Raw genomic sequence first — 113,335 nt, 5'->3', positions numbered from 1 at the left:
GCCGGGGTCAAGTAGAGCCGAGCAGGCCCGGCAGTCCAGGGCAGGCACCCGCTGTGCCTTCGTGCTGAACATTTTGCTTTGCTTTCTGCCAGCTCCACCGTTGGGATCTTTGCTCCTGCTGTCTCGGATCAACTCTGAACATTTTGCCCCTGGGAGCAGTGACAATTGCCTGACCACAAATCTGGAGGATAAGAAGGAAAGCTGTTTAATGATGGTTGAACCTGGGGGGACAAGAGCTGCTTCCAAACATAGCCCTGAAAAGGCCCCTGTGGTGTGTTCCTCTGCTCTGAACGCCTCTGAGGCCGCTGGATAGACTGGTGTCTATTCTTATACCTCTGAAAACCTGTCTCACTGAGCCAGGCCTGCCCCCTCCCTTTGAGGGGAAGTGTCTGATCTCCAAACACTGGCCTGAAACGCATCTTTTCCTGGCTGGCTTTGCTGCCTGCCCCCAAAGCTTTTTCCTTTTTAAAAAACTTACCGAGCTGGGCACCTTCTGATACGTTATATGCAAGACCTTCAGGGACTTGTAGACACAAAACTGAACAACAACAATAGATGTGATCGCACCAGGGAAGACTGGTCATGGGTGGAGACTCATCACATCCCGAGTGAGCTGGATTCGTCCGTGTCTCCAGCTCACCCTTCACCCTGCTGCTTAGTTCGGAGCTGGAGATTAAGTGTTTTGAGTTAGATTTTTTTTTTTTTTTTGCTTATAATGCAGAACTTTATTTTTACTCCCATTTATATGTTTCTGGATGGTTTCACTTGAGGCTGACCAAGCCTGGTTTGATCGCCTGTGTTACATTGTGCTGGGCTGACTTTCTTTAATTTTTTTAAAATTTGTGAAAGTGATACAATATTACCTTCTCGTTGTAAAAGGGACTCAGGAAGCCCTCAGTGTGTACAGGCACTGTCTGCAGGTGCCTCCACGGTGGGCTCTGGGGAGGCCTCCCCTGGACACCCTCACTGTCTGCCGCGCTGTTGGAACAGACAGACCCAAACTGGAATGGCTTTGATGGGAAAGAAGTTTCTTTCTTTCACATGCAATAGTCCAGAAGTAGGCGGGAAGTCCAGGGGTGGCGGGCAGCTCTGCCCCAGGGAGTCCACGAGATCACACAGAACCCAGATTCTTCCTGTCTTGTCACTCCACCGCTAGGCAGAGCTTCTCAAACTTCTCTGTTCACAGTAGACAGAGCTTCTCAAACTTTCTCTGTTCACAGTACCCTCAAGTGACTTAAGACAGTTTTTCCCCAGAGCTCCCAGCTAAAAGAAATATCTAACAATCCCATCTATTAAATAATTAGCTTCAGGCAAGTTCACAAGTGTCACGTCCTAACAATGTGGTGTCCTTTGCACACTGCATAATTGATCAAAAACTTTCAAATCAGGTTGGAAACCATCATTCTCATTTCCTGCTCCACGTAGATGTTCTAGAGGCACTTACTTTCTCAGTCCAAGCTATCATTCCATGTTCGACAGTAATTTTGCTTTGTTTCCTCAAAATTTAAGAAATTCCACAGCACTCCTATGAGTTTGTAGTGGCACCCCAGGGCACTCTGTGCGGAGTTTGGAGCTACAGGACCAGGGTGTTTCTTCCCCACCTTCCAGCCCCTGAGATATGGCAAAAGGAATATGAGGAAATAAAAGGCTTATTCATTTTAGGAAAGGAACTAGAATGTTGCACCCAACCTTTCCTGCTCAGGTCCTACTGGCCAGAACTTAGTCACACGGCCACGCCTGGCTCCAAAGGGTGCTGGGAGTTGTAGTTTCTGACTCTGTTGCCATGTGCTCAGCTAAGACTTGAAAGGTTGTTGCTGCTGAAAGGAGGAAGTGGTCTGTGGCTCAGTGGGGTTGAGTGCTGGCACGCAAACCAAAGGACTGCTGGTTCATTAATAGTCAGTGCAAGTGCCTGGATTGTGGGCTGGGTCCCTGGGGGGGGTGCACAAGAGGCAACCACACATTGATGTTTCTCACCCTCCCTTCCCCTCTCTCTAAAAGTAAATAAATAAAATCTTTTTTAAAAAAGGAATAAATGAATATTATTCTCTCACATCCTGGTTATTAGTTCTTTGATATAAATTTCAAGTATTTTCTCCTACATGTCACTTATCTATTAACTTTGTTTATAGTGTCTTTGTCATACCAAGGTTTTAAGTTCTGGAGCACTCATATTTATCAGACTTTTGTGGCTTTTTTGGTATCATTTAACAAGATATTCTTTACTACAACATTACACTCACACACACACACAAATACAGACAGACAGATAACCCTGTCTGGCATAGCTCAGTGGATTGAGCATGGACTGCAAACCAGACAGTGGCCAGTTCAATTCCCAGTCGGGGCACATACGTGGGTTGTGTTCCAGGTCCCCAGTATGGGGAGCGTATGAGGCAAGCACACATTGCTAGTTCTCTCCTGTTTCTCCTTCTCTTCCCTTTCTCTAAAAATAAACAAATCAATTCTTTAAAAAAATACATGTAGACAAATACAGTCCCCGGTGTGTCTTCTGAGTTGATGTATACTTTTATCTCTAATATATCTGCAATTTCTTCCTGTGATGGCTGAGATCATTTCAGAAAGGAAAGGGGACATTTAAAGTGTGAGCCATGGCACTATGTAGCTATTAAACTCGCAGCTTCTGGCTGGCTCGTATTTCCATGACGCTCTTCCACCCATAACAAGGTACAGTGAGCAGTAAGGTTTCCTACCCAACATACAAGCCGCATGCTCTCTGGGTAAGACTGAACCACCCTTAGATCTAGGGGTGGGTTTTAGTTGGTCTCGGCCAATCAGAGTTGCCCTATCCTTATCATTTTTTAATATATTTTATGTATTTACTTTTAGAGAGAGGAGACGGGAAGGAGAAAGAGTGGGAGAGAAATATCACTGTGTGGTTGCCCCTCATGCGCCCCCTACTGGGGACCTGGCCTGCAACCCAGGCATGTGCCCTGACAGGGAATCAAACCGCAATCCTTTGTTTCACAGGCCCGCGCTCAATCCACTGAACTACACCAGCCAGGGCCTTATCGTTTTTAATAGATTTTATTTATTTATTTTTAGAGGGGAAGGGAAGGAGAGAGGGAGAGAAATATCAATGTATGGTTGCCTCCTGTGCATCCACTGCTGGGAACTGGCCCGCACCCCAGGCATGTGCCCTAACTGGGAATCGAACCGCGATCGTGTGGTTAGAAGGCCCGCGCTCAATCCACTGAGCTATGCCAGCCAGGGCCTTATCACAGTTTTTTAAAACAAAAGCAAAACCTCTGGAGAGCAAGGCCAGCATCTGGAATAGGAGTGAACCAATTAGAATGAAGCCAATATTCCCATTCATTCAATAGAGGTGCCTCCTGTCCCTTATATTGAATAAAGATATTAAAGAGGAGCCTGTAGCTTCACCTTCTTTGCCTTGGGACTATGAGGAAAGCCAGCCTGAGGAGGAAGCCCACACACGGGGAAAGGTAGACCTAGGAGAGGCACAGAGAAGTGAAGTCAGAGCCCTGAGCACACAGTACCTGAATCTTACCCACCTGTGGACTTCATAGTTAAATGAACCAAATGTCCCTTTTAATTTTTTTTAAAGATTTTATTTTTTAGAGAGAGGAGAAGGGAAGGAGAAAGAGAGAGAGAGAGACGCACGTGCACCGCAACCAGGGATAAGAACCTGCAGCCCAGGGATGTGCTCTGACTGGAAATCAACCCGGCAACATTTCACTTTGCAGGACAACCCCCAACCAGCTGACCCACACTGGTCAGGGCAGCCTCTGTTTTTTTTAAACCATATGAAGTTACATTTTCAGTACCTTGCAACTAAAAGCACCCTGATTCTAGCAGAAACATGTCGTCACTTGGCTCTTCTTCCTGGACCTCACATTTTTCTTTTTAAACTCATTTTAGCCCTGGCTGGTGTAGCTCAGTGGATTGAGCACATGCCTGTGAACCACACAATTGCGGTTCAATTCCCAGTCAGGGCACATGCCTGGGTTGCAGGCCAGTTCCCGGTTCCCGGCAGGGGATGCACGAGAGGCAACCATACACTGATATTTCTCTCCCTCTCTCCTTCCCTTCCCCTCTAAAGATAAATAAATAAAATCTTAAAAATAAATAAATGTCTCTACAAAAAAACACCTTATTTTAAATTCTATAGAGATATACCATATTAATAACAGCAAAGAGAAAAGACTGCATTTCACCATCTTAAGTACTACATCATTGTGTATTTGTGCAAATGGGAAGAATGTGGATTTTATATTCATATAAAAGGTTTACATAGCTGTAGTCAGAATCTAGACAATTTTTAAAATTGCTTCTCTTATTCAGTTTGTCCTGCATGTTTTTCCTCTATCTAAATAGTTTTCATTATTATTCAGGGATACAATATAATGAACTTAATAATATCGTATTGTTGGACATTTGTATTATTTCCTATTTTTCAATATTATAGGTAGTTTTGCAAGTAACATAGTCACAGCTTGTATTGTTTTCAGTTGAAATGTTTTCTCAGGATGGCCCTCTCAGGGGTCGGTCAGTTCCTGAAACTCACGGGTTTCTGGCATCCTAATGCTTTTCCCCTGTTCTTCAAAACCTCCAAGAAAGAACCTTGACACTTGTACACGTGTCAAGGCAAAGCAAAGGCGAAAAGCGCACTATTCAGTCTGAACCCAAACATTTAACTCAAGCTTGTTAAACAGGATTGCATCCCCCGTGAAACACGTAGCCAAGAATCCCTCTTCGGAGTATTCCTCAACACTCCTGTCGGCCCCTGAAACTGGACCCGTGGTATCAGTTTTTTACCTGCTCCAAGATCGGTTGACAGGATTAACCACCTTTTATACCACCACCTCGAGTCCCCATGGCAATGACTGAAGCGACACTTCGGAAATGGGATACAGGACTTCGTACCTCCCCTCAGTCAAACCGCACACGGTGCTTGTTTTAACTCAGCGACTTGTCCGGCAAGAGCGATTTTACAACGGGGAGAGCAAGAAAAAACTTTAAAGCAACCTAACTATCTTTGTTGGAGTGCGAGGATTGTGTCTCCGTTGACTGTGAAATCAGTAGCAACTATTTTAATGACTCGCTCATAGTAGATGCTCAATAAAAATGTGTCGAATGAATGCAAGAAAAAGGATGAATTATACCCAGAGGACATCCATATTCCGGGAAGTCGCCAAAACAAAAATTCCTCTGGCCAGTAGGTGGGGCCACAGGGTGGAGCAGAATGTCAGTGTGGCCAGGTCACACAACACTTTCCACGTGGCCTTGGCTACCTTGATGCTGTCCTTTAAGGCAACTGGGCTCAGCTGCCAGGTCAAAGGGGGACTATCAGGCCAGAATCTCCTTGTGCCAATCACTTCTCAGCTGGTCTCGTCTTAACCTGGTGGACTGTTCAGCTCGGCTCACCCCGAATGCTCTGCTCCCCTGCTCCCCAATACTGCAGTTCACCTTCAGCTGTGGTATCTCTCCAATGAGCATATAAGTATACTATACTTAAAAATTACCTGTTGTTTATCTGAAATTCACATTCAACTGGGTATTTTCTGTTTTTATTTGCTAAATCTGGAGATCCCATTTTCCAGCCACCGTCTTAATGTCTCTCATCATAGATTCTAGTTTTCTGCCCTACCTGGGACCCAGAATCAGTCTTGCGGGTGGAGTTTGGCCACCCTCTGGCTAGCAGTGCCGAGGGCAAGGGGCATCCAGCCCTGGACACGGAGGCAGGGCTCAGCGGCCTCAGGATGGCCTCTGAGACATCTTCAGAAAAGAGGGGTCCCCTGACCACCGGGAGAAAAGGCAGACGAGCAGGAGTGCGCCGGCCGACCGAGGCAGGATGGCCTAGCCCTCCATCTAAAGTGTACAGTTTGTGTACGGTTTTTTGTACGTCACACAGGAAGAGGTTAGAGAAAGACAAGGGACAATACTGGGAGTGCTGTCTCAGAGCTGTGGGGACAAAATGAATGGCACTACTTGGTTAGTGGCCCGGAATCGTAACTTTATTATTAACACCCTCAACACCCAGTAATCGGGACTGATGCTGAGCTCTGCACAGAGCAGACATGAATATAATTCCGGGAAGAAATGCAGAATGAAAATATTGGGTGGGCAGACACGTAGGGGTTAAGAGTCTGAGCTCAGGAATCAGGCTTCCTGGGTTCCAGTCCAGGATCTAGCTGTGTGGCTTTAGGCCAGTTACTTGACCTTTCTGAGCCCTGGTTTCCTCGTCTGTAAAGCGAGGATGAAAGAATCAACCTCAAAGGCTGCTGTGAGGATTGAATGAGATAATGCATGTAAAGCGCATTCAATCAATAGTGGCCACTAATATCACAGATGGAATCCTCAAAGTGCACTAATGTGATTGATACAGAGGAACAAAGTGGGAAGTATGTCTGGTACAAGAGGTTTGGGGTCTCAGGGTTCTCTATGTTGCCAGTAATAGTAAGCCCAACTCAAACCAGATTGAATAACAAAAGGGGTTTCTTGGCTTCTGCCACTGGGATGTCCAGAGTTGGTGCAGCCTCCAGGGATGGTTCGAATCAGTGGCTCAATGGCATCACGATGCCTGGGTGTTCTTCTTGTCCCTCACTCTGACACCCCAGTATCAGCGTCAGCCCCAGACCAGCTTCCCACCTGGTGATGGAATGGCTGCCAGCCACACCTGGGGCTTCATGCTTTCACATTCTCGTAGAATGAGGGGGCATGAGGGAGGCTTACCCTGGCATTCCAAGTAGGAGTGCTGAGATCCACCCTGTCTGGCTCGAGTCATAGGTTCACCCCTGACTCAATCAATGATGGGGCCAGGAAAATGGAATGTGCCATTTGGTGAGTTACATGAGCGGACTCCCCACCCCCTCCAACACTTGAAGCTGCAAAGGGGATCGATTTCTCCAAAAATTACATAAGCTGCTCAGGGGAGAAGTGGATTCCAGATGGAGACCTGGGTAATGCTAGAAAAGAGCATGGATGTTGGGTAGGCGACAAGTTGTAATATCTGGAGAAATAGTATCAAAAATAGCCCTCAAAATTGGGAGTAAGCGCAGGATGAATGAAGGTGCAAATTCAAAGTGTGGGATGCCTGGGGCATGGCAGGAGCTTGTGGTGGATGTCCTTCATTTCCCAGACTGAAAGACAAATCTATTAATAAAATTCCTTGCTGGCTGCCGTCTCCTGGTGTAAGCTCAAGGAAATGTATATTCAAAGGGAGGAGGAGGAAATTTTAGCCACAAAGCTGTAGTAGCACATTCTGCAAGGTCACCCAGAACAGATGCAGTTCCTTAGGAAGAGCAAGAAGGTGTAAAGAGAGACGAGGCTGTCCAACATCACGGGGCCAGCAGAAAGAGAGGAGCTAGCAACGAAGGCCAAGTGAGGATGGTCAACCTCGCCGGAGAACCACGGGGGAACGCTGCCACTGTGGAAGGCAAGAGGAGGAGTGTTTGGTAGCCTGTTCAGGGGCCTCAAACAGGGGAGCCAATGGGAGTGGCCTGGAATGAGTGTCCCACAGAATCCATGCAATGTCCCTGGGGAAAGGGAGGAGCACCCCCATCCTGGCTCAGTAATCTACTGACCTGGTTCCCATGGCTTCTCCGGACCAGCGAGCCATCAGGGCAACTCCACTACAGGTGGCACAAAGCTGCCTAGGTAACCCCTTCCCCCAACCCAGGAAAGCCACCCAATGCACACCAGAGCCTGATGCAAGTGATAAGTGAAACTTGGAGGTCATTTGTTACAGCAGCTAGCATTAATCACCCTGACTAATATGCTGTTGGTGTTGGTGAAAGCCTCATCTCCATCCTCGAGCCTGCCCTGAAAAATGCTCTTATGTCATTGGCCAACTTCAGCTCTCAGGTCATGGGGACGGACGATCATCTGCGCCAACCCCTCCATGCCCCCGGCAGGTGGTCACCCACGCCCCTGCCTTTGATCTTCAGGACACAATACAGACACACTCAGAGGCTTTGGGCCAGAGCTCATGACAGGATTGCTAGATAGTAATGCCCAGTTTGGACTCTTCTCAGTCTAGAGAGGTTGGGTGTGTCAGAGCAGACTGGGCGGGGAGAGGGGAAGATGCCAGCCAATTTTTAAAAGATATTGTTTATTTATTTTTAGAGAGATGGGAAGGAAGGGGGAAAGAGAGGGAGAGAAACATTGACGTGTGGGAGGTGCATCGACTGGTTGCCTCTTGCACACCCCCAACCAGGGACCTGGCTCCGCCGTACAGATGCCAGCCCATTTTAAGCTGGTGCCTGGGGTTTCCCAATCCATTCCAGTCTGTCCTCATCTGCTCTCCCCGGCCAAGGCAGCCTGCCCAGCTCTCGACACATCCTGAATGTGTCGAGACCCATTCAGACACAATTTATGGCAGTGCAGTCGTTTTTCGGGCTGTCTTACCGACGTAGCACAGCCTGGTATTAGACAATATAAACGTGTTCTCTCACAGTTCTGGAGGCTGGAAGTTGGAGATCAGGGTGTCAGCAGGGTGGTCTCTCCGGACGCTGATCTCTGTCTCCTTGGCTTGCAGACGGCTGGCCGCCTTCTCCCTGTGTCCTCCATGGCCTGTCCTCTACACGCATGCATCGCTCGTGTCTCTTGGTGTCCAATTTCCTGTCCTTGTAAGGATACCAATCACGTTGTTTGAGGGCCCACCCTCACAACCTCATCTTACCCTCATCACCTCTGTAAAGGCCTGATCTCAAAAAATACACCACATTTTGAGGTACTGGGGGTTAGGCATTCAACGTATGACCTTGAGGGGGAAACAGTTGATCCCGTAACAGGCTGCATCCATTTCACGGTGTTCACATTCCTGTTCCTGTGAATTGGTTAAAGGCAGAGGGCCCCTCGTGGGAGAGTCAGATCGGCCACATCGTACTCTTGACCGGGCACCATGGCTGGGCTGGATGCCTCCCAGAGTTTGCTAGAAGCACAAAGTGAGGAGAAAGCCTACTCCACCTTGGTTTTGGTGATGGGTGTCTAGATACAACACCAAAAGCAAATTCCTCCCCAAATTTAATAGACTGGATCCTCACTAAAACGAATACCTTTCCTTTGTGAAGAACACTGCTAAGAAATGAAAATACAGGTTACCCACTGGGAGAAAATATCTGTGAATCATATATCAGATAAAGAACTTGTATACGAAGCACACACACACAAACCTGTTAAAACTCAACAATGACGCCCCCCGAATGTTTAATAGTCAAAGTATCTGAACAGACACCTCAACAAAGACCCACCGATGGGAGATAAGCAAGTGAAAAGATGCTCAACATCGTTTCACATTAGGAAAAGAGCAAATGAAAATGTCAACGACGCTCCATTAGGGTTAAAACCCCAAATAACCTTCAGCACGCCGCCAGTTGCCTGCAAGAATGTGGAGAGACAGCCGCTCTCACTCGTTGCTGGTGGGAGTGCGGCGCGATCAGACACCTCGCAGACAGTGCGACAAGGTCAAAGCCCGTCTTACCACACGGGACAGCAATCACGCTCCGAGATGTCCGCCCACCTGACTGCAAACGACGTCTACACAAAAACCTGGATGGGGATATTTACAGTAGGTTTATTCATAATGCCCCCCAAACTGGAAGCCACCAAAACGTCCTTCAGTAGATGAAGGGATAGCCCAGGCTGGTGTGGCTCAGTGGACTGAGTGTCAGCCTGGGAACCAAAGCATCACCGGTTCAATTCCCAGTCTAGGGCATGTGCCTGGGTTGTGGGTGCGGTCCCCAGTTGGGGGTATGTGAGAGGCATCCATACATTGATGTTTCTCTCTCTCCTTTGCCCTCACTCTAAAAACAAATGTTTAAAATGTTTTTTAAAATCTACTTTATTGAGATATAATTTATGTACAAAAAACTGCACACATTTAAGGTGTGCAAGCCACTTAACTGTGACACCCACATCCTTGTACAATTACCACTACATTGAAAATGCAGACCACTTCCAACGCCCCCGGAGGCTTTCGCATGCCCCTCTGCCATTCCCCCTCCCCTCCGCCTCGGCCCAGATACGGTCTGCTTTGTGACATGACAGGTACGTTTGCATGGCACTGAAGACAAACGGACGCACAGAGCGTCTGTCACTGGCTTCCTTCACTTAGCATAATGCTTCTGAGGTTCATCCATGTGTGCACATATCAATAGTTCATTTCTTTGTATTGCTGAGCCGTTGTCCATTGAATAGATGTTTATCCATTTGCCAATAGATGGATACGTAGACTGTCTCCCATCTGGGGCCACAGTAATAGTGATGTTCCACTCGTGACTGAGTCTTTGTGTGGACCTAGATGTTTTCTCGTTTCCCTTGGGTAAATAAATACCTAGGTGCTGGTCGTGCAATAAATGTGTGTATTAGCTTTTTAAGAAACGGCCCCAGTATTCCCTAAGGGTTGTAGCAATCCACACTCCCGCCCGCAGTGTCAGGTAACTCCATCTGCCGTCTAGGGAAGCATCAGTTTGTAGACACAAGAAGACAACAGGGCAGGCCAAGCAGCCACCTACGGAACCTCCTCCAAGGACAGCACTGCTACAGCCTTGTCACGCTTGGCTCTGCAAGGGAAGACGGGTTCTGTTACATCAGGCGTTCTTCCACCAAGCTCCAGGACACTCTCATTCACCCACGGTTATCTTAACATGAGGATATACTGTAAGTGCCACAGCAGAACATATAACGTATGTGAGACTGGAGAACCCATAAGGACACATCACACACACACACACACACACACACACACACACACAGGAAGCTGGAGAACACCTCTGAGTAAAGCGAACCCTGGAAAACTTCCAGTTCAATTGTGGTGACCTATCTTGCCCTGACCGGTGTGGCTCAAGGGGTTGGGTGTGGTCTTGCAGACCAAAGAGCTTGCCGGTTCGATTCCCAGTTGGGGTACACGCCTGGGTTGCATGAGAGGGAGAACTGACTGATGTTTCTGTGTCACCTTGATATTTCTCTCTCTCTAAAACAAATAAAGCCTTAAAAAAAAAGAATATCTTCTCGTCTATCTGATCCCCATCCCCACATCCTAAGAAGAACGTTTAAAAATAAACCTATTTTGAAATAGTTTTAGATTTGCAGACAAGTCATGAAGACTGTGCAGAGGTCCCATCTGCCCCATGCCCGGTGTCCCCTACTGCTGACACCTTACATTACTAGGGTACATTTGTCACCACCAAAGAACTAGTACTGATCCATTATTATTGGCTAATTCACATTTCCTTCGTGTGTTACCTAATGTTCTTTCTCCGTTCGAGGACCCATCCCACGCAGGATCCCACACTGCATTTGGTCATTAGGTCTACTGAGGCTCCCCTAACCTACGACAGCTTCTCCGGCTTCCTTTGTTTTTGATGAACTTGACGGTTTTGAAGATTCAGGTATTTTCACGCCATCCCTCAGTTTTGGGGCTGGCTCAGAGTTTTCCTGGTAGACTGGTTGTGGGTTATCGGGAGGAAATGAAGTACTATTCTCATCACGTCTCATCGAGGGTCCCTGCCATCAACCTGGTGTTGCACCATGGAGGTTGACCTTGATCCCCCAACTGAGGTCCTGTTTGTGGGGTTTGTCCCCCGTAAAGTTCCTCTCCCACCTCTTCATGCTGTCCCCTCTGGAAGGAGGTCACCACGTGCAACCTACACACGGTGGGGAGGGAGGTTCCACCTGCTCCAGCTATGTAAATTACTTGGAATTCTTCTGCAAGGAGATTGGTCTCTTTTCCTCACTCATTTAGTAAATTGTCTGTTTATATCAGTATGAACTGGTGGGTATTTTTTAATACTTTGGGTTATAGTCCGATACTATGGTATTTTGTTGATCTAATTATTGCAGCATTAGCCACTGGGAGCATTTTCAGGTGTCTCTTTTGTCCCTTTGACACTGTGTGTGTGTGTGTGTGTGTGTGTGTGTGTGTTTAGCACTTCCTTCCCCTCTGGCCCTACAAGAGGCTCCAGGCTCATCTTGCACAGCTCCTGCTCAAGCCCTAGAGTCAGTCGTTTCTCCAGCTTTCACTGGGGAAGGATGTGGTAAGCAAGCCGCGGCACTGGATGTGCTCTTTGCTGCCGGAGCGTCCTTACCTCCGGGCCCTCGCTGCTGACAGAGTGAGCAAAGGCACGTTCAGGTGCTCCCCCCTGTAGGTACACACATCTGTCGCTATTTCCATGGGCATTCCTCTGCAGCTGTCACAGGCTAACCCAGCACCACGCAGGTCATGCCAGCTCCTGCCCCTCTGGTGGCTTGTCTGCAACCTTGCACTCCAACACAGAGGAACGTGGCTCCCACGACCCCCTTGCTTAGCTGCCCGATTCCAGCGGGTACGTACTGTGTGACCTCAGAATTGTTGACCTGTACCCCATGGGAAACAACTTCACCCACCAGAATGCAGTACCATGTGCGGTTCCTTTTGCCTTTAGTTTCACAGACTCCATTTCCAAAATTACTGAAATCCGCACCATTTCTCCATCCAGATCTTTCTTTCTGGCCTGGCTCTCCCCGTCTCTTGCCAGTAAAGCCTGGCCTGTGGGGCTCTGGTTGCGGTGTTCTTTGCGGGGGCTGAGTCCCCATGCGCCCCCATGTATGTAATCTCATCAGTCCCCTCTGCCATCCCTAGACCTGGTGACAACCCTCACCCCAGCACAACCCAGCTAATCCTCTCAATCCACTTGCCGAACTCTACAATCCCGTGGGTGGACCCAGTGCAGGGCTCTGCTCAGGTCTGTCCTCATTCCCACCTGAGGGACCATTGTTTCCCGACCCAGAACCATGCGGCAGTGGCTGGCTGGCCACTCTGGGCCCTGGCCAAGCTGTCCGGCCATCCTGCTGGTCTGCCTGGTAAGTGGGGCCTTCTCAGATTACTCAGAGGATCACTTTGCCTAGAAACTCCAGCTGTCACCTCAGGCGCATCAGTAACCGAAGCCAAGGCCCTGAGCTGCAGAGGGCCAGCAGCTAGCAAGTGTCCCTGGCTGTCCCACAAGCACGGTGTTCTGCCACTGCAGCCACAGCATTCACCAGTAAGGAAGGTGAGCAAACCTGGCGGGGGGTGGTGGCCCTCCATATTCTGGGATGGGGAGCCCTGCCATGCCTCCCTCACTCCTTCTCTGAGATAGGCCATCAGCCCTGTCGGGAGCCTGGATTCCCGTTTCCAGGGGAAGGGGAGACGGGGAGAGAGTGACCCAGATCAGGAGCTCTGGGTGGGCGGGAGAGGGCGAGGGTCAGTCTTCAGGGCTGGGGACACACCGGGGAGCTTGACATAGTTAGAACCTGGGTGGGGAGGTCTTAGTGCTGTAGCCCCTTTGGCCCATCAGCACCACAGGTCAGGGGTGGAGGTGCCAGGGGTTGCCAGCTCTGGCCTGACAAGCAGCCTGGCAGTAGGTGTGTGGGTCAGAACAGGTGTGCATCTGGGGGGTGGGTGTTGGCCTTGGCCCCAAATTCAGTTTCCAGCCAGCCCCTCCTGGACTGGGGAGGAGCTGACTGCTTCTCTCGTGGTACAAGCTCCTCTAAGACATGTGTTGCCCCCATTCCTCCTGGGCGCAGTGGGCGTAGGGGTCTAGTGCTGCCACCAAGCAACAGAGGAAATGTCCGTGAGGCCCCCTGGCAGTACCACTGCCTGGAAGAGGAGGACAGAGACTGTGGCGTGTGACAGCCTCCACCCCACCCAGTGTGAGGAGCTCTCACATCGTGTTCTCTGGTGGCCCAGTGACACGGGTTCTCAGGATGTTATTCAAGGGCATTTCCTTTCAGTCCATGATGCCGTGGGACCCTGGGTCTCCTCCCTGCCCCCAACTCTCCAGCTTCTAAGAAGTGTTTCCCAGGCGTCCTGGGAGAGGGACCCAAAGGGAGAATGGTCCCCACAGACAGGGGTCCCCTGGCATCTGAGGAGGGCTGAGCACAGGGACTTCAAAAGCCAGCCCTCAGAGGCCCTTTGCAACCAGGGTCAGGAACTCCTCAGAACTAAGTCCTCTTTCCCAGGAAACAAGCCTGCGCAGGGCATATTGCCTAAGATGCCAGGGCCCTTCCGTGGGCCCCTGTAAGGAATCCCTGCTCTCAAAGGACAAGGAAAATGCACGCACGTGCTCAGAGACGGTTCCAATCACGACAGTCATCCTCAGGTCCCCAGGCTGTGCCTGCGCCTCGCCTACCTCAACAGCCCACTCAGTCAGCCTCTCTTGGAGGAGCGAGACACCTCCTCTCTCTGACCCTGTCCTAGAGCCAGGAGCCCAGGGACCCCAAACGAGCCACACCAACGTGCTTCCCCAATGATGGAGAGTCTTACAATTAAAAGGGCAAACACCCCCAAAGTCAGCAGGAATGTGTGAACTCATTACTAGGAAGTCCTTTGGTCACATGGAATTTGGTGAATTTCAGGCACAGCTGGATCCAGCAGTTCAGACACCAAGGCAGGAACTGATCTTCCGCTTGGAAGTCAAAAGCAGAGGTCCTGAGCCTTTGAGCCGCCGCAGGCAGCACCGCGGACAGGGCCACAAGGACTCCCTTGTGCTGTTTCTCTCTCCTGACGCAAGGCCACCGCTACCATGCCGACCACCAACCAGGGTTGGCCCGAGGACTTCGGCTTCCGGCTGGGCGGCTCCGGCCCCTGCTTCGTCCTGGAGGTGGCCGAAGGGAGCAGCGCGCACGCTGGGGGACTGCGGCCTGGGGACCAGATCCTGGAGGTGGAGGGGCTGGCCGTGGGCGGCCTGAGCCGCGAGCGCCTGGTGCGCCTGGCCCGGCGCTGCCCGCGCGTGCCGCCCAGCCTCGGGGTGCTCCCGGGCCCCGACGACAGCGCCGGCGCGGGATCCGCCTCCGCACCCCCGACCACAGCCCTGCGGCCTCCGCGCCCGGGCCGTGGCCTCTTGCTGGGCCGCGAGCTGCTGCGCCTCGGAGGTCGCAAGCGCCCGGACGCGGTGCACCGCGAACGCAGGCGCAAAGCCCAGGAGTTCAGCCGCAAGGTAGGGTGGGCGGGGCTTGGCGCGTGTGGGCGGGGCACGTCGGCGCTCCGCGGGCCTTTCTCCGAGGACCCGGAGTGAGTCTGGAGCTTGAGGCTCCCTCAACGTGGGGCTGAGGACTCTTCTAGGAACAGATTTGCCACAAATGCAGTGACGCTCACGTTTCAGGGTGCTGTACTTTGATGTGTGGGCGTTGCTTTTCTTTTCCACTGAGGTGTACAGTTGATACAGGTATACAATAAAGTGTTTTACGCGTGCAGCTCAATAAATTTTATGTGAACACACCCTTGTAACCACCACCCTGATAGAAATAGAGACTAAGGCGGTGGTTACAAGGGTGGTGGTTCTGGCTTGCATCATTATAGACGAGTTTGCGTCTGTGAACGGCATATAAATGGAATTATGCAGTGCGTGCTCTTTCGTGCCGGGCTTCCTGTGCTCACCATTGTGTCTTTGACTTCCGCCCGCGTGTGTAGCAGTTACTCATTCTTTCTGTCGCCCGTATCTTAGTCCACGCGGGCTGCTATAACAAAACACCGGAGAACAGGTGGCTCGTCAACAACAGGGAGCTATTTCTCACCGCTCGGGGGAGACAGTGGGCTGAGGTCAGGGCGCCAACGTGGTGGAGTGAGTCCCGTCTTCTGGGTCGCAGACTTCGGGTTGTGTCCTTCCGTGACAGAAGGCGCTAGGGAGCTAGCTCTCTGGGCTCTCTTCTGAAAGGCATTAGTCCCACTCGTGAAGGCCCCACCCTCAGTACCTAATCACTTCCCACTTCCTAATACCATCACATTGGACATTAGGTTCTCCACAGGTGAATTTGGGGGCGGGGACACAAGCATTAAGACTGAGGCAACTAGCCCCGGCTGGTGTATCTCAGTGGATTGAGCGCGGGCCTGCGAACCAGATGATCGCGGTTCGATTCCCAGTCAGGGCACATGCCTGGGTTGCAGGCCAGGTCCCCAGCAGGGGACACATGAGAGGCAACCACACATTGATGTTTCTCTCCCTCCCTTTCTCCTTCCCTTCCCCTCTCTCTAAAATAAATAAATAAACATTTTTAAAAAGACTGTAGCAACTGGTAATGTCTACTATGATCCCAGCTGACTTTCCGTAGAGCTAAAGGCCTGTCCCAGACTCCATCTAATTCCTGCAAAGTCAGAAAGGGGCATGATCAGAGCCCCCAGATGGGCAGCGTGTTCACACAGACATGCCAGAAAGCAGGGCCTGGGTGGCCACCAGCAGAGGGTGGAATCTGGTTGGAAGCCTGAGCTGCAGTGCGCTTTCTGGCAAGGGGGCTTAGAAAGGGTGGATTCTGGTTCCAGCTGGCCAAGCACCCCCCAAAGGCTGAGAACAAATCCCCAAACAAGACTACTTCAGGAAGACCAGGGGCATTGGTGTCCCCGCCCCCCCCCGCCCGCCGCATTGGTTTTCAACAATCGGCTCCTGGGTTCTCACCAGCGCTCTCCCTGCCCCAGTTTTTCCTCCTTGAAGACTCTGATATTCAACAGAAAATCCATCTGCGTCCCGTGACGGCATCTCATGCTTAGATGTAGGTTGAGAGTGTCTGGATAATAGCTGACACCAAAACCTCACTATGGCGCAGGCCCCAGGAGGGAGGAACTATTTTTTCCTCCTTCTTACATAAAGCCTCTCTCCAGCCAGCCATGCTCTCCTTTGACCCGAGGCTGCAGCTGACTTTGATTTCAAAACCACCAATGTTTCCCAGCGTGGTGGGTGCACGGGGAGGGGCTGTGGGGTGCTACAGCCTCCCCTACTCACCTCGAGGGGAAACTGAGTTGGCAGGGGGACAGCAGGAAATGCAACATGAGAACGGCCGGCCACTCACAGCTGTCTGGTTTGGTAGCATACACTTCCACCGGGTGCCCTCCCCGTGCCCGGCCCTGTGCTTGGGGCTGGGCAGGGATAGGAACTCAGGTCTGGGTCTCGGACCGTCGTAACTGGAGGAGGAGACAGAAGCCTCCACAGGCCTGTGGTGTGCATGTGCTAGGACTCAGGCACGCCAGAACGTGGCCTCTGACTGATGGCCCTTGAACCCCCTGCCTCCATGGTGTCGCCCCCTCTAGGAAGCAGCTGGATATGCAGTCCTGAGATCCAGGAACAAGCTCTGGGATGAAATCGGAATGTGGGAGTCACCAGGTGGGGTCCTTGACCACAGTCTAGTTAGGGAGCTGCAGGTGGGGCGGATGCTGGTGGGGAGGGAGAGCAGGTGGAACATCGCTGAGCCAAAACAGTAAGAGGATGACCGGGTTGTGCAGGAAGAAGGACTTTATTAATGTTCCTTTATACGCTTGGAGAGACCTGGACCTTTATATGAGCTGAAGGGAAGGAGGCGGCAGAGATGCTTAGGTCCGTGCCTTTAGCCGTTATTAATCATACATCACGATGCCAAAGGACAGGCAGGGAGCCTGTGCTCCTGCAGCCGACATTGGTGTGGCCAAAGAGACGAGGAGGGAGCGGACACATCACAAAAGAAGCTATTGCAGGTCATGAACAATGAAGTGAAGAAACAAACAGGGGGAGAAAAGACAGTGATGGTGGCCACTCGGACAGGGTGGTCAGGGAGGCCCCTGAAGAGTGCTTTCCGGCTCTTTGTCCACTTGCAAGTGGAGGGCAGAGGGCGGAGGCGAAGGACGCGGCATCTGATCCACATTCAGAGGTGGATGGAAGGTGAATGAGGACCAGTCAGCCCTGCCTCCGGCTGAAGTTGCACCCACACGCGCCCTGAGATAAAGGTGCTGGCTCAGCCTCCCAGTCTCCCAGCCTCCAGCCTCTGCTTCAGGATCCACTCAGGAAGTCCGTGTATATTTCCACTGCACACACACATGTACAATGACATACCATAAAAAGGCAAGGTGGTGTGTTCCACTCAATAACCTGCTTTATCTCACCTGCCTGTTTACCACGCTTTTGCGTGTCTATTATACCACTTTACTGAGCTAGAATTCACTTACCATACAAGTGACCCACCGAAACTGTACAAGCCAGTGGCTTTTAGTGAAGTCATGAGTTGGGCCGCTCTCACCACTGTCAATTTTAGAACGTTTTAATCACCTCAAACAGAAACCCTACACTATTTTTATTTATTTATTTATTTATCTTTAGAGGGGAAGGGAAGGAGAGAAGGAGAGAAATAGCAATGTATGGTTGCCTCTCATGAGTCCCCTGCTGGGAACTGGCCTGCAACCCAGGCATGTGCCCTGACTGGGAATCGAACTGCGATCACCTGGTTCGCAGGCCTGTGCTCAATCCAGTGAGCTACACCGGCCAGGGCAGAAACCCTGCACTATTGACAGCAGCTTTCTCGTGGACAAATGGTACCACCTCACACAAAATCTAAATAAAACACCATCAACTGCAAGATGCACCGTTGTTTCCTTTGCTGGTGAGAAAAAAAAAATCCCTGCCAATCAACCCACAACACACGCATCCTTATCACTTTCTCATAGCTTAATTTAGTAGCTACAGAAAGAGGACTTTCGGGCTTATTTGGACAAATTTCTTACCAGTAGTGCACAGAACGAGGTGGCTGTAATCACAGGAACACCTACGGCCAAATTCACACACGGTGTGCAGGAGTGACGGTTCCCCGTAAGACACATCCTGACCTCAGAGATGTTAAAACGTGAAGAAGTGCTCACGTGGAACCTACGTTGTCCAAAATTACAGAGCGTGGAGTGACCCCGGGGACAGAGCAGCGGGAGTCGACTCCGACAGCTGGGGCAGGAAGGCAATTGTGGGAGGGACAGTTCGCCGAATCAGCGCTGGAGACCCAGGCTTAGCACCAAGAAAAAGGTTGGCAACCTAGAGCACAGCGGTCCTAAACAGCCTTCAGGAAGAGTGTGCTCAGGGCGTCCTATGGGACCTGCCACTGCCCTGAACAAGCTCTGCTGTCCCCACATCTCTGCACCATTCCTTCAGGAGCCAAAGCACTGGACAAGAGCGTCCTAATGGCCAAAGCCACAACATAGCAGCCAGGGTTTTGCCTTTCACCCAATTTGGAGTTTTCTTCCCTTTTTGGCCGAACAGCCAAGAAACTACACATACCTCACAAATGGCTGTCGACGTGCCTGTTTCCACCGGCTGCACAGATTCTTCTGAGTAGACTGGCGTCAGCTGGTTTGCACACGAAGACAAAGAAGACAAAAGTCCAGAACAGGGCTGATGGAGTCACAGTTCAGAGCGAGGCGAGAACTGCAGGGCTTTTAGGTGGAGCCAGCATCTAAGCAAACAGAGTAGGGGAAGGGAGTAGAGTAGTGTAATAATAGTAACTAGCAATTACTGAATGCCTGGTGCGCGTGTAAGCTCTGGTATTGATTCCTTCGATCCTTACGGTGTTCAGTAGAGGGGCTGCCTCCGGGCTGGAGTCTTGACCCCATGACCTTGGGCCAGTTCCCTGTGCCTGTAGCAGCCTCAGTTTCCTTCAGTGAGAAGAAGGTCAGTCCTAGACATGCCCATATCGTAGGGCTGTTGAGGTTCCAGGCGGGGTGATGTGCGTAAGCAGCTCATGGCCAGGCCCAGGCAGCACGCTGCTCCCTGGGTTAGCTGTTCTGTGGAGGTAAACTGAGGGAGGAAGGGAGGGGCGAGTGGGGAGCGATTCCCCGTGTTCTGCCCTGGGCCCCTTGTGATCATTCACAGGACCCTTCCTTGCAGGTGGACGACGTCCTGGGGGACCAGCCGACGGCCAAGGAGCAGGTGTTCGCTGCACTGAAGCAGTTCGCGGCCGAGCAGCGGGTGGACGAGCTGGTGTGGGCACTCTCCCTGGCCCTGCCCCGTGAGGCCCGAGGGCCCCTCCTGGACAGCCTCAGGTGCCTCAGTCTGGAGTGGGGTGGGCAGGCAGGGGGGGTCCCACTGCCATCCCAGGCACTGCAGCTGCCACGTGGCCTGCTCCCGAACTGGACCCCCACACCCCGTAGCCCCAGAACAAAGGTAGGCAGTGACCCAGAGAAGGGCACCCGTTGGCTTTGCCAGGTGCCGGGGCATCGCTTGGATTGCGAAGGAAAGGGCTGCTGATGGCTGGCCTGGGACGGGCACCGAGGGGGCCACCTCCTCATCTGAAGCCATAGCCTGCCCTGCTGTGTCCCAAACCCCAGGTCACAGGAATAAACAGGACACCAAGACAGTACTAGTTCCGGAGACAGAGCAGGGGCGCAGTGCAAAGTCCAACGTAGTGCCGGGTGGTTCCGAAACCCCCTCCTACATTTGTGCTCTTTGCCCTTTGGCGACGCCAGCGGCGTGTCAGGGCGCCAGAGGAACCCACTCTGGCTGGCTCCCTGGGTGCTCTTGTTATTCCCAGGTCACAGAGGCAGACTGAGGCTCAGAGAGGTTGAGGCTGGCCCAAAGTCACACAGCAAGTGAGTGGCAGGCACGGGAACGTGAACCGGGTCAGCTGTGCACTTTCTGCTCTTCTGCCCAGCTTTGGACCCTCTCAGTTTATTCTTCAGAGAAACAAACAAACAAAAATCTCCTGGTGGGTCCTCGCCTGGAGCGGGCCAGGAGGCCCCTCCGGGAGCCCCGTCCCCGCGTTTCCTGCCAGAAGCCACTGCCCTGCACTGCCCAGCTCTGACCAGGCCCGCGGGCCCGAGTGCTGTTCCCAGCCCGGATCCCGTGGGGCTTTCTCTCCCCACTCTGCTTCCCGAGCCGGCGACTGCTCCCCAGCCCCACCCCTCCCCCTTCCTGGACTCAGCCCGCCCCCTCCCCTCGCTGCCATTCACCCCGCAGCCTGCCCCTCCCTCTGGGCCTGGCCAATGTCAGGGACCCGGTTGGCCACCCCCCCTCCCCAAGACCGTGCGAGCGCTGCCTCTCGGCTCTGCGGCGGAGCACAGAAGGCCACCGAAAGCGGCCACCATGAGCTGCCTGGGGTGAGTTAGGGGCTGGGGAAACCGGAAAGGAAACAAACAAAAGTTATTCCCAGAGCCAAATTTGCAGCGGAGATGCGGTGTTGGCGCTGAGGGCTCCCTGGGGAGGGGATGGATGGGCAGCCCCCCCACCAGGGCTGGGCCAGGGGCGAGGGCGTCGGGCTGTCCCCTGGGAAGTTGGCACGCGGCTGAAGACGGCTAGTACCCGGGCTCCACCGGCTCTCAGTTCCCCTCTTTTCCCTCCGGCGCTGTCCCAGCTCCTGTCCCTGCCGCCTCTGCCGGGTCAGCCTGTCTGCCTCCCGGACAGCCCTCACGCCTGCGGTTCCCAGCCTCAGCCAGCCCCCAAGCCACCGGCAGCTCGTCGGGAAAAGCCGGGGTGAAGGAGGCGCCCGCTTGGGTGCTCGCAATTTAGAGCCTGGGAAACGGGGAACCCTGGACACGTGGGAATGCCCGCTCCCCGCAGCACCCCTGGGGTGCCGCTGGGGAAGATGAGACAGCAGCCTCTGTTGTCAGCGCGTGTCAAGAGCGACAGGAAAATTGGGGAGGCTGCTGGCGGAGGGGGCGGTGCCCAGCTGGGCAACCCTGGCAGTGTGGCTTCAGCTCCCCACCCCCACCCCATCCCATCCCCAGGCCCTGGTGGCTCAGTGGGGCATGGGGGAGTCACCTTTATCTGTGACTGCGGGGTTGGTGGGGGGGGGATGAATGCTCACGGAGACAGCCCAGGGCTGAGTGGTCAGGGGCAATCAGGGCGGGCTCCCAGCAGGAGGCAGCTGGGGCCAGTCTGTGGTTCTGACAGTGACAGTATGTCCCGTGGAGGTGGGGAGACAGCCGCAAGGGGAGTTCATCAGGGCCAGGCAACTCACCGCAGGGGTGGACCTCTGAGTGCCAAAGTGAGGGCAGTGCCACACAGGCCTAAGGGTGCCCAACACAGGGTGCCCGACTGTGCCTGGCTGTGTGCCCTCCTACCCAGGTGAAGGGCCATGAAGAGCTTCAGCACGACCCTGGGGACCTCCCTACCCCATCAGTGAGAGGCTGAGCAGCCAGAGGTAGTCCTGCAGACGTGTGTGTGTGCGTGTGTGTGTGTGTGTGTACGCACACATGTGGGCATCAGTGCTCGCCAGGGGCTGGAACCCTCCAAAGTCTGGCTGGTCCCAGGGGTCAAAACCGAAGGCTTGGGGACAAAGGAGAAGGAGCAGTGAGACTGTGAGGCTGACCCACCCAGCTCAGTAGCCACCAGCCACGTGTCACTCTCTAAAGTGAAATTTAATGCGTATTAGGTAAAATTTTAAATTCAGCTTCCCAGAGTCACTAGCCACAGTTCAAGTGCTCAGCAGCCACACATGGCTTGTGGTGACCTAGAGACAGGGCATGGGGACATCAGCACAGGAAGTTCTCCGGGCTGGCACTGCCACCCTGAGGGGACGTTCAGGTCAGTGGCAGCCACGTCAGAAAAGGGTCTCATTTTCCTTCACCACGGCCCTACTCCCGTGGCTCAGAGCCTAATTTGGATCTGTCCCCAAAGGGATCCCAGTTTGATGGAGTGATGGCTTTCTAATTAGGACAGGACAGGCAGTGGAAAGTGTGACGTGGTCAGGAGGGAACAGGAAAGCTAAGTCTGCTCTGGGGTCTGCTAGTGTCTCCAGAAATACGGGGGGGTGGCGGGAGATGAAGGGGCAGGCTGGGGGGAGGGGAGCAGCAGAGGTGATGGAGGACTTGGAATCCCAGCCGACCTAGCTTGAACTCCAGGTGCACTCACCGGCTGCGTGACCTCAAGCAGTTCACTGACCTCTGTGATTTATCTGTAAAACGGGCTGGTGATACCTACCTGTCCCCTGCAGGGCTCCTTGGTAGGAAATCACATAAATGAACTCTGCCACCTGCGAACAGAAAAAATATTCATTTTATTGGGATGATACTGGTTAATGAAATTATATAGGTTCCAAGTGTAGAATTCTATGATATATCTTAAGCATAGTGCAGTGATTTTCAATTGGTGGGTCGCAAGAATTTTTAGCACAAGCAATGCCTGGCTATTGAGTCAGGGGCACTAACCCCTTTGCCTTTAGATTGTCAAATAAAACAAAAATGACAACAGCCAGCACAACAATAACCATCCAGTGTGAATTAATCAGTTATACCTATTTTTTTGCCAGATGGGCAAAAAATACGGTTTTTGGGTGCGCCACAGAATTTTTGGGCTTAGTGTATGTGCACCGTGAGATGAAAAAGGCTGAAAATCGCTGGTATGTGGTGTGCCAGGTGTTCAACACCCGAGCAGAAAAGAAACTGGTTGAGAACCTGGGGGTGAGGTGCTAGGGGACACCTGTGCTTCCTCCTCCCTCTTCTGCTCTAACAGGTGCCAGGGACACCGCAATACAAAGCTCCCAGGAGAATTCTGTGGGACCGTGTGGCTGGCGGTGGCAGGCATGCCTACGTGCTCCCTCAGGGCGGTTCTCCCCAGGGATGGTCTCCTCCTTACAGTGGTCTCTCAACCATGGCACTCCTGACGTTTGGAACCCCATAATTCTGTCATGGCCGGCCATTCTGTACGTGGTTAGCAGCATCCCTGGCCTCCGCTCGCAAATGCCAGTGGCACAGTCCCCTTCCAGTTGTCATTTTGTGACAACCAAAACTGTCTCCCAACAGTGCCGAATGTCCCGCGGGGAGCAAAATTATCCCCAGCTGAAAGCGACTGCCCTAGAGTCATCTGCCCCCCGGTAGTGTGCTCTCACTGGGGTAAGCGCTTCACCGAAGGCCTGCTGTTACCCGACCCCCAGCCACCCCTTGCTGCCTTGAGTCACCTGCCCTTAGGTACCCGCTGCTGGCCCCCGACAGCGCCTTTCCTGGCCCTGAGGCAGTGCGTGCAAGGCTGGCTGGGTCTGGCTTCAGGCAGGAGCGTTTGCTCCGTGCTGGCATCTCCTCGGCCCACAGCAAGGTGGGACGTGTTCAGACTCGTGTGCTGTGGGTGTCAGGGAGCTGGGCTCATGGTGAAGGTTTTCAGACATGTCTGCCCCTGGCTGAGGACACGGCTTGGGGAGGACACGGCTCGGGCTTCTTGCTGCTGCTGCTGGGGAGACATGCAGCCTGAGAAGTCGCTGTGGGATGGTAGCTTTGCCAGGGTCAGGAATGTGGGGATGAGGTATGCTAGGTAGTAGGGCCTGGACAGAGGACCAGAGATCAAAGGTCAGGTCTGCAGCACCGCCTCCCCCCCGCCCCACCCCGGCCCCTGGCCACTGCTGGCTGCAGGAACCTGCAGGCAGGACCATGTGAGCTGTTCCCCATGATGACTGACTGAGACAGCCGTCCCCTGCCTCTGCAGTTCCAGCCAGTCTGGGTGGTGACCACCTCCTGGGGAGGAGAGAGCCTGGTGCTGATGCCCCCAGGGTGCCCTGGGCCGGCTCCCTGGCAACTCTAGGCCCTTTCTGGCTTGCAGCAGACCCGTGAGAAAGAACAGTGCCTTGGGATCCCCAGGGGCCTTTCCTGTCATCTCTCTCTCCTCCCCATACTGTCCCTCCCCTCTCCTCCCCCAGCTCAGTGAGGCCCTCTACTCTCCCCACCCGCTCACCTGGGAGCAGCTTCCTGCTCCCTTCCACTCACTCGCCAGGTCTCATTCACTCTCCTTCCTGTTTCTAGAATCTAGAGACTTGTCCCATCCCAACACCCTTTCCTGTCGCCCTCCCAGCGTCACCCCTCCCCTAGTGTAGCAAAACCTCTGGGGTCACTCCACCTCCCCTTAAATCCTTAGACCCTCCCATGGCTCCCTCTGGTCTCAGAGTGCAGTCTCAGCGGCTGATAGTGGCATTCAAGGCCTCCCTCTCCGGCCTCTTCTCCGTGGGAGCTTGCCTCGGAGAGGTAGAGAGGGCTTCCTCTTGCTGACCTCAACTCCTGCTGAGCCCCTGAGGCCCAGCTCAGCGGCCACCCACTCTGGAAAGCGTCCCCATGACAGGACCAGAGACAGTCGGGACCTCCTCCGAACTGTCGGGTTCATTCTCCCTGCAGCGGGTGTTGGGGACTCGCCACTATGCAAGGAACCCGGGCGCCCGGCCGGCCGGAGATCGGAGGCCAGGCGCCCGGGAGGGACTAACGAAGGGGCCCAAGGAGAGGCAGCTTGACTGCCTCGAACCGCCCCAGATACCTCCGAGCTAGCCGATGGATCCCCGGAGGGGCGGGGCGGGGCGGGGCGGGGCTACTCGAGAAGGGGCGGGCGCCGGCCGCGGGCCGTGCTGCCTCGGGAGGGGCCGTGTGCGCTGGCCGGGCAGAAGCGCGAGGAGTCGCGGCGCCCTCGCTTTGCTCCCGGGTTAGGCTACCCCCTGCCGTCTGCAACTGCTGCGCCGCTGTCGCCCGCTCCAGATGGGGAAGGACCAGGGCTTCTCCCGGCACTTTCGGTAGCTTCCCTACTGCGTCCCGGCCCCCGGGAACCGTGCGCCCTGGGCTCCGCGGACCCGACTCCGGGCGGACTGAGAGGGGGTGGGGCTGAGGCACTGAAGGGCTTTCCTGCCCTTGGTGGGCACCCGCCGCGCCTGGCTGGGGTCCCGAGGCAGCGGAGGGTGGACATAAACGGGGAGGGTACAAGGGGCCAGTTCCCCTCGTTGGGCGCCCGGAAGACGCGCGCAGCCCTTGGGGTCGGGATGGGGGCAGGAGACTAACGGCTGGGATTGAAATGCCCTCTTTCCTTCCTACGCCTGGGCTGGTCCAGGGGACTGGGCAGAGATCAAAGTCAGGGCATGTCAAGGAGAGAAAGGAGCCTAGGGCAGCTCTGGAAGGACCCTGGAGATGGATTAGACTTGACCCCCCACCCCACTCCCGCGCTGGGGCAGAGAAAACAGAACTGACCTGTGAGCACATCTCATACGTGGCTCAGCTCCAAGGACATGGGTCAGGGAGCGGGCCACCCAACCTTCCCCCACCTGTGCACTTGGAGATTCCCCCTGGTTCCCGGTTCAGCAGGGTCTTTTCTGGCTGCTGCTGCTGGAGGGTGGAGATGGTCATCTGGCCCCTGCCCAGGTTGGCCCCAGGCTGATGCCTTCTGGAGCGTCTGGGGCCGGAGCCCAAAGAGTGAGGTGGACAGTTTCCGCCTTGTCATCTCTCCTTTGTCTGAGCTGGAGGCCTGTGGTGGGTGCAGGAGGGTGTGGGGAATGCGAAGGCCAGGCAGATGGAGGTGTCAGGCTCCAGAGACCTCGAGTGACCATCTGGGGAACGAGGCTGAGACTCCAGGTTCTGGGGAATCGCTGCGGGCGGCAGGGAAGAGCGGGTCAGGCAAGGATGGGCCTGGCAGCATTGAGTAGGCCACTCATTCTGTCCCCCTGGTCTCCTGGGACATCCAGAAGCAGAGCTCACTCACTGTGTGTGGCGGGGCTGGTGGGGGGAGGTCCTGCTGCGCCCCTTCCCTCCCAGCAGGCAGCTATCCTGCCCACCTGGCCTTATTACTTCTACCCACAGAGGTCTAGGGAGCTGATAGGGGACCATGGGCCCATCCCAGAGGGGTTGCATTTCAGTTGGCTGCAAGACCACTGATTCCCCCCCACCACCACCACCACTATTCCCTTGGTACTGGCCCCTGGTACGAAAAAAACAGGGAAGGGAGCGTGGAATGCAGCCGGGGGCGGTGGGGGGGGGGTCTTGCTAACAACCAGACCTTCAGGGGCCATGGCAGAGCTCTGCCTAGACTCAGCGGCCCCGAGGCTGGGCTGCCACCCAGCCATACCAAGGGGCCAGCTGTGTTAACTCTGGAAAATTATGGACCCTCAGAATCCTCTGCTGTGGACTGAGGAGTCCCCTTGGGTGTTACCTGCTACCATCACTCAGGTGTGGCTGGACCATGGGTGGACCCCTATTTATCAAGCCACTGAGTCCCTCCCATGGGCTGAGCCTGGCTGGTCACTGTGGCTCCAAGCTGAGCTACAGACCCAGCCCTCAGAGAGCTTTCTAGGTCGCAGAGGAGACTCATGGTCACCAAGGAAACATTCTGGGGTGTGGGCCCCCACAAGGGGGACAATGAGAACCTCCCTCCTGCTTCTCACCACCTCCTGGAGGCTTCTCTGAGAGCAGGAACCCCAGTGCTTTCAGCTCTGAAGCCCAGTGCCTGGCTGGCCCAGATCGCAGAGCCAGAGAGCAAGTTCGGAGACCCAGGGGGAGGCTGGGTTGCCGGCTGCTGAGTCCCCCAGCCACCCTGAGTAGAGGCGGGAGAGCCGAGGGTGGAACCTGCTAGGAGGTGCCTTTGGGCCGCGGTTTGCGGCGATCGGGGCACGGTCTGAAGGCGCGCCCCGACTCAGTTGCCCTCCCCGGCAGGATCTTCATCCCCAAGAAGCATCGGGCGCGCTTCGACGAGGTGGTGTCGCAGGGTCTGCTGGGCAAGCTGTGCCGCGCCCGGCGGGCGCAGAGTGCCCAGCGGCTGCGCCGGAGCCGCAGCGAGGAGCGGCCGGAGCGCCTCCTGGTGTCCACACGCGCCAGCGCCGCCCAGCGCCGCCCGGATGAACCACCTCCGCGCAAGACCCCGTCGCTGTTGGGCTGCCACGCTGGCTCAGGGGGCGCGCGCAGGTACCGGGGCTGGGGCATGGGCTGAGGACACTGTCTGCTCCTGGACCCGCTCATGACGCAGACTGGACAGAGGGCGCGGAGGCGGGGGCGGGGCATGGACACCTGGCATGGGTGGGTGAATGGATGGGGGATGTTAAGGGGAACCCGACATCTCTGTCCCGTGTCTCCCAGCCCCTTCTCCCCAGGGCAGGGTATGCTGCCCACCCCTACCCCGCGCCTTCTTTCTCCCTAGGACAGTCCGAATTTACAAAGGCAACAGGAGCTTCGGCTTCACACTGCGCGGCCACGGGCCTGTCTGGATCGAGTCTGTCTTGCCTGGTGAGGGGTAGGGGGCTGTCCGGGTTGGGGTGAAGGACCCCCCTTAGGCCTCTGCTCGGCACCTCCCCGCCCCACCTCGTTTTGTCTGTGTCCTTTGCGTGTCCTGCAGCAGCACGTCCAAATCATTCATCTGCTGGAGTTGGGCCAACACCATCCAAGTTCAGGGTCAGCCCAAAGCCAGGCAAACCAAGTTCTCCAACCAGACCTTTCCTGTGTCCACAGGGGAGGAGGGCCCTCCCTGGGACAGGCGGCCAGAGTGGAGCTGGCGTCTGCCCAGGCTGCACCCCAGGCGACATGCCCTGTGTGGGGTGCCTCAATCCCCGTGAACTGGGCGTTTGCCAAGCAGGCCAGGCCCAGAGAGGTGTGAGGGCTGCAGGGCCTCTGTGGTGACCCAGTCCCCTCAGTCTGGACTCCCCTCCTCCTCCCAGCCAGCCTGCCCCTTCCTGCCCCGGGACTGGAGGCATCCCAAAGAAGGCAGAGCTGAACGGCTCGCTCCTCCTTGCCCCTCCAGCGGGGGCAGGGGTGGGGGAGGGAAGAAGACACTCCCGTCTGCTGAGGCAGCTCATTCCAGTGTGGAAGGTGCCTGGAGGCCAGAAATATCTCCTGGTGTTGACGGAACTCCCACTCACGAGAACGGGTCACCTGCTCCAGCCTGTATCTGTCCCCTCCCAGCACCCAAGCATGGTGCTGTTGGTGACACATGGGCCCCGGCTGCGTCCTTTCTGCCCTCTGCCCCTCACACTTCCAGCACACGACTTGTGAGGCGGGCATCTTCTGATCCCCAGGAAAGCGCCTCAGTGCCTTTGCATCACCGTTCCAGCCACTGGAGAATCCTGAGATCTAACCCTGCGTTCAGGGTCTTCTCCCCTGCGTTCAGGGTCTTCTCAAATTCGTGTGCCCCTAAGCTGTCGACACACTGTCGTTTGGAAAAGGTCCCAGGCTGCTCTCTAGGCAGCTTCTTCCAGAAATGGTTACTCTCTCCTCTTTGGATGTGTCCCTCCCAACTGTGCCACCAGCACCACTGCCACCTCCCTGCCTCTTCCACGAGGGTAGCCAGAGACCCGGGGCCTAGGGCCATGTTAAAAATCAGGTGCGCTGGTCTGCGCAACCCAGCTTCCAGGATGGTAACCCCCCCGCCGTCTGAGGCGGAGGGAGCCAGTGGGAACTGCGGACAAGCAGGCCCTTTGCTGTGGTTTCTGTGGGAGGGAATGGGTACGGCGGGGTGAGCAGGCTGAACAATTCCAGGGGGCTCGGGGGCCAGGGCTGTCCCTCACTGTCTGGCACCTGGCCCTGGATGACGAGGGCCAGTGCTCTGTGGCCCAGGGTGTGAGAGCTCATGGCGAAGGAGGCCAGTAGGTGTGGGCTCAGGACTGGTGGGTGTGCCTGCCAAGGGCCTGCTTGCCTGCAGCCCGGTCACTTGCTCTGTCTGGGAGCCGGCTCGCCCTGGGAGGGACTGTCAGTCCAGTGTCAGCAAGGCCCCCTGATGTCAAAGCCTGAAACCCAAGATTGACACCGTGTTTCCCAGCCCGAGGGAAGGCACTGCCTCCCTCCAGGCAGACAGTTTTTCTCTGGTGACAAAGGCACAGAGGAGTCTCTGCCATGGACCTTCAGATGAGGGCTGAGAAGAGCGTCCACCATGGGGTTCTCCAGGGTGCAGGCGCTGGGGAAACACTGCTCTCTGGATCTCCTTCATGTCAGCGCTTCCTCAATAGCTCAGGGCTGACTGGTGGTCTGTGCAGTCCCCAACACTTCCCCCCACCCTGACCACTGTGGAATTGTCCCCTGGTTGGAGCTGCGGAGAACAGAGAAGCGCTGTGTCTCCTGGTGGCCCCACCGGCCCCCATCCCATTTCTGGCCTATGAAACGGGAGTGACCCTGCCCCGCTGACCAGCATGCCTTCTCTTCTTGCCCATAGGGAGCCCAGCCGACAGTGCTTCCCTCAGGTCTGGTGACCGGATCCTCTTCCTCAATGGACTGGACATGAGGTCAGAGGCCACTGGGGACACCAGAGCTTGGCGGTGAACTGTTCCCCAAGACTGCTGCCTCTTGGGACCTCTCAGTCATGGTCCTGATCTCCTCTGAGCAGTTGGTCCCCAGGGTTTGTCCCTCGTCCTGTGGGAACTCTTGAATGTATTCTCCCACCCTAGCTAGGACGTCAGTTCATCCTTTCAGCCAGAAAACACTCCAGCTCCACAGAGGGGACACTGGGGAAGCCCTGCCTGGCGGGTGACATGGGTGAGAGCCCTTCTATGCCCAAAAGCGTCCAGCAGGTCCTGGCCCTGGTGCTTTTCCCGCACGGAATAATGAGTGGGAGAGGCAGGGCCCTGGCCCCTGCCTGTGGCCCCGAGGTGGACTTGTTGCCCCGCCTCCACGGTCAGGACAGGGCGGTCTGGCGGGTGGCCTTGAGCGGGGCTCACCCCTGCCAGGCCCTCCTGGGCCACCTCTGCTTTTCAGGAACTGCTCCCACGACAAGGTGGTGTCCATGCTGCAGGGCAGCGGTGCGATGCCCACGCTGGTGGTAGAGGAGGGACCCGTCCCGTTCCCCAGTGGTGAGACTCCCACAGCCACAGAGACCCTGAGGGGGCCCCTCTGCTCTGCCCCCAAACCCACAGCATCCCTCCCCAGATGGCACTGTGGAACCCAGTGGGACCACCTCAGGGACTCTGCCCTGGCTCCCCCTCCACCCCCACCCCTGGCCTCAGAGCTGGAGTGCACAGATATCAGGAGTTCGTCCAGCCTTAGCACCCGGTCTGGGGACACCGGGTCACCCGTGCCTCTTCCGTCTGTGGCCCTGCAGACTCCGATTCTCTGGACTCCCCCAATCCATCCTCGGCGCTCACCTCCCTGCAGTGGGTGGCGGAGATTCTGCCGTCCAGCATCCGCGTTCAGGGGAGGACCTTCAGCCAGCAGCTGGAACACCTGCTCACACCTCCTGAGCGCTACGGGGTCTGCCGGGCCCTCGAGAGCTTCTTCCAGCACAGGTGGCCAGGCCAGAGTGGGGCGGGCACCTGCCTTGGGTGGGCCCCAAGTCCTGCCCAGACTCACCCTCCAGGTCTCCCTACCTGAGCCCTCTCACCCCCCTTCTCTGGGGGAGGCTCAAAGGAAACAGCAGCTGGTACCAGGGGCCTCCAAGTGGGGACAGGGGGCTGCACCGGAACACACCTGCCTCTGAAACTCCCCAGCCACGTGACCTGCGTGAGTCAAGGCCTTGTCTGTAAAGTGAAGCCGACAGTGATGGGTCACTGGCAGTGTGGACAGTGGGGTCCGCCAGGGACGGTACTTCCAGTGTCAGCAAGGCCCTGAGATGCCACACACACACCTTCAGGCACTCGCCACCGGCCACACACTCTGGGCCTCAGCTTGGTGTCTGCCTTTTCGTAGCTCAGGGGCTACAATAAGCCTGCATCGATCACCCTCCTCGGCCCAGAGGGTCGTTGCCACCGTGCCGCAAAGCTGCTCACTTGTTCATCCTTTTTTGTTGTTGTTGAAAGGGTGTTATTGAGACACAGTTCACATGCTGTGCAAGTCACCCATTTGGGAATTCAGTGCACTGGTCTCCAGTATATTATATACATATGCACAGCGGTCACCACACTGAAGTTTAGAACATTCTCGTCACCTCACAAAGAACCCCGCCCCCCTCACCCCCGCCCCTGCCTGCTCCTCTCTCCGCCCCACCGTAAGCAATGACTAGTCCACTTCCTGTCTATAATTCCCCCGTTCTGGACGTCTCACGTGAATAGAATGGCACACTGTGTGCACGTGGGTGTCTACTTCCGTCGCTTAGAGTGCTTCCAGCGTCCATCCCACTTATGACATCACCTTCATTGCTTTAGGGCCAAATGTCCCCCTGTGTGGATGAGACACATGTTGTCGGCCCAGCCATCCGTCGGTGAAGAGTGGGGTGCTTCCGCTTTTCGTTCCCTTGGCCCCTGTCGCTGCCCACCGAGTCCGATGCGTGCAGCGGGCGTCTGTTTGTCTGAAGGGGTTCTTGGAAAGTGGGCCGGCGTTGCTGTTCCGTGTGATGTGTTTTTTATTCTGCATCGTCTTGGTGCTGTGGGCTCCATCCTGTGTCTGGGTTTTGTTCACCAAGTGCTCCGTGTTTGTTCCTGCCTCTAGCTCGAAAGACATTTTCCTGCATTCTCTCCTATTAATTTCATAATTTTAGCTTTCACACCTTGGTCTTTTATCCAAGCAGAGTTCTTTTTTAATATATTTTCTTTCTTCTTCTTCTTCTTTTTTTTTTTTTAGAGAGAAGGGAAGAGAGGGAGAAAGAGAGGGAGAGAAACATCAATGTGTGGCTACCTCTCACTCGCCCCCACTGGGGACCTGGCCCACAACCCAGGCGTGTGCCCTGATTGGGAATCCAACCTCGACCCTTTGGTTCACAGCCCATGCTCAATCCACTGAGCCACACCAGCCAGGGCAGAGTTCATCTTTATGAGTGGTTTTATACGAGGACCCAGTTTTCTTTTCATATAATGCAGAGATCAGCACACTATTTCTAGGAAGGGCTAGGTAGTAAATATTTTAGGATTTTGGAGGCCACATAGTCTCTCTCAAAACTATTTAACTCTGCTGTTGTAGCTTGAAAACGGCCACCAATGATACATAAACAGATAGGCATGGCAGGCTCCGATAAAACTCTCTTTACGGAAACAGGTGGCAGGCCAGATTTTGGCCCAGGGACCGTCACTTGCTCATCCCTGATGCAGTAACCCAGCTGTCCCAATACACTCCATCCGTTTCAATCTGCACTGCAGCTCTGGGTGGTCAATGGCACTTTTCGCCCCCATTTTACAGACGAGGAAGACTGAGGCACAGAGAAATTAAGTAACTTGAGAAAGGTCACGTGGCTGGTAAACGGCAGAGGCAGGATTTGAATCTGGGTGGCCTGTCCTCAGAACCTCCTTTCCTGTCCCCTTCTCTGTCTTGGCAGTGGGAAGGGGGGGACAGGGCACCAGCTTGGAATCTGTGGCCTGGAAGTGCCTCCCCGGTCCCTCCCCACCCCACTCCGCTCCCTAAGGGGAGGCCCAGGGTAAGGAACGCCTTGCCCCTGCACCTGCCCCCCTAGGAACATCGACACGCTCATCGTCGACGTCTACCCCGTGCTGGACACACCTGCCAAGCAGGTGCTCTGGCAGTTCGTCTACCAGCTGCTGACTTACGAGGAGCAGGAGCTCTGCCGGGAGAAAATCGCCTGTTTCCTGGGCTACACAGCCCTGGCAGGTGAGCAGCCCCGCCCCCTCCCGGCCGACACCTGTTCTCACCTGCCAGGTGTTACACAGGACGTGGTTCCCTGCCCCACACAGCCAGCTGGTCCCATGCCTGGCCTCTCAGATGCGCCTTCCCAGCTTAAAGGATCAAATGCAGCCTAACCTTAGACACCCCACCTCACCACCCACGGCCTCAGGTTTCTCATCCACAAAATGGGGGCTGGGGGGATCTTTGTGGCTGTGCTGCGTGCAGACCTGGATCTTGAGTGTGCGGCCGGGTCACACCTGGCGTGGCACTGACGACGGCCTGCCAGGCCTTGTTGCTGCTGCTGCCGGTCACAGCGCCCTGTGCCCGCAAAGCCATGCACTTTGGTGTCTGGCCACAGGAATCGAAATCCTGCCCGTTCTGTCTAGGTGCTCGCACCTGCCGTTCGCTGCCTGCAGGTCTATGTGCTGGCCCTTGTGTGCTTACTGTCCCGACTCCCAGGGACCCACAGTTAGTAGGGGGGTGTCCAGGGTTTCAGTAGGTCTTGGGTGTAGGTATCTCACACTGTGCCTCGTCCTGGACTTCCTTTCACCCCGTTCGTCCCTGTAGGCAGCCGCAGCCGGGCATTGAGACCTTGGATTGTGGGGCCCTGGGCTCCTGTTACTAGGAGAGGCCCTGTGGGGTGCGCCGTGGCCGCCTCCCCCAGACCCTGTATTCTGGCTAACACCACCCCGTGCTCCTGCCCCTGGCACCTACTTCTCACCGCAGGCTTCCCGTGGGCATCTGTCCTAGAGCCAGGCAGGCTGGGGGCACAGGTTGGCGCAGCTGGCCGCTGCCCTCCCCTTACCTGTGTTTGGTGGCTCCTGGTCTGGCTGAGAGGCAAGGGCCCATCCCTCCTTCGTGTCCCACAACAGAGCCAGAACCGTTGCTGGACCTGGAGCCGGAGCCATCGCCGGAGCCGGAGCCAATGCCCGAGCCCCAGCGGCGGAGCTCCCTGAGGGCCTCCTCCATGTGCCGCCGCAGCCTGCGGTCCCAAGGCCTGGAGGCCAGCCTCAGCTGTGGTAAGGCCCAGACCGAAAGGCACGAGAGGGTGCAAGGGGTCCCCTCTGCAGAGTGAGAAGTCCCCAGAAACAGGTGGGGCGGTGGCCCTCTGGGGCAGGTTCTTCCTCTCTGGCCCCTGGCTGGTACCTGAGAGCCAGAGCACGAAAGCAGTCCTTGGACCCCTCACAGCTGAGTCTGCCCTCCCTCCGCAGGCCCCAGCGACTTCCCTGAGATGCCCCTTCCTCTGGTCCCAGGCGAGCGCCAGGCGGGTGATGGCACCTCCCTCCCTGAGACTCCCAACCCCAAGATGGTGAGAACACTCTGCCCTGGCGGTGTCCGTGGGGGGCTGGGGCAGACCCCTGCCTCCCAGGCCAGCCAGGCCTGGCCTCTGAGGCCGTGTGACAGCCACGTGGGGAAGGGGAGGGCAGCTGGACTCCCGCCTCCTCTCCCTGCAGATGTCGGCCGTCTATGCGGAGCTGGAGTCCAGACTGAGCAGCAGCTTCAAAGGGAAGATGGGGGCCACCTCCAGATCCCGCGCCTCCCCACCAGCGCCCAGCCCTGCAGGCACCGCAGGTAGGGGCTCTGCCAGCCCCGCTCCTGAGGGCAGCGCTGGCCTCCCGGCCCCCGGCTGGCTGGCTGGGTGGGTATTATCCCCCCTTTGCTCCACGGCCATGGGAATGAGTTCTGGGGAACCCCAGCAGCCTTCATGGTGAGGGACCACCGAGGTCACGGTTGCCCTCGTCCCTCCTGTGCCCTCTGACCCTCCCACTGCTGCGGATCTCGAAAGCAGGGGGCTGCCCACAGAGGTGTCCCCGGGCTAGCACGTGGCTGTGGGATGAGCTGCCTTGCTCTGGGAGTGGCAGGGCTGGGAAGGCCGCTGCTCTCACAGGGCACACACAGCGACCCGGCTGGAGTTCAGAGGTAGGACCTCTGCGAGATGCTCCCGTGAGCAGGGTGTGTGAGGTGCCCTGTGAGGCTGGTCCTGGGCCCTTTGAGCTGTGTTCAGCAGGTCCCAGGTGGTACTGCTGGTTCCCCGCCAGGATGGGCTGGGGTCTGGCCTGAACAGTGCCCCCACCTCTAATCTTTGATCGCCCTCTGGGAACTGTGTCCAGGGAGGGAAAGGAGGGGGCCCAGGGACACAGAGCCCACCGACCCTGGGCCCCTCCCCTCCAGCCTGCGCCCGGAACCCAGGTATTGGCTGGAGCAGGGTCCTCGCGTGTGTCCCCCCACCCTAGGGCCCAGGACCCTATCCGGCGTCTCCTGGCCCAGCGAGCAGCTCCTGCCCTCCCCCTGCTACTACCCACTGTGCTCGGGGGGCCCGGCCTCCCCCAGCAGCTCCGAGTCTCACCCCTACGCCAGCCTGGACAGCAGCAGGGCGCCCTCCCCACATCCAGGCCTCGGGCCCATCCACTCTGACAGCCCCCCCAGCCCCGACCTGGCCCGCCAGCCCAGCCACAGGAAGCTCTTCACCTTCTCCCGGCCTGTGCGAAGCCTGGACGCTGACACTGACCGCTTCCTGGATGCCCTGAGCGAGCAGCTGGGCCCCCGGGTCCCCATCCGGGATGACTTCCTGAGCCCGGAAAATGACTATGAGGAGGTGAGCGTTCAGGCAGTGGCGGAGGGCCAGAAGCAGGTGCGATGTGGGGGTCTTCAAGAGGGACATTGTACCTGAGCTCGCAGCCCTGGGGACCTGTCCCAGGCCACCACCCCCAGCTTGAGCTATTGCACCCTTTGACTCAAGCTAGGACACGCCTCACTCAAGGCTACCCCATCCCTGTCTCAGATCACCCTATTCCTTGTCCCGTACCCTGTTGGGCCATCCCCCGAAACCTTGGGCTAACCACCCAGACTATCCATCCTTGTCCCTAAGCCATCCCATCCCCTACCCCAGGCCACCCCACTTTCCCTCACCTCGCCCCCTGCTCTACTGTCCCTGAGCCCAGCCTGGTCCTCCCCGCACCTTGTTCTGTCCCCTTCAGATGAGCTTCCATGACGATGACCAGGGCAGCTTTGTAACCAACGAGCGGAGCAGCGCTAGCGAGTGCATCAGCAGCAGTGAGGAGGGCAGCTCCCTGACCTACTCCTCCATCTCCGACCACATCCCCCCACCCCCACTCAGCCCCCCTCCACCGCCACCCCTGCCCTTCCATGACCCCAAGCCCATCTCCCGCACCCCTGACGGTCCCCGGGGCCCCACTCAGACTCTGGCCAAGCCCCTTACCCAACTGAGCCATCCAGTCCCTCCACCGCCCCCGCCGCCCCTGCCCCCACCGGTGCCCTGTGCACCCCCCATGCTGTCTCGGGGCCTGGGTCACCGCCGCAGTGAGACCAGCCACATGAGCGTCAAGCGCCTGCGGTGGGAGCAGGTGGAGAACTCAGAAGGCACTATCTGGGGTCAGGTAGGCGGCCCGGGGCCCCAGGGTGCTGTGCAGTTGCGGGGGTGCCTGTGCAGCACTGAGAACTTGTCCAGCTTCTGCTCCCTGGCATTTCCCTGATTCAATTCCCTCTGCATCGGAAATCTGGGGCAGCTCTGGTGAGCTCACTTCCTGCAAAGGACATCTCAACACAGGGCCAGACCCTCGGCCACCTCGAAGCCCGTTGGGTGGCTGCAGCCCCTTTGCAGCCCCTTCCCCCCACCCTGGCACAGCTGCTGGCTTCTGCGGGGAGAGTGTTCCAAGTGTGAGTGTGACTGACTGACTGCCAGAGGAGCCGGCTCGTGCGTGCGTGATTTAGCTTCTCCCGCAGCCTCCCGCCCCTGGGCTCACCTCAGGGCCTCAAGGGGCTCTCCCTCTGGGGACAGCAAGCCAGCTGCCAGGGTCCCTCCTCACTCTGGGCCTGCCTCTCCCTTGCAGCTCGGGGAAGACTCTGACTATGATAAGCTGAGTGACATGGTGAAATACCTTGATCTGGAACTCCACTTCGGCACCCAGAAAACTGCAAGTGAGTGGCTTGAGGGCCCCGGGTGACCCCCATACCAAGGTCTCTGTGGTGTCCCAGGCTTAGAGCCCCAAAGGTCTGCACTGACTTAATTCACTTACTGTGTCCCTGAGTTGCTTCTCCCAGCCTCTGTTTCCCCACCTCAAAACCCAGATGCTAACATCTGGCTTTACTGCATGCTTACGAGATGCCAGACACCCTCCGCCCTATTTCAAAACTGATCCTGTGGCCCTGGCACCTTCCCAGGGGAGAGCACAGACAGCCTAGGTGACCCGCTCAGTCACACAGCCAGAGTCAGGTGGGCGGGAGGCACCCACAGACACGGCCCCCAGTCCCTCTCTCCCCTCCACTCTGGGCCTCTCCCTGTAGATGTTGGGTGGGGCTCTGGGCAGCCAGGGATGCCGTGTGTGGAAAGTGATCCGGAGGGGAAGAGGGAGACCCTTTTTCCTCCAGGAAGCGTCTGCCAGGTCCAGAGGCGACTGGTCCCCCTGACCCAGCCAGCTTAGTCCCAGCCATTCAGGGGTCAGAGGATGGGAGGAGGGCCGTGTAAGGTGCATGCCGAGTGTTAGACCGGGCGACAGAATCCATGCGTGGGGACTGTGGACGCCCAGAGCGGATCCATCAGGGCCATGGTCAGGGGGCATCGGGGCGGTTGGGGTGGCGGCACCCCTGCGGCACCCTCCCACGCAGCCTCGCCCGGCCCCCGCTCATTAAACCATCACTGACCCCTCCAGAGCCAGTGCCCGGGCCTGAGCCCTTCAGGAAGAAGGAGGTGGTGGAGATCCTGTCCCACAAGAAGGCCTACAACACCTGTGAGGGGCCAAGGGGTCCCAGGGGTTGGGCGGGGCAGGGGACAGCCCTCCCTGGACCGCAGAGCTGCGGATCCGCCCCTTGGATGACAGAGATTAGGCTGTAGGCACCCCTCCCCCAACGTACCTGCCGCCTAGCAGGGTGAAGGCCCCCTCCCAGCACCCGCGGGACGGGCGCTGACCTTGGGTACACCCCCATAGGCCCCGCCCCTGTTGGCGCCCCAGTTCTGGCCCCGCCTCCAGGCCCCTCCTACGATCCTTGGCCCCACCGCCCCCGGCCCCACTCAGGTCTAGCTCTGTGTCCTCGGGAACCTCGCCCTCGCTCTGTCCTCCTTCCCCGGGAAGAAGGACTCCCTTCATCTCTCGGCGGGCTCCTGCCTCGCCCAGGTTCCCCCGCCCCACCCCTCGTACCTGTCGGCCCCACCCAGTAGCCCGATGGGACCTCGAGGCCCCGCCCACTCTCGGCCGGGCCCCGCCCCGGCTCACCTAGGCGGCCCCGCCCGCAGCCATCCTGCTGGCGCACTTGAAGCTGAGCCCCGCGGAGCTGCGGCAAGTGCTCATGAGCATGGAGCCCGGGCGCCTGGAACCCGCGCACCTGGCGCAGCTGCTGCTCTTCGCGCCCGACGCCGACGAGGAGCTGCGCTACCAGGCCTTCCGCGAGGCGCCCGGCCGCCTCAGCGAGCCCGACCAGTTCGTCCTGCAGGTGCGGCGGCCGTGGGCCCCGCCCAGGGTCAGGGGCTGTGCTCCGCGGCCCCGCTCGCCTCCATCCGGGCTCCCGCTCTGTCCCGGGGCCGCGTCGGTCCCGTTCCACCTGCGCCCATAGGCTCACTCCTCTTGAGTCCTAGCGCACATCTTTAATGGCCGGGTCTCACAGTAGGTCTAAAGCACAATAAATGGGTTGAGGGTGCCCCCTAGAGGTTGTGCTAATTTTTCCTAAGGGACTACGAGGTCCAGGCAGCTGGCTCGCCGAGGTCCAGCCCCCCATCTGAGGCTGATTGGGGCAGTGGGTCTCCTGGCCGTCCTGCATGGACGGATGCATAATCCCGGCCCTGCCTTCCTGGCAGATGCTATCCGTTCCAGAATACAAAACCCGCCTGCGCAGCCTCCATTTCCAGGCTACCCTGCAGGAGAAGACAGAAGAGATCCGGGGCAGCCTGGAGTGCTTGCGCCAGGCCTCCCTGGAGCTCAGGAACAGCCGGAAGCTGGCCAAGATTCTGGAGGTCAGGGCGCACCCCTCTCTGGTCAATCCCTGTCCCTCTGCCCCCTGGGGGCTTCCAGCCTGGAGGCACATCCCGAGGGACCCGGCGGTGAGAGGTGGGGCGAGTACCTGCCTGCACACTTTCCCTTCCACAGTTTGTGCTGGCCATGGGCAACTATCTCAACGATGGACAGCCCAAAACCAACAAGACCACAGGCTTCAAAATCAACTTCCTGACAGAGGTGAGGAGCCGGCCTTGCTTTGCCAGCAAGGCTGGGGAGGCTGGGCCTGTGGCAGGGTGGCCACTCAGGGCCCTTCCCCCATGGGAGGGAGAGATGGCTGCCCACAGGCCAGGGCTTGCCTGCAGCAAATTTGGGCAGGGGGAGGGTGCCAGTGCTCCTCCAAGCCAAGCCTTGGGATCTGGGCTGACGGACTAGTGGGGAGCAGGGAATGAAAGCTCCAGGAGGGAAGGGACAGCACACCCGGTGGGTTCTGTGCCCTCCCCAGCGTCAGCACTGTTAGCGCGCATATACCCAGCCTCCCCCCAGTGTTGCTTGGACTTTTCCCTAGGGTGCAAGAGGAAGAAAAACTCCATTTGTAGATATAAATGGTTTAGAACGTCTGGGGCTCAGATGAGCCCCAGATGCTTCCAGAACACCACAAGAGGGAAGATCTATGAGCAATGCTCCCCATCTCCTTGGTATCGGAGGCTCTTGGGCTATATCTGCTGACAAAGACAGAAAAGCCTAGAACCCTCTTCTAGCTGGGTGCTGTGCACCTGGTTCCTAGGGTCTCAAGGATCTAGGCCAGGGAACCTCCAAACTCCTAGAGAGGCCTGTGGCGTCTCAGCAGGTGAGACCTCAGAGGGAAGAGCACTAGCCATCAGTTTATGGGCTTTGGAGTTAGTGAGTGTTGAGGGCCAGGAACTGGAACCGCAGTCTGGGAGGAGCAGGGCTGAGAATACCTGGGCTGTGTGATCGGGAATCTCATGGGGTCCTTGAGGAGTCTGTGTCTTGGGGGTCACTTGCAGCTGAACTCCACCAAGACAGTGGACGGGAAGTCCACCTTCCTGCACATCCTTGCCAAATCGCTGAGCCAGCACTTCCCTGAACTCCTGGGCTTTGCTCAGGACCTGCCTACTGTGCCCCTGGCTGCCAAAGGTAGGCTGGGTGGGCAGGTAGGGAGGCAGAGGCACTGCTGTCCTGGGCTGGGAGTGTGGCCCCACGAGGCTCTGTCCCCTTCGCTGCAGTGAACCAACGGGCCCTGACCAGTGACCTGGATGACCTCCACTGCACCATCAGTGAGATACAGGCTGCCTGCCAGAGCATGTCCCCCTGCAGTGAGGACAAGTTTGCCATGGTCATGGCGGTATCCTCTGAGCAGCCCATCGCAGTGCCGTAGCGGACCCTGGGGTGGTCAGGTAGAGTTGGCTGTGGCTCCAGGAACCACTGTGGGCCCTGTCTCCCTGCAGAGATTCTGGGCAGGGGCTGCTGTGTGTCCGGGGATGCTGGGAGAGGGTCTGTCCCGTGCCATTTAGAATCCAAGCACTTATGCTGAATCTGTGTGTAGCTGGAAGGAGCTCTTTGTCCCAAAGCTGCTGCCTTGTCCCATTGTCATGATCCCTGGGAGAGCCCAGGGTTCAGTTGCAAGGCACAAAAAGGGGCTCATCGGGCCCTGGCCCACCAGAAGACAGTCAGGAGAGAGGAACATTCCTGCTGAGCACAGACAGTGACAAGTGCCATGGAAAAGGAGAGACAGCGTAGGCCTGGAGAGGGATGGGGGACCACTCCGAGTGAATGCTTGTGGACAAGGGGCTGTGGTGGCTGAGCAGAGCCAGGAGGGAGGAGACAGTCGCCCTGCAAAGAGGGGCAAGGGAAATGGCTGCGGCTGCGCTGCACGTGGCTGGGCTCGGGATGAACTTGGGGATAGCAGGCCCAGGCCCCCAGAGCAGGCATGGTTCCCAGCTGAGCACTAGGTCTGGGGCAGACAGGCGCGGGGCAGCTTGGCTGCTGTCTGGGGTCACTGCCCGGGAACCTGGGGGCGCCTGGCGGGTCTGCAGTTTCCTGAACAGAGGCCCACCAGTCATTCCTGGAGACCGCCCAGCCTGTGTTGCGGGCACTGGACGGGCTGCAGCGAGAGGCCATGGAGGAGTTAAGCAAAGCGCTGGCCTTCTTCGGGGAGGATTCCAAAGCCACCACCTCTGAGGCCTTCTTTGGCATCTTTGCAGAGTTCATGAGCAAGTTTGAGGTGAGCATGGTGGAAGGCCTAAGGGGCCCCTCAGGAGAGGTCAGGGGCAGAGGTCAAAAGAGGGGGTCTTCTGTGAGGCAGGGTTTGGGAAAGCACCCCCAGTGAGAGGCACACCCACCCCACTGGGGAGGGGGTGGTAAGTCTCTGCCCTGGCTCTGGGTGGTGGGATGAGGAAGGGCAGGTGTTGGTGGAATGGCTCCTGTAACCCCTGACCAAACCCTCCCCACCTGCTCCTCCCTCCCCAGCGGGCGCTCAGTGACCTGCAGGCTGGGGAGGGTGCTCGCAGCTCCGGGATGGCTTCGCCCCTGGCCTGGTGACAGTGGCTGCCCTTCGACCCCTTCAGCCCAGGCATGCAGAGGGACCCCAGAGGCTGTGCCCGAGTGGGCTGCCTGCATGCCACCAAGGTTTGGGCCATGCCTGCCCCTCCCACGCCTCCTACCTGGGACCTCAGGCTGTCATGCCTGTGTCTACAGCTACCTCAGCCTTTGAACTTCGGCCACTGTGAAGGTCCTGGGTTCGGTTGGACCCCCATCTCCCAGCCGACCCCTGGCCCTGAGCGCTGAGGGCACAGGGCGGAAGTGGATGTGGACTCCCAGGGAGAATGAACCACGTCTGCCCGTGGGCGCTGGTGTGTTCACCCCAGAAGGACCATCCACTGCTCCCAACCTGGCTGTACCCCATGTTCCCCTGACTTGCTTGGCTGCCTCGCTCCCAGGCATGCCAACAAGGGCAGCCAGCCCTCAGGTCATGGGGGACCCAGGGAGGGGTGTGGGACTGCAACCGGCAGGTGAATTGAGGAGTGGCCACGGCCCTGGGGCAACATCTGCTGTCTGCTCCTTTATCGCGTGGCCGGAGCGCGCAGATTCTGAGGAAGGACGTCCGAACATTTCTTGGCCCACTCAGAGTGGGCCCCGGGGGATATGGTCATGGAGCACAGACCTTGAGGACCCTGCACCCTGAAGAGAGAGGCAGAGCTGTTGGCCACAGCACACCGCACCGTGGTGCATTCTGAGACCTGGTGGTCCCTCACCCAGCCGGGGTCCTCTGGGGCCACTCAGAAGGCAGCAGGAACGCAGGAAGGAGAGCCACAAGTCTGCACCTAGGCTGAGTCTTGGAAGCTGGAGGAAACTGCAGCTGCCCAGAAGCGGGGCAGGCGGGGTGGGGGTGAGGGAAAGCAGGGGAGAGAAATAGCGAAGAACTGGATGAGCAAGACCCTCTGTGTTCGACGGCAGAATTGAGGGTTTTATCCAGTGGACTAACATCAGTCCCATTTGGAAGTGGTCACTTGGAAGTGGGGAGTCTGGGAGTGGGATGGGGATCTTCAGGGTGGAGGCTGGGAGAACGGAGGGATGTTAGGTGGTGAATGAACAGGGGCTGGTGGCTATTGGGGATGGGCAGAGCGATGGTCCCTGGAGCAACTCGGTAAAGCTTAGGGGCAGATGACAGGATCTAAGACGTATTTAGAAACCCCAGAGGCCATTCCTCATGTGTGCCTGGAGCTCCTGGGGAGGAGGGGGGGGGAAAGGAGAGAGTGACCTGGATGGGGGGCGGGGGGCGGGTGGGGGGACGGGTAGGCAGGAGAAGCTGCAGGCAGGAAGGGCGTGTTGACTTCTTTCATCCTTTCCAGCCTCCAGCTGGCAACTCCCGGCATCAGGCAGTTTCTTGTTACCTCTCTCCTCACCTTTCTTCCAAGGAATTCTGAACCAGGCTCTAAACCCATCTTTTGGATTCTTTTCCTCCCACTGGGTTCCAACAGCCCATGTTGCTCCTGTTCTTACCAGTCTCTCACAAGCCCTTCTTGGAGGCCATATTTTTGGCTTCATTTTGTTTTGTTTGTTTTTGGTTCTCCACTCATGGCCACCATATAAAGATGTCTAAACCGGAACGTACAAACCCAGGGTGGGGAAGGACACACCCAGGCGTGGCTAGTGGTGTACATTTCTCCCCAGCAGCTCGAGCTGGATAATGTTCACACATTTCCACAGCCACGTCTCTGAGGAACGTGTGATTGCTAGAGAGTATAGGCTCCACCAGGCTGTGAACAGGTGTGACCCCGCAGCCCAGGTACCCCGTATGGCGTTTTCCTGCAAATTAGAAACATATGGTAGATCCAGCCCTGTGCCTGGGAGCACGGGTCAGCAAACTGGGCTCTAGCTAGATTTTCTTTCTAACATGCCTTATACTGGTTAGCCATTTGCTGCACAATGCCACGTAACAAACTCTCCCAAAACTCCGTTGCTTAAAACGGCAGCCACTGACTGCTCATGAGTCTGTGGGTCCCCAGGCAGTTTTGCTCTGAGCTGGGCTCAGTGGACTCCCTTGAGCACCTTCAGCCTCCTGTGAGTCAGCCAGGCTGCTGTGCTCACCTTGCAGGGCTGTCCTCCCAAGGCTGGGGCCTTGGCTGGGGCGGCTGGGATGGTTTCACGTGGCCTCCCATCCTCCGGGCCGATTCCAGGATGGTTCGCAGCAAAGGCGCAGAAGAGCCTAAGTGCAGAGTCAGCATACCATCCCTTCCATCCCAGTCTGTTGACAGAGCAAGTGACAAAACCAGCCTGGGATGCAGGGGAAGGGAATACACTCCGCTCATGATGAGAGAAGCTGTAAAATCACATTGCAGAGGATTCAGGGGTGGATGAGAACCAGGGCTGTGTTTGCAATCAATATACTACCCGCCCCCTTGGCCGGGCACCTGGTACAGATCTCAGTCTCCTTAAACTCCTCATGTCCCTGGTCCTGCCTGGACCAAGCACGGCTCTGGCTGCCTATCCTCATGTTTCCTCCAGGTGGCATGCTTCTCGCTCTCTCTTACCTGGTCACCCATGAGTGAGCTGACTCCTCTCAGGCACACTCAGTTCAGTGGGCAGCCCTGGTCTGTGCCTGATGAGAAACCCGTGGCCTTTCTGCTAGGGAAGCTCCCTGGTTTTCCTCTGGGAAATCATCCCTCCCCTACTTCCATGCCCTGGAATGCTACCTACCGGATAAGGATGGTCTTGTGATTCTGGCTGGGTGGCTCAGGGTCATTGCAATGCTCAAGTTAGAACTATTTGGAAAGGAAGGCTTCCTCTCTTTTGGATGAATTGCTGGGTGTATAGAGGGTAGAATGCTGGCAAGAGCTGCCCAGATCACCCCCTAGACTGTGCCTGGCTGGGTGTAAAGCTAATACAAAAGGGCAGAACAGAGATTGCTCTGTACACCCCTTTGTCCCTGGATCCAACCTTGCCTGAAGGAGGTTTCTGGACTTGTCTGTTTCCAAGTCAATTTTAAAATTTTATTATTATTATTTTTGGCTTAGGCTGGTTTGAATGGGTTTCTGTCTCTTGCAACACTAAGAGGGTTGAGTAACACACCCATCAACAGATGATTATAGATAACGAGTCTTTTAACATTCTCAGTGAACTCTTCATTCATAAATGCATCTGCCAATACCTTTTGACTGACTCCCCTGTGCCAGGAATAATGCTGGGTACAAACGTCTTACAGGTCAGCCTCTCTGAGTCTGGTTTCCTAGGAGGTTGTGTGTCCTGGGTTTCACAGCCGATTCTGTGCATCAGACCCCCACCGAGTGAGTATGTGCATCACACCCCCACCACCTCCTAGCTGTCTCCCAGGACTGCTAACATAATGCCACAGCCTAGTTACACACCACCTTCCCCGGTAACATCAGTCAACGGTTGCTAGGCAGTGTGCTCAAGGTTTTCACACATTTCATTGCATTGTACTTCCACGACGACCCCCTGGGTCTTGTTATCTCCTTTTTACAAATAAAAAGTCTGAAACTCAGGAAGGTTATGTGACTTGCGGGAACGAAAACTTGGGTCTGTCTACACCCAAAGCCCATCCTCTGAGCGGAAATATCTTCTTTGTTTTGTTTAACATTGTCTCCGTGCATTTTAATTTTTTTCTTTTTTTAAAGATTTTATTTATTTATCTTTAGAGGGGAAGGGAAGGAGAGAAGGAGAGAAATATCAATGTATGGTTGCTTCTCGTGAGTTCCCTGCTGGGAACTGGCCTGCAACCCAGGCATGTGCCCTGACTGGGAATCGAACCGCGATTGTGTGGTTCGCAGGCCTGTGCTCAATCCACTGAGCTACACCAGCCAGGGCTTAAATTTTAATATTACTATTCCAAGGGCCACAGACACTAGTGACTTCAACAGAAAGCCCCCACTTCCTTTCCTACCACTTCCTGTTCCTGCTCAGAACACCATAACAAAATACCACAGACTGAGTGGCTTAAAAAACAGGGATCTATGTTCTCCTTTGTTCTGGAGGCTGGAAGCCCAAGATCAAGGTCGGGACAGGCTTGGTTTTTCCTGAGGCTGCTCTCCCTGGCTTGTGGAGGGCATCCGATCCTATTGGATTAGGGCCTTACCCATATGACCTCACTCGACCTTAATTACCGCCTTAAAGGCCCCGTCTCCAAATGCAGTCACATTCTGAGGTATTGGGGGTTAGGACTTCAATACAGGCCTTTGGGAAGAGGACCAGTCCTGCCCGTCACACTTCCTTATCAGGTGCCAGGGGTACAACTGTCCCAGTTTGAAGGAGGCCTCAGAGATCACTGGGTTGAGCTGATTCGAGAAAGGATTCCATCAAGCAGGATTTTCTCACCTTCCCCATCTGCACATGTCTCTATGCATCTTCCCTCACCTTCGTCCTGTGCTGTCCAGGCCTTCCCCTTCACTCTAGGTCACAGCATTCCTGCCTTCCCAAGCTCCCAGGCATCTCCATGTGCCAGTGACCACAACTCCCTCCCCATGGACTCTGCCCTGTCCCCTGCAAACATCCCTCCTGCCCCCACAGCCCTCTGAGAACAGTTTAGACCCCAGTGGCCGGTGCCCTTTAGAGCCAATTTTTTCAGGCTGTTGCTCACACCGGCTGCCTCTGCATCCTCACCATCCAATTACCTCTCAGCATATGGCAGTGCCTGGCTTTGCCTCTCGTCGCCCCCTGAAGCTGATATGGCCTCTGACCGGAAGCTACAAGAAGGATGTGTTGTCCTTATCTTAACTGACCTTTATTAAAGCAGTGTCTACCCTCCCTTGGCAAATTCTCACACACCCAGGCTGTAGTCACCAGATGTCTACTCACCGATAACCCTGTCCTCGAGCAACTTGATTTCCCATGGGCCCAGCTGTTTCTAGACTTTGCACACCACAAGTGCCCAAGAATTGCCCATTAAGTCGAACCAAATAACGTCAAGGTAGGGGGCTACCTTGCAAGTTGCTCTAGAGAATTACCGTCTCCTTTCTATGAAACAGTTTGGTCACCTGCATCCAGACCCTTAAAACCAGGAGTGCAAAGTAAAAATCTACAGGGGCCAGATGAACAATGCAAATATAGGATGTGGGCGGGGCAAGGAAACAGTGACAGAAGGACAAGGCTGTCAGGTAACTGACACCGGGGGACAGGGGAGAGACGACAGGGAGGGCTGGAGGGTGGGTGCCATCTGCAGGGGAGCCTCTGATTCCTCCAGCCGTGGACTTCCACGTCACTTGGAGTGCGGCTTGATCTTCAGACCTTCTCAAAGGAAGCCAGATATCCAGAGTTTTACTTATTTTTTAGAGAGAGGGGGAGGGAGAAAGAGTGAGAGAAAAATTGATCAGTTCCTCTCACAGACCCCCAACAGTGGGGGGTGGGGGGTGGGACCTGGCCTGCCACCCAGGCTTGTGTCCTGACCAGGAATAGAACCGATGACTTTTCCTTTCGGCAGATGCCGCCTATCCCACTGAGCCACACCAGCCTGGGCCAGATTTTTATTTTAAATGTCCTGATGAAATGTTGGCAACCAATTCAAAACTTAAAACGAGGTGCTCAATTCTGAACCAAAGAAAACATTTGTGCGAGCCAGGTGGAGCCCAGCTTGAGTCTGCGACCCCTGAAATAAAACATTTGCACCATTTAATGCATTCATTCTGCCCTGGGGTAAGAGGGACCCCCTAAAAAGGGACACGATGCATTTTCAGCGTTAGCAAGGGAGCTGTGCTGGGCCCCCCACTTGGCGGGGGGCCCCCACTTGGCGGTTCTGGTGGCAGGATGCCGATGACTTACTTCGAGGATGCCTTTTGTTTCAGGAAAACACCCTGAATGGGCCCTTTAGTCCCAGGAAGGAGGAACCACCCAGTTTTCTGCGGGGAACCTGTTAAGTCACCTGAAACCAAGTGCTGTTCCTCCGAACGAGGGGTTCAAGGATTCCGTGCGTCAGCGTCATTCCGTTGGGAGTTTCCTGTTATTTCCTCTCTCATCCCACAGAATTGTTCACTCTCCCACCTAATTTTGCACACTTTCTCAAAGGGAATCACCAGCATGATAAAATCTTCAGACCCCCTCATAAGCCGCATCCTCCCGGACACCCCCGATACCGATCTTATCCCGAAAGATGCCATCACGGATTATTTTTTATTTGTCTCTTACATTTTTTCATACAGTAAGCCTGTAGAGCTCTTAAGATTAGTGGGAGGGAAAAAAATCGCTCACAAGGGCGTGTTATTTCAAAAATTAAAGGAAATCGCTGGCACTCGAGTAGAAGCCGGAAACTCTGCAGGGAGAAGTTGGAGAGTCGGGGTCCTTCGGAGGAAGCCCGGGAAAAAGTGCTCCTTGCTCTGCCAGCGTTGGGGCGCGCCCCCTTTAAGGGGCGGGGTCTGGGCGGGGCCTGGAGGCGGCCAGCTTTCCCAGGCTGCCCTGCGCGCGCGCCGGCAGTTTGGCCACGTCCCTGGCCACGTCGCGCCCGCTCTCGCCATCTTCGTCGCTTCCTTTTAGTGGTCGTTGCCTTCGCCTAAGCCGCCGAGCCCCGGGGCAGCCGCGCCGACCGCCGCCGCCATGAACATCTTCCGGCTGACCGGGGACCTGTCCCACCTGGCGGCCATCGTCATCCTGCTGCTGAAAATCTGGAAGACGCGCTCCTGCGCCGGTGAGCGGCGGGCGAGGGCCCGGTCCTGGGACCTGGTTGTCCGGAGGACCCGCCGACCTCGGCCGTCTAGCCGCCAGCAGGCCTGCACTGCCCGACACGCCCCTCGGCGGCTTGGCGGGTGGCGGGACCTAGGGGGCCTGCGACCCCTCCGGGTGGGCCAGCAGGCCGGGGCGAGAGGTCGTGGTCCTGGGCCCCACTCCACACTTGGTCCGCTCCAGAAGTTGAGCCGTCGGGGTGCATAAGGCGACAACCCGACAGCAGGGAGCCCTGTTCTGCATGAAAAGTTTGGATAGTGGGATGGGATCGGGGCTCAGGCAGGCGCGCCCGCCGTCCTTGGCTTTAATGGGCGTCTCACTGAGGTCCTGAGCGAGGGCCTGGGCCGGGGCCTGGCTGAGGGTCGGGAGGTGCGAGGACCCTGCGAATCAATGGGACGGGCGGGAGGAGGATGCGAAGGACCGCGGCCGACTCTGCCTGACGTGGCAGCCAGGCCAATGCGAGTGCGGTAGGTGGGGCGGGAATGTGGAGAGGTCACCTCGCCCGAACCCTACCCATTTGAGGACTGGTCTTTAGATTAGGGTATCAAGTCAGGCCTGTCCTTAGAGTTCTGCGGGCTTTACCCCCAGCTCTCTGGTCCAGGATCACGCCTGCTATGGGGGATAGCGTGGGGAGGTCTCTAAAGAACTTCTTGGGTACAGTTAATGCAGTTTTGTGAAACCCACTAGTTTACCGAGCTCTGAGTGCCTCCGTCTAATAACGGGTTTTCTGAAACCTGCGGTGCCCGCAGGACCCCGCGGAGGTCTCCTGTAATAACTCACTCCACGTCACCAGTGAGTTGGCGACTCCCTCTCCGGGGGTACACATTTCTTGCCCAAGGTGCTGAGAGGCAGTGAGGCGAGTCTTGCTGCTGTGAAGTTTTACATGTTATCAATATTAAAACTTTAAGAAGGGTGACTTTTTGGTTCGCAGGCCAGCGCTCAATCCAGTGAGCCATACCAGCCAGGGCTTCAGAATGGCAACTTTTAAAAAATGCTTCCTTAAACTTATTTTTGGTGCCATGGCCAGAGTGAAATAACTTTTGATGAATTGAAGAACTTCGTTTTTGCGGAGGCAGTGAAAGATGTAGTCCTAAAGGACCTGGGTGGCAGAGATTCCATTTATCTGATTGATTTCTAAAAATTCCCATGTCTAAAGTAACACCACACCTTTGGTTGCCTTCCTCAGGCCTCACCTCTCTCCCTGGAACGTAGCTGAGCTCCAGGAAGTGAGCCAAAACAAAAAAGACCTTTGAGCAATCAAAATGGATATTACAAAGTCCAGGGTCTGCACCAATGTGTCAGGCTTGAAGGTGATCTCTCAATTTGTACGTAGTCCAGGGTCGTTCAATTGTATGATTTCCAGTGACAGCAAACTAATCTCAGCGGTTGTGGTAGCTGACATTTAAGTGCTTGCTGTATACTAGGTGGTGAGCTAAGTGTCTTATATGGCTCATTCCGTGTAGTCCTTAGAATGACCTTATGAGGAGGGTGCCATTGTTCCCATTCTGTAGTCAAGGGAACCATGGGAGAGGCAGGATCCAAACAGGCGACTTACAGTTAAGGGTTTTGAAGAAATATCTGTCTATTTTGTCCTAAGTAGCTTCAGTTTAAACATTTGATGCCAGACCAGTTGTCCAGGTCCTTTTTGTTGTACTCAGATGTTTTCCCTCCCCGGAGCTTTCCCAAGCTTTATGGAGATGTAATTGACATGCAACATTGTATTTGTTTTATGTGTACAGTTGTAATGACTTGATATGTGTATATTTTGCAAAGTAATTATCACAATAAGTTTACAATTAGTTCACAATTAGTGAACGTCTGTCACCACAGGCAGGTGAATTTTTTCCCTTGTGATAAGAGCTTTTTGGATCTGCTGTCGTGGGGACTTTCAACTGTGCAGGGTCATTCAGTGCTGTCACCAGCATGCCCCAGGCCTTCCTTACCTTATAACCGGGAACTCATGCCTTTAGGGCACTGTCACCCATGTTGTCCCCCTCAACGGGAAAGGTTACTTTTAATCTTTGTTTTTGCTCCACCATTTTCGGATGCATCTCTTCATCTTCTTTCATGCATTTCTCGGAACCCTACCGCTGCGGGGCTGTGCGGTTGGAGCGCGATGTCTCCTCACCATGCATCTGAACTAAGGAAGGTGTCAGGGAGAAGTTGGTGCAACCCTGGACAGAAAATTTCTTTAAAATTTTTTTTAAATTTTAATCTTTGTTGCATTTTTTTTACCCATTACCATTTAGTCTTCTTATACCCCCTCCCCCCTTGCAATCACTACACTGTTGTCCGTGAGTCCTTTTTCCCTTTTAGTTTGTTTATTTTTTAATACTGTTTTTATTTGGGAGATTGAGGAGCATTTAGGAAAACATAAAACACCAAAGGAATTAGGAAGATAAATCGGTGAATTAAGCTTGTGTGTGTTTGCCAAGTATTCCTAGAGTCAGTCCGTAGTTGCACAGTGTTGTGAAACTCTTCTCACTGTCAGACTTAGGGGCATTTTAGCTCGTACACTAGATACTTCCTGGCCTTCTGAAAATCAAAATCACCAAGGTTGTTTATTCGGAGTTAATTAAATGGTGAATTTGACTAGCTGATTTGTTTTTCCTCAGTGATAAAAGTTGTTTAGAGACTTTCGAAAGAGTCAGAATTTGATATGAGTTTCTCAAATAACTGGAACAGGAGACATGGACATCCAGGTTGTGTTTCTCACTCTGAAAATACCCGTGTTGGGGTTCACGGTGGGGATCTGGCGCCTGTTCTGGACACGCCTGCAGCTGCAGAACCAAGGCTTTTACCTCGCAGGTAAGGGATGAGGCAGGCTGGTGAGGAAGCTGGAGCTCACTTTTCTGACAGTCTTGTTCGAGAACGCTGCCTGACGAGACCAGTTGGAAAGTGGGGGCAGAGGATCTGGTCTCGGTCTAGCTCCGTCTGAATTGGCATTGTCCTGTGTCCGTGCCTGCCATTGACATCATAGAGGGGTGCCCGAGTGAAATGTGAGTTTCTCATATTCCCAAACAGTCATTGCAACTGGATCCACAGGGTGTTCAAGTTATCGCTTCATCCCTGTCCCACACACTGAGCTGCGGAGCCTCGGAAGAACAAGGCTGGGTCTGTAGATGAAGGACTTTGGGCCGCGTTTTCCGAAGGCTGAGAGTTACTAATAGAGCTGTGTCTGTTAGGCTGAAATTGCTAGTGGAATCCGTCCTCTTCAAGTCTCCCATCTCTCCTCCCCCTGTGTTGCTTAGATTGTTGTTGTGTAGGTTGTAGACTTTTCATCCTACCACATATGCCGAGATCGTGCTGCGTTCCTGCGTTTCTCATAATTGCATGTTTTATTGCTGAAGTAAATGGAAAACACCCAGTCTTTTGTTGTCATTGAGTACTTCCAGAAGCTTTTGCGGCACATTCCCCACCTCCCTCTTTGTAGCAGCTGTCACCTCTGGTTTCTGAGTGCCAACCTCTCCAGTATTTGTTGCTCTCAGACATTTATTGACCACCCACTATGTGCAAGGCACTGGGGACACAGTTCAGAGCAGCAGCTTGTAGGTATCAAAGTTTCTGCTCTCAAGAAAGCTGTGATTTAGTTGAGATAGTAAGATATGTGTATATTTAAAGATTTAAAAAATAGGGCATTAAACCACATAAGCTGTCAGCCCTGTGAATGTGAAGTGGCAGGAAGGACCCCAGACGGGCCTCCTGACGTCCCAGCCAGTGGTGCGTAAGACCTCTCCGAGCAAAGGCTTACACCTGTGCTGCCACACGCGGATGCTGGCCCAAGTGTGCGTTCACACCCTGCTGCTGGGTGGGCGAGGCAGCCAAGGTGGTACGTCTCCCAGATTCACTTATTTAGAATACCATCAAAGTTAGAAAACAACAACCTGAGGGAAACAATCGGCAGTGTAGCTGAGTGACAAAGGGTTCATACCCATAATAAGATAGTCCTACAAATTGAAAAAAAAACACCACCTAGAAAAATGGACAGAGTTGGCAGTTACAGAAGAATGATAGAAGGTCAGCTAAGCACGAAAGAATGCCTGGCCTCACTGGCAGTTAGGAGCTTGGGCAGGATAACAGCAGTGCCCTCGTGACCCATGCCAGCGGGGTGTGCAGTGAAGGGTATTCGCATCTGGTGTCGGTGGGTATGGAAGTTGGCGCGGCCTTTCCAGGGGAAGTTTGACAGTGTGCCGCACTCACAGTTACATACATCTTGTCCTGGCCGTCTGGGGAATCTGGAGCGGAAATTGTAATGTGTGTGAAGAAACCATGGTGAGTTATAAAGATGCTTATTGTACCTGCAAAGTACAAAACGCTGTATATACAAAGATGTGCATGCAACGTTAAGAACAAATGTCTTAACGGGGAGCAGCCCAAATGTCTGTTACTGGAGTGGTCGCACAAATGTTGGTGCGTTCACGCTCTGGAGCACAGTCATGGAAAAGGATGCGCTAGGAAGGGGGCTTCAGAAAGGCCTGGAAGCTCGCACTCAGCATGCAGGTGGGAGGGGTGTTAAAAAGGTCTGTTGGCCTGTTGTTCCATGTATTTTAGCCCAGGTGGGATTTTTAGTAAGATAGCATGGAATACTCTAGAGGGAGCATTCTTGGGAGCTGACAGCCTTCACATGCTTTGGTCTCAAAACAAGGAGTCGACTCTAGGAGCCACCCCCCCGCCCCCCGCTTCCTAGCAGGTGCTCCTCCAGGAAGGAGATTCTCACCCCTGCCCCTCTGTCTTCAGCTGGGACTCCTGCCTTCCCGTGAAGACAGAGCAGCTTTTCTGTTTTGAAGGGAAAGGCTGCCACTAGCTGCCACCCTCGGGGTCCCAGGTCCGGAAGAACAAGGTGGCTGTGTGAGTGCCCTTGGATGCCAGCATGGCAGTTCCTAAGGGGATTCCGCCCCACGGGACAAGCTCTAGGACACACGCTGCCCGTCCCTGTCCTCTGCCCATGCTCTGATCAGGGGCCTCTCCCACAGTCTGCTGGCAGTAAATGAGGGCAAAGCCCAGAGCACATTACCTATTGGCAGTCACAGAGACACAGTGTGACTTAGAAAACTCTTTGGAAGTATTATCCCAAAATACCACAAAAGGAGAAATTACCCCGTGACATGAAAGTAAAGTGAATTCCATTTTCTTTTGTCTATCTGTCCATTCATTCAGCAGACACTTAGCCCTGCTATGTGTCAGGCCCAGTGCTCAGCACAGGTAACATCTAGTGGAATACGGCAGGTCCCAGCCTTCGGAGATGGCCATGCCTAGTGGGGGTAGGGGTGTGCAGCCCACCTACGCCCATGTGTTCCCTAAGTGCTGTCCTAGCAGCCGCGGCAGCAGCTGGTGTGGAGTAGTTCCCATTACAGAATAGACAGCGGTCAGGGTGGGTCTTCATAGGTGACTTCCCAGAGGGAGTGATGTGTGAGTTGGGTGGCAAAGGGGAGTGGCAGAAGGGCCCTGGTAGTCCCTGGGGTTTAGTATAGGAATGCAGAAAATGAGGACGGGGTGTCAAACCTGCCTGGCCATCAGACTTCCATCGGACTAGACCCTTTGCACAAAATTTGCCCGTATGTACTCTGTGGGTTTTTTTTAGTTAAAATATTGGAAAGAACCAAGTAGGCAATTAACTGAAAATTCTCTCTCAAGGATCCAGCAAACATCACATGTGAACCACGGGCCCCCTGTTCTCCCCTGTCCCGTCCTGTCTGCTCTCCTGTTTTCTGTGTCCACTGCAGCCTCCTCGGTTCTCCTTTGGAATGGGGGTCCTTGGTGGGAAAGTAAAAATCTTCATTTCTGCAAGAAGAAACAGCAGCTTACTGTGCATATCCCCGCCCTTAGCCCTTGAGGTCAGTTACTGTGGGTGGGTTCTGGTTCAGTTTCTCCTCGGTGTTATGAGCAGGCTAGAACTGCAAGTAATCAAACACAGGAAGTAACATCTTTAGATCCAGGCGTTTAGCTTCAACAAGCTGCAAAATTGTGCTGTAAAATGTTGTTATTTAAAATGTGGTTTGGGGAGTGCAGTGACATAGCTGCTAAAAACACGCCTAAGTAGGTCTGACGGTGTGAGGTTCCCAGCGTCAATGAGGGTGGGTGGCCTCTGACCTCTGGGGAGGCCCGGGTTCCTTAGTGCGTTCGCTCGGCCTCCGGCAGCTGGAGCCCTGAGTGCTCAGCCTTCGTCACGAATATTTGGCCAGAAATAGATGTGGGAAAGGCCCAGTGCGCACTGTGTGACCTAGGTGGCCCCCACTGAGTCCAGATGTGCCGCCACAGTGCTCCGGAGGTGGGTCGGTGGGTGGGTGGAGGTGGGGACAGGTTTGAGGGACAGAAAAAAGCCTGCTGCTTCTGAAGACTGGCTGTGCAGGGGCAAGGCTGGTCGTGTGGTGAATCTTAAGAGGTGGAATTTTTAAATATTGTCACATGCCCAAATAAATGCTGCCGTCACAAAAAGTCACTTTGGAGGCCGTACCGGGGGGCTGATGCTCGGCCCTTCCTGAGCAGTGTCCCCATCTCAGCCATCAGAGTCCTGCGCCATCCTCAGAAGGTCTGTCACCATCAGTTATTGTTTCCTAATGGAAAGAAAGGTGCCACGGGTGACAACATTAAATAATAGCAGAATTTCCGGCCTGAAGGGACATACCTGAGAAGAGAATCTTCCTTCAAACAGTGTACAGCCTGGTGTGGGCTGTGGCATAGTTCAGTCACTTTGCAGTGGGCACCCCCTCACACCAAGGCAAAAGTCGCTAGCCTCTCTGGGGAGCAGGTGTGAGGACGTTAGGGAAAGAAAAACGGGCACTCCTGTGCAGAGTCAGCCCCGATGGTACCCGTGTCCCCAGCGGGCACCCCCCCCCCCCCGGCCACGCCTGCGCAGTGTCATGGGCAGGGATCAGAGCTTTTCAGGCCTTTCTGATACTTTCCTTTGTGTCCTTAGGTATTTCCGGGAAAAGCCAGCTCCTCTTCGCACTGGTCTTCACAACTCGTTACCTGGATCTTTTTACTTCATTTATTTCCTTATACAACACATCTATGAAGGTAGGTATGGCATCGATGGAATATATTTCATGCATAAATCACAGACCTATGGACACTTACCATTGAGTATATTTTTTCAATTTCAGAGCGGTATTTTTTTAAGATTTTATTTATTTATCTTTAGAGGGGAAGTGATGGAGAGAGAGAGAGAGAGAGAGAGAAATATCAATGTATGGTTGCCTCTAGTGCATCCCCTGCCAGGAACCGGGAACTGGCCTGCAATTGCAACCCAGGCATGTGCCCTGACTGGGAATCGAACTGTGGTTGTGTGGTTCCCAGACCCGTGCTCAATCCACTGAGCTATACCAGCCAGGGCCAGAGCAGTATCTTTTTAATTATATGCTGTGCACTTAGAAATGTTTTAACCTTAAGCCTTTTGAGTGTGATAAACTTCTAACGCCCTTGATAATCCTGTAAGGAAGAGAGGTAACTGTGAGTGTACAAGCAGTGGGAAATCGCTGGCCTCCCGGTTCAGGATGGGGAGCAAAGCCAGGCCCCTCGCTCCACGCCGCATTCTGCTGCTGAGGGGCCGTGTTCGGTCCACTTCTCTCCCATCCGGTCCACGTTCCTTGAACTTCTACTGTGTGTGCCGCCCTCATTCCTCTTGCCAAGCTTTGACAACATCTGTACCGTAATTTACCGAACCCGTGTTTTAAACCTTTAATTTGTCCTCAGCATCAGATCCACGGTGCCTTTGGTGTTCGTGATTTTTCCTAGCCCACGTTAAAACTGCCGTGTAACCATTCAAATACAGAATGTCCACGTGCACCTAACATCCCTTGTAGCACTTGGTGGGACACACCCCTCACTTGGAGAAGCCTTAGTTCTGTTACACGGCATTGAAGGCCCATGCAGCGGGCACTTCCCTGGCACCCAGGGTGTGGCAGAGAGCAAGCGGCGGCCCCGGTCTGGTTGGGGAGCGCAGTCATCCCACGGCCAGCGGTCTGGCGGTGGTGTGCGGTGGGCGCTGTGAGGGAGAGTGTGGCTCCGGGGTGTTTGAAGGAGCCGCCTTCTTGCCTTCATTCACTCTTCAAACGCCCAGTGGGTGCCTGTGTGTGGAGCATGGTTGCGGGTGCTTGGTTATTGGCACAACCAAGGAAGTGATGTTTACGCTGAAGCCCCCTGGCGTGGCATTTAAGCCAGCTCCCCAACACGCAGTGCCCAAAAGCATCTTCACACCCCGGGTCAAAGCAGACAGCAGTGTTCGAGTCTGCTGCCTTTGCTAAAAAGCATATCCGAGCTGCCTGTGATCACTCCAGTCTCCATTACTGGGTGACAGGGGCCCAGTCATCAGGAAGTTGGCTTAAAAATGCCCGCGTCCCCACTTGTCCAGGCAAGTTGAAACCGCAGGTATTAGAAGGGCGTGAGCAAGAAGCCCTCTCCCTCCCTGTCAGGTGGCTGGCTTTCAGAGTGTTCCTTCCGCCTGGTTCTGGCTCCCAAGCACACCCGAAAAGTCAGGAGTGCGAGTCGAGTTTTACGTGCTCCACTCTTTACCGTCAATGCCGAGCAGAAGGGGCTTCTGTCCCCTGTGGCTGCTGAGGCCTCGTGGACATGGTCTGGGCAGGCCATGGGTATTAGGGAGGGAACCCCGGCTGCCATGCGCCCTGGCCACCGTGGGGGACTCTGTGTACATTGGTTTCGTATGTTATTTTATTCATGTGCACATGTACATGTGTTTGTGTGTGGAGAGAATTCTGACAGTATCAGATATTACTCCTTTTGACTATTTGCAAATACAACTCATAAAGTGCCAGGGACAGTGTGGTGTCTGTGTTCGTGTTGACATGTGTGAGGGCTTGACGACCGCTTTGCTGTCCCAGATCGTTCGCTCACACGCTGCCCAACTGAGTGTTGCAAGGCGCTTTTCCTAGGAAGTCGCGCCAGCAGAGCGGCTGGCTTCCCGGTTGTCTGGGTTCCCAGGCCAATCTGCTCCTGGGCTCCTGGGCTCCTGGGCCTCCGACTCTGCAGTCCGAGAGTCGGTGCAGCTTCCAAAGGTCAGACTCTTCCTTGGGGTCGGATGAATCGATGGCGCGGGCCTCTCGAGTGGGCAGGACACGCTAGGTCACAGCGCCCTGCTAGCCTGAGCCGCTCTGCTGTGCGGCTGAAGTCGCTCCTGGCGTGGGCAGCAGCATTTCACTACCTGCCTCTTACTTTTGGGTTTGCTCTTATTAAGTTACTGGGCAAAGTTTCATAGCAACCACCTGAATGTTCGGGGTTGAGGCAGCGTGACTTAAGTAAAGACCATCACTATGCACTTTAACACGAGTTACATTATTTTATCTGAGAGAGCCCTGAGAAGTGCCACAGTGCTGGAAGGGAAGACATTGGCTTTGGACTGCGTCGAACTTTGGAGTCTGTTTTTTTCCTTAATCTGCATTCTAATAATTTAAAGTGGGATTAAAAATACATTCTTTGGCAGTTTGTTATAAACTTAAACCCACACAAAGGCCCACACAAGGCGCTCGTAGCAGCCTCGGTCCCACCTGGTGCGGGGACGAGCAGACCAGTGGCTGCGCTGTGCGCTGCTGCTGCTCCGCACAGTAGGAGCGGCCGGTTCTGCTCGCACACCAGCCGGGTGGCGGGATCTCTCGGGCAGAGGCAGCCGACTGAAGGAAGCTGGTCGTATGGTCCACGAACTGTGCAGCGTTCTAGAGACCAAGTCACAGCTGCAGAGACCGGGGCCAGGCCAGGGTGGCCCGGGGCCAGGCTGGGGGGGCGGGGGGTGCGACCCCAGAGGGGCAGCAGGAGGGTTCTTCCAGTGAGAGCACTGAGAGGCATGTTGATTGTGGTGATGGTCGTGTGACCCACAGAACTATATGTCCTCCAAAGTGAGTGTCTCTGTGTTTAAATCTTTAAATTATAAGAGGTGTATGGGCACTGCAGAAAGCCAAGCGGGTTGGAAGCATTGCGAGGTGTTGATGGCCTGGTGGTTTTCTCCCACCTGCAGCTTATCTACATCGCCTGCTCCTACGCCACAGTGTACCTGATTTACATGAAGTTCAAAGCCACCTACGACGGCAACCACGACACCTTCCGAGTGGAGTTTCTGGTGGTCCCTGTGGGAGGCCTCTCATTCCTCGTCAATCACGACTTCTCTCCTCTTGAGGTTTGTAAAGTGGCTTTTTAGTGCGCCGTCCAGTTCCTTGGGGAGCTGGGCCTGTTTGCAGGTAATGTGGGGGTGCTCTGTTTCAGTTTTTTGTTTCATTTTCAGTCAGCAAGCTGCTGGTGCAGCGTAGACTCTTTGATTTAAAGAAACAGGGGGCAGGAGTCACGCCCCCGTGTTCCGGTGTCTGCCGACGGGCATTGCCTGACTCCTGTGCAGTGCCAGCCTGGCTTCTGTGGCCCCAGACAAGGCCCCAGCCTGTCTGAGGGTTTCATGAGCATGATCTCCCCAGCTCTGTCTCCCCTTGATGGATAGGTATCGCATGTTGATGCTGTGCGTGTGACCTCCCCGCCCTGAGCCACCCCGCTGCCACACTTCTCAGCTGTAGGAAACGTAGTCTGCGTGGCACCCAGCACCGTGTGGGGCTTGGCCACTCCTCAGTGCCAGCCCCGCCCTCCACACCCTGGGGTTCATTGCCCGTGCTGCTGGGCTGCTCTCGGTCCTCTGGGGGCGCCCTGAGTGCCTGGGCCTTTACAGCACTCCAGGGGCCACCTGCGAGCCCTTCTGTGTCAGTGTGAATAGAGGACCTTGTTGGGCAGAGTGTGCATAATTACAACTCTGGTTTCTTACACCTTTCATGCAACCGCATCGAAAAAGCCTAAAGAGTAAGAAAAATAGATGATTTGGAGAGTCCGGAAAGGAGAGCAGCTGGTGGGGGAATTGCCGTGAGGGCGTGGGAGGGGCCTGGCTGTCTGAGTGGTCGCCCTGGCAGAAGGCAGTGCTGACTTGGGTCCCTGATCCACACTGGGACTCTCGATCCCAGAGATTTGTGCGGGGAGGAGGGCGCTGTTGGAGAGACACGGTAATGAACTTTCAGAGAGGCGGAGGTGCCCAGGTGACCGGCTTGCCCTGGGAATGTGGCGCAGCTGCAGTGTCTGTGACTCGTGCAGGTGCTCAGCTCCCCGGCCCTGGGCTCAGCCGCTGCCCCACAGCGGAGCAGGTGTGTGGCCCGTGGCCCGCGTGGGCCCTGGGTGCTGACCGAAGCCCGTGCTTCCCCTGCAGATTCTGTGGACCTTCTCCATCTACCTGGAGTCGGTGGCCATCCTGCCGCAGCTCTTCATGATCAGCAAGACTGGGGAGGCGGAGACCATCACCACGCACTACCTGTTCTTCCTGGGCCTCTACCGCGCACTCTATCTCGTCAACTGGATCTGGCGCTTCTACTTCGAGGGCTTCTTTGACCTCATCGCCGTGGTGGCCGGCGTGGTGCAGACCATCCTGTACTGCGACTTCTTCTACTTGTACATCACGAAAGGTACGTGGCCGCCCGGCCGGCCTGGTTCCCACGGTCCGGGCTGGCTCCCGCTTCACGCAGCGGAGCCGGTGGCAGGAAAACGTCTCAGCAGCCGTCCAGTTCAGTTCTGGGTCAGGCTCTTCGTCTTCTTTGGCTGTGACCGTATTGGCTTTTGCAGTGGCATATTTTCATTGCAGAAAAATTCAGAACAGACAGCCACCTGAAATCCTACCACTCAGATCATCGTTAATATTTCTGTAAATGTGACTCCAGGTCTCTCTGCTTGCACATAACCAGACACGTGACTAACTGCTTCTTTCCCCACTGATGGTTTTTCATGTCAGTCACTGGAAACCTCCGTGATTTTCATTACAAGTATCCCCACAGTACGCCTGCCCCACCCCATCCGTGCACATTCGGGCCGTGACAACTGTCCTGCCGCACGGAAATCCGGGGCTTCCGTCGGCGTCCTTGTATGTGCACGTTTTCACGTTGATGTGAGCGTGGAACACGTGAGCCCCACAGAGCCCCGGTGCCAGCTGTGGGCCTTGCTCAGGAAGAAGTGCGTGTTTGTGCACGTGCGCTCAGATTTCGGTCCCGGTCCTCGGGGCCCAGGAGCCCCTGCACCGCGGCCATGGGCTGCAGGCCAGGAGCCGTTGCTATTACAGTGAAGTTCCTGCCAGTGGACTGGATGGTTCCAGGGCGTGTGTGTCTGACCCCTTTTTTAATATTCAGATTGTATAGCCCTCTGTACATAGAGACAGTCCATTTTACTATGTATTGATTAGGGAAGAAAGTCTTGATATCAGAAAGCTGCTACAATTTAGCAGTAATTTCAGTCACATTTGTGTTTCTATTGACACCCAAGTCCAGTGACTGTTGGTTGCCAAATGCTTGTTTCCTTGCCCCCTACCCTGTGGTGTGCTGAGTGTGGCAGACCTCGGAGGGGGGAGGAAGGGGACCGCAGCTGGTCTGTGCAGTGACCTCTTGCTTTCTCTCCCTTTCCTCCGGTCCCAGTACTCAAGGGGAAGAAGCTCAGTCTGCCAGCGTAAGTGCCAAAGCCGTCCCCGGCATCTGTCCTCCAGGGTGCTCGGACAGACTTCTTTCCACAGTGAAGGCACGAGATGCTCCGCACGGAAAACCAGAAACTCAGTTCCTTTGTTGCAGCCGGTCAGCGGCGGCTCTGCGAGGACCCAGAGGAGAAGAACCAGAGGTTTCTGTTGAATGCATCTTGCCTTATCTTTTTTTATTACTATGTACAAAGATTTTTTTACACAAAGAAACTTAATGCTGTATTAATAAATTCAGTGTGTAGCTTCAATTGGGATAGTTCCAAAAGTGATGATTTTGTGAGAAATTGTGTAAACTTTTTTTTAATTCTTTGAAATTGTTGAAATGTCTGTGATGAAATTGTACCCCTTGACAGTTGGTAGATTATATATTCACCCATCTATCAAACTTGCATTCCACTATATTTATTTTTAGCCAAAAGATGAGTCATATCTGTTTGAAATCTGAAACACTACGGTCAGTTTGGTGTGTCTGTTCAAATTTCTTCCCCTCTGATGTGGAAATCCCTCGTTAGGACATCACTACACTACGTTTAAGGCTGGTGAGGGTGACATGTAAGTGCTATGGTTTTGCTACCAAAAGTTTTAAGATTCTGAGTGTAGACAGAGTCTCGTTTAAGAGTCACCAAAGGTGCCCGCCCACCCTGCTAAAAGCATCCCTTTGAGACCCCCCCCAGAGGTGTCAGAGGGCTCTGTTGACGGGCAGGGATTCTGGCCGCTTGCCGTGGAGGTGTGGGATGCAAGGGACATTGATGACGATTTTGGATCCAGGACTCGACTCTTCTGAGGACTGGGACGCAAGTACTTACCCGTCACTTTGGATTACACTGTGTCTCAAAGACGACACAGCCGTGCCCGGCTCAGATTTGAACAGTTTTTCAAATTACTCTTGGGACAGAAATGATTTGTGTATTTTTAAATTGGCAGAACCAATTACCATTCCTCATATTCTTACTTTTTTTGTTTTGTTTTGTTTTTACTGAGCTCTTGCATGATTTATCTTGTGTTACTACCCTAATAAACATTTTATTAAACATAAAGTAAATTGTCTCTTTTTCATGAATTAGGCTTTTGGAACATCCTGTGGCAGGATGATTTTTTTGTTTGTTTTTCATTTGGCGACCAAAGCTCTATATAGAGCTGAAAACAATTGTTGTCTGTATTTTCTGGGAAAACTGGAATTTTTCCTTCTGATTTGCCATCAGGTTGATTTGCTACATTTTTGATTGATGCAAAAGCACGTGAGTGCACCGTAACTGTCGAAGTGTTGCATTCCATCAGTGCTTCCTGCAAGAGGGGTGTAGGAGGCTTCCCTGCTACATTGAAATAGGGAGCTGGCTGGGCTTTGTTTTTCTCCAGTGTGTCTCTGAACATCTTTCTCAGTTGGCTGTGTGGCTTAACCTCCTGTCTGTCCCTCTCTCTGCTGCATCCGCCCCCCCCTCACGGTTTTGCTCTTGTGGATCAGTATCCTTTTCCAGCATCTTCATTTTCATTTAGCTTCTGTTTTCATCCTCCCCAGAAAATTCTGAGAGCCTTGAGGAAGGGGGGAAAGCTCCCATAAGTGGAGCAGACTGCTTGCAGCCCAGACTGGAGACAGGGTGGGGGCTCTCACAGGCTTCGGTGCATGTAACTCAGACACCAGTGGGGCTGGTTTGCAGGGCAGCACAGCGCACAGGGCTCGGGTCTGGGAGCTTAGCAGGTTTCCTGGTTTCTGAAATACCTGCCTGCTCTGGCCATTTTGCCCAAGTAAAAATAAAATTGGCTGAGATGTGACCACCACACTGTGCCAACCAGGATGGCATCTTAATAGGCTGCCTGAGCCACGGCATGGGATTTGCAGCGTCCTCACACTCACTGGAAACAGGCCTGACACCCCTAATGAACCCCTGTTTCAGAGTAACTTCCTGAATAAAGGTGGTCAGGTAACTAAGATTTTTTATTGAGCTGTTTTATTTATGTGGATTTTCTTTAATGGAAGTGGGAAGAGAGAGAAAGCACAGTTAGCATGTTGTTGGCTACATGATAACTGCAAAGCTGCTGGGTGTTGGCTGCCCACAAACTCCGTTCCATTCCCTGCCCGGCTCCATCGCGTTGAGAGTACCATTTCCTGCCTTTTTACAGTCTGGTCAAAAGAGGAGAAAGTAGAGAAATTGGTTGTGGGGAGGGGGGCGTGCAGGTGGAAGGCCTTGCAAGAAGATCCAGCCGTTCCAACGATGCCACCAGGTGGAACAAGTGCCTGGAAAGGTCAAGCAACTGTTTCGTTTCAATCCAAAGTGATTTGTGAGAACCCTGAGTAAGAAAAGCCGAGCTTGGTGGTCAGCCTTGTGTTAAGAGTCTTGGCTCCCCACACTCCAGGCCTGTGACCCTGGACCTCACGTGTGCCCCATCCCCCCGCAGATGCGGAGTATCCTGCCGCGGGGTTTCTGTGGGGTGGCAATGAGCCCATGTGGGTGAAGCTCAGGACACTGCTTCCTGCCGATGAAGTGCTCAGCACCCCGGGGGCCTCCATTTCCCTTCCTTTTGTGCTTAGCTTGGGACAGCGGCCTCAGAAGCCGGTGGGACCAGTTGTGGCCCGCTTGATGGCACTGGGCAGCTGTGTCGTTGTTGGGGCACCGATGCATCTATAGAAATACACTGGGTGCCTTCCCAGCCACCCATCCCAGTGAGGTCTGTGGAGGGCCCATTGCACTGGTGGGGAAAAACTCCAGGTGGGGTTTTTCCGTGTGTCTCGCCCTCTAGTGGCTCAGTGTGGAGTTTCCAAGGAACTTGTGCACTACTCCGCCGCCTGGCCCCGCCCCCGGCCCCGCCTCCCCGGCCCCGGCCTTGCAGGTTAGCCCTTGCAGCGAGGTCTTTGTGGACTTGGAAGGTGCCGTCGGCTTTTCTCCTGCACTTTTGAAACAATCCCGTGGTATCCCTTAAGTTTAAAAGCAAATTGAAGCACAAAAGAGCACGATTCCTTTTCAGCAATGACCTGGGTACATTTTTTTTTTTATCATACTAGAATGCTCCAGGTCTCTACTCCTAGCTTCGCCTTAGGCACTTAAAAGGTGAGGTCTTCAGGCAAACACAGACACTCACTACACGACACATTCCTCCATTACCGAAACAATGGAAACACAGACCCTACCCGTATTTACTACTTATAAGGTTTCTAAGACAATTAATGGTTCTGTAACAGGGAAACTGGTGTGCTCTGACACCAAAAAAGTGGTTTGTTAAAGTCCTGAACACTGAAGATCTCAGGACTGTTAAGAATGCTTAGAAGAGCCAGGCAGGATCCAACGGGGGGCTAAAACTGCCCACCGCCAACTGACCTAAACAATGACAGGAACCTTGAATGCAAGATGCTCATTTTACTTGGGGCACAGACATTTATTCAAAGAAAATCAAGTCCTCAAGGGAGGAAAAGAGGAGAAGAATCAATTGGGAAAATGAAAGAGTAAAGATCAGTTTCTCCAAGTTAATACGAAGATAAGACGACGTGCCAGAAAGGTCTCAGGAATACTTACTGTTGTTTGCACATAAATAGGTAAACTAACCCAGAACGATAGCAGAGAAAGATACCTAAGATGTTTGCCCCCCAAAGTACGAGGCGGAGCGAACAGGGCAGAATGTTATCCGCCATTAAATCCGGGTGGTGGGCCCTTCGGTGTCCCACATCTCGGAAAATTTCCGTCATTAAAAAAAAAGTCACAACACGTGGTCGTTCACCTTTTCAAGGGCTGTGCTTTGGCTTGGGTTTTCATTTTGGAAGAAAACATGAAACACTTTTAAAATAGATCTTTTTTATATATCTCTTTTCAAAAAGCCATTCTAAGAAAAAAAAGTTGAAAGCCAGTGTTTAAGGAAATAATATGCTTTGTATGAGATACCCGTATGATGGAATGTTTTAAAATGGGCTTAATTCAACTAGTGGATTGATATTACGGGGAAAGGGCAGGACACACAGGGATTAGCTCTACATAAAATGCACTATTCTTTAAGTCTGCACACTACCTCTGAAACATAGTTTTGTGGGTGGTTACTGTTTATACTTTCACAATACCTACCTTTACCAACAAAAGTTTATGTTGAAAAGTTATCTGATTGCAAAGCCTTATTAATCCTGTTTTCAAAAGGGCACAATTACATTTAAGAGTATGTGTGATCACAGGCCAACCCTAACTGCTGGATCACCCCTCACCTTAACTCCTACTTTCTCTCCAAACCTCATGTTAATATCTTCTTCAGGGATATCCTCCCTGACCTCTCATTACCCAATCAGGTGCCCAGTAAATATTAACTTTATGAGTGGGTGAATGGCTCTCTCCTATAAAAATCTCATAACTTTGCTCTGGCTGGTGTAGGTCAGTGGATTGAGTGCAGGCCTGCGCACCAGAGGATGGAGGTTCGATTCCCAGTCAGGGCACATGCCTGGGTTGCAGGCCAGTTCCCAGCAGGGCATGCACAGGAGGCAACCATACATTGATATTTCTCTCCCTCTCTCCTTCCCTTCCCCTCTAAAGATAAATAAATAAATAAATATTTTTTAAAAATCTCATAACTTCTATTTACAATTCCTTATATCATTTTAACAACTATCAGTACAATTTCAGTATTATTTTTAACCCTGAAATTCTGCCCTTTAGAAGACCCCTGAAGGAACTTCAGACTTGGAAAATCTTGACATTTAGTGGGTTTGTTTGTTTATTCATCAACCATTTAATGTATTCCATCATGTGCACAGCAGTGAACAAGAGGGACAGGTGCCTAGCTCATACCACCTACACGAGAAGGTGGGAGCAGAGAGGGAGATCACGCGATAAATGCCAGGGAGAGGTTGAATGCTATGAAAACTGAAGCGGGGGAAGGGAATGTTGGCCGTTGGGTGTGCCGTTTTATATAAGGTGGCCAGGGAAGGTCCGTCTATTAGAGGCAGTGACACTTGAGCTGAGGCCTGAATGAAGTGAAAGACGGAGATACAGGCGGGTGGAGCATCTCTGGTGGAGGAAACAGAAAATGTAAAAAGCCCCAGGGCGGTAATGAGTTTCAGGGAGGAACGAACGAACGGCCGCAGGCAGTGGGGTGGTGGAGAGTAAGAATCCAAACTCGGGGAGTCCTTTACGGACTTGTGATGTGTGACTACCAGGGAAAGGCCTTTGCGAGGGGGTTGGAGTCTAGTATTTCTTTATACACGAAGTGCAGCCTTGCAAGATCCAAGTGGAGGATGGGCTTGGTCCGATGGCGCAACGAGGTCCCTCGGGCTGCTGGATGGGGAAGGCAAGGCAGGGGGGGAGCAAGGCAGAAGGAAGCGGAACAGTGGGGAGACCCGGCCGGGCACGAGATGAAGGGGGCTCCGGTCAGGTAGCAGAGTGGAGGTGCTGAGACGTGGTCAGGACCTAAGGCACTGAACGACGGTCTGCTGGGAGGAAGGAGGGCAGGGCAGGTTATTCCCCGGCCCCCAGCGCCAAGCTGCCATGCGGTTTTTGGCCCTGAACTCGGGGAAAGGTCCTTCCTGCGGACCGTGGGATGCACAGAGGATGCAACTTCGCACAGGCCTGGAGCCCCGCAGAGCGGGGATGAGCCGCATTAACAGCCGTGTGACTCTTGGCTGACCAATCCCTCCGGGTCAGTTGGGTCCTCATCTAGAAAATGGAAATACTAGTAGGATGGACTTCACGCTCGAGCACACCTGCAATAAAGGTACCGGCGCCTCCCGGGGTGGCGCACCTGCACGGGCGCAGCGCCCCCCCGCGCGCGCCCGGCTCGGCCTCGACGTGCGCATGCGCCTGGCTCCCTCGCGCGCGCCTGCGCGGAGGCGCAGTCAGTTTGGCTGGGCAGCCGGGAGCTTGCAGGGCGCTCAGTAGCGGAGACGGGCGTGCGGCCGGCCGGCAGTCCCGAGCTGCGCGGCGGGGCCTTCGCCATGCCGGGAATGGTGCTCTTCGGCCGGCGCTGGGCCATCGCCAGCGACGACTTGGTCTTCCCCGGGTTGTTCGAGCTGTTCCTGCGTGTGCTGTGGTGAGTGCGTTGAGCTCCCCTCAGTGCCCGCGGGCGTCCCGGGCGGAGGAGGGAGCGGGCGGGGTGGGGTGGCGGCGCGCAGTCCGAGAGCAGGACGGTCGTCTGCTGACTACAGGGTCCAGAGGTTGCCTTGCATTCTCTTACCTAGTTCTCGCTACCGGCCGAGGAGGTAGGTGCTGTTACTCTCCCACTTTACAGACGGCAAAACTGAGGCCCAGAGCAGGTGGGCCCGCGGCCGAGACGCGCGCGCGCTCCCCCGACCCCTGCGTGCGGTCTGAGGCTCTGGGAGCCGCCGGGACCTCCTTGCTTCCCGAAATCCAAAGCCTGGGGACCTGCTTCCTCCAGCCAGAAGCAGCCACCTGCATCCTTCCTGCACCCCGCGCGCGCGGACGCCCAGCATCTGGTACCTGCCAAAGGAAAGATGGGAAATAGTGCCCTTCAGTGCCTCTCTTGAGCTGGGGTGTGGCCAAATTCCAGGAGAAGCGGACAAGCTTGGCGTGTATACGCTCTTGTTTTTCAAAGCGTGAAATTGTAGGCATTGGGGCCCCGAGGTCTGTTCTCAGAGGGCGCGAACAAGGAGCAACCCATTGTTATAGTAGATTCTTGACGGGGAAGAGAGAAACACACGAAACGAGCTGCTGCTCTGTGGTTTCATAGTTTTTGGAGCTAAGCCTTTCCAGATAGTTTTTCCTTATTTCTAGATACAGGGCCATACTATCGCCGAGCTGACAAAGGCATAGAAAATGATGGAGTCCGTTTCCACTTGGACTAGAATCCCTGGCCCACACGTGAATCCTTGATACTGGGTTCTCGCCAGGTGCGCTGACCCCTCTGCTGAAGTACTCCAGTGATAGGGCCATCGCTTTGTCACTCTCGGGTGCTGCCTGCCTTTCATTATTATGCACTAAATTACAGAACATATTTGTGAGTGGATAGCACTTGTCTTTTCAAGTTTATCAGTGTGTGGGATAGAACGTCGTTGCATAACTTGCTTCCCACACCTTTTTTTTTGTATTACACGTAGTAGATTGAAGTGTGTGTGTGTGTGTGTGTTTAAGATTTTATTTATTATTATTAGGGGTAAGTAGGGAGAAAAGGGGAGGGAAACATCAATATGTGGTTGTCCCTCTCGGCTACTGGGGACCTGGACCACAACCCAAGCCTGTGCTCTGACTGGGAATCGAACCCCTGACCCTTTGGTTCACAGGCTGGCACTCAGTCCACTGAGCCTCACCAGCCAGGGCACAGTGTGTGTTCATCACTTCTTGTGAATCCACAGAGGTAAAAATTCTCTTGCTAATAGTTTGGCAAGCATGTCGTGTGTGGGTTTACCAGTTGTGTGTTTCTGAGTCATCAGGGGGCTGTTTCCAGCTGCCCGGATTGTATTTGCTTTCCTACGGCCGTAGATGCCTTTCCTGTATTATAGCAGGCGCAGAATGAGAACAATGACATAAACACGGGAAGTGGAAAACTCATTTATTGATGAAAGTGATATTTCAGAGCAAACCTCCCCTCGTTTTGGAAAATACTGACTCCTTTTCTTGCTTTCTGTCATGTTTTACAAAGCAGCTCCTTGGGGTGCATCTCTGACCACCCCCCCATTTGCCAACAGGTGGATTGGCATCGTGACCTTGTACGTCAGGCACAGGGGGAGGCTGGACTGCGCTGGAGGGGTCCTGCTCAGCAGCTACTTGATCGTCCTCATCGTGCTCCTGGCGGTTATCATTTGCACCGTGTTGGCCATTGTGGGCGTCAGCATGAGAGGTAAAGGGGCCGCCTTTTCTGCTGGACGCCTCGAGTGTGTCACAGCTTTATCGGCATGTAACCCACACACCGTCTGACTCACCCATGTAAAGTGTGCAACACAGTGGGTTTGGGTGTATTCCCAGAGTTGTGCAACCATCACCGCGGTCCGTTTGTGAGAACATTTGTATCAGCCGAGAAGCAACCCCTCGCCCAATAGCAGGCCCTCTTCACTTCTCCCCAGCCCCAGGCCTCGGGTTTGCCAGATCCGAACCTCGTGGAGGTAGAATCACCCGGTGTGTGGCCTTTTGGTCTGGCTTCTTACCTTAGCATACTGATTTCAAGGTTCACCTGTGTGGTGGCATGTATCACTACTTCATTCCTTTTATGGCTGAGTAATATTCTGTTGGGTGCATCTATCTTGTCTTACTGCTTCATTCCTCATTCGGTGGGCATTTGGGTGGTTCCCACTTTCTGGCTGTTCCCAGTGAGACTGCTGTGAGCATTTACCTACATGCTTTTGTATAGACACATGCTTTCGATTCTCTTGGATGTGGGTCTCCGGCGGATTTGCTACAGTGATTCTGTTTAATATTCCGAGGAACTGCCAGGCTGTCTTCCAAGCAGCTGCACTGTTTTGCTTTCCCACCAGTAGCTTATAAGGGTTCCGGTTTCTCCGCATCTTCGGCAGCACTGGTTTTCTTACTTTTGCATCATAGCCTTCTGCATGGAGGAGAAACGGTTCTGTCACGGTTGATCTAAGTTCCTTGATGACTAAAGATACTTGAGCATCATCTCATGTGCTGATTGGCCATTTGTTGCCATTTTTGGAGAGTGTCTATTTAGATCCTTTGCCCAATTTTACTTTGGGTTATTTGCCCTTTCACTAATGAGTTGCAAGAGTTACATCTATTCCTAATGATACTTTTTTCTGCATGTTGCCATTTTCCACAGATAGCCACTGTAGCTGAGAATGCTGGAAACCTTCCCTGTCGATTGCTCTCGTTCATAGGATGAGCTGAGCACTCCGGTGACTAATAAAGAGACAGATTAGTAGGTAAAACGCCTCCGTCAAAGGCAGGGCATGCCCCATCCAGCGCACCGAGTGTTTTATCTCTGCTGGAGTGGGTATAGGAGGCGCGCTTCCAGACCGAGAGGGCGGTGAGCCTGGGAGGCGCGGCCCACGCAGCGGGGGTCAGAGTGAGGTCTCCGCACTTTGGACTGACAGACTGAAACTTAAAGAACGCTAGTTCTCGGGGAGAGATACAGAGAAAAGTGTCGGTGGCAAAGTGTTTCACGAGAAAAAGACCTTAGGGTCTGGGGGACCAGGAAGTGTGGCGTGTGTCTGTTTCCTAGGGCGAGCCATGGGAACGAGCTCTGTGTGTTTTAGTGACACCTCTGAAAACAGCGATGCCTGGGGTCTGGCTCAGAGAAGGTCCCCGTCCTGCGGCCGTGTCCATCCCCGAGGCTGGGTTGTCACTGGTGCTGGATGCTGAAGGAAAGGAACTGAGTGTGTATAATGTGGTGTTTGTGGCGTTATGAAGTTATTTGTAAGTCAGAATTCCTGAAAGATGAAGTATTGAAAATGGTCTCATTTCAGATACAGCATTACCTAATTTATTTGTCCTTTCTGTTCAGGTCACATTCTGGTTAACATACCATGTTTACAACTGTAACTGTGGGTTTAGATTTGAGCAGGAAGCGTAAAGTTTTTCCCCCTGAAATGCTTTCCTTCAGATACGTTTGGAGCTGTCAGGACACATTCACACGCCTGTACAGGGCTGCTGGATTCACCAGGCCCCGCCTCCTCCACTGACACGGGCTGTGCCGTCACACGGGAGGGTTGCCTACCCAGCAGCCTCCTCCAGGCATCACCCAGGTTAACTTGGGACATCCCCCCAGCCTTCCACATACCAAGGCTATGTTTTCTCGAAGCTGGCCCTCTGCCAGGCTCAGGAATGGACATGTGACCCGCCCTGGGGCTGATGAAACTCAGGGATTTTACTGGGAAGTTCTGGAGAAGTCCTTCCTTGCTCCCCTAGGACCATCATCCTTTTCAAGGGTGATTCTGTGCTTGGATGAGCTCTTGAATCCCATTGCGTTCTGGCCGCGATGAGCCCCCAATCCCACCCCACCCCTCCCCGGTACAGGAGGGCAGAGCAGCGGCAAGGAGCTCTGAGAGCCTGGGTGCCTGTCCTGGCTCCAAGTTCTCTTAGGGCTTCCTGGTGTGCGAGCAGGTTTGAGCTGGGCTTCCTGTCGTAACCTGTGGCGAGTCATCACAGCTGGACTGTAAACAATGTTTTGTAAAAACAAATTCATGTAATTGCCAAGTGGTCACAAACGATTAACATCATGTGAGACTTAGAGCCAGTCTCCTTAATTATAAGGAGTTTCTGTGACAAATAAGAAAAAGCCCCGACCGGCGTGCTCAGTTGGTTTGGCATTGTCCTGCAAAGCAAAAGGTTGCTGGACAGGGTGTGCACCTGGGCCGCGGATTCTGGCCCCCGTTGGGGTGCGTACTGGAGGCAACTGATCGATGTTTCCCCCCCGTTTCTCCGATGCGTGTGTGCATCGGTCCATCTTTTCCTGTCTACGTGAATGCGTGCGAAGCACTTACTGGAGGGACGTTCCCTGCAGTGCTGTTCGCAGGCGAGAAAGACCAAAGCAGACTCCACAGGCCACTGGTTAAGTGACAGGCTGCGACTTCTCCGTAGGAGGGCCCGCTGTGCGCCTGTGAAAGGCCGTGAGAAATGCTGGAACAGAGAAGGGAGGGTCCCCACCGCGCGGAGGCAGGGCCCCTGTCTGAGTTGGCTGCCTTTTTCTCCAGGGTGTGCGCCCACGTCACCTGTTCGGTTTGTGTGCGTTCTCTGGGAGGGCTCCACCGCACCTGTTTACCTTTCGGAAGGTGCTGGAACCGTTTCAACGTTTCGCCCTTTACATGGGTGACCTGCCCAAACTCAAGGAATTTTTTTTTTTACAAATCATATATTTTAGGTATATTTTTAAATAACTGTTAACCCATTTCATCTTGATCCCTGGGTGAATTCCATTGCCCCCTCTGTTTTACCAGTCACCTCAATAGTTCATCTGACTTATGAGTGGAAAGACCACATTTGTTTAGCTTTTGGATGACTTCTCTCTAAAAGAAACACAAGGGGTAGATAGAGCGCAGGTGGAACAAGTGGTATTCAGTCCTTTTAAAAATATATTTACCTACTCTTCAGAGAGAGGGGAAGGGAGAAAGAGAAGGACACATGAATCAGTTGCCTCTCGCACCTCCCCACTGGGGTCCTGGCCAGCAACCCAGGCATGTGCCCTGACTGGGAACCAAACCGGCGACCTTTTGGTTCACAGACTGGCGCTCAACCCACTGAACCACAATACCAGCCAGGGCTGGAATTCAGTCATTTTTTATCTGAAAGCCTGCAGCTTGTGGACTGGCCTCTCCTCTGTTTGTTGGTCAGCTGTGTAGCTTGGTTGGGAAGAAACTTGATGTCAGTGTGGTTGTTGCTTGCTTGGGTTTGGGAACCTCTCTGATGAAATCCTCCCACCCCTGCCCCACGGGAGGTGTAATCAGGGAGGGTCCACCCTCCTGATGAGCACATTCAGGCAGGACACCCTTGACATACAAGGTCTGCCAGTCGCTGCATCTGGTTTTGGTTATCGGACATCTTGCCTCTCTGCATCTTTATCTCAAAAGCTGGTCTCTCCTCCCAGGCCGGAGAAGGTTGCCACAGTGGCTCAAGGTGTTGAGTCCGAAGATTCCGCGACCCAGACCTTGCTTTTGTGGCACTTACTTAAATGGCTGTGCCCAGTGAAGGGCAAGGGGGGTACTGCGCCAGGACTGCTGGGGGCGGAGCTTCGGGGGCACAGCTGTCTTGTTAATGCGGGGTGCTCGCCCCGCCCCGCCCACTGCAGCAGCCACGCTTTCCCTGGGGAAGAAAATAAGTACCTTGGTCAGATAAAAGTGTGTTGCTGGGCAGGCGTACTGTATAAAGACGTTTTCAGTATGTTATTTCTCTCCTGGAATCTTAACCAGAGCTCCATTTTCTTCTTCCTTATCCCTGTTGGGGTTTTTTTTTTTTCATTACTGCAGCATCAGCATATCGGAGTTTCAGGTCCGGGGGTGCTGAGTGTGAGGGTCCGCCCGCCTGTGGAGCCCAGCCCTTCGGGAAGCCGTGGGTGTGTGCAGAGTGATTCCTGTTTCTCTCGGCCACTGGCGGCTGTTACACAACAGGCCCCAGATATAGAACCGATTTTTCACGCCTGCCCGTCTCTCGGACAGATGCCGGTTCAGTTACCTCATGAGTCCTCGTCTTTGTGCCAGAAATGAGTCCCGATAGTGTCTTAATATTTTAACGTGTGACTCTGAGTAATTCATTCTAATGGCAGATCATTTTTGGACCTTAAAAGCAATTCCCTTAGCAAATCAATCTTCAGAGCTCAGATTGACTCTCTTTGTCTTGACCACATGGCATTTTTGTGTTAGTGAAATCAGCATTTACCACAACTTTTTCTCAAAGGGAGATTGCTAATGCTTTACATCAAGACTTGAAACGTACAGAAGGTCTGTTGGTTCTTGGGTTTATTTTGCAGATAGAGTAAAAATGTCATGTCTAAAACGTTAGGCTTCTGTAAGTGGTTGTGAACCTCAGACCTGTTCACACACCGAAAGTGGGGACCGTGGGGCATTGGGGCAGCAGAGAGCCAGGGCCACAGACGGGGGTTACGTTTTGGAGAGGAGCTGTTTAGCTGTTGGAGCCTCGGGCCCCTGGTTTGCACACCGGGACGGTGACCGTCTCACAGGCGCTGTGAGGACTGCGGAGGAGCTGGGCGCCCAGTGTTCACGGTGCCTGGAGTGACGGGGGCTCCAGTGCAGGGTGCAGCTCACGCTGTTGTCTGTCAGACTTGTATCTCTGTTAGCTGGGGACAGTTCTTTGTTACACTGGTTGTCTCAGCATAATTGTTTGTGTATTTTTCTTTTAAATTTTATTTATTCATTTGCAGGGAGAGGGGAAGGGAGGGAGAAAAACATTGATGTGCGAGAGAAACGTCCATCGGTTGCCTCTCCCACGCCCCAACTGGGGACCTGGCCCGCAACCCTGGCGTGTGTCCTGACAGGGAATTGAACCCATGACCTTTCATTTCGAAGGCCAGCGTTCAATCCACTGAACCACACCAGCCAGGGCTGTCCTCACATAATTGTTAATAGCGCCTTTCCAGTTTGGACAATAGCTACATGGTCAGCCTAGAACCCCAAAGTGTTTTAAAACCCTAATAAGGCTAAGAAGTGAATCCGAGGCTTCTTGTCACATTTCCCATCCGTCCCTTTGGGACTTGCGCGCCATCTCAGGCACTGGCTACCAATCACGAGTGGAAGAGGCCAGGGGTGGGTGTGCGTGCAGGACAACAGCGGCCCTAACAACTACACTCCCGCAGGAAGGAGACTCTTCTTCTCCGAGGAAGCCAGGGACCATGTGCAACCCCGGGCCTCGAACATGTGCTGTGTTTCAGGGACCATCTGCAACCCCGGGCCCCGGAAGTCCATGTCCAAGCTGCTGTACATCCGCCTGGCGCTCTTCCTGCCCGAGATGGCCTGGGCTTCTCTGGGCGCCGCCTGGATAGCGGACAGTGTGCAGTGCGACAAGATCGTTGTGAACGGCATCATCGCCACTGTCGTCGTCAGGTGAGGCCTCCCCGTCGTCCTTTCTGGTTTCTTGTCACAGACACGTCTGCGAGGTGGGTGGACAGAACTTTCTGAGTAATGACAGGTGGCCCCGCATCACCGTGCAGGCTCCTAACAGAGTTAGAAGGTGGGCCTTCATGAGGAAACTGTAAAAATTTAGAGGCATCCGTTGATACATGAGAAATAACTCGTCTTCCATTATGCATCTATTGATGGAGTTTTCTTTCTGACCAGTTCTTATTTTTCTGTATTCCCTCCCTTCTCATACAAGAAGGAAGAAAATCGGACGCCCCAAACAAAGGCAAAAAAGTCAATGTAGGATGAGAAGAAATACAGTGTCAGGAATGGCAACAGAATCATACACTGGAGAAGATTTTTGCATTTTCCAGGCTCAACATTTTTGAAAGATCTCGTTCCATCCCTTGTGTTATAAATAAGGAGATGGACGCTCATGCTTTCGGTGCCCTTTCCGGGTCTCACCACTGGGGGCAGCAGCCGAGTGCCTTCTCTGAGGTTCGCCTTCTGGTGGCGGTGGGTCCTGAGCCCACAGAGCCTCGGCCGTGGGGGACGGCCTGGAAACGTTTTGTCCGTCCTCTGAGCGAAAGGCCTGTCAGAGCCCTTGCGCTGTGGGAAAAGTTCTTTTGGTTTCACTGAGAAGCAGCACTGAGGAGTAAGGGCCTGGTCGTGGTCAGGGGCCCGCCACTCTGCCCCTGTTTTCTTCTGGGACCTTTACTGTTAGGGCTCTGGTCTTTGGGGGGGCCTCATAAGGAACTTTCCAGAAACAAGGTTGCATGCCTCGGCCCGGTGCTGGGAGAGCTGCGTCTCCCCCGTCACTGGAGCCACAGGTGTGCAGACGTGAACGCTGAAGCCGCAGGAGGGAGCCTGCGGCGCTGACCTCTGACGTCGGGCCCAGGTCATCGCCTGCTTTTTCTCTGTTTTGCAGCTGGATCATCATCGTGTCCACTGCGGTCACCGTTATCATTGTCTTTGACCCCCTGGGGGGGAAAATGGCTCCGTACTCCGCCGCTGGCCCCGGCCTCCTGGACAGTCACGAGTCAAGCCAGTTCCTTATTGGCCTCAGGACGGCCGCCACGAGCGTGTGGGAAAGGCGGATCAAGATCCTCTGCTGCTGCGTCGGGAAAGACGACCGCACCCGCGTTGCTTTCTCCAGCACAGCAGAGGTTTTATCAACCTGCTTCTCAGTAAGCCTCTCGGTCTGGCTCCGGCCCTGTCTCCTGTTTGAGTGCACGCTGCTCCTGTGGAGACGAGTGCTCGGCACCTTGGGCCACTCCCTCGTCGCCATAAAATAGCCCTTGAGAGTTTGTGATCTGGGGGGGTGGGAGCGATGCTGCTCCCCAGGACATGCATGGAGGCCCCCGGGGGTTGGGGGGGGCCGGCATCACCCAGGGCTCTGCCCTGGCAGAGCCTGCCTCTCTGGTCAGCGCCCCCTGGTGTCGACACAGGGGGGTTGAATTCATTTTTGAACACACCAAATGCGTGTTTAGGGAATTGTGCGTTCTGGGAATAGTGTGCAGCCGTCCTTTCACGCCCTCCATCCGGTCAGTGCCCAGCAGACACCGTGTCCGGAGTGTCAGGCAGCCAAGGCGCTGGCAGGCCTCGGCTCCTCACTGCTCCGGGGCATGACGGGCCCGGCAGGCCGATCTGCTCGGCCAGCAGGCTTCCGCCGTTTCCTTGCCTCGCAGGAGGTCGTCACCACTTTATAGAGTGCTTTCATCAGCAACTTGGAGATACCGGTTTTCCCATCCCATTTACCATGTGTCTTCCCCTGTGATGGGCTCCGACAGGCTGGTGCTGAGACCCAGGCAGAGGCAGAGGCATTCTCCCACCCTCCCCCCCGGCTCTGCTCCTCTGCCCAGCTCTGTGTCGCCCCACTGCCGCAGCCTCCGTGTGCAGGTCAGCGGAGTGTGCCCCCCAGGCCGTTGTAAAGGAGTGCCCCAGCCTAGTTGGGAATTGGGAGCCAATTGGGAGAAGGAAGAAGAGAGCCTGGCCCTTCCTGGAGGGCGGCGCCACCTGCGACACACAGAGAACTCAGGGTGCAGGGGCAGTAGCGGCCCCTTCCTCTGGACCACACGTGCTCATGGAGGTTTGACCCCTGCCGGCCCTCCTGGGAGGGAAGGGGCAGGTCAGGCTGAACAGACTTGGCTGCTTTCCCAGCTCAAGAGTTTTCCACACGCGCTGTGCCCACCAAGTCCAGCCTCCTGCGTCCCTACGTGGGCCTTTCAACAGAACTTCACGGCGCTTTGAACACTTAGAGTATAAACTGGGGCCCGAATCGGCCATTGCTGCGAAAGTGGCAGATTTACCCACTTTACTCCCCAGTCTCATAAAGGATGGGAGGTACATTAAAAACAGCTAAGCCATGGGAGGGAAATTTGAAAATAGAGACCCACAAAATGTTCTCCAGTGGATTTGTCTGAAGGTAGGGAAATAAAACACATTAAGCCCAGCTATAGGAGGAGCCCCAAAAGGAAAACACTTTTTAAACACCTTTTTACATATAACTCTACATCTGTGTGTGTGTGTGTGTGCGTGCACATGTGAACTGTATAAAGCTGATTTGGAGGATCTCACGGGCAGCTCCCACCGTGTGATGTGACGGGCCACTGTGGTCTCACACCCAGGACACAGATCTGGTGCCCAGCGACATTGCGGCCGGCCTCAGCCTTCTCCACCAGCAGCAGGACAGTATCAGGAACAGCCAGGAGCCCAAGGAAGTGATCAGTCATTCCCCAGGCTCCTCCCAGGTAAGCCCATGCTTCTGTTGGGTGACACAGTCATGACATTTACACCGATTTGTAAATCTTTTTGAAAGAAAACCACCCCAACCCCCCCACCTGGCTGGTGTGGCGCCGGTTCAATTCCCAGTCAGGGCACACACCTGGGTTGCAGGCCAGGTCCCCCACAGGGGACACATGAGAGGCAAGTGCACATGGATGTTTCTCTCCCTCTCTTTCTCCCTCCCTTCCCCTTGTCTTAAATAAATAAATAAAGTCTTTAAGAAAACAAATAAAGAAAACTAGCCAGCAGCTATTTCAGTAGCTGGCTTGGAATCAGAACTGTGGCTTGTGCTGACTGTGGTTTGTCACCTGTTAGGTGGGGCAGCTTCTCATCACCTAGAGTCAGGTAGAGGAGGACAGTCCTGGCCCCTTCGCCATCCGTTGTATTTTTAAAGCATCCTCTTCTAGGAAATTGGCTGTGAGTCCAGCTGTGGGGCCTTCTTCTCTGGGCCTGGGGAGAGGAACAGCTCAGCTCGGCTTGGTTCGAGTTTTCCTGCCACAGAGCTTTGTGCTTTGGGAGAGAAAGTTCCGCACAGCTGCATGTATCCCTGTGCACCTTACTCGGCACGCAGCTCTCAGCTGGTCTGTTGCCCTGGCCTGAAAATCTGCTGGTTTGCTCCCGCGTCGGGCAGGAAGTCACCTGCTCCTCCCACCAGGAGCCTGGGGGAGCCTGGGGGACGCTGGGGGTTTCTGCTGTTGACCCCACTGTCCTCCCTGCGCGCTGTAGGGCGAGCGGCCTCGCAGTGCGAGTTTAAGGACCTGTTTTCCCTGTGGACGTGCCCTGAGAGGTCTGTTGGCTGGGCAGAGCAACTGGGGCGATGAGCAACTTGAGTTCCCGTCTAAGGTCTAAGGAACTCCGGAAGGGGTCCCCTTGACAAAGCTGGCTGTCTTCTCCCGCAGGAAGCCGACCTGTATGCAGAGTTAGAGCACTGCCAACATTACATGCAGTTTGCAGCGGCCGCCTACGGGTGGCCCCTCTACGTCTACAGGAACCCGTTCACCGGGCTCTGCAAGGTCGGCGGCGACTGGTAGGCTCAGGGGGCCGCGCCGGGTGGGCGGCGGCGGAGGGATGGAAGGGGGCCCCACATTCCTGCCAGAAGTCGCTTGCTGAGCTGCCCGCCCATTACTTTGTGAAAGTAATCCTAGTTCCCTTGGAAAAAAAAAGCCTGTTTTGCAATCTTTCAGAAACTGCAAGAACCGCACTAAGGCTTCCCACGTCTCCTTTATCTGGCGGCACCCGCCAGGACTCGTTTTTGTCACGTGTGCTGTGTCACGTTCCGCAGCCCTCCTCTGAGCACTGGGCTGCAGATGCAGGCGACCCGTCCCTTTATCTCTGATGGCTGCGTCCTGTTCTTCGTAGGAACACGGACATTCTTGCACGTAACTACAGTGCCTTGTCAAATTCAGGAGACTGACCGTGACTCTCAGGCTCTTTACAACTTGTGTGCCAGCCTTCCCAACCGTCCCAGTCCTGTTTTTATCGCGGTTTTTCCTCCGATGCAGGACGACGCATGTAGTTGCATTTCTCCTTCAACTCGGAGCTGCTTCTCCGCCCTTTTTCACCTTTCCTGACCCTGACGTTGTGAAAGGGGCCGCCCAGCTGGGCTGCAGACTGGCCCTCACTGCGCGTGGCCTCGTGCACGCCGCACACCTCCAGTGGGGATGAAGCTGGTCCCTTGAGGTTCATCACAGCAAAGACGCATGGTGTGGCCCGCTTTGGATGATTCTGGGGCCTCTCTGTCCTTGCTGACTTTGTTCAGTTTTTGAAAACGTGAAGCGTCCCCATGATCCCAGAAGTCAACACTCTAGTGAGAAGTGAGGCACGTGGTCTTGGGAGGACCAGACCGGGTCCTGAGCACTGGGCGCGCAGGCGCTCCGGTGTACCGGGGAAGCAGGGCGGGGCCTGGCGCCCCGTGGTCAGTGCTATGGTGCTAAGCCCCGGCTGTGCCTGTGCTTAGTTGCAGGAGCCGGACAACAGAATACGACGTGGTCGGAGGTGACCAGCAGCATTGTCATTTTGGCTCCATCCTGCACACGACGGGGCTGCAGTACCGGGATTTCATTCACATAAGCTTCCATGACCAGGTGCGGTGTGGCGACACTTCCTGGCCTCCCTAGGGTCCTGGCGTCCATTGAATTCTGATGGAAGTTATCCGTTATTCCCCCAGAAAGATGCGTGTAGACACACATACCACGCACTCCCCCCCCCCCAGGTTTTGTGTGTCATTTAAGGGGCTTTTCAACCCCCTGGAAGCCCACACAGGTCTAACCTGCAGTGGAGCAGGAAGTCTTCCCCAGAGAGCTGTGCGCCTGCTCGTGGGGCCTTCTGACACTTCAGAGGAGGGAGTCCCATGTCGGTGAGCCCCACAGAGGTGCTCGGGGTGGGTCCGCGCTGGTTTCGGGGTCTGAGCTGCACCCACAGAGGCCGGGGGCAGTGGGTCTCACACTGGGCAGGGAACTCGGAGCACTGGGAAGTTGGTGGCTCTCCCATGCTGTGGTTAAGGAGCACTGGTCTGTCAGCTCTCGCGGGCTCTGCCTCCTAGGACCTCCCGGGAGCTCTCAACCCCCCACAAGCCCAGGCCACACCCAGGTCCACCGTGTCAGAGCCTCTGGCAGTGGCCCTAGCTCACAGCCCCAGGGGGGTTCCAGTGTGCACAAATCGGGGACCACTGCTGAGCATCCTGCCCAGCAGCTCCCAGCAGCCCAGGTCACAGGCTGCTCCCAGGGAGCCCGAGTGGCTGGGGGAGACCGGGCACGACGTTGCTCTGATGAGCTCCGTGCGACTCCGGGGGCGCACACTTCGGGAAAATGGCGGGGTCTCAGAGAAGATCATGTCTCGGAGGTCTGGTGGCCGATCTGGGAGCTCCTTCCAGGCCCCGGCGTCATGGTCGTCGGTCTCCTCTCCTGGGCAGGCTGGGGTGGGGGGTGAAGTTGGTGTCCTTTCTTCCTGCCTGCTGCAAACACGGAACGTCCACCATCAGCCAGTGGCCATCATCACAGTATTGCTGTCACTGTTCCCTGGCCGCCCATGGCTGGGCGTTGCATCTGCGCTCCAGCCCTCAGCACTTGGGGCCACCATATCCCCTTGAAGGCGAAGGAGAGCGGGAGCTGGAGACGCCCTCAGTGTCCTTGCAGGACCAGCTGCGAAGGCCGGAGCCCGGAGTTTCAGCTTTACCTGTGCTTGGTGCTGGATGAGAGTGATGCTTACCTGGCCCAGATGTCTCACCTGCTCGTGCTTCACAGAGCAGGGGCTCTGGTCCCGCCCACTGAGCTGGCCCCACCCTGCTCTCTGGTGACAGGGTAGTGGTAACCTGAAGACAGGGAAAAGGGACCTGTTGGCCCTGGACCAAACGGACGACTGCCATTGGTCCGCACAGTGCTGGACTCACCCACTGACCCTGCAGAAGCTGGGCTGCCGCGCGGGAGGCCCCGTGAGCCTGTAGCCCCAGGGCTGCGTGGCACAGGGGCGGCAGGGCAGGGGAAATGGGGGCTTTTTCAGGTGGACAAAAGCGTGGTTCATGAAAACCTTCGACGCACAGAGAGCCAGAGCGGCTGTCCTCCCCATGGCCAGCGAGCATGCTGTTTCAGGCCTCCCACGTCTCTCCCCCTGCAGGTCTACGAGCTTCCCTTTATAGTGGCCCTGGATCACAGGAAGGAGTCTGTGGTGGTCGCTGTGAGGGGAACCATGTCTCTGCAGGTGAGGAGCCCAACGCAGGCCTGGGAGCAAGGGGCACAGACGCCTGGGGGCCCTTCCCAGCCGACTCCCCGATCTGACACAGGAAAACCCCGGGTCGGGAAAAGGGGAAGTGAATCCTGGGTTGTGAGATACTTCCTTCGAAAAACGGATGATGTTATTTCCTTTTAACTGAGAAGTGCCAGAAACGTAGGTGGCAGCAGGGTGGGCCGCCTGCTGGAGGAGCTTCTCCGGGTGCCCACTTGACTCCTTGGATGTGCCCGGCCAGGCCCCCAGCCTGGGAGACCCTCCCCTTGAATTCTCTACTTCCAGCGCCAGAGAGGAATAGTTAGTTAAGCAGTGTGTCAAAGTTGTGTCATGCTGTCATCCCCTCCCCACCCTCCATCTCTGCCCCCGCCCCTGTGGTGTCTTCCTGTTGCCCAGGGAGACATGAGGATGGGGCCTCTGGTCTCCTTCCTCACCCACTGCCCAGGCTGTTGAGCGTGAGTGCGGCCCTACCAGGACCCCAGTCTCTCTGGCCATCTCCTTGCCACCCCCAGCACCATGGCCCCTGCCCTGGTCCCAGTGCTGCCTTTCCTGGGCTAGGGAAACATTTTCTACCCTGGTCCCTGTCTCTAGTCTCCCGCTGTCCCAGTCCCAAGTACTGTCGACAACTCTTGGGAACCTGGGTCAGATCTGGCCACTCCTCAGAAACCTGCAGTGACTTCCTGCCGCTTTGAACGTGGAATTCATGTTTCTGGCCCCAGCTTGGTTGGTGCTTTTGACCTGTCCCCTGGGCACCAGGGTCTCAGCCCGGGGAAGGTGCTGCCCTGAGTCCTGGGGACATGCCTGCCCCCCACAGGCCACCTCTCTGCCATGCCCCCTTGACGCGTCCATTGCTGGGCTCCTGTGAGCCCGGCCCACTGCCTGCTTTCCGCGTAGATGCCTCTGTCTTGTGTCCTGCAGCTCCCTGTCCTGCAGAAAACAGGTGACAAGGCCTGTTTTCTGCTTCCTAAAATCAAGTATTGTAGGGGGGCTCTTGGCTCAGGTGCCACTTTTTCCAAGCCTCCCCTGCTTGCTTCGTCTGCTCCCTTGCTTGTCAGTGAGCTGTGGACCGAGCCCCAGTGCAGGGCTCACGGGTGCTTTGTGGAACTTGGATGTGTGCAGTGACGGAGGACAGAGTATGTGTCTGGGACAGGTCCCAGGTCCTCCTCTCTGTGGTTCATGCCTAGCTCGGAGGTGGTCATGCACCAAGACTCTCTGGAGCTACTGGCCCCTGGGTTTCTCTCCTGAGTTCCGGCTTCACGGGTTCAGGCCCCCACAGTCTGACCCCAGAGAATGCCAGCCCCGCTGTGCCCTGGAGGGACCGCCTCATCCCTGCTGACGCCTCTTCTCCCGATGCCCTTTCACAGGACATCCTGACGGACCTGTCGGCAGAGAGCGAGACCCTGGACCTGGAGTGTGATGTGCAAGACCGTTTGGCCCATAAGGTAGAAACCCTGGGGCCTGGGGTGTTGCTGGGTGAACGGGGTCAGAACTTCCCACCGTGGAATGTATTCACTCCAGCCACATACAAACAGCTGCCTCACGCCAAGTGCCACACCCAGGGGTGCTTGTGTCCTCACAGCGCCGGTCCCCACCCCAGCCTTTGAAGAGAAGCAGATTCAGAGTGGCTTGCCAGAGGCCATTCAGCTCTTGGAATGAGTATCAGAGTCGGCATGTGAGCCCTGGTCCAACGTGCTCTTCCTTTGTGGTTAAAGCAATATGTTCCCGCGGCGGGAAAAATGGCCGTCATTCAGCACAGCGCGCACCGGCCCCTCTTCCGGAAGGCGGGCGCCAGTGCTTTCCCGGGTGCTGCTCCTGGCGTTTTCTGCACGCAGCCGCTGCCTGTGCTCGGGGTTTTGCTAGTGCTGTGCTGTGCTGTGCTGTGCGTGGGTGGGTGGGTGAGCGCCCCCTGCAGGACGGGGACACGGCCTTCCCTGAGCGTTGTCAGCTTATTTTCAACTGTTGTAAATGGACGTAGCCTAAGACAGGGTCCGGCAGAAATAACGCCCCTGTTTCATTATAAAATCATAAGCACGTCATTCTGCAACATAACAGTACCATCATGGGACACTTTCGGTGAAATGTTCAAATTAAAACTAGAAATTACTACACCCATGTGATTACCCTACCAACCACGCTCAAGCAGGCGTTAACTTCTGCCAGACGCTGCACTTTCCATTTTGACCGTTCGTAAGTGTGCAGTTCGGCAGCGTCAGCCCCTTCAGAACGCCGTGTCCATCAGCACTGTCTGCACCCAGAGCTTCCGTCATCCCAACATGACGCCGAGTCCCCTTCCCAGCCCCTGGGAAGCACCCATCTCCAGCCCCCGAGGCTGTGGTGGTTCTAGGGCCTCCACCCAGGAGGGTCGCGTGGTCCGTGCCCCCTTTTTGTTTCTTCTTTGCTTCCCTCAGCGCTGTGGCCCCTCTGCATGACCCGCTCAGTGGAAGGGGAGGGCTGTGCCCACACTTGGACTGTTGTGACTGCAGAGACGTGTTCATGTCCCTGCTCCCGTGTCTTTTGGGCATAGGCTCAGCAGTGGGCATGCTGGGAGTCTCTGGTTTTACCTTTCTGAGGAACCCACAGTTTTCTCACAGCTTCCCCATTGCATTCCCTCAGCCAGTGTCTGAGTTCCCTTTCTCCCCGGCCACACTTCCCGTTCTGTCTGTGGGGGCCGTCCTCTGCGGGGGTGGGGGGCGGCCTCTCCCTGTGGTTCCCGGGAAGGGTGGGGTCCCGGGGCAGAGGACGGCAGGGGCGGGGCCCATGCTGGTTTATACACTTCATGTGCTCTTTAACTGAGACGTGTTGCCTCCGTAGTAATCACTTCTTTAAATAAAATGCCGAACTTTTATTAGGTGTGGGTCACAGTCGAATGTGGCTGCTGGCCATGAACCGCAGTGTCCTGCCTGGGCCGTTTTCCAGTAGGAGGCAGAGTGGGGCTTTGACGGCCACCAGTTAGAAGCCCGACAGCCTCCAGTGGGAATTCTTTTCCCTTTAACCCTTCACCACATGTTTGTACCTCAAATCACCAAAGAGACCATCTTACTGTTGCATGTCTTTGAAAAAACTTTTACGCCCCATGACACACATGCCAACCTGCCCACCAGAGTCTGCAGGAGAGGCTGTGGTCTGTCCTGGCAGGCCTGTCCCAGGCTGTGTGACCTCGGCCACCCCCCCTGGGGCAAGGCCTCCGCTCCGCAGGCCGGTAGGACAGCCAATCGAGGCACAAGGGCCCGACCGTCCTCTGCTCTTGGCTCCGGCTGCACTGAGCTTGGCTGTGACACTGTCCACGGTGCCTGGAGTGGAAGGCTCTCCCTGGAAACGGTCTTGGCGTTTTGTGTGTGAGAGGCCTGAGCCAGGAGACGCTCCGCAGCGGCTCCGGTCCAAGTCGGTGGGCCCAGCACCAGCCCCGTGACCAGCACGGGGGACAGACTGGAGGAGGCTGACCACACCGTTCACTCACAGGGAGCGAAGGGAAACCAGGTGTTTTGTCAGGAAGTGCTGTCACATTGTCCCCAAGACGGCAAACGCGTCAAGCCGCCTTTTGGTTTCTCTTCTGAGGCCAGGACAGCACCGTGCTGCCAGAATCACGGGCCTGGCGTCAGAGGGCGTGGTAGCTCCAGCGACGGCCGGCCAGGCTGCCATCCTGCCCAGAACTTCTCCCCGTCCGGCCGCAGGGGAAGTGCCCGACGTGTGCTGAGAGCGTTCTCTCCCCCCGCGGGACTGCTCAGCTGTGTTTATGTGGAAGTTTTACACTGTAGTTTTTGAAGCTAAAGCACAACCTGGTCTCCCTAAAACTCACTTTGGAGCTCTAAGTTTTGCCTTCGCAGGCCCAGTGCCACTGACTCAGAACATTGCTTTAGTGTTGTTTTAAAACCTCAGTTATATACGACCTAAATCTGACCAACCACGGGGACTTGGCTGGACTAACCCCTGGTACGCCCAGATGGCACATTTGGTCACAGAAACGCCACGGAAATACCCAGTGACGAGGACAGGTGTTCCTGGTGGCGCCCGTTTGGTCACAGGAATGTGTACTGAACACCTGCTGGCACGCCAGGCTCTCTGCTCCAGGTGCCAGGAATGTCACCGTGAGCGGTGGGCGTGGCCCTGCCGGAGATGCTTCTCCCTTAACGGGGACAGAGTCACCAATAAGTGTGCCCAGCATAGTTCTGTCATCCGTCGGTCGGGCACTTGCCTTGTGTGACAGTCGCAAGTCGCTCCTTTGCCTGTCTTTTCAGGGGATCTCTCAGGCCGCCAGGTACGTGTACCATCGACTCGTCAACGACGGGATTCTGAGCCAAGCCTTCAGCATTGCTCCCGTGAGATGGTCACTTTTCTTTATCTTCCATTCTCCTTGCCCCCAGCTGTTTGGCTTTCTAACCTGTCCTCACTGGGTCTGTCCCCCAGGAGTACCGGCTGGTCATCGTGGGGCACAGCCTGGGCGCGGGAGCCGCAGCCCTGCTGGCCTTCATGCTCAGGAGCGCCTACCCGCACGTCCGGTGCTACGCCTTCTCCCCGCCCCATGGGCTGCTCAGGTACCGAGCTCACGAGTGGGACAGACGCTGTGGGTGGGTCACGGTCAGGGCTGGTCCTCTGTTTGGTTGAAGGAAGACTGCGCAGCCTTTCACAGGTCTGTCTGACCATGGCTTCGACTTCCTAAATGAGATGATGCTGCGTGACCGGCAACATTGTATTCATTTCGGGTGCACAACACAGCAATCTATTTATACCTGTATCAGGAGTCTAGTGAACTTTCTTGTGATGAGGACTTTGATACTATTAGCAACAACTTTCAGCTACACCAACAGCGTTAGGTGCAGGCGGTGTGCTTACTTTATAACTGGGCGTTTCTACCCCTTGACTCCCTTCATCCATTTCGCCCGCCTCCCCCCAGCCCCACCCCTGGGCAGCCACCAACCTGTTCCCCGTCAGCCTGTTTGGATGCCACCCACGTACATCTGTCTGGCTCACCTCACTGGACACAATGCCCTCGAGATGCTTCTGCATTGTTTCAAATGGCAAGATTTCGATTATGTACAGAAAATTTTTATAAGGGTTTATTTGAGCCAAACTGACCACGTGTGCCGGGGAGCGAGATCTCAAATGCTGCCGAGGTTCCGACGTTTTTATGGCTGAATAACGTTCCATCCTGTGTGTATGTCCACACACACACACTCCGTCCACTCGTTCTGCAGTGGACGCTTACGTGCTCCCCGTGTCTCGGCTGCTGCACCGGACACGGGAGTGCACACTGTCTTTCCGGTCAGGGCGGAGGAATGAAACATAACTAATTTTTCTTTAAATTTCAGCAAATCGCTTCATGAGTACTCCAAGGACTTCACTGTGTCACTGGTCCTGGGCAAGGACGTGATTCCCAGGTTGGTGTGCTGGACGCTTGTCGGGGGAGAGGGGTTGCCGCAGAGACTGAATGCTGGGCCTCACTCTGCCCTTTGACGAACAGGTTAAGCGTGGCCAACCTGGAAGATCTGAAGAGGAGGATCTTGCGTGTGATCGCGCACTGCAACAAGCCCAAGGTGACTGGTGCCTGTGAGCGGGGCGGCAGGGGCAGGGCCTCCCCAGGAGGAAGATTCCGTGTGAATTCAAGGCCTCTGAGCCCAGGGCAGGCGATGCTTTGCTGTGCAGACCTCTGAGAGAGCAGAGGACCAGAGCAAATGCAGGAATACTGCAGTTAGCACCTCCTACCCTAGAACCTTCCCTTCCAGCTCAGTGACTCTGCCTGTCACCCTCTGCAGCCCTGCCTCGTGACCAGCAGTGTTTGGGTGGCTCCGGTCCCAAAGCTTAGAAAATAAGACATAATGGGGCGTTTGTCCTGCGTGGTGTTACGCAGCCATGAAAAGTGGCGATAGAAATGATTCTTAGCCCTGGTTGGTGTAGCTCAGTGGACTGAGCGCAGGCCTGCAAACCAAAGGATCGCGGTTCGATTCCCAGTTAGGGCACATGCCTGGGTTGCAGGACAGTTCCCAGCAGGGGACTCATGAGAGGCAACCATACATTGATATTTCTCTCCCTCTCTCCATCCTTTCCCCTCTAAAGATAAATAAATGAAATCTTAAAAATACATTTTTTTTAAAAAAGAGAGAAATGGTTCTTAGAGGTGATGTCCGAGGCCAGGAGCAGGTAACAAGGAGATACGAGCTTTGACCAAAATAAATACCAAAATGTGATTTAGTTTAGATCTCGGATAGTCTTAGATTTTGCTGCTACTTGGAACAAAATTTTTAAATTTAAAATAAACCTACTTATCAGCTACCACCCCAGATTTTAAAATATTAGCAACTCATGTCTTGAGGGGAAGAGGAAAAACTCTTTCTGCAGAGTCACCTAAACAGAATTAAGGGTAATTTCCCCTCAAAATGTACATAATTCAGCTCTTAAATATCGCATCTAGTGTGATGGCTCCTTTGCCCAAGAGTCCCCTGAGTGTAAGCCCACTGACCCCACGCTCCTGAGGTCTGTGACCTCAGAGCAGGGACACCACCCAGCACCTGTCCGGGCTGAGCTGTTGCCACCTCACCCCAGCTCAGGTCCCGGGGGGGTCCCGGGGGCTCCCTGGGCCCCACGGAGCCTCTGAGTGACATGGCCGCCTCCCTCTCGGTCTCGCCCGCAGTACAAGATCCTGCTGCGCGGGTGCTGGTACGGGCTGTTCGGAGGGAGCCCGGACAGCCTTCCGACCGAGCTGGACAGTGGCACAGACCTGACGCAGCCTCTTCTCGGGGAGCAGAGCCTGCTGACGCGTGGCTCCCCTCTGCCGTCCCCCACCAAGTACCCACCCCTCTACCCTCCAGGCCGGATCATCCACCTGGAGGAGGAAGGCACTTCCAGGAGGTGAGCTGTGGGCCGCAGGGCCCTCACGTGGCGCGGTCCACACACCACAGTAAAGGAAACACGTGTGTGCAGTTGAACCCTGAGCGATGCTTTGCTAGTGCCAGGTGGTTTTCTTTTCCAGGTTTTCCTGCTATTCTTCTCAGTATACCGCCAGGTGGGCGCACGAGTCAGAATTCAGCAAGATCCTCATTGGCCCAAAGATGCTGACGGACCACATGCCGGACATCCTGATGCGAGCCCTGGACACTGTGGTGTCTGACAGGGGTGTCTGCGATTCCTGTCCTGCCCCAGGGGGCTTCAACGCTGACAACAGACTCCCACCGTTGTGACTCGACACCTGAGCGAAGCCCACGACGCCAGGCCAGCGGTAGGAACTGGGCAGGCACTGGGCTTGGTGGTCTGAATGGTGGGCTGCTCTGGGAACCAGCTGTGACCCCAGCATCTGAGCACCAGGAGTCAGGAGGGCACCGAGGTGGGGAACTCCCGAAACTGAACGTGGGCGAAGGCCCACAGAGGCCCCTCTCCCTGCTGGCCTGTGGATTCCCAGGCGTCTGAGAACTGCCTGGGGAAGGTGGGACTGCAGCAGCCGGTGTAAGGCCCCCTTTCAGTGGCAGGGCCTCCCTGTCTTGCCCTGGTCAGCTGAGGCCGCACTGGGCGTGCAGGTGTGCGGCTCGTGCAGCACACCGGACCTTCCCGGCTGCACAGACTCAGCCCTGAGCTGTGACCGGGAACCCAGACGAAACCAGGTCCGGGAAGTGTGTGGGGAAGCTCCCGCCCCTCGGGCTATAGCCTGGGACTCGTTTACACACACGGTCCAGTGTCTCATCAACACCCGCTGATGGGAACACTCCTGGGGCTCCTGGGGCTGGCCAGTGGGTTCAGAGGGTGTGGAGAAATAAAGCACATACGCGTGTTCCTGGTCTGCGCGGTGCTGTGCTCTCCTGCTGGGCGCTCCCAGGAAGCGCTCTTTGCCTGGGTGGTCTCCACGGTGTTTTCCTGCCCACCGTAAACAGAGGGCAGTCCAAGTCTTCCTGGCCCCACAGCTGTGGAGCGGAGATGCAAGGACACCTGGCTTCACTCCAGGCCGCAAAGCCAGTAAAATGACAGCAAAGGGATTTCTTTAAAGAGCAACACCCACAAGGAGGGGAAGGCACAGGACAATCCGGAGGCCAGAGGTCAACGGAAGCAAATCACACCCAGACCCCCGCACCTGACACAGGAGGGGAGCAGACCGGGCCTCGCCGAAGTGGGATGGATTTACCTGAAAGCTGAAAAAATCAGGCCCTTGTCTGCTCTGGGGCAGAAGTAGGGAGACGGGACACAAGAACAGGTGGGGTGAGACAGTGAGGTTCCTCCTTCCTCCCACTTGGCACCCAGAAACCTTCAGGGAGAACAGTCACGAGGGAAAGCTGACTGCAGTGATACGTGGCCACAGGGCCCCTCAGCGGTCACAGCCAGAGCGCCTTAGCTTCAGAAAACCTGCAAAGGGCCCTTTTAACACTTGGCTAGATATGCCAGGTAATGTCCAATTTCTGCAAGTTTTGTTTTCTGAACCTAATTCCTGCCCGTTCTTGGCACGAAAATGAGAGATCTCAGACACACTCGGAACAGCACCATCCTGCCGAGACTCACCTCTGTCCTCCGTGTTCTCTGCTTTTGAGGTTCCTGACCTGTAAGTACGCGCCAAGGATTGCCGGGATCTCGAGGAAGAAGGGCCAAGAGAAACAGGTGCAGAAGCCTCACACCACCCCAGCTCCAGGCGGCGGCCACAGAACTGACCCACGGGGCAGAAAGAGGGTCTTTAGGGAATTAAAACAGAACCCCGCACCCCAAAGTTAAAAGCACGAATGAGGACGTGAGCAGAAATGGACATGAATAATGGGAGCCACGAGGTTCCAGACCACGGGTAGAAATAAACCGAGGCCCGGAAGACCCAGGGCAAGTCCCCCCAAATCCCTGTGTGGTGGGCGTGGCCAAGGAAGCCTGGAGAGCCGCCTCCAAAACCCCAGGGGGAGCTCAGTGCCAGCGTGGTGTTCCAGACCCAGCCCAGAGATAGGGTGGGAGGAAGTGATTTTCAAAGCTGCCTGGGCTCAAAAACAGCGATTTCCCACCCCCCTCCTTTGGGGAGCACCTGTTCGCCGCAATGAGGAAGTACATTAAAAAAAAGGTGTCAGGTGCAGGCAATAAACGTGTAAGGGCGGTTGGAGGGTCCTGAGACTTTAGGAAAATGAAAACGGATGAAACATGTAACACATATCGCACCTGAGCATCTTGGCAGAATTAGGCAACAGAAAACTAAGCCTTAAATAAAAGTATTATCTCAAAGAGAAACCAAAAGTTGTTCAGGGAAAGGCCAACTTGCGTTACTGCGTGGCTCAGGTGTCTTTTGCGCAGTAACAGTACTGACACGGAACAGTGAGCGCCAACCGTTAGACCCGTGCCGAGGCGCCGGGAAAGGTGCTGGGGGCCCGCAGGCGCAGCTGGCAGGCGGGAAGCCCTCGCCTCTCCCGCAATGGGCACGTCAGTGGCGAGGGTGAAACTGAGCGATCCAACCACCTTCCAAACTGCGTGATTTAGATTGAGCCCCGCAGAGAGGCTGGCTGTTTATCCCCAAGGGGTTTGATCCACCCTCATGGGACGATACCTTGTAAAATCCCAGAAGGTGGGTCCTCAGAGCGTCCGTGTTGGTGAGCACGTGGGGACTGGGGGGGAGTGGCCCCGGCGGGGCATGGTAACCTCGCACCCTTGCCCCACACAACATCTGGCTGAGTCACAGCTTTTTCTAATACGCCAGTGATTTAATAAGTAAAACGAAGAAAGCATATGACTTACACATGTGGGAATATCAAATTAAAAGACATACATGTAAGAAGCTGAAAAATCTCAAAAGCCCCTGGCTCTGAGGAGGGTACGCAAGGGGAAGCTGCCTTTTTTGTAGCAAGCCTTTAGAACTATTTGGTCTTTAAACAGCATATTTTGTCTTTGGTCAAAAAGGAACTCACAATACTCAGCAATAAACGAGTATTTAGAAAACAGATTCTAGCCCTGGCTGGTGTAGCTCAGTGGATTGAGCGAGGGCCTGCGAACCAGAGTATCGTGGTTCAATTCCCAGTCAGGGCACATGCCTGGGTTGCAGGCCAGTTCCCAGCAGGGAACACACAAGAGGCAACCATACATTGATATTTCTCTCCCTCTCTCTTTCCCTTCCCCTCTAAATATAAATAAAATCTTTAAAAAACAAACAAAACAAAACAAAACCAGATTCTAGCACCATTTACAGCCTAACTCCAGGCTCCAGGAAGATCTGAGAGTCATACCGGCAGCTTCCGCCCTTCCACGGTGCCAGCTTGGGTCCCGCCATCTTTCTTCCAGCCCAGAGCCCTGGCCCGAGCTGCACAGGCATTGCACAGGTGCACTGCACACAACTACACATGTCCCAGGGTGGACAGTCTCACCGACATTCAGCTGGTGCGGAACCAGACCCCCCGCATTGTGCTAATCTCCCATGTCCCCCCAGCACGAAAGCACGCAGGGGAAGTGAACACCAAGTGAGGCCCGTGAACACGCCCCAGGAGGTGGTTCCCCAGGTATCCAGAATTCAAGTCCTGGGGCACACCCACGCCTTTCTTCCTCCTCAGGAGTGCATCTCCAAAACGGGTCCCCAACCTCTGGCCTTGGCACCAATCCGGGCCTGACAGGAACTGGGCTGCAGAGCAGTTGAGCTTGAATGGAATGCGCTGGAATCATCCTGAAACCATGCCCTCACCCTGTTCTGTGGAAAAATTCTCTTCTGTGAAACTGGCGTCTGGTGCCGAAAAGGTTGGGGCCGCCACCCCAAACTCTAAGGGTTCCCACAAGACTTGCAACCAGGGGAGCAATGGGCAGCAGTGGCGCCTCGGGAGCTCACCCCTGTACCTGTCTTCCAGGCCCCCTCCCCTCTTCTCTGGCTTCCCAGTGAGCCAAAAGAGCCCCGCCTGGGCTCCCGTGTTGCTGCTTCTGCCCTGGGCCCTCGTTTCCCTGTCCCCAGCTTTAGTAAACATACTCTCAAAATAAAAGAAGAATCCAAGTATTACAGTCATAGGATTCAAGGATTTATTAAGTCGTACATGCAAAACATACTGCTAATTGCATTAGCAAAAGATCAATGTAAAAACACTCCACAATTCTGCAACTGTCGATTTAAAAAATGTTGTTCTAGTGGTTGAAAGGCCCCACCTCGTGTTCTCGCCAGTGGGGAAGCTGCACAGAACCTGGTTAGCACGAGCACGGGGCTTGCAGAACCTCACCCCCAAGGAGCGTGGTTAGGCAGAGCAACGGGAAGCGCGTCCGCAGGGGGCGGCGGCCGGCATCGGTCAGGGGGCGGCGGTGGGGGTCTGGCAAGACAGTGATGTTACGAAGGTCCGTAGTAAGAATATCTAAAATATCTTAAAAACTGTAAAGATGCAACACGTGATTTTTACATCTAGTTACTAGAAAACTAATTAAGGAAAGCACTTATTAGCTTTGAGTAAAGGAACATGAAAATAGGAATGCACTTTTACTAATCTACAAAAAAAAAAAAAAACTAACGTGGTATCAAGAAAGATTTTGTACAAGGAGGCCTACTGCCTGTTGAGAAGGGGTTCTCTAAGAAAAGCACTTTCTCAGTTAGTAACCGTAGGAATGACCAGTTCGAAGACAAATCAAATGCCCAATTCCGGGAGGGACGGCAGGTTTAAGAAAAAGGAAAAGCCTCAGAGACACTTACTGATTAACACCAACGTTCTTCACCATCTACTACAGTTGACGGAAATTAACCTATTTAGAAGTTTACCCGTGACACTGTTACTCAGTTTAATTAGTACGTGTACAATGTAGTGTAAATTAGTTTCCACTTCATATTTTGTCAAATACTGCTGTCTTCCCCCTCAGCCCACGCCGAGTGCTCCTCGCACCCGCCCCAGCGCGCCCACGGCTAGCGCAGAGGACTTCGGAGGGGACACGTGAGTAAGAGCTCGCTTCAAGATCTCAGCCAGAGCTGACACACTAACATGTTAAAAACTCTCACGCTGAAATCACAAAGATTGATCCAAGAGCTGAGCTGCTACACTCATTCCATTATATGTACAGTACAACGTTAGGTAACGAACATGGGCTGGTAAGTTATCGGTGCGTTACATGGCAACATTTCGTAAGAGAAGCGGAACTTCTCCAGTGCGAATCTCCTCGTTAGAAAGTGCCTGCCTTCCCCACCTGCAGAAGCTGCAGTCTTCTCGAAGACAAAGGTCTTTAATCGGTTTAGTGCTTAGTGTTCTTAGCACAACAATGCAACTTAGTTCACATGGTATTTTGGCAACTCTTAATCTGCGCAAGAATAGGGGCTTTTGAAAAATAAGGCTTTAAGAAAGCTTATCATTTTAGGGCTACGTTTTAATAGAATATGAAAGTTTTAACTCTTACACTTATTTGTTTAAATAAAACCTAAAAATTACTGATTGGTTCAAAATGGTTTTATGGAAAAACTAATCTGTAACAAAAACTTGGCATTGAGTGCGAAGGCTCCGTCGTTCTTGAGCAAAGCGTACGAAGGCTCCCGGGCGGGGCGGGGCGGGGCCCGGCCAGACGTCTACAACAGCAGGCACTTTCTCTTCCTCTTCTTGACGGGAGGCGGGCAGAGGACGGCTCGAATGGCTTCGTCGAACACTGTCTTGAGGCCTCGCTGGGTGAGAGCCGAGCACTCCAGGTATTTGACAGCACCTGCCAAGACACACAGCCTGTACTGACAGCCACCGGCCGGGTTCCCGACCAGAACGAAGGCCGGGCTGCTCCCCTAGGCCCTGCCGCCTTGTCGGAGCAACCCCTAACCCTGCTGCCTCCTCCCGAACGCTGGACACTACGGGCCTTGCATAGCTGGTTCCCATAAGCCAGACCCCGGCTTGGAGGAACACGCTCTCCCCTTCCGCGGCCTGGAATCCAGTCTGTACCAGGAACCCGAAGACCACAGGAGTGCGTACCGATCTCCTTAGCCATGGCCAAGCCCTGCGGGTAGGTGATGGGCGTCAGCTTCTTCTCCTTCAGCTTCTCAATCGTGTCTTTGTCATCCCTGAGATCGAGCTTTGTCCCCACCAGGATGATGGGAGTGTTGGGACAGTGGTGTCGCACTTCAGGATACCACTAGACAGATGCGGGGAGAGAACAGAGATGTGACACGCTCCTTTACAAGCTTCCTTACCTGAGTCACAGCCACGGTCCCCAAAACGTCGGCCACCCTTCATCACTGTGACCCTACAGACCCTCCATGCGGGAGGACCACACCTGCTCTGGTGCCACAGAGGCTGGGGACCCTGTCCTCCGCCCCACCCAACAGCCTCATGGACCAGAGTGCGGCCTGGGCCAGGCACAGCACCTCCTGCTGGGCTTGGTGGTTCACCAGTGAGCCCGAGCTACTTGCACGGGGGTGTGGGGTGTGAAAAAGCCCCCCACCCAAAAATACTGCGTCGTTTTCGGTACAAGTCAAGTTCCTAGGTCATCTCGGAAAACACTCCGTGCAGGGGTTGGCAGAAGCAGGTTCACAGTTGTAACACGAGTGCCACACCGCCCAGTAAGCAACAGCACAGGACCGCCTACTTCGCGTCCTCACAACTGTGCGCCGCCTCCGGCCCACCCCGATACGCGGAGATTTGACTAAACGGTGTGGACCGAGGCCGAGGCTGCCGCCATCGCCCGACTGAGCGCTTCCAGGAAGGGCGTTGTGCAAGCACCCTTCCCCCAGAGTGGGAAAGACGCAAGAGGGGGCGGCAAGGGCTGCGCCCCGTCAGAAGGGACACATCGCTCCTGAGTCACCTTGGAGCCTGGGAACTCTACACATCGAGCCACATACTTAGAAGACGAATTCTTTACCTTAACAGAACTACTGAAACCAAGTCACTGGAAAATTACAGTTAGTAAATGGTATTTTATTTCTCAGTGTTTCTTCCTGAGAGCGACATTATATAACCAAGTATTTTTCTAAAAAATGCCCACTCACCTTTGCACGGACATTCTCAAACGATGCAGGGCTCACGAGAGAGAAGCAGATCAAGAACACGTCCTGTGAAAGGGAGACAGGGCGGGGCTTAGGAGATGCTCTCACGGAGACTGTGCCAGGCCTGCAGCCCATGGGGCACCCTGTCACTGTGAGAAGGGGGCGGGGAGGGCCAAGGGCGCCACAAGCCACTTGAGGCTCCGGAGGCCTCAGGTCAGAGCCCCGGTGACCTCTTTCCGCCACACCCAACTCTCGATGGGGGCAAAAATCAAGTGTCAAGGCACCACTTGAACATTTATTTCCGTAAACCCTGGTCTTCTCTAAACACTATCTACAAATGGTATGCTTTTCATTTGCTCCTCATCTGCACGTTAAGTATAAACTTTTTTAGATGATCACTGGACTCAAACTTTTTTAAAGGAAATTTACTGATCCCAGAGAGAGAGGAAGGGTGGGGGAGAGAAACATGGCCGATGCCCCACTCCCGTGCACTCACTAGAACGTGCCTCACTGGGGCGGTGCCCTAACCAGCAGAGCTACCAGGCCACAGCAAACTGCTTCTTTAAGAATGGCCATCGGCCCCTGGCACAGAGTGGGGCTCCAGTGTTGGCTACATGGACGCGTTCCCCATGAGCAGGGTGGGACTAACGTGGAGGTGACGTCTCCCAGACGCAGAGCTGCGACAGCCAACCAGCCTGGGGAACCAGCACCGGGGCAGGTGTGGCTGAGGCAGAGTCAAAGGAACGGGAGAAGCAGAATAAACAACTGAGAGAATTTCATGGTAGAAGTAAAATATCTGGGTTTTCTCACTCATTCTGTATAGTGTAAAAAAGTCTCAATATTTGCCTGAATTTAAAAACGCTCAAAAGTTTCTAAACTGCCAACTTCACTAGGCACATTTCCTGGAAAAAACAATCACGCTACATGTGAAAGGCCCAACCCCAAGCCAGCACGTGCTCACCCAGCTGCTGGCCGGTACCTGAAGGAAAGAGCACCCACACGGGGCTTTTCACGCACACCACTTTCAAACACCAGCGCATGCACGAGTCATCCACGAACCACCTGTGCTGATCACAACGCGTCCAAGCAGGTGGGTCAGCTCAGCACAGCCACACCGCAGAGCCCCTGGCACCGACACCAGCGGAAGAAGGCAGCCTGGTTAGTCCTGCCCAGCCAAGCTCAGGGCCCGCAGTGGGCTTCACGTGGCCATGAAAGCCCCATTCATAAAAGCCCCTCTCCTTTTGCTTAGAAAGAGGAAAAGAAGCAGCCCCCAAACGGCTTTCATTCAAGCTGGTAGGTAAACTGTCACATTCTAATACAAGCATGATTCATTAAGCAAAACCCCAATCTTGAGTGAATTACATATAACACACTCAAGGAATGTGAGGCTGAACAGGAAATCCTAGCAAAACTAAGAGAAATGAGAGGACAGATAAAGCTGGAAACCGAAGTCGACTGAAAGTTTTACATACGGCAATCGGCTTGTCTTTGCCCCTGGAGGTCATATCCTTACCGTGCGTCTCTCCGACCTAGTAACGCACGAGAACTTCGTTTGAGTGCAGCAAAAACGGAGGAGAACAAAGGTCAACTCAGCCCGTCGTCCGTTCCTATCAGAATGCCGTCTCTGCTCCCCAGGGGTCTGATCTAAAAGCAGGGGTGGATCTAACAGGTCTGTGAGGCCAAAGCCACAACACTGTCCACCAACCTGGGGAAGGACCCAAGGGGGCACCGTGTGACAGTCGGGCGGTGCAGAGAGAGGACAGCACAGGCTGGGAGGAGACAGGGCGCCCTGTCCCGCAGCAGCCACCACAGAGGGCCCCTTTCCCAGCAGAACTGACGCTGTGCCCAGGAAGCTCATGCCCAAGAAGGAAGTACTAAGTACGAGTCCCTCCTGCCACCAGCGCCCACGAGCGATGGGCACACCTTTCGCAGCTCTTTGTCCCAGGATCAGCTGAGGGCCCAGCTGAGGCCCAGCACACACGGAAGCACCTGTCTGGGGGCCAGGCCTGGGGAAAAGGGCCCCAGAGCGGGGCCAGGGCTTTGGGCCGTGGCAGGACACGCATCCTCCCATTTGGGGAGCAGTGTTGCTGTGCCGAGACCTTCTGCCTGCCCCCGTGAATCTCAATGCGGTGGCCCAAAGTGACAGCATCTGGGTGTCTGTCACAATGCCTTCCATTCATCTCTGTCCCCATAAAAACGGAAAGACCTGCCCTTCCAGCCACAGAGAGCCCTGGAGTCCTTTTAAGAGACAGGCTGAGGGGAGAAGTCTCTACTTTCACCTTGTTCCAGCTCCTCTGGTTTCCGATTTGAGGAGACCATTTATGTTCCCGTGAACATCCAGGTCTAGCCTGTGAGCTGTGTTTGAAGACCTGTCCTCGATAGGCCTGGACGCGAGGACGCGTCCTCTCTGTGACAAGGGGGATGTGGGGGGCTGGCCACAGAGGCACCGTTTCAAGGTGTCTTCGGACCGCATCCGTCGCACCCTTCAACTCTTAAGAAGGTCTTTTCTGACGAGTCATGGGGTTTCTCCCCCACCCCACCCCAGCGGGGTACCGCCTGCCCGCTCCTCCCCCGCCTCCCCAGGAATCACTTCTCCTGACCCTCGCTTTCCACCGAGGCCCAGGAGTGTTCACACTGCTCTCCCCGGCCTGGGGTGCCCTTTTATCTTGCCCTTGCGATGCTCCAAGTCCCCAGCAGAGCCACCTTTGGCGTGGCCACCCTCTCCCTTCCTCACAGGTCATGTGGGTGTTCTGGAGTCTCTAGCCCACCTGCACTGTCCTGGGTCACAGGCCACCTCCCCTCTGGACTTCACCGTTACTTCCCTTACATCAGCGGGGCCGTTCGAGCACACCCACCCCCAGCGGGCCTTTGGTGACCTATGACTCCCGTACTGCACGGCCCGACCCCACTGGTCAACATTGCAGTTCTCCCTGCCACCTCCGTACCAGTCAGTGGGACAACCCACAAAGAGCTGAGTCCGCCCTGATCAGGAGGAGAGTGGGCCGAAACCTCCCTGCTCCAAAAGCACTAGCATTTCTCTTTCTTTCGTTCTATGCTCTTTCAAATGCTTTCCACCTGGTTTTTACTCTCAGGCTTCTAACAGTTTTTAATACGGGCATTCTGCGCAGCAGAAAAAAGACCAGGGAACCCTGGCTGGTGTGGCTCAGTGGATTGAGCGCAGGCCTGTGAACCAGAGTGTCATGGTTCGATTCCCAGTCGGGGCACATGGCTGGGTTGCAGGCCAGTTCCCAGCAGGGGACGCATGAGAGGCCACCATACATTGATATTTCTCTCCCTCTCTCCTTCCCTTCCCCTCTAAAGATATATAAATACAATCTTTAAAAAAAAAAAAAAGACCAGGGAGCACAGATGCCCAGGGCTCGCCGCTCTGCCACGGCAAGTCTGTGTGGGGCAGAGCAATGAAACGTCCCAGGGCACCGGTGGCAGACGAGGTCCCGTGTGACCACGCTGAAACTGAGACCTAAAGGAAAGAATGAAGATCGCTCACTTCACCGTCGTGTCTAAGCACAAATACAAGGCACTGTGCACACTACAAAACACCAAAGGCCCCTCTCCCAGCCCAGGAGAGTGACTACCTCTGTGCCAATCACAGCTCCAGACTCTGCATCCGCACCCTCTAGGGTAGACTGACCGTGACACCCAACCACCGAACCACCTGCCTCCTGCCAGCACCCAAGCCAGAGCAAAGCTCTGCTTCCTCGAGCCCTTGCCTGGCCTTACCCCATAATCCCCCAAGGTGCGTGTCTCCCCGGGACAGTGACAGCCCTGTGCAGCCAACCACAGGCGCGCTCCTCGTGACCTCCGGCTGGAAGACACTGGGGCCGCAACAGCACCCAGCAAAGCGCGGGCCCTGTGAACGTCAGACCGGCCACACCAAACACCGAGGGCTTGTCGTCTGACATTGCAGTGACCCGGCCAGAGCCCACACGGAAAACGAACACACCGTGTGACACAGCAGGGTCCTCGCCGGCCCGAGCGGAGGCGGGTGCAACAAAGGAAGCCAACCACACAGCCCGAGTCTCCCGCCGCACACACAGGGCCCTGAGACCCTGGCGAGTCACACCTGTTCCCGCTCACACCACGAAATGCTGGAGCAGGCAGGTGAGCACAGGTGAGCAGACACGACGAGAGGTGCTGGGCTTGGGCGCGGTGGCAGTCACACCTCGACTCTGAGCACACCAGCTGAAGACAAACGTGCAGAACTTACACCACATTTTTAAAGAGAATGTGTAGATAGTTTACTGAAGGGTGGGAAAGGCCTAAGGGTTATGTAATCTAGAAAAATTAAACTGGAAGAGCAACTCACACTGAAAACGACTACCTGCTCACCATCTCTGGGAGAACAAAGTAGCAGCTGATGGTTTAAACAGACTCCTCTTAGCTACACAGAGCCGCCCAGCAGAGATGGATGCCAGCTTCTTGTGACGAGAGGAAACAGAACATCTCTTCTCGGGCGCCGCAAAAGACACCTCCCACCTGGCCTTCCCACGGCGGGTGCGGGCACAGCCTTGGGGGGGGGGAGGCCACAGGGCGCAGCCTTCAGACCCAGGGAGCCAGCACCCGGAGACCGCGCTCCCTCCGCACAAGGCCCGAATCCCTTCCCCCTCTGCAACAAAAACTCAGGGTGCAGCCAGAGCGTCCCAAGGCCTGCCCCTCCGCAGCCAGGATGCCCTCCTCCCTCGGCTCCGTGGAGTCCTGGCCGCAGGCCTGGCACTACCAGCTGGTGCTCTCCCCCTTCGTCCCTAAGCACCCCCAGCTGGGGCATGGGGCGCTGCATTACACGGTCCTCGTGAGCCCCTTGAGGGCAAGAACCACACCCTACCCCTTTTAGCTGTTCCAGTATCGGACAGGCAAGCCGTCCTTCCCCCTCCCAGGGGAACAGGACATACAAAGTGCAGGTCCCAGCCCTCACCGCCGAGGGCTGCCTCAGTGAGTCCTCGGTGACCTTTAGCACATGAAACGGGAATCTCGCCCAGTCACCTTTGACACACCAGGAGAAACTCTCAAAAGAATGAGGCCACACCCTACCTACCCTCTGCGTCACAGAAGGTAGTTGAGTGACACCCCACCCTTCCAGACGGATCCAGTGGGAAAGGAGACTGTTTGTATGTTTGCAAATCCACTCAAAGTCTGGCTTTATTAAGCACCCACTGGTACAGAATAGATTCCTAAACATACTGAATTCACACCATTTGGTCATTTGGCTGGTTTTTGATACTTAGTTGATTTTTGGCTGAGATTAATAAAACTCACACAATTCAAATCTCCCATTTTATAGTTTTGGTCTGTTACCAGAATCCAGCTAAGGAACAACCCAAAACTGACAATGCAAAGAAGCCGCATGGGCAATCCCGCCAGCAGAAACCAAAAAGGCAGCAACTGGCACGGAGAAGGCTGCATTCAGAAGTAAAGACTATCGTCACCAAACAGGTCTTATTACCTACACTACCCACAATTGGGAAAGTGACGATTACGTCAATCAAAGGACCAGAGCCTGCCTTCTCCGACGTCTCCCTGACCCTGACCGCCTGTGTCCCCCCTTGCTGAGAGGACGGACAGACAACTCACACCAATCGGTTTCGGTTCTGAACTGAGGAGTCTCCGCATCGATCAATGCACGGACCTCCGGGCTGCACCGCAGTGCCCGAGACGTGCCGGCGACTGTTCCGCGTGCTTTAACGCCTGTCACCTCACCCAGTCCCATGAGTACAGAGGTCAAGACCAGAGGTGAAGAAAGCTGCCCAAGGTCACACAGCTAGTAAGAGGGAGAGCAGATCTGAACCCAAGGAATCTGCTCGGCTGCATCTATGCCCAAGAGATGGTAACAGAAGCAAAGCAAAGGGGACACACAGTAATTAACCACTCAGGAGTTGTGCATTCTAAAGAACACATCACAAATCAGTCGTGATCCTTACTGTCTGCGGGTAAGACAGGGGACGTAGTCTGTCATAGTCTTCTTGTCCGGCGGTATCCCACAGGCCCAGATTCACCGGTTTCCCATCGACCATGACATTGGCAGAGTAGTTGTCAAAGCTGTAGAACATGGAGGAAAATGGTTAGTCTCCAGCCTTGGAGCATAAGGCCCAGGTCCAGGACCCGAGTCACCGTCCCTGCTGGGGTCCCAGAGGAGAAGGTGCTGGAAAGGCAGGGAGTGGCCTGGAGGCCACCAGGCCAGCAAGTGTCTTCCCTGCTGGCACCAGGAGACACTGCGAGCAAAGAAGTAGAAGGAAAACAGGATGGAATGCGAGGGAGACAAACACACAACTTGAGAAAAATGCTGAAAAACAAAGGGAAGCAACTAAATTTAACAGAACAAATTACTGTCAGCAATAAAAAAGCTCTGCCTTTACCGAATAGCGCATTAAGGTTTTTCTCCCCAGGACAAAATAATGCATGAACCTGGCGCCTCTCTCAGGTCCCACTTGGAGAGTTCCTCCTGCACGTCTGACTCGCTTGCACAGGACGATCATGCCTCGGTCATGGTCATCCCACTGCAGCCGACGTGCAGAGGGGTTCTGAGAAGCTGTCGTGGAACGTTTTCAAAGTGCGCGTGCCAGATTACATGTATATTTAATGTACTTTTTAGCTGCTACACAGAAATCAGCTAACTGTAAGAGGCAGCCCAGAAACACCTACAGGCTGACGGGAAAATAGGTTGACAAGAAATCACGGCGAGGACCGTACAGTGGGTAGTTCCCTAAAAAGAAAAGCAGGCACCACGCAGAACATGACGGAACTCCAGACCCCATCACCACGGGCTTGGGAGACAAACGCAGGGTCTTCACTGCACTGGGGCGGCAAAGTCAAGGTCCGAGAAGGGGCTAAACTGGTTTGCAGGGTTTAATGACCAAACCGGCTTTCATAAAGAAAAGATCTGATGTGCAGTGATTCTGCCTCATGATTCTGCCATGCTCACTGAGTGGTGACTTTTCCCCCATCTGGGTAAAAAAATCAGGTACCTGTCTTGTACTAGACCAAAAAAATACATTCTAAATGAATTAAAGATAAAAACTTTAGCTACAAAAGTCCTAGAAAAATTCCTGGAGAACATTCTGTACCTCTCAGGTCAGAATGGTCTTCCCCAGTGAGACACGCTGACCGCAGGGAAAGGGGAGAGGGCACGTCTGTATCAAAATGTTGCACTCGTTTAGGGTGGAAGACAAAACAAAGTTTGAAGACCAACGAGAGACAGGGATTAGTATTTTACATACAAAAGAAAAAATTTCACTAGAAAATTAGTAAGAAAAATTTTCACCAGAAAAATAAGTGAAAAATTTTAACAGGCAATTCACAGAAGACAGTAAATAAATTCAAAAGACTTGAACCTCCCAGGCGACCAGAAATGCAAATGATGAGGCAGCTTTTCGACCACAGCCTGTGTGAAGGGGCTGTTTTGGGCACAGCTGGGCACAGCAGTCGCCCTTCAGCAAAGGGGTAGTAGGTGTCAATATTTAAAAATGTGGCACAACTCCACTACTAATAACCTATCACAGGTGCACAAACACACACACGATGATGTTTAACACAGCACAGTTTGCACAGCCAATCCCCGCAAACCCAAAGGACCAGCGTGGACACCAGCTGGAGTAGGAGAGACGACTCCACGTGCGTTAAAATACGCACGCGACTCTTCAGGGGGTCACCCGAGGAGGAGTGTGTGCCCTGGGAATCAGCCCGGACGGGCGGGCCTTGGGGTGTTTCTTCAGGGGAAGGAAGCCGTGGGGACATAGCTCAGGGCAGCCACTGGGTGGTGCTCTGAGGCTAGGCTCCCTGCACCGGGCTCCGGAGTCACCCCATCATCAAAAAAGCACTTTTCCACTTCCACCCAATTCTGCGACCAACAGGGAATGAGCAGTCAGCAGCCAATCCCATCCCCCCGTACCCCCATACCCCAGTTTCAAGGGCACGGCCCCATAACCTACAGCAACATGTAGGCAGCGGACAACTTGCCAGGAGAAGCCATTTACAACACAAGGAAGTAGTTCCCTTCCAGTGCCTTAATCCTTCACACACAGCCTGAGAGGCAAAGCCATCTGGGACTCTTCATCTCCCAGCCTCTATACTTCAATTAGTTTAACTTTTTTTGGTTTCCTAAATGTCTAAAAATTAGCAGAGTTGTGTGTTTCGTCACTATGTGGAAACTAAGTATTTCTTAAAAGCCCAAATATGTAGACTTTGGTGAAGGTTCGAGAGAAAAAGTAATCACAGTTGTTCATGTGAGGATTAAGAATGCCTTTATAGCAAAAGAAAGGTCAGAGGCGTCCAAAAAACTCCACAAGTGTGTTGATTCCCGGTTCGACAGGAAATACTCACACGGTGGGGATATACTCTCCGGGAAATGCATTGGTCGTGTAGCTGATCAGCAGGCAGGTTTTACCTACAGCTCTAAAGAGAGAGAAAAGAGATGTCAGTTGCTTGGTTATCACAAATGTACTCCTAGTTTTCAATTATCCTGTGAAAATAACTCATAGAAAAATCTAGGGGCATACACCAAGTACTTAGCATTAAAGAAAACCATTTCTATAACATTTTATTTAACACCACACACACATTTTTATCCCAAAATTTAAACAAACAGAATTTTCCAGAAAGGCAGACTCAGGAGCCTTCACATTCTGGTTATGTGTGTAGTATCATTCTGTATATGATGTTAGCAGTCATAGTCCGGAGAGAGAGTTATTAAATAAGCACAAGTTCAAGAGGAAAAATACTTAAAACTGAAAATCTGTTCTGTGACCATCTGTAGAAGTCTTTCATCCAAGAATCTCTGATTCTATCCTGAAATGATTTTGATGAAAACTAATATGCAAACACAGCGTTCCACTTTGTTGCTAAGTAACAGTTTGCTGCCTCTGACTGGCAGCTCCAACTCTAGCCCCTCCTCCAGCCGCAGCCGCCGCCCCCGCCCGCCCGGGGCGGTCAGCGCTGACTGTTCTCTCCACAGAGGCTTAGTCATCACCGCCACACAGAACTGGTCTCACTCGTCCGTGTTCACTCGCCACCTCCCAGCCCCCACCCTCACAGATCACCACAAGCTTTGAGAGCAGCGAACACAGTATAATCCAGGCCTGTTTGTTATCGACTCGGGGATGCTGGAGCGAACTTCCCAGGCAGCTGCGGGGAGGAGCGGGGAGGAGCGAGGAGGAGGCAGGAGGGCCTCCTGCACAGCTGCTACCGGGGACAGCGCGCCCCCAGCACAGGTCCCAATGGGGTTGGAAGTCTCTCAACCGGTTCAAAAAAATTTTTTAAGAGAACATCACGTAAAAATTAAGGTTGCTGCACCATTAGCCAAAAACCAAAACCAAAACAAATAACAGTCTGCAGACCTCCAACACTCACAGAGGGCTTCAGGAGCTTCCAGAGCCTGGCCCTGCCGTCCTCGGTCGGCCAGCCACAGCTCCCCGCTGTTCCGAGGACACACTGGAGTTCTGAACTGTGAAACTTTGTTGTTGGGCCTGAGAGAAGCTCTGTGCTTGTCTCTTTTCCCTGCACTCTCCGCCGAAAGCAAAACCCTCTCACAAGGGCAGATTACAGGCCCATCCAGTCTTGTCAATACTTGTTTCACTGGTAACATTATTAAGGGCTTAACAAAAGTTGGAACTCCCCTCCCTAAAGACCTCACAGAGTCAAACATTCTATCATTGAGAGTTAGCTTCCCACTCCTAAAGGCTGTTTACCAGAGATGACTCACTGGCCATACATTCTGTTAAAAGCTTAGAATGTCAAAATAAACCTGTAGGAGCAGAGCCTAAGATCTGAAGTCATCACCCTGGATTTGAGACCCACCCATGGCCAACTCTATCACTCACTGGCTGGAATCGGGGTAAGTTTCAACTTCCTTAGCCTCCAGTTTTCTCAACTGTAAAACGGTGCAAAACTACCAACTCCATCACAAAACCATTGTGAGTATTAATTCCATTTCAACCTATACCAACGAACTGTGTTGCTATACCAGGAAGTGTACTAAGTGCTGCAATGAACCAGACCTCATGGAATTTATGCAGGTACTTAATTTAAAAAAGAAAAATATCCTCATCATGTAAGATTACAGGAGTGACAAGCGCTACCAAAGATGCTCTGGAAACACACAGCAAAGAGATCGAACCCAGTCTCGGGGACGGTCAGAGGAGGTAGCAGTGTCCGCTGAGACTGAGGAGGGGGGACCCGACTAGGAGGAGGAGTCCAGACAAGAGCAACAGCAAGTGGGGAAGCCCAGAACGGAGAGGAGCCCAGAATCACTGAAGAACAAAGGAAGCTGCAAGGGGCAGAGGGAAAATGGGAGAGGTTGTCACTTCTTCTTGCTAAGGACCCGGGACCTGATCCTACTTGGGCAGCCACACAGCATTTGTAGCTGCCCAGACACCACTGGATTTGCATGTTTAGGAGAAGCCTCTGATGCTGCAGAGAGAGACAGCGGAAGCCGGCGCTGGAGGCTGGAAGATAAGGAAGCAGCAGCAGCAGCTGCTCTGTTCCAACAACCAGCCCTGGCCAGCGGGGCCAAGAAGGGGCTTTCAGCGGAAGAGAAGGGTGACCCCCTAGACTTGAGGCAGGACAAGTATGGCCCGGCCACAGCGTGGATGTGGCAGCTGGGGAAGAGAGAGGGGTCTAAGGCCATGACACGTGAACCTCTTCAGAATTACAAATGTGTGCAAAAATATTCATATTATTGACATTTTATGTCCAGGCTAGGCAGCGATAAAGACTTTAACTTTCATGTTAAAATGCAGTAGCATTTCCTTTCAGAGCCTGGCCTGTCTCTTCTAGATGTGTGAAGGACGAAGCCACTGCTGCAAATACGGACAGCTGTGTTTTAAATTTCTTTTCCTGAAACGCAGCCTTCGGCTGAAGCAGATCTTTTGAAAGGTTGAACTGTAAAGGAATTCATGGTAAAGACAGAACCTGATATTGACGAAGTTTTATCACCAAGAGTTTGCTACAAATCTGCTTTCTATGTGGAAGTTATTAAACTATAAAACTGTAACTTTTTAAATAAGGACAGGCCCAATGTTTGATTTAAACATTTCCTTAGTTTTTAAAAACGAGTAAAAAGAAAAAGAAAACGGTCATTTGCCTCCTTTTAAAGACACTCCGCGCACACACACCCCAGAGGGCAAAGCCCACACTGGCTCCAGGCAAGGCGACGGCTTCCTCACGAGACAACGGGAGCCCAACTTGGTCACAGCCTGCACTGAGGCTGCTGCGGAATTCTGGCAGTTACTGTTTGCTTTAGAAATTCCAGCTGTATATATTAACTGCTCAAGTCAACCTCTTTTTAACCTTTGAAAAATGCCTTAACTCTAGAACAGGAACGCGAGTCTACTGGAGTAAAGTTTACACAAGCACTTTTTCTTTAACCCACCTGTGCATCAATCAGCCCCACCCAGTATAAATAACCAAGATCAAGGCCAGGAACTTATGTTCCTATTATGTTCCTTTTTCTATTAGGAGAATTTTAAGGAAACCTTTTACTCAAAATACCTTGGGTAAATTTCAGTGTTAATTCCTGAAATCCACAAACCAAAACTTAAAAAAAATATCAATAAATTTGGAAACATCAGCAATTCCTTGATGTGGGAAGAAAAAAAAAAGGAACCCAGGAAGCTCAAAAATTTTAACAAGACCTTGAACTGAAAGTCCTCAAATTATACTGGGAAATGGGAGTGGGGTAACAGTAAGCCTTCAGTAAATGTGTAAATGCAGAGAATATGCTCAGGAAATATACGCACTAATAAGAGTCCTTTCCTGCTACAAAAATACAAAACCCAGCCGGGAATTCTGATGCTCTGTTACAAACAGAGGACGTCATGACCAATGTATGGAAAGCCACCCACTATCACCATTGGAGACTTAAAGAAAAAAAAAATTGGACTCTGTAGTTTCTAGAACACTCAAAGCTAAACAGACTACCTCTAACCAAGTTCAAATCCAAAGCAGTCTTTACTCTAAACCGCCCTTCTGAAACCCCCAAGCCTAAACCTGGGGTTAGCTGATAGTTGAGTCAGCTAAAGACAGTCTCCTTCAAAATGGACTTCTCTATTAAATCCTCTTGAAACACTGCCTCCTTGCCCTGGTTGGTGTAGCTCAATGTACTGCGCACTGGCCTGGAGACTGAAAGGTCACCAGTTCAATTCCCAGTCAGGGCACATGCCTGGGTTGCAGGCCAGGTCCCCAGTTGGGGTGTGCAAGAGGCAACCAATCGATGTTTCTCTCACAGATCAATGTCTTTCTCCCTCCTTTCCCCCATCTCTATAAATAAATAAATAATTTAAAAATGAAAAAAATATTCCCTCCAATAAAGTAAACAGAGCAAAATGTTGATTACAGAATCCAAGTGGTGGGTAATGTGTGTTCATTGGGCAATTCTTTCAACTTTGATATATGTCTGAAACTTTTCACATTAAGACGTTGAAGGAACAGTATTTCTTCTGATGACATCTGGCAACTGCCAACCAGGCCTTGGCAGCAGGGTTCCCGATAAAACATCTCCTGTCTAGGAAGGCCACCACTGAGAGACAGCTACCTGGAGATGCGCAGGTGAGAACAGCGCGTGCTGAGACACTGGATAGCAGGTGCAAAGACGGAGCATGTCAGAGAAGGTGGATTTAAGGTTTCTAAAAACGGATGCCTGAACCTCCTCCACTGCACCAAACCTCAAACTTCTACTGAGACTTTCAGTGGGGAGCGGTGTTGGGTGAAAAGGGTGGAGGGACTAAGCAAACAACACAAACAACAGTACAGTGATGACCAGAGAGCAGTGCGTGGGGAGGTGCAGAAGAGGGTAAGGGGGGGTAAACGGTGATGGGAGGAGACTCACCTTGGAGTGGTGAACACACAATACAACATACAGATAATTACAGAATTGTATACCTGAAATCTGTATTTTGTAACTTACTGATTTTTAGAAAGAGAAACATTGATTCGCTGTTCCACTTATTTATGCACATATTGGTTGCTTCTTGCATGCACCCTAACGGGGGACCAAACCCAACTGAACTACCCAGCCAGGGCCCAAAACCTATGTAATTGTATTAACCAGTGTCACCCCAATAGATTCAATTAAAAAAATAGTTCACACAAAAAAAGATACATCATATACAACCTAACCATCTAATAGGAGAATGACCGAATAAGCTGGGACTATAATAAACAATAGCACATCATCAAAACTGCTCCCCCCAAAGCATTTTGTGTCATTTTACCAGGATCAGAATCAAATGCTAAACCTAAATTTGGAAGCCTGTGAGGAATTCAAACACCTTTACAAACGGATAAAACATATGGCACCCTGTGCCTCAAGGCGAACTACAGAAAGACAATTCGTGAAGCTTAAAAGAAAATTCATGTATCATGCCATTACTGATTGTTCAACAGAAATGGAGAGCAATTGGTGTGAATTCGTTCCTATGAGGACAGAACGGTGCAAGGCACTCTTCATGCCCCACTGAAAAACCCCTGGGTAGCAGTATCTAAATGAGATACTGGGGCAAAGAGCCCACTAGCCAGCCCAATCTGGGTGCCAGTTTGTGTGACTGGCACCCAGTGAAATGAGGGCATCAAATCATTTAACCCCGGACTCCAGTAAACCAAAGCCGAACAACACTATCAAAATGGCTGTTTGTAAATACTTGTGTGAGATGCTGTCTTACCCAAATAAGGCTGAGCAGAAATCCTGGGACAGAGGTCCCTCAAATAAAAGCAACAGACCCTGTGTTTCGGAAGGACTGACATAAAATTAAAAAATATCAAATTTTGCCCTGGCTGGTGTGGCTCACTGGGTTGAGTGCTGCCTTGCAAACCATAGGGTCGTGGGTTCAATTCCCAGTCAGGGCACATGCCCAGGGTTGCAGGCCAGGTCCCCAGTAGGGGGCTTGCAAGAGGCAGCCACATCTTGATATTTATCTCCCTACCTAAAAATAAATAGATAAAATCTTTTTTTTAAAGTATCAAATTTTATCTCACATTTTAGAGTCAATGCCAATTAAATCACAATATAGGAAACAATCCATTAGAAGAAATATGTCGCCCTGGCTGGTGTAGCTCAGTGGACTGAGCCCGGGCCTGCGAACCAGACGATTGCGGTTCGATTCCCAGTCAGGGCACATGCCTGGGTTGCAGGCCAGTTCCCAGCAGGGGCCAGTTCCCAGCAGGGGATGCATGAGAAGCAACCATACATTGATGTTTCTCTTCCTCTCTCCTCCCCTTCCCCTCTAAAGATAAATAAATAAAATATTTAAAAAAAAGAAATATGTTAATTGATCCTAGTTATAACATAGTTATGACATAGCTTTTAAAAATATTTTAATTTTTTAAATTTATTGATTTTTAAAGAGAGAAAGGGAAGGAAGAAGGATGGGAGGGAGAAAGAGAAACACGGACTTGTTCCTCTTACTGATGCCTTCACTGGTTGATTCCTGTATGTGCCCCGACAGGATGGAACCGCAGCCCTGGCCTATGAGGTGGATGCTCTGACCAACTAAGCAACTAGGCGAGGACTCCCAAGAATATTTTTTAAATGAGGAAGCTTGCAATTTATGGAAACTGTTTGCCTTCATTGCTTAAACTGCCCGTAACTGCCTGCAACCCCCACATTAAGTGTTAGCCCCACTAAGTTTAGACCCACATTTACAGCGAGCATTCCAACTTTATCACCAGGGATGTTTTATTAGGGTAAAAGCAGAAAAATGTTTTGGTATAGAAAATGAGGTATCTAAAGTTTTGTACTTAAGTATTGTTTGCTCCATTCTTTCCATTAAATAATACGGCTTAAAATTTTCTTGTAAAGGCATATTTCTCTCCGAATATCACTTAGCCCTAGTCAACATCGATGTCAAATACAGTATTAAAAAACTAAAACACGCAAGGCCAGCAACCGGGTTTCATGCCTAACGCTGCCTTCACAGAGCGGGGCAGCGCCTGCGAGCACCAGCCCCGCAGCAGTGACTCCAGCCCCGCAGCAGTGACTCGGCAGCTGGGACTCATTAGCCGGCGTCTGGTGTAACCTCGCGACTTCCCCTCGCGGCAGCGCTCTGGGGGGAGTGACACCGCAGGGTTTCCGCGGGGCGGTGGGGCCGGGATCTGCAGGAAAAATCCAGATCCCCCATCAGGCAGTCAACAAGTACTTGGCCAGATCGAGCCAGCAAAGACGGTAGAGGTCCCCATCGGTGAGTATTACATCAACGAAATCAATCTGCTTGTGCTTATGTCTTAGTTTTAAACACTTTCAACAGCAATGTTACACACGATGGTTAGATATTAAAACATCAGCAATTTGACCTTTTTTTTAAAACTTACAGTAACAGTTTCAAATGTCTGAAACAATGATCGAAAGACGCTGGGAATTCATAAACTCATGGAGAGGCATCAAAGCAACATCAGTGCTCAGGACGAGTTAGGGAAGAGTAAGGAAACGCTTCCTTCGACGTTCCGTGAGTCAAAAAATGTACCAGTTGCATCCTGAGTCTGATGAAACTGGTAGTTAATTCTCGGAGCTTCCCTGTTCACGCTTAACTACTCGAGCAATGCCGAGACACACAATTTTGCTCGCATTACACTGAGATTCTTGTTTCTATGGGCGAAAAAAAAAACACCCCACTGCATAAGACAAGTCTTGTTTTCCCCCAAGACCTGTAACCACCAGACAGCAATGAAAAGAAATGCCCCGAGTCCCAGGGCCTCTCGGCCCGGGACTGCTACACCCCATTCCTAACGCAAGAAGCGAAGGCCAATTTTTCTTTTTTTATGACATCACGCTCAGAAAAAAAAGAACCTTCTTAATCACACCCAGCTCCTCGCACCTAGAATCTTAGAAGTTTCTCCACCGAAAGAGCAAAAATGACCACTTTTTAAAAATCCTAAAAGTGACCAAGTTCCCGTGGAAGGAACCCCTCTGGTCAGTTTAGAGTCCCCAAACTAAGCCAGGCAATCGCTCGGCAGTTAGAACCGACCGCCAGGGCGCACGGATGCTCTCAGTGGGGCTCGTGAGGTTCATATAAAAGCCAAGCAAAGAGTCCTTTTTTAAGAAAAAGAACTCTCTAAACCCACGAAATCCACAGCTACGGAGGGAGGTGGCGGAGCGCCGCGGGGTGAGTTTGGACGGGCGGTCAGCGGGTGCGGGGAGAAAGCAGAGGGTGGAGTTCACTTTTCCCTCCGGCTGCCTAAGGCGATTCCCTCCCCCACCAAAAAGAGAGAAAAGGGCCAGAACCAGGCGCGCGCCGCCGGGTCCCAGGGAGGGGTGGCGGCCCGCGCCCCCCGCCCCGGGCCCGCGCCCTGAAGGGGCCGGAGCCCAGGGCCCACGCGCGCCCTCGCGTCTAGTCCTGCCCCGGCCTCAGCCCCCAGTTGCGACCCCCGGCCCGGGGCCGCGTACTCACCCGTCTCCCACCACCACACACTTGATGGCCTGCATCTGGGCCGCTTGCTGGGCCGCGGCGGAGGCGGCGACCGGGCACACAGGCGAGAAGCGGCTGGCTCTGGGCGCAATAGGCAGGCGGGCGCGCGGCTGCGGGCGGCAGGACGCAGGGTGCCGGGGCCGCAGTCCACGCCGCCTCGCCTTCCGCCTACGGGAAGCCGAAGCCCAGCAGCGGCCACCACCCAAAGCTGGGGAAATCGGCAGAGAAACAGGAAATGGCCGCTCCACTCACATCCGGCCGTCCCTCCCCAGTGCCGGCGCTCCCAAGCTTGGGGCGGGGCTTTCCCGCCCGCGCGCTCCTAGGACTCCTCTCGGCTTCGGGCACGATCGGGGACGTTCGGGAGCGCTCGGAGACTCCCGGGATCGCTCGGACGTGCTCGGGAAAGCTCGGCACCAGCCGAGCACGCGGGGCGCCATCTTTGCGCGCTGACGTCACGGTCCCGCCCCGGAAGGCTGGGGTTCGGGTTGGAGAGCCTACTTAGGTCTCAGGGACCTCGCTGGAGTGCTCGCCAGCCACTCCGGTGTGAATCCCGCAGGAGAGCGTCGGTCTGTCCTTTATATGTGGTAATCGTAACTTATATGAGACAAATCCCTTCTAGAAAATTCAGGATCCAAACTATGAAGAGGATAAGACCGTATGTTACACCATTTGTTCAGACATAACCTAGGTTCATTCAGCCAAAAGTTCTGAACGTTCTCTTTCTTTCACATTTTCTGTGTCTCAATGCGTTGAGCAGTTATTTCCTATGCTTTTTATTGAACAGAGATTTGAACTTCCACGGCTGAAAGGCTTTTTAAAAGAACGGGCCCATTGGGGCATTTCTAGCTGGAAAAGAAGACCACGGCCTAGGGCGTGGAGTCTAAACCACCTGCAGCAGCTCCCGGTGGAAAAGGCAGTGCACCCGGGTCCTGGAGCTGACCCGCTCTCGTTTGCAGACAGTTTGGGGGGAAAAAGACATAGATTGTTGTGAAAGAATATGCAGTGGCTACAGATAAGCGGGTCGGAGGAGGTAAAACAGGGCCAGTTGCGGGAATGGCGCAGAGTCCGTAAAAAGGGAGCGTTTGCTCCTTTGGGTGGGTGTTAGGCAATAGTCTAGAAAGTTCACATGGAAACAAGAAGTGGAAGCCTCTGGGGTGTGATGGCTCCTGACTATCCCCCCTTTTTAGGTAATGGCGGAAATAGCCCCCCTGGAAATCCAATCGAAGTTCCAACCTCACGCTCAGGAATGTGAGCAGTGTTGTTAGCTGGCCCCCAGCTACTAACAGGCAAACTGTTCTGTGCCTTTCACTTGTCAGTCCTCTGTAATTTAATTCAGAACATCTCAGGATTTTTCCCTTGTCACTTGGTGCCAAGGCCTGGAGAGAACGTTCTGTTAGCAGACCATGAAAGTGCCAGTATTTTGGTATATTTCTGCTCAGATATTTTGTATACATAATGAACATGCTTTAAACGAAATAGTGAAGTCAAACTGAATCATCATTGGAACATTTTTATTTTATTATTTTTAAAGATTTTATTTATTTATTTTTAGAGAGGAGAAGGGAGGGAGAAAGAAACGGAGAGAAACATCAGTGTGTGGTTGCCTCTTGCGCTCCCCGCACTGGGGACCTGGCTGACAACCCAGGCTTGTGCCCTGATTGGGAATCCAACCAGCGACCCTTTGACTTGCAGGCAGGTGATCAATCCACTGAGCCACACCAGCCATGTTATTGGAACATATTTATTTTTTAAAAAATATTTAAAACATAAATATTTTTTAAAAAATATTTATTTAATTTTTAGAGAGAAGGGAAGGGGAGAAGAGAATGGGAGAGAAATATCAATGTGTGGTTGCCCCGCATGTGTCCCCTGCTGGGGACCTGGCCTGCAACCCAGGCATGTGCCCTGACTGGGAATCGAACTGGCAACCGTTTGCCTCACAGGCCCATGCTCAATCCACTGAGCTACACTAGCTAGGGCTATTGGAACATTTTTTAAATATATTTTATTGATTATACCATTACAGTTGTTCTATTCCCCCCCTTCATTCCCCTCCACCCGCACACTCCCTCCCCCACCATTCTCCCCCCCTTAGTTTATAACCATGTGTCTCAAGTTCTTTAGATTCTATATTTCCCCCACTATTCTCACCCTCCCCCCTATCTATTTTCTACCTACCATCTATGCTATTTTCTGTGCCTTCTCCCCCTCCCACCCCCCTGTTTCTAACCCTCCGTGTGTTCTTCATTTCTATGGTTCCACTCCTGATCTAGCTGTCCTCTTGGTTTGCTTTTGTTTTAGGTGTGGTTGTTAATAACTGTGTGTTTGCTGTCCTTTCACTGTTCATATTTTTCATCTTCTTTTTCTTATATAAGTCCCTTTAGCATTTCATATAATAAGGGCTTGGTGATGATGAACTCCTTGAACTTGACCTTATCTGAGAAGCACTTTATCTGTCCTTCCATTCTAAATGAAAGTTTTGCTGGATAAAGCAATCTTGGCTGTAGGTCTTTGGATTTCATGACTTGGAATACTTCTTTCCAGCCCCTTCTTGCCTGTAAGGTCTCTTTTGAGAAATCCGCTGACAGTCTGATGGGTACTCCTTTGTAGGTGAC

General features: G+C 54.1%; 4 protein-coding genes across 7 annotated transcripts; 3 read left to right on the top strand and 1 right to left on the bottom strand.

Annotated features, from left to right (window-relative positions):
- The first annotated feature begins 13,943 nt into the window (after positions 1–13,943).
- On the top strand, positions 13,944–42,579 carry GRID2IP (Grid2 interacting protein). The gene is made up of 22 exons (XM_037057859.1): positions 13,944–14,933; positions 19,602–19,756; positions 27,095–27,343; positions 27,576–27,661; positions 29,577–29,646; positions 30,116–30,210; positions 30,459–30,642; positions 32,736–32,890; positions 33,778–33,924; positions 34,117–34,214; positions 34,360–34,477; positions 35,140–35,501; positions 35,884–36,303; positions 36,757–36,844; positions 37,576–37,653; positions 38,157–38,353; positions 38,715–38,870; positions 39,004–39,090; positions 39,879–40,008; positions 40,098–40,216; positions 40,931–41,095; positions 41,341–42,579. Exons 1-22 carry the CDS (start codon positions 14,520–14,522, stop codon positions 41,410–41,412), a joined length of 3,645 nt encoding a protein of 1,214 aa, XP_036913754.1. The 5' UTR covers positions 13,944–14,519; the 3' UTR covers positions 41,413–42,579.
- A 5,207-nt stretch (positions 42,580–47,786) lies between these two features.
- KDELR2 (KDEL endoplasmic reticulum protein retention receptor 2) lies at positions 47,787–61,563 on the top strand. The gene is made up of 5 exons (XM_037057858.1): positions 47,787–48,004; positions 54,956–55,056; positions 58,004–58,162; positions 59,222–59,474; positions 60,471–61,563. The coding sequence occupies exons 1-5, from the start codon at positions 47,914–47,916 to the stop codon at positions 60,503–60,505; spliced, it is 639 nt and encodes a 212-aa protein (XP_036913753.1). The 5' UTR covers positions 47,787–47,913; the 3' UTR covers positions 60,506–61,563.
- Positions 61,564–66,345: 4,782 nt separating this feature from the next.
- On the top strand, positions 66,346–89,391 carry DAGLB (diacylglycerol lipase beta). Of its 3 annotated transcripts, none has more exons than XM_037057855.1 (16): positions 66,346–66,520; positions 68,133–68,284; positions 73,778–73,949; positions 74,893–75,151; positions 76,592–76,714; positions 77,648–77,775; positions 78,706–78,832; positions 80,361–80,444; positions 81,833–81,910; positions 84,704–84,784; positions 84,873–85,000; positions 85,775–85,843; positions 85,927–85,999; positions 87,094–87,311; positions 87,433–87,671; positions 88,973–89,391. In XM_037057855.1, the coding sequence occupies exons 1-15, from the start codon at positions 66,426–66,428 to the stop codon at positions 87,638–87,640; spliced, it is 1,995 nt and encodes a 664-aa protein (XP_036913750.1). In that variant the 5' UTR covers positions 66,346–66,425; the 3' UTR covers positions 87,641–87,671; positions 88,973–89,391. The 3 variants fall into 3 exon arrangements, with proteins under 3 accessions (XP_036913750.1, XP_036913752.1, XP_036913749.1); XM_037057857.1 differs by having other exon boundaries at positions 87,433–87,678; XM_037057854.1 differs by lacking the exon at positions 88,973–89,391 and having other exon boundaries at positions 87,433–88,225.
- Positions 89,392–91,392: 2,001 nt separating this feature from the next.
- On the bottom strand, positions 91,393–110,831 carry RAC1 (Rac family small GTPase 1). 2 transcript variants are annotated; one of them, XM_037057853.1, is made up of 6 exons: positions 110,703–110,831; positions 102,649–102,720; positions 100,251–100,368; positions 94,318–94,380; positions 93,301–93,464; positions 91,393–93,047 (listed from the first exon to the last, which is right to left on the bottom strand). In XM_037057853.1, the coding sequence occupies exons 1-6, from the start codon at positions 110,735–110,737 to the stop codon at positions 92,813–92,815; spliced, it is 687 nt and encodes a 228-aa protein (XP_036913748.1). In that variant the 5' UTR covers positions 110,738–110,831; the 3' UTR covers positions 91,393–92,812. The 2 variants fall into 2 exon arrangements, with proteins under 2 accessions (XP_036913748.1, XP_036913747.1); XM_037057852.1 differs by having other exon boundaries at positions 92,818–93,047; positions 93,305–93,464.
- Between the last annotated feature and the right edge of the window lie 2,504 nt (positions 110,832–113,335).

The sequence above is a fragment of the Sturnira hondurensis genome, unplaced genomic scaffold, assembly GCF_014824575.4.
Source record: "Sturnira hondurensis isolate 20B ecotype Veracruz unplaced genomic scaffold, ASM1482457v3 Scaffold0009733, whole genome shotgun sequence".
NCBI lineage: Eukaryota > Metazoa > Chordata > Mammalia > Chiroptera > Phyllostomidae > Sturnira > Sturnira hondurensis.
The sequence above is the reverse complement of the archived record's forward strand: the minus strand, read 5'-3'. Positions and strand labels throughout refer to the sequence as shown.

Coding starts and splice junctions, on each gene's coding strand:
- DAGLB (XM_037057855.1), top strand. CDS start 66,426: ATGCCGGGAATGGTGCTCTTCGGCCGGCGCTGGGCCATCGCCAGCGAC. Junction 78,833..80,360: donor ACATAAGCTTCCATGACCAG/GTGCGGTGTGGC, acceptor CTCCCCCTGCAG/GTCTACGAGCTTCCCTTTAT. Junction 85,844..85,926: donor GGCAAGGACGTGATTCCCAG/GTTGGTGTGCTG, acceptor TTTGACGAACAG/GTTAAGCGTGGCCAACCTGG.
- KDELR2 (XM_037057858.1), top strand. CDS start 47,914: ATGAACATCTTCCGGCTGACCGGGGACCTGTCCCACCTGGCGGCCATC. Junction 48,005..54,955: donor GAAGACGCGCTCCTGCGCCG/GTGAGCGGCGGG, acceptor TTGTGTCCTTAG/GTATTTCCGGGAAAAGCCAG. Junction 59,475..60,470: donor CTACTTGTACATCACGAAAG/GTACGTGGCCGC, acceptor CTCCGGTCCCAG/TACTCAAGGGGAAGAAGCTC.
- RAC1 (XM_037057853.1), bottom strand. CDS start 110,737: ATGCAGGCCATCAAGTGTGTGGTGGTGGGAGACGG. Junction 100,369..102,648: donor GGAGAGTATATCCCCACCGT/GTGAGTATTTCC, acceptor CATGTTCTACAG/CTTTGACAACTACTCTGCCA. Junction 94,381..100,250: donor CCCTGTCTTACCCGCAGACA/GTAAGGATCACG, acceptor TCCCTTTCACAG/GACGTGTTCTTGATCTGCTT.
- GRID2IP (XM_037057859.1), top strand. CDS start 14,520: ATGCCGACCACCAACCAGGGTTGGCCCGAGGACTTCGGCTTCCGGCTG. Junction 35,502..35,883: donor CGGAAAATGACTATGAGGAG/GTGAGCGTTCAG, acceptor TGTCCCCTTCAG/ATGAGCTTCCATGACGATGA. Junction 36,845..37,575: donor CGGCACCCAGAAAACTGCAA/GTGAGTGGCTTG, acceptor TGACCCCTCCAG/AGCCAGTGCCCGGGCCTGAG.